The 139,342-nt window shown below is 60.4% G+C and overlaps 2 protein-coding genes across 2 annotated transcripts; both read right to left on the bottom strand.

Annotated features, from left to right (window-relative positions):
- Positions 1–9,703: 9,703 nt before the first annotated feature.
- Positions 9,704–48,689, bottom strand: SLC29A3 (solute carrier family 29 member 3). Its single transcript, XM_056113381.1, has 6 exons — positions 48,665–48,689; positions 43,773–44,071; positions 26,662–26,744; positions 19,659–19,885; positions 13,481–13,643; positions 9,704–10,360 (listed from the first exon to the last, which is right to left on the bottom strand). The coding sequence occupies exons 1-6, from the start codon at positions 48,687–48,689 to the stop codon at positions 9,706–9,708; spliced, it is 1,452 nt and encodes a 483-aa protein (XP_055969356.1). The 3' UTR covers positions 9,704–9,705.
- A 9,074-nt stretch (positions 48,690–57,763) lies between these two features.
- Positions 57,764–120,971, bottom strand: UNC5B (unc-5 netrin receptor B). Its single transcript, XM_056113414.1, has 17 exons — positions 120,813–120,971; positions 71,764–71,988; positions 69,150–69,293; positions 68,665–68,768; positions 67,598–67,778; positions 67,047–67,214; positions 66,064–66,228; positions 65,915–65,947; positions 64,317–64,511; positions 63,729–64,115; positions 62,964–63,051; positions 61,608–61,776; positions 61,292–61,525; positions 59,687–59,836; positions 59,326–59,490; positions 58,649–58,830; positions 57,764–57,985 (listed from the first exon to the last, which is right to left on the bottom strand). Exons 1-17 carry the CDS (start codon positions 120,889–120,891, stop codon positions 57,820–57,822), a joined length of 2,835 nt encoding a protein of 944 aa, XP_055969389.1. The 5' UTR covers positions 120,892–120,971; the 3' UTR covers positions 57,764–57,819.
- Positions 120,972–139,342: the final 18,371 nt, after the last annotated feature.

Raw genomic sequence — 139,342 nt, 5'->3', positions numbered from 1 at the left:
CGGGCCGACACCCTGCAAAGGGACAAGTTTGTATCCTGAGTTCAAAGGGGCCAACCGATAACTTCAGATGCTCTCGATTTTCACTGGCTAAAACATAATGACACCAGACATAGAGTTAGTAGGGGACTATAGCCTTGCTTGAGGCAGGACACTGCCTATGTCCACCAACGGGTGGACAGTCTCTTCTCCCACTTGAGAGTGGGAGGCTCCTGCTGGGGGGGCCTCAGTCTCCCTGCTTCTAAAATTATAAACTTGGGACTGAAGACACAGGAGTAAGGTGCTTGGCTTGCATGCAGCTGACCCTGGCACTGCATATGGACCCCCAAGCACCATCAGAGTGGTCCCTGCGCACAGAGTCAGAGGCCCTGAGCACTGTCAGGTGTGGCCTCAAAACCAAAAAGATAACTAAATTCTTGTTTGGGAGTCACACCAGTGGTGCTCAAGTCTTTCCTGGCTCTGTGCTCAGGGGACCATATGGGATGCTACGTCAGCATGTGCCCGGTCAGCCACATGCCAGGCAAGTACCCTACCTGCTGTACTATTGCTCTGGTCCCAGCTAAATACATTATCAATGTTAAGCTTGAATGATATTTACCAAATAGCACCTGGATGATTTTAATTATATATATGTATATGTATATGGAGGGGTCACACCTGGCGATGCACAGGGGTTACTCCTGGATCTGCACTCAGGAATTGCTCCTGGCAGTGCTCTGGGGACAATATGGCATGCTGGGAATCGAACCTGGGTCCAGTGTGTGCAAGGCAAATGCCCTACCTGCTGTACTATCACTCCAGCCCCAATTTAATATTCTTAACTCTTTTTTTAACTTTAAAAAGCAAAATGTATGTCGTTACTTTACTGGAAAACCAATAGAAGGTAAGAAATACAGGGCACAGGACTTACCCCCCCCTCGAGTGGCCCACTGCAAGCCTCCACCCCATGGTGCTCCTCCTCACACACCCTGTCGGGCCCAGGAGAGGCCAGAGCTCTTCCGGTCTTCCCTCCTGCGGCATCACAGTTTGCACCAACCAGCATCTGCAGAGGAGACGTTAGCTAAAACTGGGCATGGACTCATCTGTGGATAGTGGTACTGGCAACAGCAGAGCAGGAGAAACCAGTGGGGGGAGGGGTCCCTCAGGGTCAAACTGACAGCTGTCAACTGTCACCAACAGGCGCCTCCCTGGGCCAGTGGAGGACCAGGCTGACGACCTCTCCCTTTGTGTGTGCGAGACGTTGGAGCTCCTGGAACGCCCCTTCCCAGCAGGGTAGCTTGTTGCCCTTAGTCCTCCTGTCCAGTGATGTGGGAATCTTCTCTTACCCTGAAATGACGCCCCCCACCCATGGTCTGGATGCCGCTCAGGAGGCAAAAGGGGCCCGGCCCAGACTGGGGAGGACTCACTCTCTGTCCTGTTGGGACTTCAGGGGTGACATAACTTAAGGGAGAGAAGCAAGGGAGCCCCTCAGTCTCCATCAGTCCTGGCCAAATTTCTAAATAAGGCACAACTCTGAATCTCGAGGAAGACAGAGAAGGACATGGAATTCAAATTTCTGGTCATAAAAAGGCACACTTGCAGGCCCAGGGCAGGAGTCCAAGTGGAGGCCCAGATACCATGCGTCTCGATCTGTGAGCTATAAATCAGGTCACGAGTGAAATATATTCTTTCTTGTCCTCAGCATGGTGACCTTTATCCCCACCTGGAAGGTCGGGGTTGCATCTGGAATTCTCTGACTCCTCAGAGCTCATTTGTGGAAAGGATGACCCCGCTGAGAGGGATCTTCCGTGCACAAGTGTGGCTGCCCCCACCCACCATGTGTGCCAGCTCAGAGTGATTGTGCCTGGTACCCCTGGAATTAGCTGTGCCTAAAACAATGCTAAAAACTCAGTCCCCGAGGGGAGGAGCCGGCCCCGGCCCTGGTGCAAGTTGGAGACTTGTTTAAACGGGAATTAGAAATCCAGGTATCCAGCAACTGGTCTCGAGGGAGATGAATGACAACTCCAGGCAGATGTCTCCTTGGTCCTTCAGGGCACTGACCCCAAGGGAGAGGATGCAAACCGGAAGTTAATAACAAGAGCAGATGTCCTCACATTCCACAGTGTCTGCCATATGTTCAGAACTTCTAGGGATTCAAGAACCAAGACCTCATTTTTTTTTCTTTTTGGGTCACACCCGGCATTGCTCAGGGGTTACTCCTAGCTCTGCACTCAGGAATCACTCCTGGTGGTGCTCAGGGGACCATATGGGATGCTGGGCATCGAACCCGGGTCAGCCACGTGCAAGGCAAACACCCTGTCCACTGTTCTATCGCTCCAGCCCCCAACATCCCCATTTTTTCAGGTGAAGACACTGAAGCTCAGAGAGGCTTGCCAGCACCCCCAATGCTAAGTCCCGTGCCCCCCCTTCTCCCAATTCCTCCCTGTTTCAGGAATGAAGTGGCCTGTCCTTGATCCAGCGGGCAGGATCTCGGTCTGGCGCCACAACAGGCCAGAGAGGGGGAGTTCCTGACCCCCTGGAGGAGGCCCAGTGTCCTGGCGCCAACAGGCCTGGCCCAGGACCCTCGCGCTCGCTTGTCTCCTGAGCGGTGCGAGCAGGAAGCTGGGGGTCGGAGCCTGCTCCCGTCCTCCGGCCGAGCCCCTGATAAAGCATGGCCAGACTTCTGCATTCTTAGCTTACAAAATCATCCTGAGAAAATGCAGCCAACTCGCTTTCCGTTTCAAGGAGGGGCGTGCTGTCTGGAAACGGCTCATTTCCCTTTGGAGTCTCAGCAAAATGAAAAGCAGTTAACACCACCTCAGCAGCTAATGAGCGCCAGAGCACAGGTACGAGGTGTGACCCCGGCCCCGGCAGGAGGCCGTCCCGCACCCCCATCCTGCGGCTCCCCACCCCGGGGAATGCTGGGGAGCGAGCAGGCGTGGTGAGACCACAGCTCCTACCGACTTGTCAGCCCCCAGCTGTGGGCTGCAGCCCACTTGTCCCCCTCCCCCACCGGCTCCCTCACCTGCCCCCCCTGCCTTCCAGGCTCCTGTTCCTGAATATGTATGATGAGGGGGATGCGGGGATGTGGCTGAGGGCCCCAGCCACAGGGCACCACCTCGTAGAGAAGATGGACTTGGCACAGCACAGGCAAAAGCACTGCCCAGGTGGTGCGATCCTCTCTGAGCTACGTGAGCGCGTGTCCACCATGCATTAGCCGCTCTGGAGACTTCGCAGGGCTGAGCCCCGAGCTGGAACACGAGCAGAGGGAGGCCTGCTCTCGCTCAGGCCCGGCGGGGCAGCCCCCTCACCAGTCTCGGGGGCTGGGTGGGCCCAGCATGATGGTTCTCCAAGACCAGCCCCAGCGGAACCACCACCGGGGATTTGTTTCAAAATGCGAATTTTCGTGCCCCCCTCTGACTCCCGAGGATCAGAAACTCAGATCGGGGAGCAAGCAGACTGTGTCCTTGAGGGAGCTGGAGCCTGGAGCCGGCCTGGCTGTGCACACCAGCGCCGACGGGAAGGTGAAGGGTGGCACTCGCGCCTCTGACAGAGGATGCGAGTGGAGGCTCCAAGGTTGCCCTGTCACACGCCTTCACACGTGGCTGCTTCTGACTCGGGCCTCAAGGCCACGGCTGGCCTGCGGTGTCCCGTGACTGGCCCTCAGTCCCTGGCCAGCTCGGAAACTGCTGGGTCAGGCTCATCTCCAGCTTCCTGAAGGGGAGGACCAGCCCCGGGACTTCCTCTCTGCAGCCTCCCGCTGGGCAGCGACTCGGTTAGTGTCCAGTACTGGTGCCTGCCCTGCGCCCAGCAACGGGCAGGGGGCAGGGGGAGGCCTCAAAGGTCATGTGCCCTGTGGGGGAGCCCTGGGTTCATCCCCGGCACCTCTCGTGAGCCACCATGCACTGTGGATGTCTCCCCCCAATAAAAGAAGGGGGTGGTGGTTAATCCCCAAGACCACCCCTCACAGGGCCACAGAGAGAACAAATACTCATTAGCATGGAGGAAGACCTTTCCCTGGGTGAACAAACATTGCTGTTGTTGTTGTTTGGAAGTCATGCCTGGTGGTGCTCAGGGCTTACTTCTGGCTCTGTACACGGGGGTCACTCCTGGCGGGGCTTGGGGGACCAGATGTGTTGCCGGAGAGCAAACTGGGCTTGGCTGTGTGCAAAGCAAATGCCTTAACCTCTGGGCCATCTCTCTGGCCCTGAATTAACTCATTTGGTTTTGGTGGGGGTGGGGGTGGGGGGTCTGGGACCACACCGGGTTGTGCTCCGGGCTTACTCCAAGATCTGCACTCAGGGATCACTCTTTTTTTTTTTTTTTGGCTTTTTGGGTCACACCCGGCGATGCAGAGGGATTACTCCTGGCTCTGCACTCAGGAGTTACTCCTGGCGGTGCTCAGGGGACCATACGGGATGCTGGGAATCGAACCCTTGGTCAGCCGCGTGCAAGGCAAACGCCCTCCCCGCTGTGCTATTGCTCCAGCCCCCAGGGATCACTCTTGACTGTGCTAAGGAGAACATAAATATGGGGCCAGATTTCCAAGCAGGGTTGGTGGCATGCAAGGTGAGCACCTTAACCCCTGGACTCTCTCTCCAGCCCTGGGTGAACTGACTCAGCCCTCGCAAGAATGCTGTGCGGGCAGATACTTCAGCGACTCCTTTTACAGATGGGAAAACTGAGAGCAGCCAGGTCAGGTCACTAGAAAGAAAGGGCCAGCCTGGCCCTGCTCATCAGCACCAGGCTCTGTGCGAGAAGACACTGCAGAGGGGGCAGGCACCCAGGAGAGCTCCCGGGGAGCCCGCCAACCCCCCGGAAGCCTGGGTGCAGCACCCCTGCCCCAGGCCGAGGGAGCTTGGGGCCCACCGCCCAGGAGGAGGTGCTGGGCGGCGGAACGAGCTGGAGGGGTAGCCGGAGAAACCCTCTCTGTTCAACTCACCCAGCAGGCAGTGGGCTGGGAACAAGGGACGCTGTGAGGTGAGGGGCAGGATGGAGGGGCTCAGGCTCCTTCGTTCCTGGGCCTCGGTCAGGAAGTCAGCTGGGGACCCCGAGCAGGGGGCCAGCCAGGCCGGCCTTGGCACCTACCACCCTGTGCCAGGGGCTTTATGCCCCGTCTGCAGATAAACACAGAGACATTAAGGAGCTTGCCCGCGGTCACTCAGCTACTGGGAGGCCTCGGCAAGAATCAGACTCGGCCTTCAGGGATGCTGGGGTCCGGGCCTGGCGCCCCTTCTCCCTGACCCTGCACCTGCACGGCCTGGCTAGAGGGTTCCTCAGAGCAGATGGTGTGTGCAGACGGATGGGATGGGTGCAGGAGGGCACACCTGGGGGATCCCGGCCTTGGGTGCACTGTTAGCTGGTGGCCAGCGCACCCCAGATGGCTCTCGCCCCGCCCCAGGCCCCTGCCCTCGAGCCCCATGCCCCCTCCTCCCCAACAGCAGCTCCGGCCCTGACCTGGCAGCCGCCATCAGGGTGCGGCTAGCCCTACTGGGCTCAGCCCCACAGGTCCTGGCTCAGAGTCCTGTGGCCTTCCTGAGCTGGTCTTGAGGGAATGATGGGCCCAGGGTGTGTGGGGGGGCGGGGGACTGCGTGGGGGGCCTCTGGCATTGCAGGTCACTCAGGAGCAAGGGCACAGTGCACAACTCTGCCCCTCCATGTCCCTGCCGCCACCTGGTCCCAGAGGGGAGCTCAGCCTCAGGCAACGGTGGGCTCAAGCCCAAAGGAAGGGGTCAGCTGCCCAGCCAGACTCTGGTCAGTGGCCACATTACTCGCCCCGGCCCCCACTGCTGGCGACAGCTGGACCAGTGCTGGTCCCCAGGGAGATGACACCCCCCGTGTCATTCTCAGGCGTGGTTCCAAGGCACTGGCCTTCAGGGTGAGTGACCGTGGCTGCTGGCCGTCTGCCCCTGGTGCCATCTGGGTATCTCTCCAGGTGTCGACCCGCTGGCCTGCACCTCTGCCTGGGTCCCCCGCATGGCCAGGCTGGGCTGGGAATTGGGCTGACCCCAGCGTTGGTGGGTGAAGGGAGCTGCCCCTCAGTCCCGGGGCAAGCCTGGCTGACGCTACCAGCAGAGACGTTCTGATGGGCAAAGTCACCAGATGCCCCTTTCTGTCAGGCAGCCCGGCTGGGTGAGCTCCAGTCAGCGTTGGCCGGGCACTGGTTCTGGGTGGGGCTCTGCACATGGCCCCTCTCCCTTCCTCTGGGACCTCCCAGGAACACACCGCAGCATCTCAAAGCCGGGCCCACCGTCTCCCGCTCCCGCACCCATTGTTGCTCGGGAGGCCCTGAGCTTCTCCTGTGAGCACTGTGTAGGGAGCAGTACCAAGAGACTGGGCGAGAGGCTGCCCCGGCTGCTCCTGCAGGAACATATGTGCTGAACTGTCGTTTTTAGAGAGGAGTCGCCTCCCTCCCGCCGCAGAGGAAGCTGCTTCTGGCTTTTTGGCGACTATAGGGCAGGTGTCGGGGCTGGACACGCAGTACAGACACCACAGTCGCTCGAGGGCTGAATCCAGGAACTGCGAGACGAGGCAGCGTCTCACGGACAGCGAAACAAAACCTTTCTCCGTGCAGGCTCTGCCCCATGCAGATGGGCCAGGTCCACGAGCCCACGGTGGTGCCAGGACACACAACATCCAGAGCACTGGGCCCCAGGGTCTGCTGCTACAGGGTCGGGGTACCCCACCTGTACCAGGGTGTCCGGACCCCACCATCAGCCCCTTTTCTGAGATGGATTTCCTTTTCCTTTCCTTCTTCCTGGGGAGGAATCTCCTTTGTGGAATGACCCCTGGACAAAGCCCAGGTGAGTGTCCCCACCCAGGCCAGCAGCCGCCTCTCCCAAGGATGCTACCCCTCCTCCTCAGGGGGCAGCGGGTAGGGTGTTTGCCTTGCAAGCGGCCAACATGGCCAACCCGAGTTCGATTCCTCCGTTACTCTCAGAGAGCCTGGCAAGCTACTGAGAGTATCTCGCCCGCATGGCAAAGCCTGGCAAGCTACCCATGACGTATTCGATATGCCCAACACAATAAGTCTCACGATTGAGACATTACTGGTGCCTGCTTGAGCAAATCGATGAACAACGGGAGGACAGTGACAGTGCTTTTCGGGTCACACCCAGCTATGCACAGGGGTTCCTCCTGGCTCTGCACTCAGGAATTACCCCTGGCGGTGCTCAGGGGACCATATGGGATGCTGGGAATTGAACCCGGGTTGGCTGCATGCAAAGCAAACGCCCTCCCCGCTGTGCTATCGCTCCAGCCCCCAGAAGGGACTATTTTTAAGCTGAACTTCACTGTCCAGCTCGTGCGGCTTGGGGTGGTAGTGCTCAGGGGTCGTGCGGACCTGGGAGCTCACGCTTGGCACAATACACATGCACGACTCACTCCAGAAACGACTGAATTATCTGTCACAGTCACACTGTGGTGCTCAGGGGTCCCTCCTGATGGTGTTTAGGGAACCCTACGCAGGGTTGGGGATCATATTCATTTACTTCCCTTTGGGGGCTCCGCCAGGCAGTGCTCAGGGGCTACTCCTAGATCTGTGCTCAGGGTTCACTCCTGTACTGCCGAACCTACACCTCAGCCTGCTGAGCTGGGCCTCTGGCCCCAAGGCTGCAGTTTCAAGTGAAAGAGACAGGCTGTGGCCCTCTGGGAGTCACCTGAGGTGCTGCTGGAACAGCCAATGTCCCGAAGGATGAGAGACATGCAGGCTGCTGGGGGACTCCCAGGGGGCAAGCTCAGGCTCCGGCCAGGGGAAGGGGCACTGTAGCACTGTCCTCCCGTTGTTCATCGATTTGCTCGAGTGGGCACCAGCAACATCTCCATTGTGAGACTTGTTGTTACTGTGTTTGGCATATCGAATACGCCACGGGGATTTTGCCAGGCTCTGCCGTGCAGGCGGAATACTCTTGGTAGCTTGCCGGGCTCTCCCAGAGGGGCGGAGGAATCGAACCCAGGTCGGCCGCGTGCAAGGCAAACACCCTAGTACATTAAAAAAATAATAATAAAATACGGCTGGAGCAGCAATAGCACAGTGGGTAGGGCATTTGCCTTGCATGCAGTAGACCCGGTGGGCAATTCCTCTGCCCTTCTTGGAGAGCCCGGCTAGCTACCGAGAGTATCTCGGCCTGCAAGCGCCCCGTGACGTATTCGATATGCCAAACACAGTAACAAGTCTCACAATGGAGACATTACTGGTGCCCGCTCGAGCAAATCGATGAAGGACGGGAGGACAGTGCTACAGTGCTACCCCTCCCCGGTATTTTTTTTTTTTTTTGGTATCAGTAAACCAGTGTGGACAGGGTGCAGCTGCCCCCTCCATCGGGGGGGGGGGGGGGGGGCGTTGCTGATGGCTCCCGGTTGAATCGGCGTCTGCAGGGCACGGCCGCCAGCAGGCTTCAGAGAAGTGGTCGCTTGATTTACGGCTCTCAGGATTGCCACGTCTTGGGGCCGAGGTCCGTTCCTCCTGAGTGACTCCTGAGAAACAGCCGCTGCCTGTCCATCGAGTTCCCTCCACTCCGTTTCCGAGGTGGCCTGTCCCCCACAAGGCCCAGCCAGGGAGGCTGGCAAAACAGAACCCACTCTCGCTGTCTGGATATCCTGAGCCCCTGGGGCCCACAGACCTGGGAACACTCTGTGAAACCACAGCTTCAACGGACACAACGGCCGCAAACAGCCCAGGACGGAGCAGCAGCGAGTTCTCCCGAACACCATGGCTCCAGAGCGCCACTGGTGGTAAAACAATTGCCCAGGGGAGGGGCCAAGCGGGCACTTGGGTGTGCCTGACGCCAGTCCAATCCCGAGCACTGCTTAGGGTCCCACCAGGCGTGGCCTCAGAGCAGAGCCAGCTGTGGCCACAAACCCAAAATAACACTCAAGCCAATGGCAGGAACAATGATGAATTCCCAGGAAGGAAGGGCAGCCCCTGGGGCCCGTCCCTGGCTGCATGTGCGGGAGATGGGGACCCCCTTCCTGGGACCACAGTGGGCTGGCTGTGCCCCTCGCCCAAACAGGCCAGGGCTGGACAGGTGAGTCTGGGGAATGGCGTGTTCCATCCCCACCCTCAGGGCTGCCCCGTGTGAGCACCGGAAACGCCTGCACCCCAGACACCAGAGAGGGCTTCATGTTTATTACACCCCCGAAGCCCCGGCCTGCTGCAAACACAGACTGGACAGCGCCCTGCACTGACCACGGCAAGGGGCCCTCCTGGAAAGCCCGCCTGGCACGTGCTGGTGCCAGAAACAGGGAACAGGTCCAGGGAAGCAGTTCCGGGGAGGCCTGTCGTCCTGGGGTGCCCGTCTGCAGGGACTGCCCTTCCCCACGGGCTCTGCCTAGGTCTGGGGCACTGCAGGGGCCTCCCGGCCCCGGGGAGGCCTGACAGTGCTCATATCTGGCCGTCAGCCGGCAAGTGTGACGCTGGCTTGGGGCCTCAGCTCCGTGACAGACGACTCAGGATGCTCCAGGGTGCCGCTGGACTGATAAAAAGGTCCAGGCAAGACACCCTCAGCCTGGACGCCGTTGCCTGGCTTCGTGACCAAGTGCTCAAGCCAGGGTTCCAGGCTCGGGGTCGTCCAGAGTCTCCGGAGTGTTCTGCTCGGCTCCTGGAGGTCTCTGGGTCCCAGGCTCGGGGTCCTCCAGGCTCAGGAGTGTTCCGCTCGGCGTCTGGGTGTCTCTGCTGGCACAGGAGCAGGACGTGCCGCCTCCGCCCCTGGGCTCTCGCTCTCCCCACGCCTAGATCAGGTGCACCAGCAGCGCCGAGCAGCCGGAGCCCAGCGCCAGGCCCAGGCACAGGTAGAAGGACATCACCACGCCCGTGGCCTCGGCCAGCTCCCGGGGCACGATCTTGGGGCCGTAGACGAGGGCCAGGGTGCTGAGGTAGCCGTTGCTGAGCCCCAGCAACGAGGTGAAGACCACGGGGTAGACGTCAGAGCGGAAGAGCACGGTCTGCAGGTGGAGGCGGGGCTGGTAGTTGCAGAAGACCAGGAGGGGCACCAGGCCGGTGCGCAGCAGCACCAGGGCGGGCAGCAGCCGGCTCTTGGGCCCCGGCACCTGGATCCAGGCCGTGACCTGCCGGCCACACAGGTCGGCCACGTTGTACAGCAGGAAGGTGGTGAGCGGCACGAAGAACTTGGTGGCCCACGGGGAGCCCGAGTCCCGGTGGAGGGACTCGATGTTGGTGGAGAGGGCGGGGAAGACGAGGCTGGTGATGAAGAGGGTGTAGGTGACGCAGAAGCCCAGGCCGGCCGTCTTCTTCAGGATGGGGTGCAGAGGGGGGGTCGGGGGGTCGCTGGCCGCGGGGGCCAGCAAGGGGCTGCTGGGGGCGTCCCAGGGCGGCCGCTCTTCTGCAGGCAGTGCTCGGGCGGGCTTCAGGGGCCTCATGTAGTACCTTCAGGGCAGAGACGTATGGAGCAGGGTCAGAGGGGGCTTCTCAGGGTCACGGGGGGTGGGAGGGGGACCCTTGGCCCTGCAGGGAGGAACCAGGTACGGCCGGCCCAGGGTGCGGGGAGGCTGAGACGGCATGTGTGGCCACGTGACCGAGACAGAGGTCCTCCGTCTGCTGGCCCGCTAGCACAAACACCCGACTTCCCCCCACTGTGCGGGGGAAGATCAGCCCTGCTCACCCGAGCTGAACCCGGCCGGGCCTGCCTCCCTGGCTTTGGTTGTCTTTGGGGGGAACGGCGAAGAGATCAAATAGGCTTGGAACAAATGCCCCCTACTGTTGTTGCTGGGTTGGGGTCGTATCTGGTGGCACCAGGGGCTATCCCACTCTCCATGTGCAGGACGCCCAGGCCTCCTTCAGGCAGAGCTGTGCTCCAGCCCCTCGTGCCCAGAGACAGACAGCTTTAAAGTTATAAGGTTTTGTGACAGGGATTGGGGTTTGGGATGGAAGCATCCCGAATTTGGTGGAGGGACGGTGTAATGGTGGTGGGATTGGAGTTTGAATATTGAATGTAATCAAACATTGTGAACTAACTTATAAAATTTTAAAAAATTTAAAAAAAAGTAATGTGGAGTTCATGCCCAATTCAATCAGCTTAATCAATGGCCGAATCAATAGTAGCGCTCCTACATTATAAAAAATAATAAATAAAATTTTTTTTAAAAATGGGGCTGGAGCGATAGCACAGCGGTAGGGCGTTTGCCTTGCACGTGGCCAACACGGCCAACCCGAGCTCGATTCCTCCGCCCCTCTCGGAGAGCCGGGCAAGCTACCGAGAGTATCTCGCCCGCACAGTAAAGCCTGGCAAGCTCCCCGTGACGTACTCGATATGCCAAACACAGTAACAAGTCTCACGATGGAGACATTACTGGGCTTGCTCAAGCAACTCTATGAACAGTGGGAGAACAGTGCTACAGTGCTAAAAAAAAAATAATAAGGTTGGGGCCAGAGCGACAATACAGCAGGTAGGGCGCTTGCCTGGCACGCAGCCAGCCTGGGATCAGCCAGCACCCCGTAGGGTCACCCCAGCATTGCCAGGGGTGGTTCCTGGACACAGAGCCAGAAGTAACCCCTGAGCACTTCCAGGTGTGGTCCCCAAACCAACAATAATACTACTAATAAAACAGAAGTATGAGGGGCTGGAGCGATAGCACAGCGGGTAGGGCGTTTGCCTTGCACGAGGCTGTCCCAGGTTGGATTCCCAGCATCCTATATGGTCCCCTGAGCACCGCCAGGAGTAACTCCTGAGTGCAGAGCCAGGAGGAACCCCTGTGCATCGCCGGGTGTGACCCAAAAAGAAAAAAAAACAGAAGTATGAGCTCCACACTTGCTTGATGCCATGCATCCATAATATGATAATGATAATAATAATAATAACAATAGTAAAAATAGTATACACATATGGTCCTCAGAGCACAGAGCCAGGAGTAAGCCCTGAGAGTCAGCAAATACAGCCTCAACCCCCTTCTCCAAATGAATACATATTGAGGAAATTTTGAATTTCTGTAAAAATAAAAGTCTACTAATAAAAATTAGTAATAATAATAATATAGAAAATAATTGTTCTATGTTATTACTATAGGTTAATGATAAAGAACATAGAATAATGATCCATAATGATATAGAAGACCAATCTGAGTTGGGCAAGAACTCGGACCTCCTGAGGGTGCAGAGCGAGAGCTCGGGGCCACTGCGCAGTGACAGGCTCTGCCCCTGCCGGCCCAGACTCTGCTCAGCCTGGCGTGTGACGGGACACTGGGATGTTGGCTTCCGCCCTGCTTTGGGCCTCTCTGGCACAGGCACTCCCCTGACTCGGTCTCAGTCTCCCGCTTTAAACTGGAAGGGTTCTGGGCCAGGGCAAGAGTACAGTGGGGAGGGCACTTGCCTTGCAGGCAGCCGACCCGGGTTCAATCTCCGGCACCCCAGATGGTCCCCAAGCACCTCCAGGAGTGATTCCTGAGTGCAGAGCCAGGAGTAAGCCCTGTGCACTACGGGTATGGCCCCCAAACCAAGAATAATCAATCAATAAATTTCTAAAGTGGAAGGGTTCCGCTGCTGTGAGCTCTTGAGGGGCTGCCTGTACCCCCTCCGTCATTGTGAGCAGATCACAAGCAGGTCTGAGGCGGTGGGGGCGGGAAAGGGGGTTTCCTTGTGCCTCGTTCCCTGAGAGGCTGAGCGGATGCTCGAAGCCCCCCCGCCCCAGTCTCGTTTCACAATCCCGCCTGGGAGGGGAAGAAGACTTGGGCTTGCCCAGGTTCCTCATCGACTCCGTCCCCAACCCCGTCGGAGCTCACTGCCCACACGGTTCCTCTGCTCAGGCTGTTCCTCAAAAGCCCTTCCTCCCAGCCCCCCTGCACCCCGCCATGTCAGCACCCAGGCTATGAGAGTACGGAGGCTCAGTTCCTCCTGGCGCAGGGGTGCCCAGCACGGCCCTGTCCTCCTGGGAACAGCACTATGGGCGTCCCTTAAAATAAGATTCACTCTGAGAAATGCCAGAAGAAGAACTTTTCTCAAAGGCCTTTCTGTGACCCAGTCCTGACCGAGCTGGAAGTGGCAAAGGGGCAGGAGCGCCCACGCGAGGGCACAGCCCAGGGATGCCCTCTCTGAAGCGGCAAAGATTCTGGGCCTGCCCCGCTGAGGCTGGGAAGCCAGGGTCCCATTTTGCCTGGATGGGTCCTGGATTAAGTCCCGAGGGTCCGGCTTCTAGAAACCTGGGTGGTCCCGTCCCAGAGGGAAACCTGGCTTCCAGCTGGATGCAAGTTTGTGCACCAGGGGCGAGGGAGCAGACGTGGGGGAACGGGGCAGCGGGGGACGCCCCTGCCCTCTGTTCAACCAGTGTCTCAAAAACAACAGTGAACGGCTGGCGAGACAGTACAGCGGGTAGGGCACTTGCCTTGCACGCAGCCGACCCAGGTTGGCACCCCCTCTGGTCCCCAAACGCATCAGAAGTAACTCCTGAGTGCACAGGCAGGAGTAAGCCTGAGTACTGCCGGGCACAGGACAGAGGGAGGGCCGGGCCCTGGGGAGCCCACACAGGCAGGAAGAGCAGGGTGAGCCGGGCTTCACCTGGCATACTCCAGCCGGGGCAGCAGCAGGTAGAGCCCGATGCAGAGTCCCAGGAAGACGTCCGCAGTCAGGAAGAAGGCCAGAGCACTGTCCGTCACGTGGCTGGATGCCGCCAGGTCCACCAGCGCAGCCACAGCACTGATGGTGCCCCCCATGGCTCCCCCTGCAGAGCAGAGCAGAGGGTCAGAAGTCACACATCACCCGTATCCCCCCAGGCCTCAAAAATCTCCTGAGAAACATGCTTCCGTCCACATAGGAGCTGTGGGCACCGTCTGTGGGCTCTGTGTCTGCGGCTGTGTCCGTGGGCTCTGTGTCCATGTGTCCATGGCTGTGTCTGTGTCCGTGGCCCTGTCTGTGGTCCCAGCATCTATGAGCTCTGTGTCCGTGGGCCCTGTGGCAGGGCCCTGGATTGTGGGCTCTGGGTCTGTGTCCCCCCTGGGCTCTGCTGCCCTCGTGGGTTTTGCGGCCTTTGGAGGAAGTGGGTCCTGCGCGTCCCTCGCCCAGCTTCAGGCCTGTTCTCGCGTGGACCCGGAGGGGCTCTCCGAGGAGGCCTTGCTGCCTGGTTTCACCTCCACCCTTGACCCTCCAGCTCTGCCGCCCCTTGGGGGTGTCAGGCACGTGAGTGCGGCTGGAGAGACGCAACTCTGTGGGCTGAGCGCAGGCTTGGCACGTGGGAGGCCCAGATTCGGGTCCTGGCATCACGCGGTCCCCTTGGTGAGGAGAACAGAAGCGTGTTCTCCGAGGATGCGGGAACTAGCTCTACTGCCTGCCGCCACCAGAGCAGCTGAACAGCCTGAGGAACGAGAGGCTGCCAGACGAACCGCGCTGGGGTGTGTGAGAGAACCCTCCCTCGTGACCGAGAACGGGGTCAGAGTGTCCCTGACAGGGTGCTGACCCTGCTAAGCGAGCAACATGCTTAGGGGCTTCTGCTTCTGTCCTGCCCGCCTGCGGCCCGCAGATGCCGCGGTCCATAGCACATACGCGATGCGGCCGAGCTCGCCTTTGCTGGGCCCAAGCTGGAGAGAGCACGCCCCGTCTGGGCCCCGGTGGAACGAATCCTATTTTTAAGGCACTGTGAGGGAGCGTTTGGCTTTTCCCAGCCCAGGTGGGTCGAAATCTCTTAATATCCTGAGCACAGAGCTGGGATTAGCCCCCTCCCCCCGACACACACACACCGCCAGCTATGACTGCACACACACCCACACACCGCTAGGGAGGACCCACTTCCTCCATCTCCCCCACCCCACACACTGCCACGTATCACCCCCCCAAACACACACACCACTGCCATGCATGACCCAAACCTCCCCCCCACACACTACCAGGTCTGAATTTACACACACACACACACACACACACACACACACACTACCAGGTATAACTCAACACCCCCTCCCTCTCTGCATTGCCAGGTATGATCCAAATCCCTGACCCCCACTGCCAGGTATGACCCCACTCCATGCTCTGCCAGGTATGACCCCCACCACCCACACACACACTGCCTGGTATGGCCCACCCCTCCCCCACCCCCACTGCCTGGTATGCCCCACCACCCACCAAACACATTTACTCTTCATAGATAAGGCACTGCAGAGTCCCTTCCCCTGCCCTGTCCCTCAGACCCACCAGCTAAATTGAGGCAACCCCAGGAATGTTCTGGAATAGGGCACAGAGCTCCCGTGTCCTCCCCTCCACAGGCCACAGACCCCCCCCCATACCCCAGGAACAAGTGCACATATACTCTCTCAGTACCCCAGACCCCAAGACACACATACTCTCTCACAGTGCCCTCAGACACTCTCATGGATCAAACGTACACAGACACACACACTCTCTCTCTCTCTCTCTCTCTCTCTCTCTCTCTCTCTCTCTCATTGTCATGGTAACACACACACATTCTCCTCACGGTCCCCTAATGCACACAGCCTCTCACACGCCTCATCACATACACATACCTCATCCTGTCACACACACACACACACACACGCTCACTGCGCACCACGCGCACACAATCACACACCCTACCATGCACACACGCACTCACAGGCCCCCTCACGGGCTCTCATGGACACGTGCCACCTCAGACACATGCCCGCACTCCCTCACACGGTCGCGCGGGCTCTCGTGCACAGGCAGGCCTGGGGCGTGGAAAGCTGCCCCCCCCCCCACCCCTGCATCCCCGGAGGTGCCCGGCCGGTGGGCGCACAGGCCTGGAGCGAGCAGATGGCCGCGGCCCCTGGCTCTGCTCACTCTCGTGTGAGGGCTCATGTGACCTCGGGGTGCTGCAGCCGCTCAGCTGGCCAGATGTCAGGGCCCTGGCCAGTCGACCCCGGCACTCTGGAGTACGATCCCCAGGTCGCCGGACTGACTCCCTATAGGAGAGGGAGTGGGCAGGAGAGAAGCCGCTGCCCAGCCCTACATGCCCCATGGACTCCAGCCGCCGCCAAAAAAAGAACCACGTGGAGGGGCAAAGCTGGTGGTCGATACCTCCCGGGCCGGGAGGGCGGTGCAGGGCACGGAGGAACAGGGCCCAGCCACAGATGCCTTCAACACCCACAAGCCCCTTGGTTGCCAGGAGGGCAAGCATGGTCTCCGACGCAGTGCCATGCCCAGAGAGGCTGCTCCCGGGCCAGGCACTGCATGATCCAGCAGCCTCAAACAGAGCGAAGCCTGTCCTAGCCCCCGGGAGGGACGGCGGGGGAGAGGGTGGCACCAGGGATCAGCACCCACTGCCCAGCCGGACCCAGAGCACCCAGACACTGACACAGTCAGTGCTTGGCTGAGGAATGGACGGACGCATCTGCCGTCTCCGCGCTGCAGAGGGTTCCACGGCGGGTGCAAGTCGGGCAGGCGGGTACTACTGCTCTGTCCCGGGCAGGCAGCTCCGCCTTTATGCTGTCTGCTGTCAATGAATGAAAAAGGGAGAGGGACGTCCACTGCACTGCCCCAGTGGGGGAGGGACGTCCACTGCACTAGACTGCCCCGGTGGGGGAGGACCTGTCCATTGTATGCCCTAGCCGGGAAGGGTCTGTCCACTATATGCCCCAGTGGGGGAGGGTCTGTCCACTGTACTTCCTGCTCTGCTCGAGGTTGCTCTGGCTCTGAGGGGCCGGCCTGTGTCCTTCTCCAGCCTTCTCCACAGGAGCTCCCCCAGCCCTGGGCTTGGGGTGGGAGCAATAAGGGGTCCCAGAGTCACAGAGAGATTCAGGGCACAGACTCACAGGCGCAGAACGAAGGCCGCCCTAACTCCACACCCTCCGGCCGTGTGACCCTGGACCTGTCACCTGGCTTCTCCGGGCCTCAGCTCCCTCGCCTGTGAAATGGGGCCGTGGCAAAGGCCGCAGCCAGCAGGCAGGGCCAGAGAGGAGAGGACTGTGCCAGGAAAGCGCCCATGGATCCGGGTGGCTGTTCGGTCCCTTCGCACATCAAAGCAGCAGCAGCAGCAGCAGGACGCAGCCTGAGCCCGGGCTATAATCCCCGCCCGGCGTGGCCAGAGTTAGCGCAGGCTCCCGGCTGCCCCAGGACCATCTGAACGCGGGCGGGTACGGTCTGCCTGCTGATCCCTCCCCCTTCCCAGCATTATCTCCAGCACAAAGCTGGCCTCGGGGAGCCCATCCTTCAAGACTCCCGCCTTTATCTCATCAGTTATGGAAATACATGCAAATGAGGGGCTCGCCAAAAAACACCCACAAGAAACAGCGCAAAATAAATGACTCGTTCCCCAGACGCCACAGAATCCAGCGATGGGCCCCTTGGACCCAGAGCAGGGGACGGGGAGGGCATGGTGGGGGGAAACGGGGGGCTGCTGGGTGCCCGCTGGGAGCCACCCCTGGTGAGGATAAGCGCAAGAAGCCCAGGGTGACGGGCACTGCAGCAGGTTGCTGGGTCTCTTCACAACTGGACTTGGGAAAAAGTCACAGGGGTGTCCCCTTCTCCAGAAGGTTCCCCAGGACGGGCTGAGCCCGAGGGACACATACCAACAGGAGGGGTGTGACCACTGGCTCCCGCAGAGGCCACTGTCCAGGGAGGCACCTCTCCTCGCAGACTGGGGGTGGCTGCAGTGAAACCCATGTTTGGGGTTCCGGGGGAGTCCCAGAAACTTAGTCATGGGCCTGACTTTGTTTTACTTGGGGCTCCTGAGTACAGAGCAGAAAAGCTGTCTTGCTCCACAGATGGGGACAGCTGGACGCTCAGCCCTCTTCTGCATGCCCAGGCGGCGCTGAGAGGAACTCAGAGGGACAGGGGGACCGGGTAGTGGGGGAACACGTGCCCCCCACACCTGCTACCCGGCCTCCATCATGAGCGGGCACGCGGCTATTTCTCTGAGTGGACGTTGAGCTCTGGGTAAGACTGTCCTGCCTCTGGAATTTCTCACGAGAGGGCTGTGTGCGGGTGTGCGTGTGTGTGTATGTGTGTGCACGTGCGTGCATATGTGTGTGCGTGCATGCATGTGTGTGTGCGAGCGTGTGTGTGTGTGTGCATGTGTGTATGCACACACATTCGTGTGTGCGTGTGTGTGTGTGCGCGCATGTGTTCTTGCATGCGTGTGTGTGTGTGTGTGTGTGTGTGTGTTGGCACCCCAGAAAGGGCTCATCCCTGCCAGGGTGGGTGGTCTCCCAAGGAAGGGAGACTCCCACGAGCCTCCATCTCACCGCGGGTGGGAAAGGGAGGGCTGTGGCCTAGACGCCAGGCTGAGGGACAGCACCCAGCTTCACTCCTGGGTCACCTGCACAGGGAAGCACCCCCAGAAGACCCACGGCGGAGGGGACACCTGCCCTTTGCGAGGCTCTGGGCCCCCAGAGTCTGACTCTGCACTGACCCCCTGGCACACATGGCGGACCCCCAGGGCATGAGAGAGGAGGAAGAACAGGAGGAGGGAAGGAACAAGGGCGGCTGGTGGGCAGGAGGAGGCGTGTCGCTCAGGGGGCACTAGGTGGGGTGATGTTTTCTTGGGGGGCCAGGGCCTCAAACATCAAAACAAATGCTTTTTTCTTTTTCTTTTTTCTTTTTTGGCTTTTTGGGTCAAACCTGGCAATGCTTAGGGCTTACTCTGGCTCTGCACTCAGGAATCACTCCTGGCGGTGCTTGGGGGACCCGATGGATTGAACCCGGGTCGACCACATGCAAGGCAAATGCCCTACCTGCTGTGCTATCGCTCTGACCCCAAACAAGTGCTTTGTTGCTAAGTCACATCATGGTTGCGGGCGTGTGTGCAAACACACACACACACACACACGCACACACACACACAGCTGCTCAGGGCCAGTGTGTGAGCTTCAGCCCTTTGAGCCAACTCCCCAGGCCCCTAGAGTGTACTTTAATGGGGAATGGGGCCACGACCGGAGATGCTCAGGGGTCACTCCTGGCTCGGCACGCAGGAATTACTCCAAGTGGGCTTGGGGGACCATATGGGATGCTGGGACTAGAACTCGGGATGGTCGCGTGCAAGGCAAACGTCCTACCCACTGTGCTATGGCGCTAGCCCCTCAATGTAGTTTTAGAATGGACGAGGCAGGTGCCTCTGGCCCTGTTCTTATAAGATATTCACGCCTCCCACCGAGACTCAAGACTCGTGGGTGTGTTTAAGGTATGTTGCCCTCAAGGGCTCACAGAACTGAGTCACGGGGGGAAGTACAGGAGTCCAGGCCTGGCTTTTACAACCCAGACAGCTCACCCAGGAAGGCCCGGCCACCAGGGAGATGGCCAGGGCGAGGGTCCAGCGCCAGCCAACTCCCCAGACACAGGGCACCAGCTCCTGACCCGCTGCAGATCTCCGAGTCAGGGAAGTGACCGTTACTGTGTGAAGCCCCTAGGTTTTGGGGTGCCTGGGGCCGCGATTGTTGCAGAAGACGTTCATCTAACTGGTGATGATTTTTTTTTTTTTGCCACACCAGAAAGTGCTCAGGGGTTACTCCTGGCTCTGAACACAGGAATTATTCTCTGCAGGCTTGGGGAGATACCGGGGATCAAACCTGGGTCGGCCTCGTCTCTCAGGCGCTCTTCTGAGCTATACCCGGCGGTGAACGCGTAGACAGTGCTGGGGGCTGAGCCTGGTCAGCAGTGCCTCTCCTGGTGCACCATCTCCTCGCAGCTTTCTGGGAGAGCCACTGTCTGCTCCCCCGGGCTCCTTGGCACCCCCCACCCCTGCCCCCAGGCAGCCACCCAAAGCCCCGCTCGCCTGAAATCAGCGCCTGGGAGTCCCTCATGGGGAAGGAGGCGGACATGCCGAAGACGCTGCTGTTGAAGACGGTGGCAGAGCCGCTGACGACGGCCATGCAGACCATGGTGACCGCAAAGAAGCCTCGGGTCCAGGAGGAGGTGTCCACTTTCACCAGCACCGTCATCACCACGAAGATGGCCAGCATGATGGTCAGCGAGGTCAGCACCCGGGTGTGGACCGGAACCCTGAGGCAAAGAGACCAGAAGCAATGAGGCCCCCGGTGGCCTCCCTGGGGTGTCCTGGTGGCCGTTCTCAAAGGGAAGTGGCTATAACTGTCCACTCTGCAGTTGGAGGCCAGGGGCTGACCCTTGTCCTCCTGTCTGTGTGCCCTTGGGTAAGTGTCTCAGCCTCTCTGTTTTGGTGCTGCAGGAAGGAGAAAAGACAGACCCCAGGACGTGTGGGTGAGGGTCTCGGGGGGAACACGTAAAGCCGCCTTTCCCAAAGTGGGCAGTGCCACCCTGCAGAGGTCAGCCTCTGGGGCAGTAGTAGCCTCTGTACCTGTGGGAGGTGATTGCTTTATTTTTCAAATTGGGGAGGCAGAGAGCGCCACACCCAGCTGTGCTCAGGGCTTACTCCTGGCTCTGGGCTCAGGGGTCACTCCTGGGGGGTCTTGGGGGGGGGCCATACGCAGTGCCAGGAATCAAACCCGGGTTGGCTGCGTGCTGGGCCAGAACCCTCCGCAGAGTCCTGTCTCTCGGGTCCTGGGCGGGGGCCGGTGGGCACTTTCTTGCTTGTGCCCTTAAAAAGGCAGATTTCCCAGAGGGCACTGGGAAATTTTTTTTTCTGAAGAGGGGGTGACAGGCTGTTGGACTATATGCCCAGTGAACCCCAGCCTGGCAGTGGGAGGTGGGACCCCCATTCCCACCCCTCCTCAACACAGAACACGCTCAGAGTCCTGCATCTAGGCTCGGAGGGAGGGGGTCCTCCCCTTTGTTCTCACGGTTCCCCCTAACACAGGACACAGAGAGGGAAGCGGGCGAGGGGGGAGGCCAGCTGGGGGTCAGCGGTCAGTGATCCGGGAGGTCTGGCCGCCATTCGTCCTAGGTCCACGGCAGGGCGGATCCCAGAGCCCTGGCAGAGGCCGACCCTGGGGGTCTCGGAAGCTGGAGCCAGCTCCCGTGTGTGGCACAGAGCCAGCGCCCAGCCCACCCAGACACCGGCCCGCGGGCCTGGCAGGGAGGGAGGGTCTCAGAGAAGCGGCTTTCAGACGCCCCAGAGACAGCAAGCATCATCGAAAGGAGTCCCTTCAATCATCAGATTAGACTAAGCTTCAAAGGGGCTTGGGCTTCAGTTAATTCCCCTGCTGGCCAGTGGGAGGGGACAGGGGAGCCAGATTAATTACACACCGTTTGGGGGAGGAGGAATTTAAGAACAGAAAGGCGTGAAAGGGAGGAAAAGAAGCAGACATTCTCTCCGTCCGTGAGTGGGGGGTGGGGAGCCCAGCGAGATCCACCAGGGTCCAAGCGCTTTCGCAGCCCCGGGCAAGAGCAGGTGTGGCCAGAAGGAAGCTGGGTGCAGGGCGAGCACTGTGTGCAGAGCACTACATGGGTGGCCGGGACACTGGACAGTTGGGGCCATGCTGCCTTCAAGTGTGTGGTGTGCAGCGTGACAGGGCCGTGGGGGTCCTGGGTACCCTGAGGGCTGAGCTCGCCCTGGGGTCACACGGATCTCCGAGGGCACCGGGGGATGGCACAAGGTGCCCGTGTGGCTGTGGTGACGGCGCCAGCCTCGAGGGAGTCTGCTCTGCCCCCTAAGCCCCCACCCCGATCCTCAGGGTCACGGGGGTGTGTTTCTGCCAGCGTGCCTGTCCCCCTGCTGGGTGCGTCTCCTCCGTGGCCCGCTGTGAAGGGGGGGTGGCTGCTTGTCCCGTCCACACCCACACGTGATGGTGGGGAGCCGGGCTGGGATGACGAGTGTTGGGAGCCGGTGAACTTGGAGCTGGTGGCCAGGCCGGGCCGTGTGTCCTCCCTGGACTTGTCGGGACTATAGGTCATCCTTCATGCAGAGAAGCATGTGGTGATGGCCGGGGCACACACAGCACCCAGGGGACTCCAGGGCATCTTGACAGATTGTCCCCCACTGTTCTGTGTCCCGGGCCCCCCCATACAGTGTTCTGTCAGCCTCTGGATCAGCAACGCCCTGACTTTAAACTTCTTCTCGTGTGTGTGTGTGTGTGTGTGTGTGTTTGTGTGTGTGTGTGTGTGTATGAGAGAGACAGAGACAGAGACAGAGAGAGACAGAGAGACAGAGAGACAAAGAGACAGAGAGAGACAAGACAGAGAGAGAGACAGAGACCTGGCAGTGCTCAGGGCTTACTCCTGGCTCAGGGCTTACTCCTGGCTCTGTGCTCAGCGCTTACTCAGAGAGGACCATCTGAGTGTCAAGGATCAAACCCAGATCAGCCACATGCAAGCGTCTTCTTCACTGCTATGGCTCCAGCCCCTGACCTTAAATTCAAGGCACAGGTTGAGCAAAGCTTTTAGTGTCTCCAGCCTGTATTGCCATGCACACGAATAACCAGGACAGAGCAGAGGGTCCTAGGAAACAGGATGGGGTGGGGGGTGAGCTCCAGAGACCTCCCAAGACCAGCCTTGAGGAAGGGGGGAGGCGGGCGAGTGTCCCCCCTCTGAAGTCCAGCAGCCGAGCGCCATCAGTGGGAGGTGGGGTGGGCTGGCTGGGCGCCTGCTGGTGGCTGCCCCGCGCTCCTGTGGGGGGCTGGTTCCAGGATCTGTGCTGGAGGGGCCCCCGTGAAGGTTCGGTGGAGATGTGGGAATTGCCGAGATTCCAAGGGCCACAGGCAGGAGCTGGGGGCAGCGGGGCAGGGAGGGGGACAGGACCCTGGGGACACGGGCTCTGGAAGCCACTAGGTGCTGGGACGCTTAGCTCTGACACACGGGCGATTCTCCTGCCCAGTGTCCTCCCCACCCCCCAGAGGCTGGCACTCCCCTGAGTCCCCTCAAAACTGAGCATCCATCCGAGCCAGGAGCCGGTTGGGGCCACGGGCCCAGTCGCCGTGACCAGGCCAGCGCGAACCTCTCTGGGCCGGCTCCTGCCTCCCCAGAGGGAAGAGGAGGTGGACGTGACCCTGCTCACGTCCCTCCCACTCAGGAGGAGAGCTGGGCTGTGCCCACTAGTCCCCAAAGCTCCTCGGGCAGTGTGGGTGAGAGGGGGCGCCTCACACAGGCCAGCCTGATAAAGACGTGTGTGTGTGTGTGTGTGTGTGTGTGTGTGTGCGTGTGCGTGTGTGTGTGTCCGTGCGTCCAGGGGCCTGCCAGGAAGGGCCAGCTAGTGGGAACCAACTGTCCCAGGGGCTCTCTGTGTCCGCAGCATGGCAAGGAGACAGCCTGGCCTGGCCTGTGCCCCTCTGCTCGCCCCCCCCCCCCCCCCGATGAGGCTGCTGGGGCAGGAAGGTGACGGTGGAGAGAACTGGGTACCCTGTCTTCTTACTCAGGTGCCCTGGGACCATGGGCGATAAGGCAGCAAAGGCAAGGCTGCTGCCGCCTGCGAAACTCCTACCACCATGAGCTCCAGACCTTGGGGGGGTCTCTTGCCCGGGGGGGTTCTGAGTTCTGGAAAGCTCTGCGGAGCACCCCCCCAGCCCCAGCTGCAGCACAAAGGCCCAAATCACACTCACGTTCCCCTCCGCTTGTCACCCAGGGCGGGGAATGCAGAGCCGGGCGGGGATGCTGTTGGGATTGTTTTCTTTTTTTTGCTTTTTGGGGTCACACCCGGTGATGCACAGGGGTTACTCCTGGCTCTGCACTCAGGAATTACTCTGGGCGGTGCTCAGGGGACCCTATGGGATGCTGGGAATCGAACCTGGGTCGGCTGCGTGCAAGGCAAATGCCCTACCCGCTGTGCTATCGCTTCAGTCCCTGCTGTTGGGATTTTTAGGGAAAGTCCGGACAAGTGTGGCCTGGGTCAGTGGCTCCGGTCCAGGCCGGGGGCTGGGGCTGGGCACATGAGGTGAAACTCCTTAGAGTACCCAGCTATACCCAGGCCGCCAGCACCCCGGCCCAAAGCTCTTGCTGAGGAGGGCTCAGGACCTCAGGGAACGATTTCTCCTTAAATCTCCAAAATGTAAATCCTCCTCATAAGTATTTATGATGCTGCAGATTTAACATAATAAAACACTTGGAGATTATGGATGAGCCCGTTGGAGAAAGCTAAAGGTTCTCCAGGAGGGAAGAAAAGGAGACATTTCAATCTCACACATTAAAGACACACACACACACACACACACACACACACACACATACACACACACACACACACACACACACACACACACACACAGAGCTTAGCCTTAAACCATCTTCCCACCGTCTAGAAACAGATGGAGGCCTGCAAGCCTTTCCCCGGGTACCTGCCCCTCATGGCGCGACAGCCCCGGGCAGCCCCATCCTGGCTCTGAAGGGGAGGTGCTCTGTCACTCTGCCCTGTCACTTGGGCAGGGCCGGGAGCGTCTGCGTGCTCACACACCCACCCCGCTCTCTTGGAGATGGAGTTCAGAGCTGCGGGACTGCCTGGCCCCTGGAGCTGGGGACCCCCAGGGCCCCTCACAGTTCCCACAGACCCAGACCCTCTCCCCCGCCTCCTACCCCACAGCCTGAAACCAGGGCGATGGGATGGGCTCTGCCCACGAATCCTGCGGGCAGGTCCTGGGGATTCCGGGAGAAGATGTGGATGAGGCGGGGCTGGTGCCGGTTCTGCCAGGTTATGCTGCGGCTACACCAGGGCCCGCGTTCCCACCTGGGGCCCAGGGCTGGGCTGCTGCTCTTGCTCAGAGGAGCCCAGGAGGCCTCTCCAGGGCCCTACAGATCCCCTGTCCCCCACCGACCCGTCCCTCGAATGCCCTCCCCTCCTTGCCCTCTCCCTGACCTTCACCGACGGTCTCAGAAATCCTCTCCAGCCCACACCCTGGCCTCCGGAACCCCCATGCGATGCGCACAGAGAAGGCGGGCGGTGGGAGGTGGGGTGCTGTTGGGGTGACGGGTCTGTGGTCTGGACACATTCCCTGACCTCTGCCCTGGAAACGATCAGGGTCAGTCTCCTTCTGAGGTGGCTGTGCATCTCCGACGTAACCCAAAGAGGAGGTGCCAGGCATGACCCATTCTAGAAGGGGGACTGGAGGTCTCGTCCCAGCTAGACAAAGCCCCGCCCCAAGGGCCCGGCTGGGCCAGTGAGCGCAGGGCTGGAAAGGAAAGAGGGAGAAGAGGCGAGAGACACCCACCACAAGGCCCTGTCCGCTCTCTCCCTCCCCTGCCCGCCCGCCTCTTCCGAGTTCTCTCCCTTGCCCTCCTGCATGCCCCAGCCAGGGACCCAGTGCTGGCCCCCAGGGGCCCCTGGAGCTGAGGGGCTGCCCCTTCCTGCTCCCCGCTGCCTCCCGAGGGCCCCTCCCCCGCCCCGTGGTGAGTCTCTGCAGGCTGCAGGACGCTGACATGGACGCCAGTGCCAGCAGGGTCCAGGAGCTTACACGGGGCCCTCGGATGGAAAGAGAATCGCAGAGGCTCGGGCTCTCGGACCTTCACTCTCCTGCTCCTTCTGGGCTGACGCTGGGCTCAGGGTGTGCCCCCCGGGAGGTGAGTCTGTGACTCCTAGAAACCGGCTGGGAATTTTCTGATCACCTGGGTCCGTGGACTACCAGAGCCAAAACTTGGGTGTGACCTCAATTTAAAAAATCAAAAATTTTTGGTGCTCAAGGCTTACTCCTGGCACTGCACTCAAGAGTTATGTTACTCCTGGTTCTGCACTCAGGAGTCATTCCTGGCATGGCTCAGGGACAATGTGGGATGCAGGGGATTGAACCTGCGTCGGCCACATGCCAGGCAAGGGCTCTACCTGCTGTACTATCTCTCTGGCCCGTATCACGATGGCTTTAGGCCACCATACTTGAGTTCATACTTCATGCAAACACAACTCAGAAGTGATCTCACGGGGGGGGGGGGTATGTTAGGCAGAGAGGGTCTCTTTGGGCTCTGCCCACAGTCCTCCCCGAGGCTCTAGAACCTTCCTGAGAACCTGTGCTCTGCCTTAGAATGCAGGGGGTCAGGCGGCCACTGCCGCAGAACAGGCTGGGGAGAACAGCTCTGCCTGCCCTAATCCCAAACCTCACAGTGGGGACTGTCATCACCTCTGGGTGTCTGAGGGGAGACGCAGGCGAAGGAGTGTGCTCTGTTCTCGCCAGTGGGACCAGAGATGTCAGAGCAGGCCCTTCAGCCCCACACCAGGGAGATGCCGTCACAGTCACCGACATCCGACTGCTGATGTCTGAGTCACAGCAGACGGCAAAGCAAAGGCCGTCTCACTCTCCCCAAGACTGAGAACGTGTCTGCTGTCTACTCCACCACGACAGTTCAAAACGCACTGGGTCCAATTTTCCGTATGTCTTAAAATAAAAGTCTTGGTACAGAGCCGCAGTGCAGCGGGGAAAGTCCCTGCCTTGCACTTGACCGACCCTGGTTCAGTTCCACAAATCAATCATTCAATCCCCGAGCACCGCCAGCAGTGAGCCGGATTCCAGCTGGGTGCGCCAGCTCCCAAATTAAAATCAACTGATGAGGGTCTCTGGGAAGCCTCAGCTGGGGAGCCCGGCTCACTGGCCCGCTGTCCGGAAGCATCCGTCCTTCTGGAACACACGCAGATGAAGGCTCCGGCAACTCTAACACCTCTCCTAAATCGCTGTGAGTGTCAGGGGCTTGCGTGGGTGTGGCCAGCTGAGTGCATTAACCTCAGGAAAGCGAAGAGCCACGTCCACCAGCGCCCTAAGCCCCAACCCCCTGGCCATGTGGTGTCCCCCGATGGTAAGGCTAACGGCCCTGGCAGCAGTGGACAGACAGGCTTTCCATGTGCAGGCCCCAGCGCGGGGCTCCCACTGGCTGGGCTGCAGGTAACGGCACTCACTCTCCGTTGCGCTGAAGGGCCAGATGTGAAGGCTGGGGTTTGCGGGAAAGTGGCCCACCTGTTGACGAGCAGGAAGTTGGTCATCAGGCACAGCATGGAGGGCACAGTAGAGGCGATGGCCAGGTAGCTCTCGAAGTAGTTCTGCAAGCACAGAGGGAGGAGGTCACTCGGGACAGAAGGAGGTGGTCACCCGTGGGCAGAGACGAGGGCCTGCTGGGTGGGTCTCCCCCTCTGTCTCAGATACCCCCTGGGAGTAACGGGGGTCCTTGCTCAGACAGGCAGGTCCTGCGTCTCCTACCAAAGACCACCCACCCCTCACTCAGCAGTCACAGCTTGGGCCAAGACCAACCTCTGGGCCTCTCCTCGGACTGATGCGGCCGGAGCAAGGCACAGGGATGCTTCCTCAAAGGAAATCCCTCCTGCTCTGGCCTTTTTGCTCATCGCCAAGGACCAAGGCTAGCCTGGAGGGTTGTTAGGACACCGCTGGTTCTCACTTTTCGTTCCCTTTTGTTGGGGGAGGGGGTGGGAGTGGAGGGTAGGGGGTAGCACTACACCCAGCAGTGTTCAGGGCTAACTCTTGGGTCTGTGCTCAGGAATCACTCCTGGGGAACCAGGTGGGGATCAAACCCAGGCCAGCTGTGCAAGGCAAGCACCTATCCTGCTGTATGATCTTTCTGGTCCCTTGTTCTCGCTCTCTTACAAGGGGAATTTCAAAAAAACTGCTTCACCCCCCCCCCCACCCCAGCCTATCCCCCCTGCTCCCTGAAAATGTATTCTGTTTTTAATTTTTTTTTTTATAAAGGAGCTGGAGCGATAGCACAGCGGGAAGGGCGTTTGCCTTGCACGCAGCTGACCCGGGCTCGATTCCTCTGTCCCTCTTGAGAGCCCAGCAAGCTACCAAGAGTATCCCGCCCGTACGGCAGAGCCTGGCAAGCTCCCCATGGCATATTTGGTATGCCAAAAACAGTAACAACAAGTCCCACAATGGAGACGTGACTGTTGCCCGCTTGAGCAAAATGATGAACAATGAGAGGACAGTGCTACATACTACATTTTTATAAAGTTGTTCACAATATTTGATTACATTTTAATATTTGAACACCAATCCTACCACCATCACACCTTCCCACCACTGTATTTCGGAAACTTTATTCTGACTCGGGGCTGAGATCTCCAAGCCTACTCGGATCGGGGCCGAGCATCCTCCACCCAGATCCTCCAAATTCCAGTAGACGGGGGTCACACCCACCAACTGGCCCCCTGGCGCCGTGTAATCCCATCAACAGCCAAGACTCAGAGACTATAAAACCCAGCTCCTGGAAGCGTGCGGCCGCATTTGTGGCCATGTGACATCTTATTATCTCATTCCTACTTTGGACAAACTGGCAGGCTACCGAATGTAATCTGCCCACACAGCAGAGTCTGGCAAACTCCCCGTGGCGTACCCAATATGCCAAATACCAGTAACAATGATGGGTCTCATTCTCCTAAAGAGCCTTGAATATAGCACTTTCTTAAAAATCGTAGGGCTAGGATGAAGGAGACGTTACTCGGGGGCCTTCTCGAGGCAATCGACGAATAACAGGATGGTCGTGATTCGTGATTCTGGACTCTGAATTCGCTTCGTCAACGGCGCAGTTAGCCATGATCAAAGCCCCTGGTGGAAGCAGCCAAAGGGTATCACAAAGGACAAAGATGCCCACAAGCAAGAGGAAGGTTTCCTCCTGGGCCTTACAGCTCCAGAATCTGGTGGGGATGGTGTGATTCTGATCCGTTTACTAAAAAGGAAGAAGACGAACTAGAGCCGGCCGACATCCCTTGGCCGAGGTTATTTGTCAAGCCACGGGCACAGGCAGGTACCAATGCCGGCTTCTAAGTCACGATAACCGCGTCTTAAGCATTCCCTGTGCTGTGTCAAACGCATGGGCTGAAGGTGAGTTACACTGTTCACCCTAATTACACATAGGAAGAGTGTTCTACTCCAGAGAGCTCACGAAGTTAAACTTAACAGGAAACATTTTAAGTATGGATGAGCTGAATGCCAAGAACAATAGGTGCAAAAAAAGAAAAAAATTCCTGGAGCTAGAAACCCTGGGTGGTGGGACTCTGGGGCAGGAGCCAGGGGGGGATCGGGCGTACCACTGGGGGTGTGAGAGAGGGCGGAAAGGGTGTTTAGCGTCTCCCAACACCAGGAGGAGAGATGTCAGAGTCCTGCCTGGTTTCTGTTCACGCGTCCTGGCGGAGGCAGGGGTGGGGGGGAGGGCTGGAGGGGGAGCGGGCTCGGGCTGGGCGAAGGTTCTGGACCTTGAAACAGGAGGTCACGTCTCCTTTCTGGGAGCGTCTGAATGCAGTGTGCAGACTGAGAGTCATTCTAAAGGGTCGCTTCTCGTCCAGGGCACAGACCCTCCCGAGGCTCTTTGAAAGAAAGCCTGCCGAGTGCTTTGTGGGCCTTTGAAATCTAGACCCTGAATGTGGATGGTGGTTGCGGCCAGGCAATTAAAATGATAATCACAGCCAGTGAGGCCCATGAACCATGCGCCTCAGAAATAGCCTCTTCCTTTGAAGTGTCACCTCATTGTTCCCGCCCTGATGGGCTCAGCAGAGCCTGGACGGGTCCGAGGCACTCAGTCAATGATGGGTGGCTGGGCTGACGTGAGGCCACAGGCAAGGCCCTCGGAAGGAGGGACTGCAGAGGGCTGGGGGCTGTGCTAGGGGCAGGCCTTGCCCGGGGAGAATCTGGCATCTGGTTTTCGAGCAGGCACAGGTTACCCAAAAGGCGGGGGGCTTGCTGGTCCTTCCACAGAGCACGGCTCTTTCCGCACTGGGTGGATTTTTAAAACCAGTGGACGGGACACCGGCTCCCTTCTGGGACTGAGCCCATTTCTCTGCTTTACACAGAGGGTGCTGAGGGTACAATGAACCGGCTCTGGACATCTTCCTTCCTACCTGAAGGGATGAGCGCCCCCTTCCCACCACCCACAACGCCTCCCACTGGCTGTTGTGGTGACCGAGGTCACACAAATCTGGTTCTGGTGCTCACACACTTGGTGTGGTGTGTATGCGCGCGCGCGCGCACACACACACACACACACACACACACAGTGGGGAGCCTACTCCATTGCAATATAAATATGGTTTATTATGGGGGCTGGAACGATAGCACAGCGGTAGGGTGTCTGCCTTGCACGCAGCCAGCTTGGCCGACCCGAGTTCGATTCCTCTGGCCCTCTTGGACAGCCCGGCAAGCTACTGAGGGTATCTTGCCCTCACGGCAAAGCCTGGCAAGCCACCCGTGATGTATTCGATATCTCAAACACAGTAACAACAAGTCTCACAATGGAGACGTTACTGAGCCCGCTGGAGTAAACTGATGAACAATGGGAGGGACAGTGCTACAGTGCTTATTATGGGGGAACTCCCAAACAGTGCTCAGGAGTCTAGAGGGCCATGTCTGCGCACACTTGGCCACCCGGGCTGGACTGTCCAGTGCTCAAGAGAGAGGCCCTGCTTGGTCCGTGGTGCTGGGGACACTGGGTCTTCCCCGCTGGGGGCCATGCAGTGCCAAGAACTGAACCAGAGTCCCATACAGGCTGTGTGCCCCAAACTCTGTGCTCTCAGCTTGGCCCACAGCATAGTTCCACGGACTAATTTTTGCTGCTTTTGTCTGTGCAGACTCCTAGTGGAACGAGGCATGGCGGGGTGACATAAGCAGCCCTCTGTGATCCCAACCGCCTTTGTTCATGCCCTGTGCGGCCCCTCTGCTGAGTGTGTGTGGTGAGTTTGAGGCTACATGGTGGCAAAGTCTCGGGTACCCGTGGCACTGAGTTGGGGAGGCAGATGATCCAGGGTGGGTGGGCGGCACGGCTGTTCTCTTTAGCTGAGTACCAGGTCGCTGGCATCTCTGCCCCAGCAGGGGTAAGCACAGACCCCAGCCCATTGGCTCCTGCCCCAGCTGGTGGGAGGAGCTGAGAAGGTCTGGACCACACAGCAGGGAATCAAGGCTACAAGCTTCCCATTCAGGACACAAGTGTGGGTGAAGACTATGAGAAACATCTCGGGTTCATCACGTTTGATTTTAAAGTCAATTCACTGTCACTGTTGCACTGTCCTCCCATTGTTCATCAATTTGCTCGAGCGGGTCCAGAAACGTCTCCATTGTGAGACTTTGTTGTTACTGTGTTTGGCATATCGAATACGTCACGGGGAGCTTGCCAGGCTTTGCCGTGAGGGCGAGATACTCTCGGTAGCTTGCCGGGCTCTCCGAGAGGGGCGGAGGAATCGAACTCGGGTTGGCCATGTTGGCTGCGTGCAAGGCAAATGCCCTACCTGCTGTGCTATCACTCAAAAATAAAACCTGGCGGTGCTCAGGGGACCATACGGGATGCTGGGGACTGAACCAACCAGCAAAGCAAACACCTCTCCACTGTACCATGTCTCCTATCCTGGAGCGATAGCACAGCAGTAGGGCATTTGCCTTGCATGCAGCCAGCCCGGCTGAGCCGGGTTCGATTTCTCCGCCCCTCTCGGAGAGCCCGGCAAGCTACCGAGAGTATCTCGCCTGCACAGCAAAGCCTGGCAAGCTCCCCGTGACGTATTCGATATGCCAAACACAGTAACAACAAGTCTCAAAATGGAGACGTTACTGGCCTGCTCGAGCAAATCGATGAACAACAGGAGGACGGTGTTTTTTTGTTTGTACATTTAGGAATCTTTTACCGCTGCCAACATTTTCACATCCTCCTGGGCTGAACAAGAGAAGTGGCTATTCTGTCAGAAAAGATGAAGTCATGAAATTTACATACCAGTGGTACTACATGGAAAGTATCATGATAAGCGAAATGAGTCAGAAAGAGAGGGACAGACACAGAAAGACTGCATTCATCTGGGGAACATAAAGTAACAAAATAGGAGACTAACACCCAAGAATAGCCGAGATAAGTACCAGGAGGTTCATTCCATGGCTTGGAGGCAGCCACACATGCTAGGGGAAAAGGCAGCTTAGACAGAGAAGGGAGCACCAAATAAAGGGTGTTGGGAGGATCCTCCCAGGATGGGAGATGCATGCTGAAAGTAGACTATGGACTGAACATGATTGCCACTCAACGCCTCTTTTGCAAACCACAGCACCCAAAAGGAGAGAGAGAACAAAAGGGAATGCCCTGCCATAGAGGCAGGGTAGGATGGGGGGATGGGGGGTGGGAGGGGTACTGGGATCAGTGGTGGTGGGAAATGGGCACTGGTGGAGGGATGGGTACTTGATCATTGTATAACTGAAACCCAAGCACAAAAATCTGTAAGTCTACAACTGTATCTCATGGTGTTTCACTAACAAAAATTAAAAAAAAAAAAAGAGAGGTGGCTACTGCCTCACATACTGGAAGCCTGGCCCTACCTTGGGGCACCGTACCAGAACAGGAGCCCCATGGTGCCAGCCTGCAGGGGCCAGGGACCAGCTCTGGGTATCGAAGGCAACATCAGGGCGGGTCTGTCCTCCGCCTGGCTCTTTTTGCGCACGTGACTGCAAACTCACGTCTCGGTTAAATACTCCTTCTCCGAAACCCCCACACTCGCTGCTCTGGGCATCTCTACTGGCTTGGGCATCTGAGTAGCATTTGAAAAAATGAAAAACAGGGCTGGAGCGATAGCACAGCGGGTAGGGCGTTTGCCTTGCACGTGGCTGACCCAGGTTCAATTCCCAGCATCCCTGAGCACTGCCAGGAGTAGTAGTTCCTGAGTGCATGAGCCAGAAGTGACCCCTGTGCATCACCGGGAGTGACCCACCCAAAAAGAAGCGGAAAAAAAAACCCCCAAAAAAATTAAGAGGCTCAGACCCCGGACTGGGGCTGGTCCCTGTCTCAGGTCCCTTCTCAGGGAGGGTCACCCTGAGGCAGCTGGGCCTGGAGGAGCCTGCGTGGCAGGACTTGCATCGGCCCTGGAGACGAGGAAACTCATTTTCCCGACTCCGTCATCTGCGAGCACCAGGAGAGCCGGGGCTGATGTTCTTCCAACACGAATTTCGAGCCCTCCCGAGCCAGCCAGCCAGCCAGACGTGAGGCGACGGGCACATTTCTTGCTTGCGCCACGCAGAGGGGCTCTGTGCACAGCGTCTCTTCTGGAAGAATCTAATTCGGGGCTCAGAGTCCAGGTAAGCGGTTTCTACAGGCAGGGAGGCCCTGAAATGAGCCTGTTTATCTCCGCCGGGCCCCTGGTGAAGCTCCCTTTCCCCCACATGCCATTTGGACCCTCGGAAACGAGTGCAGCAAATTAGTCATGAGCTGTGCGCGGCAGGCTAACGGCCCAGCCGCCCGCGGCCCCCACGGCTGCTGTCCACGGCTCCGTGCCGCCCCCACCTCAAGACAGCCGGGCTCCTGCGGGGCGGGGGGGAAGCGATTCCAGTCTGGGGGAGGCAGCTCGAGGCAGCAAGGCGTTACCTGGATCACAGGGGCATGAAATTAGCAGCAGTGAGCCGGCTAGAGCCAAGAATAGTCTGCCCTGGCCGGCCAGCCTCCGTGGGGGAGCCGAGCCCGCCGCTTGGGGGTCAGGGCGGGCGCCTCTCCCCAGGCAGGGGGTCTTTCCTAGGAGGGGCAAGGAACAAACAGAAGGTGGGATTCCCCACAGGGGCTGCGGTGGGGATCTTCGTTTGTAAGCTCCCAGCCCCCCCCCGGTTTGGGACTCTGGCCCAGGAAAGATAAGGAGACATCACGGGTCAGAATCAGACAGAGGCTGGAGTGATGGATGGTACAGCAAGAAGGATGCCTGCCTTGTGCGTGGCTGACCCGGCCTCAAGCCTCGATGGCCCCCTGAGTACTGCCGGTAGTGATTACTGAGTGCAGAGCCAGGAGTCACTGCTGAATGTCACTAGGTGTGGCCCCCAGGCAGACAGAAAAATCAGAAAGATGCTGGCAGTTGGCCTCGCCATCCCAAGGACAGACCATCGGCACGTGCGGGACCCGGAGCCTGCCTCTGAGTGATGGCGTCGGCCCCCTCCCCGCCTTCCAGTTCCTCCTTCGGATTCCCTGCCTGACGATAAGTGAGCCCTGGAGGGTCCCTGGGTTTGCTTTTGTTTGGTGCTCAGTGGTGCGCAGGTCTTATTCCTGGCTCTGCACTCGTGACTGCTCCTGGTGGAGCTCAGGGCACCACGTGGGGTGCTGGGATCAAACCCAGGCTGGCCAAGTGCAAGGCAGGTGCTGTGCCGTGGCCCTGGGTGGATCTCTGGAGCCTCTGTGGCGTCTGCTGTCACCCCTCCCTGCCTCGGAGGCACCTTGTTTGTCCTCAGAAAGAAAGACGCGCAGTTCCTCCCCTACCGAGTCTCCTTCTCATTCCGGGTCACTGTGGGTCTTTCTTTCTCCAGCTACAAGACCCGCTCAGTGGGCAGGGGAGATGGTACAGTGGGTTGGCCCTGACCTTGTATGTGCCATCCTGGGTTCGATCCCAGGCCCTGAGTATGGCCCCCCAGTCTAGAAAGGGAAATGACCCCGAATTCGCCGCCTCCAGTCATCTCCTTGCTTCCAGCCCATCCTCCAAAGATGCAGTCAACACCTTCCCCTCCCCCCCAATGTCCGACCCCTTATGGGGCTGCTCTGGGGAAGCCGCTGTCCCAGGAGCTTGCAGTCACCACCCCTCCCCATACCCCAACTCAGTGTCTGGACCCTGTGGGGTGTTGGGAGAAGGGGTAGTCACAGAGATGGGGTGGGCAACAGAACCCCCTCACTTGCAGTCCCATGCCGGGAGGGGGGCCAGGCAGAGCAGCAGACCCGCCTGGCACTGCCATTCTCCATACCTGGCCAGCCCAAGACCGATGTGCAGCTCCACGCAGCCCTGTGTGTGTGTGGTCCTGGGAACAGGGGGCCGCGAGGTGGAAGTCGGGGCAACGGCCGTGGAGGGGTCTCTGGGGAAACACGATGTTTGCAAGGCACTGGCAGGATTTGCAGATGCAAGGAATCAAGTGTGGCAGGAAAATCAAGGGGAACCCTAAGTCGGGGGTGAACCGGCTCGGGGGTGGGTGTCAAGGGCAGAGGGTCCCAGCCAGGAGAGCCTGGAGCCGTGGACTGAGGCCTGAGGGTCTGCCTCCGGCACCCCTGCCCGCGTCCCTCCACGCCAGCCCGACACTGCTCCTCGCAGCCCTCCCAGACACTTCCGCATCCGTCCCCTGTGCGACATGCACATATTTTTGGAACCTGATAGATATTCTGGGCCCAGGGATTCAGTCCAAGTTCCCACTTCCACAGGACTGACGTCAAGGAGGCCGGCGGGCTAACACAGGAGCCATACAGGTAAAGCGAGTCGGGGCACGTGCTACCTCGGGAGCTTAATTCAGGAGGCACCTCCAGGACAAAGGTCGGGAAAGAGGAGGAAGAGCCAAGGCAGTGAGACAAGGACCGAGAGGGACCTCTAGTCCCAGAACTGGCAAAGGAGGCACTAACGGGTGGCCCGCCTCCACTCTGTGAGGCCCTTGGCAGAGAGCCCTGGGCCAGGCCTTTGCTCTATGGAATCCCGAGGCTGCAGCCGAGACCAGGGGGCCCCCAAATATGAACCATCAGGCCCTTCGCAGAGTTATCTCACCCCCACCTAGTTTCTCAAATAAGGAAGCAAAGCCCCCAGCGCCCCCCAAAATATGGATCAGTCAGACGGACCAGCTCTTCAGAACCCAGGTTTCCCTCCTACACAGGAGATGCAGGCAAGCTTTCAAGCAAGAAAACGCAAACGCTATTTGTTTCCCTTTTTTTTTTTTTTTTGCCTTTTTTGGAGGGGGCATGGGGGTGTCACACCCGGTATGCTCAGGGGCTACTCCTGGCTCTCGGGAATTACTCCTGGCGGTGCTTGAGGGACAATATGGGATGCTGGGAATTGAACCCGGGTCGCCCATGTCCAAGGCAAACACCCTACCCACTGTGCTATCTCTCAGGCCCCTCGTTTTCTTTTCCCAAAATGTCTTATTTCCTTTTTTGGTTTCTGGGTCATCCCTGACAGTGCTCAGGGCTGACCCCTGGTTCTGTGCTCCGGGGCCCAGAACATCACGCACAGATGACCCGAATGGGTGCATGCAAGGCAAGCTTCCTCCCTGCTGTTCTCTTTCTCTCTCTGGCCACGCGCATCACTTCTGCCGGCCCTTAATTCTGCTTCCCTGCCCAGCCTTGGCCGGGCTCCAGCCTTGGCCAGGCTCCCTCTCATTTCCTCTCTCCCCCATCCCGGGTCGGATACTGGCTGGAGAATGGATCGAGAGGAGGAAGGGCATGAGAAAGCGCTCAGAAGTCCACTCTCAAGTCACCAGCAGCACTGAGGGGCAGGGCCCGATTTGCGGACGGGCCCAGCTTGGTATAACCTCAGACCAGCCTATCGAGACAATCTTTCCAGCCCTGACCATGGTCCGGGGAAAGGAGGATGGGACCTTCCAAGAAAACTCCTACCTTCCCACACAGCCCTAGCCCAACAGGACAGCGACTGCTCCGGAGGGCCAAAACCCCAGATCTGAATCCTGGAGACAAGGCTCCGTGGCGGGCGGCTCCCGAGGAGACAGTCTGGAAGTGCTATGGAGGAAATCTAGGAGCTCCTCCAGGAGGAGGAGTTCCTGAGTGAAACCCAGTGGCACATCTCCACGCCTCTGGGGGCCCACATGGGAGACCCTGTGGGCACATACACTCCTACGCACACATAAAGAACAGACCCCAAAGGGCCCCGAGGCCCCAGCTGTCACCTCAGACCCCTCCCAATGACGATCCGTGGAAGGAAGGCACGGGGCCGGGTCTGCTCTCTGCGCACTCCCGACGATCAATCACTTTAAAGAGACGCTGGAGCACTTAAGGCCTACACTGTGTTCTAATTTGTGCAGGAAATCGCCCCTGGATTCTAAGGACGAGTGCGGGAGGAAATAAAATCGAAGGTGGAGGGGGCCCGATCGATAGTCCTGAGAACAGGAGTGCGGGGCGTGGGGGGGAGGAGGGGGCGGGAGCACGCCGGGAGAAAATAAAGCAAGCCGGAGAAGTGGGGGCCCCACCGGCGGGGCCCACCACTTGGCAGGACACAGCAAGAGCTAAAAACAGAAGGAAAAAGCCATCACAGCAATATTTATTGGGGACGGTATGCTGGCCGGGCCTGGCGTCGGAATCAGAGGGTAGACAAGGGAATAAAAAAAATAACCCATTTTGGCCCTAATATTTTTTAAAATGGTTGAGAACAGCCATAAACGCCGGCAGGCCCCAGCCATAGGAGAGGCTGGCTAGGAGGGGGTGGGGTGGGGGAGCCCAGCCCCGTCCCTGACACTCCCTCACTCCTGCACAGTGCCGGAAGCCTGGAGCCCCATTCCAGGGTGCCTGACTCCAGATGGTCCCACAGGCCTCTTCTGGGGCGGGGACGGGGGTCGGGCCAAATCCTGCCTCCTCCCACCTGTGCAGGGGTGGGGGGTGGGGGAGATATTTTACGCACTGGGTTCCCAGACTTTGCAACTCTGCATTTAAAAAGTGGACGGCTGGGGCTGGAGCGATAGCACAGCGGGTAGGGCGTTTGCCTTGCACGTGGCCGACCAGGGTTCGAATCCCAGCATCCCATATGGTCCCCTGAGCACCGCCAGGAGTAATTCCTGAGTGCAGAGCCAGGAGTAACCCCTGAGCATCGCCGGGTATGACCCCCCCCCCAAAAAAAAGTGGACGGCTGAGGCCGGAGTGGGTAGGGCCCTCGTTACCTACAGTTTGATCTCCGGCACCCTATATGGTCCCCTGAGCACCACCAGGAGTGATTCCTGCGAGCAGAGCCAGGAGTAAGCCCTGAGCATCACTGGGTGTGGGCCAAAAAAACCAAAAATCAATCCATTAATCAATCAAATAAAGTGCAGATGCTGCCCCCCAAAACTTTCGGTCCTGCTACAGACCTAGAGGTCCAGCTAGGTCTGAAAACATCTGGAACCCTGACAAGGAGCCGAGGGTTAAGAGCGTGCTGTCACTCGATCACTGACTGTCCTTGTGGCTGGGGAAAGATCACCTTTCTCATTTTTGGTCCACACCAGGTAGTGCTCAGGGGCCACACCAGGCATGCTGAGAACCACGAAGGTGCCAGGGTTCAAACCTGGGCCTCCCACAGGCAAACTATTCTTCGACTCTGGGCATCCTCCCCGTCCCCCACCCCCTACCCAACCTCCAAGCTCTGTGGTCTTGGCTTCCTCCCCCTGAAGTAGAATTACAGGACGCCTGTCCCACAGGGCTGGGGCAGAGACGAAAAGAGACAAGATAAAGCCCCTGAGGTTACTAAGGAATCCTGTGGCACCCACAAAGGGTAAGTCCAGCGGCACGAGCTGGGGAAGGACAGCGTCAGGGGTCCGCAGAGGGCTGGAGTGCGGCTGGTGGTACTGAGGAAGCTTCAGGATGTGCCCCCAGAACTGCGCAGACAGAGGTGGAGGCTGATCACGTCCTTTAAGTGCCAAATCTGGGCCCTTCCACTGCCCTCCTGGATCCCAGGAACAGACCCGGCTTTTTTTCAGGGAACAGAACATTCGTTTGCAGGTGGGAGCCCGGGCGTGGGGTTTGGGCCAGGAGGCCAAAGGCAGTGTCAGGAATGAGCAGGGTCTGCTGCACGCAGGGAAGTACCTGAATCCCTGGCCTCCCACTCTCTGGTTCTGGAAATGGCACCTTGGAAACCTTTTTAAGGCATTGTGATTGAAATAGCCTGGCAAGCTACCCTTCTAATACAAACAGACAAACACTGTCCTCCCGTTGTTCATCGATTTTGCTCAAGCGGGCGCAGTAACGTCTCCATTGTGAGACTTGCTGTTACTGTGTTTGGCATATCGAATACGTCACGGGGAGCTTGCCAGGCTTTGCCGTGCGGGCGAGATAATCTCCGTAGCTTGCCAGGCTCTCCGAGAGGGGTGGAGGAATCGAACCCGGCTCAGCCTGGCTGCGCTCAAGGCAAACGGCCTACCGCTGTGCTATCTCAATCAGTGTGATCAAGGTCCGTATGCAGGGGGGCACGGGATGTGAGTCCGTGCCTTCCACGCCTTGCACGCCTGAGGTTCAACCCCCAACACTGCCTCCTGGTTGCCAAGGCAACCCCCTCAGCAACCTGCAGCAACCTCCTTGAAAGTCAGAAACAGGAAGGAGGTGATGTCCCCGCCCAGATCCATGGAGAGAGTTGAGGAACGGAGGCTTGGTGACCTCCAGTGAGGTGCCCTCACCTCTGGCCCAGGACTTCATACCTCTTGCTTCTGGCGGGCTAGCGGGGAGCTGGCAAGTGGCACTGACACTATGGTCGCCAGCCACCAGCTCCCACAGTAGGGAGCATGTGTTGGGGGCATCCTGGCTGCGGTCACACCGAGAAGCACATCACACCCGGAGCATGCTGGGACACGGGTGCCTCCAGCCCCCCATGTTGCACTGCCACTGTCCAGATGGGAGAGGGCAGACCCAGACTCGCGCCTCCCTCCCTGGACAGGTGTCGGGGTCCCTCCTGGTCAGCGGAGGGATGGGATGGCAGCAGATGGCCAGGCCCGGTCCCACACCCTGGCATGCCCTACAATCTACTCAGAGAGGGGTCCTGGGGGCAGGACCGCTCAGCTGAGAGGGGGCGTGGCTTACAGAGTGGGCGTGGTTTGACCAAGGGGTGTGGCCTGCCGGTGCTGCCCAGGGACAGCCATAAATACCCGCCTCCAGGAAAGATGCTTGGAAGCCTGACCCAAACTCCGGCGGTCGACCTCAGGCCCCTGGACGTCCAGGGTTCAAGGGCACCGGCTGCCAAGTGGGCCCTGCATGGGCAGACAGAGGTTTCTGCTGGAGTCCATCACCCATCTCAGGCCAGAGTCCACCTCCAGGTGCCCACCCGCTTTACAATGGACTAGCACCCTGCATGAGATTCTTCCCAGCCCTGCTGAGCTGAGACGCGCACATGCTGCTGAATATTTTGGGCCCTCTGGCTTTTTCTGTGGGTGTTGTGGACCCAGGAGTGCCTGGTGGAACTCGGGCTTCCTGCCTTCAAAGAATTCGTACTCGTCTCTGAAGCTACCGTGGCCTCTTCTCTGGATTTTTGTCTGGAAACACCAGAAAGAGAGAGGAAGGAGGAGAGAGAGAGAGATGGGAGGGGGGGAGGGGAGAGAGAGGGAAAGAGAGAGAGAAAGAGAGAGAGAGAGAGATGATGTTAAATGCACAGCAGGCAAAGCGCCAGGCTCAGAACAGGGAACGGCCATGTCCCCTACACTGTCAATTCTCCCTCCTTCCTACTCTCATTTTGCCGGCTCTGAGCACGCAGGCCCTTGGCGAAGGCATTCGGGGCTCTTATTCCAGAGAACAGAGACCTGGGGGCCGGGGGTAGCAGGAGGCTTCCTATACTCCAGACGGGGCCCAGCCTGGGAGGTGGCCGTGACAGAGATGCCCCTAATGGGGGTGGGGACCAGGCAAACATCCCTACCAAGGCCCACGCCCCAGCCAACGTTTCCATCTCGGGAGATCTTAGCAGGAAACACAGAACAGGCGAACAGCCGGCCCACGGCTAATTGAGTTGCAGGTGGCAGCGGAGACAGCCCATCTGACTCTGCCCAAAGTGGCCGTCAGGTGAAGAGCCGACCAGCCGCCTCTCCCAGGGAAACCAGGAAGAGAGGTGGAAAGAGCCGGGGACGTGGATGGTAGGAATGAGGAATTAGGGGAAGAAAAATCGCCCACAAAATGCAGAAACACCCCAGCACGCTTGTTTTGCCGGCCCGGCCCATGAATCGAGGGGTGACAGATCTCTCATCTCTGCTGCCAGGAGCCAGGAGCTCCAGGCAGCCGCAGGTACTACATCTGCACCTGCCAGCACTTGCAAAGAGGCGATAAAGCATCGTCTCAGGGCCTGGAATGCTAAGTGCCTGCAGCTGGGAGGGGATCGCCTTGCAGCAAGAGCGGCTCGCTGCCAGTGTCCACTGGGCGGCGACTGTCCGTCCACGGGGCTGGGCGCGCTGCCTGAGAGCTGCAAACTCTTCCGCCTCCAGCCCCGCCCGAGCACAGGGACAGGGGCAGGACCATGAGCACCATCGGGGCCCCTATGGCCACCCCCAGGCGGGGGCCGCCTCACAGCCCTGCATCTCCTGGAACAAGTCCGAGCAGGCTGGGTGATTTACAGAAGCCGCAGAAAGCCGGGAAGACGCTTGAGTCACCGGTAAATGAAGGTGGATCAAAAGGCACCTGCTCAGCTGGACCTACCGGGGCCCACGAGACGTCTGAGAACAGGACGGGAGACGGTGTTCCCCCAGCACTGCGAGCAGGTGCTGCCTGCGGGGAACTTGGTCCTCAGACTGTCCTCTGCAGCCAGTGGCCGTCGGGAAACAGAGAGGGAGGACAGGGCAGCGGGCAGCCCTGGGAGACCAGTGGGCAGCAAGACTGCCTTCCGTGTGTGTGTGTGTGTGTGTGTGTGTGTGTGTGTGTGTGTGTCGCAAAGCCAGGCCCTGGCCGCTATAGCAAGGTGGCCTATGAGCAGCCCTGGTCAGCTGGCTGGCCAGCACCTTCCTATGTATCACTCCCCCTCCCAGGATGCAGCCTTCTGCCTCCCCGGCCCCCACCTCCCTTCCGCCTCATCAGCTGCTGGAGGATCTCTGAGCTCCCCCACCAGGTGAAAGGGCGCCCTACAGGGTGCCAGAATCAGGTGTGAAGTCTCAGAATATCTGCATCCACACCCCCAGCTCTGCACATTCCAACGTGTCCCTGGGGGGAAGGCCTAGGCCGGAAGTTTTTCCAAGGTGCCGGTGCCAGGGTGGCCTCAGAGGAATAGCACAGGGTTCAGAGCACTGGCACGGCGACAAGTTCCCAACCCCCGTGTCCCACATGAGCCCAGCCCTGATCTGGGATGCAGGGAAGGTGACTTCCAGCAGGCCCGCAGCCAGGCGGCTGTGAGCCCCCCACAATGGGATGTGACTGCCCCCACCCCATCAACACCTGGGACGGTGAAGGGAAGGGGGAGGGGAGGGGAGGAAGGGAGAGGGCATGAAGCTATGAAAGGGATGAAACGGATTAAAGGCAAAGGAGGAAGAAACACCCGCATGGGTAACAAACTGCATGAAAGGAAAAGCGAGTGGGCAAGGCGGACTCGTGTGTGTGTGTGTGTGTGTGTGTGTGTGTGTGTGTGTGTGTTTGTGTGTGTGAGCGCGTGCACTGCTGCAGTGTCAGCTTGTCCTGCAAAGCCAAGGATGGGATTCCAGACTGCCCACAGAAAAGGCACGCTCAATCCACTCCCTGGACCAGCAGAGGCACATTAGAGAGTGCGGGGGCCAGCCCTGGGGGAGAGAGGCAGCTGGCCACCCACAGCCCCATGGACAGGCTTCCAGAGACAAGCCATCTCCCTCTCCCTGAGCTCTCAAGTGCGGTGGGCACTGGCCAAGACTGGTGGAAACAGACCCAGCCCAGACTGGACAAGAATCAGGCTGGGGCAGATTAACAACACAGAGGTTCCCAAACTTAAAACAAAAATAAAAAGGTCACTCAGTGCAGATGGAAGGAAAGCGAGAACGGGGGTTACGGTACTTGCCTTGCATGCAGTCAATCTGGGTTTGATCCCCAGCACCCCATAGAGTCCACTGAGCACTGCCAGGAGTGAGCCCTGAGCACAGAGCCAGGAGTAAGGCCTGAATACTGCTGGGTGTGGCCCCCAAACAAACCATTCAACCACCTGGAAATCTACCTGCTTTAAATGACCGACCAGAAAGCTTCCCCGACTCCAATGACCCCTAGACCACGACCAGCGCCTGGACTGTTGCAGCCTTTCGGACGAATGCCCTTCCCCTTGGCTCTTCCTTCGGAAATCTTCCATCCAATGAGTAACTCCCTCCCCTGCCCACCTACCACCTCTTCCCTCGCAGTATTTGACCTGGAGCTCCGTCTCTCTCCTTCATTGCAAGAGTCCTGGTTAAAGTCTTCCTAGCCACTTTAGCACGCGGTAGAAAAGTTTTTTCCCTGAGTCCTCCCCCTCTGTCCCTGCCACCCCACCAAACAGATCACCCCACAGGGAGGAGCTGGCACTACTGCCACCAAACACGATTTAAAATTCTTCACATTCGTGGGCTGGAGCGATAGCACAGTGGGTAGGGCGTTTGCCTTGCACACAGCCAACATGGCCAACACAGGTTCGATTCCCAGCATCCCATATGGTCCCCCGAGCACCGCCAGGAGCAATTCCTGATTGCATGAGCCAGGAGTAACCCGTGAGCATCGCCGGGTGTGACCCAAAAAGCAATAAATAAATAAAATAAAATAAAATTCTTCACATTAGGGCTGAGCCATGACTCCCAGGCCTGATGCTGGGCTCAGCCTTCTATGTCCCAGCCTTGCACCCCACACCCGGCCAAACTAGAAGCTTCCCTATTCTCGAACCCCTCTGAGCGTGGCTTCCATCCTGCCTGTGCCCAGGTCTTTGTGTCTCTCATCTTCTCCCACTCTGCTCCAAGTGACAGCAATCTCTCTCTCAGGGCTGTGGCTACTTACTCCCAAGGATTCATTTCCCTGGGGTTCCCGTAACTACAGAACCCCCTGTTTCAGCTGGGATCTTGGGGACAAAGACGATACTGAAAGACTACGTTTCCCAGACTCCTTTGAGGCTGAAGAGGTCACATGCCCAAGTTCTGACCAATAAGAACTGAGTGCTCCCAGGTACCAGGAAGAAGTCGCTCCTCTACTGCTCTTTCCCTGATGGAGTGGATGGGGCCCCACTATCCATCTTGGGTGAGAGGTGCTGTTGAATGTGGAAGTGACACGAGGTGGCTGGACGGCACGAAGCATGACCCAGCCCTAGTCCTAGCCTCTCCAGACTTGACTGTGAGGGAAGAACGACCCTTCATCTTCCTTAAGCTAGTGCTCTTCTGGAATTTTCTGTAACTTGCAGATAACTTAATACTCTGAGTCCCCCTTTCAACCCTCTGGAGACAAGAGTCCTGGGCTCCCGGATTTGCCATAAGAAACTGCTTATCAGCATTCCTTGCATCTTCTTCCAAGTGAAACAGAAAGCAGTCTGGAGGCCGGGATTGGTCTTAGCCGTTTTCCTCTCGCCCTGCCAAGCAGGACGGCTCGAATACAAAGCACAGCTGACAACCGAGAGGCAGTCAGCTGGCCAGACTGCATGAGGTCCTCAGCGGGACCCGGGAGTGACACAGCCCAGATAGCTGCCCCGCACCCCGCACCCTCCAGGGCTGCTCACGCCCACCTGCCTCCCTGGAAACCGCCTTACCAAGATGTCAGAGCCCTCAGCATCCTTCCCTGGCGCGGGGCTGGAGCAGTTGCTGAATTTAAATATCCAGTACTCCTTGGCAGTGACAAAGAAGTTCCAGGGCAGCAGTCCACCAATGCCCAGGCTGAAGAAGATGAGGTAGGCGCCATTGAAGCGGTCTCCCGGCCTCTGCAAGACGGGAGGGGGGCTGTCCAGCAGTTTCTCCAGCAGCGCCTCCTGGTCGGCGAGGAGACTGCTGCCCGCGGGTCTGTAGGTGGAGTTTGTACTGTGATGAAAAGCGTCCTCTGGAACAACGGCCACTGAAGGAGCAGAAAGGAAGAGTTTGTTAGGTGATGCTTCACCCAACACACAGAGCAAGCTGGCTGAGCCCCCGCCCAAGGGCCTCTGGGCACCCTCTCCCCACCCCCAGAGGGTCTGGACAACTTCAGGTTTAAGAATCAGGGAGAAGGGGCTGGAGCGATAGCACAGCGGGTAGGGACATTTGCCTTGCACGCGGCCGACCCGGGTTCGATTCCCAGCATCCCACACGGTCCCCCAAGCACCACCAGGAGTAATTCCTGAGTGCAGAGCCAGGAGTAAACCCTGTGCATCACCGGGTGAGACCCAAAAAGTACACCTCCCTCCCCAAAAAAAAAGAATCAGGGAGAAAGATGGGTTTGCCCGGGCTCAGGGGGTCCCACACCTGCATGCACAGCCCAGGGATAAGCAAACACGAGGCATGCAAGGGAGTGTGTGCAGAGGGCACGGGAGCCAAGGTAGCTGTTCTCCAAAGGTCTGGCCACTGTCAAGGCGGCCAAATGCCCATGCAACCATCAAAACGGAAGTAGAACTCTGAGGGCCGAGGGCCCTCTACGCTCTTTCAATGTTAAGAGACCGGTAAGAAGCTGTGCGTGCGTGCGTGCGTGTGTGTGTGTGTGTGTGTGTGTGTGTGTGTGTGTGTGTCTGTGCGCGCGCGCATGCCTGCACTCCTGGGGATCAAACCCAGGGCCTCTGGCTAGCAAGGAAAGCGTGAGCGTTTGTATTTGTATATTTGGGTGAAGAGAGAAAGGGAAACAGTAGTCGCGCTGAGGCGGAAGGCATCTCGCCTTATTCTCCACCTGCCTTTACAGCTGTGTGAACGACGGGCGTTTCAGACCAGCCCCCACTTAAAAGTTGAGCCCAAAAATAAAGGCACATACATGGAATTGCGTGGATTAGGAGAAAAACCATAACGCATGGTAGCGAGAGCTGCTCCTGGTTGACATCACCCACCCACCCGCCCACCCCTCATTCCACGGGTGGTGGAGCACAGCTACAAGTTGGAAGAGCTGACGGCGGGCACGGGGAGACCCGGGTGTCCTCTTCCATCCCCGCATCTGTCCAGGGGCCAGCCAAGAGGCAGCGCCGCCTGCCACCTCCGACCAGCCCGACACACCAAGGACCCCGGGCAGGAGGAAGGCTGGCCTCCGCTCCTCGGCAGGCCCAGAGAAGCCTTTCCGGAGGATTCTGGAACTGGCCCCATTGGGCAAGGCCGCAGCTGTGGAGTGTCAGCGTTCCCGCCGCCCTGTCACCTGGCTGGCTGGCTGTGAGGGGGCGGCTCTTTTTCTGCTCTGTATAGCACTCAGGACGCGGCGGCGTGATAGATGGGAGAGATTTCCATGATGCTGAGGCTGGGACACGCTGGTGTCCCTTCAGCGGGAGCCTCCTGAGGAATCAGACAGGAACCGCATCTCCGCTCATGTGAGGGTCCGATGCTTTGGTGGGGCCACGTGGCGCCTCCCCGCCATGGAGGAACAGACCCGTCACACGCATTCAGGGTCTGGTTGCTACTTAATTCCCCCCAACCCCACCACTTATCTTTTTCTAGAGGCCACGCCAGGTGAGGCTTGGCTTGGTGCTGGGGGTCTGCGTGCCAGGGTCATAGCTGACCGCGCTGGGGGGGAGGAGGGGGGACCGGGAATAGAACTGAGGCCTCCACCTGCCAGGAAGATGCTGGACGGCTCGAGCCATCTCCCCCACACCTGCCTGGCTTCCACTTTCCGAGCCCCTCACAGCATTCGTTGGCATTGGCAGGGCAGGAATTCCTGCTTCCTCTTTTCAAAGGTCAAGGATGAGAGCTCAGGTCATGAAGATCGCTCAAAGGGCAGGAGCAGCACGCGGGAGGCCCCAGGACCATGCAGCCCCCTACGCACTGGCCTGAAGTAATCCCTGCCCCCTGGGTCTGCCCCCGAACTGAGCACCACCAAGCCACAAAAAGAGAACAAGGCCTTCGATTTGTCCCGTGGGGGCAGAGAGCACTGCCTGTCCACGCCTCTGGGTTCTCCCGAAACTAGATCAACATCAGGTAGATTAGCGGGAGAAAAGAACACATGTAATTACATGCGTGTGGAAATTTTACATGGATGTACATTCTGAAATAAATGGAGCAAAGCGAGGAGATTTATCCTGAGCTAAGGAATGGGCCAAGATTCAGAGACTATAAAATCCAGCTCCTGGACGAGAACAGTGCAGTCTCCTGCCCCCGCGCCTGGCTGTTCCTTGCCGGGGCCCCTTGGAGGGGAGCGGGTTGAGCTTTCCTCCCCGCCCCGACCAGGGCTCCGGCAGCCGAAGACCTCCAGGACCAGCCACCACCATGCTGAGACCACTCTCCGCACACAGGAAGGTACTGGCAGAGGGACAAAGCCACGCGGGTTCCGGGGCCGAGACCTCCAAGCCTACTCGAATTGGAGTCGAGCATCTTCCACCCAGATCCTCCAAATTCCAGTAGGCGGAGGTCACACCCACCACCTGGCCCCCTGGAGCCGTGTAATCCCATCAGAGACTCAGAGACTATAAAACCCAGCTCCCGAAAGGCGGCTGTGTGACATCTTATCATCTCATTCCTACTTTGGACAAACTTGCAGGCTATCGAATGTAGCCTGCCCACAGGGCAGAGTCTGGCAAACTCCCCGTGGCGTACCAAATATGCCAAATACCAGTAACAATGATGGGTCTCATTCTCCTAAAGAGCCTTGAATATAATCTCAGGGCTAGGATGAAGGAGACGTTACTGGGGCCTGCTCGAGGCAATCGACGGTTAACAGGATGATGAAATGAAAAAAAATGAAAAAGGAACGGGGTGGGGAGCCTGGGGTGGCGAGGAATGGGAGGGCACTCGCAGGGTGAGGGCTCCAATGACAAAGGCCAGACAGGCTGTAATGACATGTTGGTTCTTCCTATAGAGACATTTCCTCCACAAAAAGGTTGCATTTGTCTCGGTTCAAAACAGAAGCATGGGCTAGAGCGATAGCACGGCGGGTAGGGCGCTTGCCTTGCACGCAGCTGACCCGGGTTCGATCCTCGGCATCCCATATGGTCCCCCAAGCACCGCCAGGAGTAATTCCTGAGTGCAGAGCCAGGAGTAACCCCTGTGCATTGCCGGGTGTGCCCCCCACCCACCAGAAAAAAAGAAAAAAAATAGAAGCCTACTTCCGGGCAATGGCCCTGATTTTCATTCCTCCAGGAAGGGCAGCGGGAAGGCCAGGGGAACAGCTGGGCAGGCTAGCAAGCGAACTTTGTCCGCTGGAGTAGCGGACCTGATTCTGGGCACCACCTGGCACCCACAGACACTGTCAAGTGAGTTTCCCAGAGCACCACCGAGTATGATCACCCCCAGACCGGAACAGGCAGGACTATCGTCATCAGACTGGGGGGACCACACGGTGGGCAGAGCACGCTCTGTCACGCTGGAGCCCAGGCTAGACCCCCAACCCTGCACGGGCCCCCGAGCGACCCCCTCGCCCTGACTGGGAATAATCCTCCAGCTCCATTGTTGGCCCTTCCTCCTTGGCCCCCCAAAAAGAAGAGCTGAAAGTCTCTTTTGAGCCCGAAAGTGCTCCATGGGCCTCAGTTTCAGACACACCGCTGTTACAACAATGCATCCAGAGACCTGCTCTGAAAGGGAGCAAGCCCTCAGTCCCACACAACAAAGGTAAAGACTCCAGTCATTAAAATGAAACCCGGGCTAAGGTCTGCACAGATGAAGAGGCTGAGGCTCAGAGAGGGTGAGTGACTTGCCCCCGGTCACACAGTGAACAGACGGCAAGAGTGGGGTTACACAGCCAGGAGCACGTGAGCTCTCAGGGACAGGGCAAGTGTCCGCTCGCTCCAAGCACCGACCCCCTCCGGTCAGGCCTGGAAGCCAGGGGGCTGGAGCAGAGGGACAGTGCGCAGGGCCCTCTGGCCAATGAGGGGGTCCTGCGGCCAGGACACTGTCCCTCACTGGGGACAGACGCCCACGCTCGGAGCGACAATTCTTGGGAGAGGAGCCCAGCCCTAGTCTTTTCTTTTCTTTTTCCTTTTTAATTAAGGCACCGTGATTTACACAGTTACTCAGAGCTGAGTTTCAGCAACGTTCCAGCACCCAACCCACCCCCAGGGCCGGTTTCCCTCACCAGTTTCCCTCCCACCCCCCAGCTGACCCCCACATTTTCTTTCCCTTGTTTTTGCTTTGTTTTTGAACCGCACCTTGTGGTGCTCAGGGCTTACTCCTGGCTCTGTGCTAAGGGATCACTCTTGGCAGTGCTCGGGATCGAACCCGGGTCGGCCACGTGCAAGACAAGTGCCCTCCCCACTGTGCCGTCACTCTGGCCCCTCCAGACCTAGTCTTGATTCCCAGGGAATCAAGAACCAACAGACCAGACTTTGTGTGCAGACACTCTGACATATCCTCTGGCCACGTGTGCACATGACGCACACACGCACACACAGGCACACACTCACATTCATACACCTGTACACACATGCACGTACCCACGCGCCACACTCTCTCACACACACACTTGCTCTGTGTTTGGAAATGTAAGCCGGGCCTGAGAGATGCCCAGGGACCAGGTCTCCCAGGCAGGCTGCGACCTGAGCTCACCTGAGCTCACCTGAGCTCACTTCTCCGTCCTGCATAACCCCCCCCCCTCCCCAGCAACTGCTGAGCATCCCCACAGATGTAAATAAAAAAGCGAAAGGTGATGATGACCCACCACCAGACAGAGGGCACAGGGCATCCTCCCCGGGGTGGGTGCTGGCACGGTGGGTGCCTGGGACAGGGCTGGGGGGAAGAGCGTCACTGGGCACCCACACCAGGCAGGCCTGTTCTCAGCTTCGGGTTTTATTTGTCCCGGCTTGGTCAGCCTTGACGGAGCCGCTGGAGGCCAGGTGGCCGCCCCGGGCACTGGAGTGAGACTCCGGTTAGTCTGGAGGAAGGCTGGCGGCTGGCTGAGTGAAAAGAGAAAGAAAAAGAAAGGCCAGGAAGCCAGGAAGGGAGTGTCCCCTGTCCTGGGGCGGGGCTGGCCCAGGCCTGCCTTGGCCCACTTGTGTGCAGGCTGGTTGGGCCTTGCTCACTGTGTGTGTGTGTGTGTGTGTGTGTGTGTTTGTGTCTGTGTGTGGTGTGTGTATAGGGGGTTACTGTGTGTGGTGTGTGTGTGTGTGTGTGTGTGTGTCGGGGGTTACTGTGTATTTGTGGTGTGTGTGTGTCCGGGTGACTGTGTGTGTAGGTGTGTTTGTGTCTGTGGGGTGTGTGTGTGTGTGTGTGTGTGTGTGTGTAGGGGGTTACACTCTGCGTGTGTGTGTGTGCGCCGGCTGGAGGGGGCGCTGGGGCCCGGGCTCCGTCCCGGCAGGTGGGACCCTCTGAGCCGGCTCTCCCCGGGGTGCTCGGGGCGCCGTGGCCAGGACGAGCTCCGGCCCCGAGTCGCGGGCACGCGGCGGGTGGGCGCTGGCCTTGCACGTGGCCGGCCCGGGCTCCGTCCGCGACCCCCGCCGGGGTCCCCGGGCCCGCCAGGGGTGAGCCCCGAGCGCGGGGAGGGCATCGCGGGGGCGCCCCGGCCGGACACCCGGCGGGGCGCGGGGAAGGGGCCAGGGGGCGGGGGCAGCAGGGGCCCAGCGGGCGGGCAGGACCCGGGCCGGGGGTCCCGGCCGCACTTACTGTCGCGCCGCCGCCGCCGTCGCCGCCGCCTCCGGGCTCCGCGGGCCCCGCCGGACCCGCCCCGCGCCCCGCCCCGGCCCGGCGCCGCCCCCAGCCCGCCCCCCGCGCCCCCGCCCCGCCCCGGGCCCAGCTCGCGGGGGTCCCGGCCGGTCAGTGCGCCCCGCGCGCCCTCCCCGGCCCTGCCCGGAGCGGGTCTCGCGGAGGAGGGAGTGGGCGGGGGGCTGTCCACTGTCCCTCCTCCTCGGGGTCTTCTCGGGGGGACAGCCCGGAGGGAAGACCCAGGCCTTTCCCTCGTCCGTCTGTGTTGGGGGCCACACCCAGGCCCACGCCCCCGGGCAGGGCTCGGACCCCGGTCCGTGCCCGGAGGGCAGCGCTGGCCCCGGGCTGGGCCTCTGGCGGCTTCTGCCTGGGCCGACCACCGCGAAGCTCAGGGCGGGAGGTGACGCCCCCTCCCCAGGGCCTTGCGGGGCGGTGGGGGCTCGGTTAGGGGGCCAGGGCTGGACAGAAGCCCGCTGCTCGGTCCTCAGCTGCCCCAGCGTGCAGGCAGAGAGAGCAGCAAGTGGACAGCACTGCCCGGCCTTGCCCCTCTCTCCCCAGCCTGAAAGGGGTGCTCACACTGTGTGTTTGACGCTGAACCTGGGCCAGGTAGGGGTGGAGTGGGGGAGGGCTAGCCTTAGACCTTCTGGAACCAGATTCTCGAAGTTTACCGTGCAACCCCCAGAGATTATGTGAAAACACGTTGTTATCTCGAAGATAACAAGAAACAGACCCATCATCCCACGGGGGCCATGAACGACTGATGCCAGCCCAGACTGGCTCGAGGCAGGACCCCTGGCACCCCCTGCCCACCACCAAGTTCTTCTAACTGGCCCTTCCGGCCAGCCCTTCATAGCCCCCAAGCTTGCAGCTGAGGGCAGCCTGCCTCTCCTGGAACTTGAGCTCAGTTACACGCAGAAGCAGGGGGTTCCCTGAGCCCTGGGGTGGGAGGGCTGGAGGTCTCCTGTGTCCTGTCCTGAGACCTTGCAGATGGCACGTCCTGGAAATCACCACCCCCAGCGTCAGCCATGCCAGCGTGCCCCAGAGGCTGTCCCTGCATCGTACCCAGCTTTCAGGGCCACCCCTGCTGCCCAGGCCCTCACCCTACACTCCATCCACCCCCAGCAGGCTGGATCAGAAAAGTCTGGGTTTGCACCCTGACTCTGGCGTCCCTGTCCAGAAGGGGCTAGGAGAGGAGGGGCCTGAAGTCCCCACTGTCCGACTTGGCCTCGCCTTTGGGAGCTGAGGGGCAGCAGTCAAGGGAGGAAACTCAGAAAATGAGGCCACAGATACCAGGCTCAGCAATGTGGGAGGAAGAGAGCGGGGAGAGAGAGAGAGAAAGAGAGAGAGAGAGAGAGAGAGAGAAAGTGAAACTGTTTGGAGGCTTTGAAGTTGGATCTTGTTACGTTTATAGAATATAAAATAACCCCTTCTACTACCGGGCTGGAATGGGCATGCAGGATCCAGCCTCTCTGCAGGGCGAGGCACCTGCTGGACCCTCAGCCCCGCTGGGGTCACTCCTGCACAGCCTGGGATGGACATCACTGGGTAGGGCCCAAAGTGCCTGTCCCCCCACCCAAAGAGCCCCCAAGAACATCAGAATCTCAGTGCCAAGAGCCAAAGCAAGCGTCCCGCCTCCAGAACCCGCGCAGGACGTCCATCCTGGGGAGCGGCTGTCAGTGTGTGTGTGGACGTGGGCAGCCGGAAGCGCCTGGACCTGGGCCGGGGAGGAAGTCGAGACGCTGGAGGGCGGAGCTGCGGGCCTGCGTCCGTGGACACTTGCTGCCACCTGGTGCCACTGAGTGGCATTGCCGCTCGCGGCTGCTGGGCCTCCTGAGAGATCGGCCATCCTTCCAAGTCTGCCCCAGACCCCACCCAGCAGCCCACTAGCTGGACGCCCCTCCAGCACTCTGGGTGGCGTTCCTGTGCCCATGAGCTCATGGCACCCCCAGGCAAGTGGAGACGTCCGCCCCTGACCCTGTGGGTTCAGCTCTGCGTCCGGAACCCCCTTAGGCCCTGAAGCCCAGCCTTTCCAGCTCATCCTAGCTCGGGGTGGGGTGGGGGTGCTGGTGAACCCAGTCTGTTGTTCTCAACTTCTGTTTGGGGGAGGGCACCCCTGGTGGTGCGTCTCGTGTGGTTCCAGGGACCAGGATCGAACCCGAGTCAGCTGCGTGCGAGGCAAGCGCCTTACACGTTACACTATGTCTCTGATGTAAGTGTAGATTTCATGGCCACGAGAGCAAGGGGCTTCTCGGCAGAGTGGGGTCTGGGATCGGGAATGTTCCTCCTTGCAAGACCAGAGGGATGCTGGTCCCGCGTCTGCCAGCCCTTTGGCCTTGGAAGACAGCTTAGGGCTTGTATGTGTGGTCACTGGAGCGACAGCACAGCGGCAGGGCGTTTGCCTTGCATGCAGCCTTCCTGGCCGAGCCAAGTTCGATTCCTCCGCCCCTCTCGGAGAGCCCGGCAAGCTGCCGAGAGTATCTCGCCCGCACGGCAAAGCCTGGCAAGCTACCCGTGGTGTATTCGATATGCCAAACACAGTAACAAGTCTCAAAATGGAGACGTTACTGGGCTCGCTCGAGCAAACCGATGAACGGGAGGACAGTGCTACAGCACTAGAGTGGTCACTGCATCTTTCTTGCCCTGCTGCGGGATGTTGGTGAGCTGTGGTTGCCTCCTCCCCCCCCCCCCCACTGTCAGGGGAACCTTAAGAGAGAGTCCAACATGCCCCCCACCCCCCCGCAGAGAAAAGGCACTTTAACCCGCGATGGGCAGTTGTGTCAGGCCAAGGGCCTTCAGGGGCCCTGCTCTGGTGCAGCTTCCGGGTCCTGTGTTCCAACCTGATTTGCAGAGCCCCCCCAGGCCCCCTTTACCCCACTGCCCTTCCCAGCTGGGGGCTGCCTGCTGCCCTTTCAGGGGCTGCTCCTGGCTGTGAGCCTGCTTGGCTTGGGGGGAGCATTCTGCTCCTTGGCGGGAGCACTCTACTCCAGCTTCCCAGCTCCGGCACGTGACTCCTCCTGCCGCTGGGCCTGGAGCACTCTCCTTCCTGCAGGTTTGCGGGAGACCCTGGCACATGTCCCTGCTTTGTTCTGACGAGCATCTCCGTGCAGGTCGTGTGTCCACTGTTCCGTGTTCCTCTGCCTTCAGGAGAGCAGTGGGGCTGACCCCTGAGTCGTCTCCGGCCAGACCTAGAGAGCAGGGCCGGGGCAGCCTCACCGCGGTCTGCCGGCACGGACGTGCACGTGTGCAAGGACGCACCTCTGCACACACGCATGCCCACACCCCTGCACTTACACGGGCTGCTTCCTGCTTGCACACACACATGCAGGCGTGCCAGGGGGCCAGGGGGAGCTGGGCGACCACCAAAGGTAGGACCGACCCAGAGCTGATTGCCTTGGAGAGCCAGGGGGCTGGGTGGGATAGACGGGTGGTGGCACTGATGACCTGGACTTCTGCTCACCGGATGGACCATGGTGCCAAGGCCCACCTGGAGGTAGATGATGAGTTCTGATTGGGAATATTGAGTGAAGAGGCCTTCAAGGACCTGCAAGCCCAGGGGTATGGGGGTGCCGGGAGCCATCTGGGCTCATTTGAGGATGTGGGTGTGATGACCCAGGAGGGGAAGAAGGGGCGCTCCATGCACCCTTAGGACTCTGATATGTATGGTCACGATCACGATCACGATCACGATCACGATCACGATCACGATCACGACCATCCTGTTGTCCGTCGATTGCCTCGAGCAGGCACCAGTAACGTCTCCTTCATCCTAGCCCTGAGATTTTTAAAAAAGTGCCAAATTCAAGGCTCTTTCAGAGTTAGGAGAATGAGACCCTTCATTGTTACTGGTATTTGGCATATTGGGCACGCCACGGGGAGTTTGCCAGACTCTGCCATGTGGGCAGGCTACATTTGATAGCCTGCAAGATTGTCCAAAGTAGGAATGAGATAGTAAGATGTCGTGCTTCTGGGAGCTGGGTTTTATAGTCTCTGGGTCTTGGCCGTTGGTGGGATTACACGGCGCTGGGGGTCAGATGGTGGGTGTGACCCCTGCCTACTGGAAGGTGGAGGATCTGGGTGGAGGATGCTCAGCCCCGATCCAAGCAGGCTTGGAGATCTCAGCCCCAGGACCCGCATGCCTTCGTTCCTCTGCCGGTACCTTCATGCGTGTGGAGAGGGGTCTCAGCTGGTTCTGGAGGTCTTCGGCTGCCAGAGCTCTGGTCGGGGCGGGGAGGGAAACTCAACCTGCTCCCTCCAAGGGGCCCCGGCGAGGACAGCCGGGCGCGGGGGCAGGATACATATGGTACATATACTTGGTCTGGGAGCCACACCCGGCAGTACTCAGGAGTAACTCCTGGCTCTGCACGCAGAAGTTACTCCTGACAGTGCTGGGGGACCATATGGGGTGCCGGGGATGGAACCTAGCATGCAGGGAAGGCGTTCCGCCCGCTGTCCTTGGCTCTGCCCCCAGAACTCTAGGGTTTGGAGGAGAATGTGTCTTCCCGTGGTACCACTGGGCCTTTGTACGTGCTGGTGGGACAGGCAGGGCCCAGCTCAGGCCAACGCAGACTCTGCTGGTGGGGCAGGCAGTGGTGACCTGACCAGGGACAGCTGAGCGGGCCACTGTCCCAAGGCCCCTGTGCGCGAATGAGCAAAAACAACCCTCTAGACCAGTGGGAAAAGGACCCAGGCTTGGTTTGATCAGACGAGAGCCTCTACTGCCCCCTGCTGGAAGCTTCTCACGGTGCATACACCCTCCTCGTGTGCAGGACCTGGACCAGCTTCCCCTGTCTGAGGTTCTCGCCCAGTGTGTGGCCTGCCCGAAGGTGCATGACAGCCCCGGGTTCAAGGTCACACGACCCCAGACTTCCCTGTGCTCCCCTTTTCACCTGGTTGGCTGGGATAAACCCTCTGAACTTTTCAGGCATGCTGGGGACCTCGGGCAAGCGGAGTCCTCCCTTCTGTCCTCACCTGGAGCATGCAGGGTCAGAGGAGATACCCCCCCACCCCCCAGGAGCATGGCCTGCGGTGCAGGGATGCGGCAGGCCCAGAAAGGGCTCCGGCCCTGACCACACGGCTGTCCACCCCTCTCGGGACGATGCTCTCCCCTCTGCAGCGCGTTGGAACTTGATCATCCCCAGGAGTCCAGAGGCCAGGGACGCCTGACCCTGACCCACAGGTGCGCACAAAAGCAGGACGATCAGCCCAGTGGCTGACGGCACCAAGGGCCAGGGAGGTAGGGTGGGGTCAGGGTGCTTGCCTCACACACAGCTGACCGAGGTGTGATCCCTGGAACCACATATGGTTCCCTGAGTGATCTCTGAGCACTGTGGGGTGTGATTCCTCAGCAAAATAAAACAATAGACCACAGAGAAAACAGAATACAACCTGGACTTTTTTTATTAGACTAGGAAATATAATTTATTTCATAAAAATTAATTTTGTTACAATAAGAATGGTAAACGGTATGTACAGGTTGTCATTTACAGAATAAACAGAGGCAGGGGTGGGGCAGTCCCTGGACAGAGGGCCACGTCCATGACCTGGGCAGGGGGTCCAGCCCTTTGTCCCCAAGTCAGCTGCTCCATCACCGCCCCTCAGAGGGCTCAGCTGCCTGGCACCGGCAGGGCGGTCCCGTGGACAGGGAGGGGCCCCAAGCCCTCGGAGGCCGGCGGCTGGGAGAGCTGGGATGGGCACCCCAAGAGAAGGCAGAGGAGAGGCACGTGGAGGAGACACAACGGACCCTGTGACAGAGAGAGGGTGGGCGGCGGGCACCCGGGGGAGGGGCGCACACACACGGACACATCCACACGGACACACCACCCACTAACATGGCTCAGTCACATGGACACACACACGGAAACACACACACACACACACGCTCAGTCACATGGACATATGCACGCATGCACACGCTCTCACATAGTCACGTGCACAGACAGGCACACACACGCACACAGTCATATGCACCGACACACGCACACAGGCACGCACACACTCACATACACAGGCGGACATGTCGTCCCGGGTGGCACCTTCTGCCCGTGGGTGAATGCGTGTGTGTCGCACACGTTATCTGTGCACACAGCGCGGGAGGACTGCAATGCCAGGAGGGGGACCTGCCAGCCCGTGAGCTTCCGGGCCTGGGCAGCAGAAACGTCCTGCGCCCAGCAGATGGGTGGAACTGGCTGCCCTGTGTCCTCCTGGAGGCTCCGGCCCACTGGCCTGTGTCCCAGGGCCTGGCACGTGTTTCTGGAAATGAGATTCGAAGGGCACCGGCCTGGCCTCAGTCACGGCTCCCGCCCCAGGAGCTGAGCAGTGAGGGCGGCAGGGAGAGGAGGGCGCAGGGCCGAGCGGCTGGGACCCCCCGTGGCTGCCAGCACAGCCCCCCAGAACCCACAGGGTCTGTGCCAGCAGTGGAGGGCCCAGAGGAGGCAGCAGATGCCTGCGGTCACACAGCAGCTTCAGGGCAAAGACAGGGCCTGAGCACTGGGCGGGCAGTCCAGGCTGCCCATGCTTGGACGGGTTCCACACAGCTGCGGTTTGGGGTGACCGGGGCCCCACAGACGGACGCCTCTGGCCCAGGGTAGCATCCAGACAGGGCTTGGGGGTGTAAGGTCCTGGTGTCTGTTTCTGGGGTGGGTGCCAGGGAGTCCCTACCCCCGGCTCTCACCCCCATCAAAAAGGGACAGGCTGCGGGCTTGGTCCCTGTGTTCAGCGAATGCTTCCTCCTTGAGGGTCCCCGAGACTGCAGAGGGCAAAAGGGGGTGTCCTGGGGTCCAAGGCTGGGGCACGCCCTTTCCCCACCTGCTCCTTTATGAGGGAGAAGCTGCGGCCAAGGCAGGGGGGTCCTGAGCCACAGGCCGTGGGTGGGGAGGGGGCTGTCTGGCTACAGGTGAATAAATGGACGCCCACAGCCCCCTCTGACCTCCTAGCTTTTTCTTGGCTAAGACCCTACTTCCAGGCCACCCCCTAGCCCAGAGGCGCCAGCACATGACCCTGGAACCGTTCTCCGGGCTTGCAGCTGGCCTGGCCACCCCAGGCTGGTCACTCTGCGGCCTGAGATGGCTGCCTCTAGGGCACAGGACCCCCACCCCTCTGCTCCAGCCCTTGGGCGCCTGGGACCAGGGGACCCAGCACTGGCTCCCCGTGTTAGAGGGAGACTTGGAGGCAGAGTGGAAACCCCGGCTGACCCCACACTGGAGACGGCCAGGAGCAGAGGGCCTCACGGGCGAGCCCAGTGACCCCAGGCAGGCTCCTGCCCACCACACACACACACACACACACACACACACACACCCACACACGTACGCACACATGCAACAGACATGCGCACAGACTCACACAGGTGCACACACACTTGCTCCTGCGAGAGCCAAGAGCACATCCACACGCAACAAAAACATTATTTTTTGTGGTGTTATTTTTTTTTTCCATTTTCTTTCTTTTTTTTTCTTTTTTCTTAAAAAGGACTTATCCAGGTATCTGGATAATAAATCATTTGCGTTTCCTAAGAAACTGGGGGTTTTCTTTTCCCTGGTGGTTTTGGTGTTTTTCTTCCTTGAGCCTTGCTGGCCACCTGAAACTCGCTCCCTTCCTCCCTTCCCTCCTTCTTCCTTTTCCCTCTGGACGGGAGAAAGCCGCTGGTCGGAATTGTCCTTGACTCTTCCGAGAGGAAAACGGCCTTGGAAGGAGGCGGTGCCGCGGGATCAGAGACCCAGGAAGCAGACGAAGAAGGAAACGCAGCCCTGGCACGCGTGCGTGGGGCTGGGTGGGCGGGCGGGGGCCTCCCTGCTGGCTTTGCCCCCACCCCCCAGGTCCAGCTGCCGGGCCCTGAGGGAGAAGTCGGGGGGAGAGACGCAGGCTAGAAGGAGCAGTCCTCGCGAGAACAAAGCACGTGATTCCTAAGGCTGGTCGTGGTCTGGGGAGGAGGAGGAGGAGGAGGAGGAGGAGGAGGAGGAGGAGGAGGAGGAGAAGGGCCGGGCGGGAGAGGCGGCTCTGGCTGTGGCCGGGGGCAGCAGTGGCCCAGCGCAGCCCCCAGGAGGCTGCCCTGGCCCCGGGCCCGCCCCTGCGGCCTCAGCAGTCCCCGTCGGTGGTCATGGCCACCAGCATCTCACTCTTGCCCATCTCCTCCAAGGCACTGGCCAGGCTGTTGAGGTCCCCGTCGTCCTGCTGCTGGGCCTCCCACAGGTCCAGGATCACGCCCGTGGGGCTCGCTTTGGTGGCGAAGTAGTTCAGATACCTGGAGGGGGGGATGGGAAGGGTAAGGGGCTCCCCCGAGGCCCAGAACCTTTGGGGGAGACGGAGCAAGGTGGGTCAGAAGCCCGGGGGGCTGGCCCCTGGGGTCCCAGAATCTCTGCTCCTCTGCCTGCCCGGCTGTGTGGCTCTGAGCAAGTGACCACACCTCTCTGAGCCTCAGTCTCCTCCTCTCTAAAATGGGACCGGTCCTGCTCATCATCACGCACCGCTGTTGTTGTTTTGGGGCCCCACCCAGGAATACTCAGGGGTCACTCCTGGTCTTTGCACTCGGGAATTACTCCTGGCGGTGCTTGGGGGTGGGGATGCCAGGGATCGAACTGGGGTCGGCCGTACAAGGCAGTGGCTACGGCTCTGGCCCCTGACTGCGGTCATCTTTGACAGACGCGGGTCCCCAGGGACCAAGCTCGTCATTCCCTCCCCTTCCCCGGGTTTCTGCCGTCTGCTCCCGCCCTATGCACCTCCAGCCCCGCCCAGCTGCAGCCCCACTCAGTGCAGCCTCGAGGGTGGTGGATGCCACGGCCTCTGAGCTGAGGCAGACCCCTCCTCTCTCAGCCCCTGCGGGATCTCTGGGCCCGGGGCTGCTGGCTGGCTCCATCCGACCCCCAGGCCCGGACACGCTAGACGGGCAGCCGGAGTCGGCACTCACCGGTCCATGGAGAGCTTCTGCGCCAACAGCCGCCAGTCGTTGCCCCGCGCGTTGGGGGCGTCCAGGCTGTTGCAGATCTTCTGGCGGATGGACAGGGGGATCTTGAAGGCATACGGGCCCAGCTGCGTGGTGGTGGCGCCGCTGGGGGCGGAGCAGAGGGCGTCCAGGGAGCCGGCTGGTGTCTGGGGGAGCAAGGCCAGGCTGTGAGGGTGGGCGGCCTCCCCCGCATGGCCCCTCCGCATCCGGCCTCGGTTGCCTTCACGACCCTTCCTCCAGGCAGGCTCTGGGCCTCCTCCCTAGGGTCAGCTCCCAAGTGGACGGTCCTGGCTGATTAGGAAGAGGTGACCACTGCCTAGTGTGGACAAGACTTGCCGTGGTCACGCAGAGTCCCAAGGGGGCAGAGCTGGGTTCTGAGACCTGGACTGTGTGAACGTCCCCCTGTTGGGTAGTGGTGGACAGCTGGGCCACCTGGACCTGGCTTGGCCACGTGGCTCTGAAGGGGGCACAGAGTCAGGAGGTGTGGACGGGGGGCAGGGGACTGGCCCCGGGCGGCACAGTTTGGACCCCTCTGCCTGGTGTCACCTGGTCAGTGGCCAGCGCCTGCTGCGTCCAGGGCACTGAGTCAGGTGGGCTGCTTGTGGGACCCACCCCGGGAGCCACGCGGGTCCCCAGCTCACCCCGGCCAGCGTGGTGTGCAGCTGGAAGATCTGGCCCTCCCCTTCCACCTGCCGCACGCAGATCTTGCAGGAGAGCTCGGTGGAGGCCAGGCTGTGCCTCTCGAGCGTGAAGGTGCAGTGCAGGGCCTTCTGGCTGCCGTTCCACACGTGGCCGAAGGGGATCTCCTGCGGGGAAGTCGGGGGGGAGAGGGCGGAGTCAGCCCCACGCCCGCCATGCCCCCTCCTCCAGGCAGGCTCCAGGCCTACAGCCTGTACCCAGGCTTTCGGCGACACAGCTGCCGGCCCCAGAGAGCGTGGGGCGAGGCGTGGGGGCCAGACGGGCTCGGAGCGTGGGAGAGCGTGGGACGGCGCCACGGCTCACCTGGTACTTGGCCAGCAGCCTGCTCCTCCAGTGCGCGTGCGGGAGGTCGTGCAGCGAGAGGCGCAGGTTGTGGTAGGTGTCTTTGAACAGCAGCGGCTTGGGCTCCTCCACCAGGAAGCCGCCCAGGCTCCGCTCCAGCTCCAGCACCTCCTGCGGACGGGCCACGGGAGGACAGTCAACGGGGACCTGAGCCCTGGGGATGGACGCCAGCGGCCAGGGCCGCGGCGGGAGGCAGGAGGAGGGGCTGGCTGGGAAGGGGCCAGGGACACGCTCTGGCTCTCCCGGGGCCTCCAGGTTGAACGGGGGTCCTGGGGCTGCGGGTGCGGGCAGGACAGGAAGTGCTGCTCCTCGGGCGGACCCCACCCGGCCCTGTCATGGCCCCTGCCGGACCTCGGGCCACTCTGGGGCTCTGCACGCCCCAGCGCAGCCTCCAAGGCGGCTGGCCACGGAGCCCAGCCCCCTCTCCCTTCTCTGTCCGAAATCCTGGCCTGTCAGCTCGGAGCCCTGATGCCTTAAGAGATTCCCACGCCCACTGCTTCCCTCTTCCAGCAGTGCTCAGGGGTTACTCGTGACCCAGTGCTCAGGGATCACGCCTGGCAGGGTGTGGGGAAAATATACCATATTGGGGATAGAACCTGGGCTGTCCGGGTCAGGCCCTGTCCCATCTCTCTGGCCCTGGCTCAACTCCTTATTGCGAGGGTCTGACACAGATGCTTGAGGAATGGAGGGAGGAAGGGAGGGAAGGAGAGAGGGAGAGAGAGAGGGAGGAAGGAGGGGAGGAGGGTGATCAGGGTGGAGGGAGGATGAGGGAGGAGGGTGAGCGGGGAAGAAGGGAGGACGGAGAGAGGAGTGGAGGGAGGATGGGGGAGGAGGGTGAGCAGGGAAAAAGTGAGGACAGGGAGGAGGGCGAGCGGGAAGAAGGGAGGACGGAGAGGAGGGTGAGCGGGGTGGAGGGAGGATGGGGGAGAAGGGTGAGTGGGGTGGAGGGAAGACAGGGGAGGAGGGTGCCAGGGTGGAGGGAGGGCGGGGAGGAGGGTGAGCAAGGTGCAGGACGGGGAGGAAGGTGAGTGGGAAGAAGGGAGGATGAGGAGGAGGGGGAGTGGGGTGGAGGGAGGATGAGGAGGATGGGGAGGAGGGGGAGCGGGGTGGAGGGTGGACAGGAGGAGGGGGAGTGGGGTGAAGGGAGGATGGGGAGGAGGGCAAGTGGGAAGAAGGGAGGACAGGGAGGAGGGTGAGCGGGGTAGAGGGAGGACGGGGAGGAGGGTGAGTGGGAAGAAGGGAGGATGGGGAGGAGGGGGAGTGGGGTGGAGGGAGGATGAGGAGGATGGGGAGGAGGGGGAGCGGGGTGGAGGGTGGACAGGAGGAGGGGGAGTGGGGTGAAGGGAGGACGGGGAGGAGGGCAAGTGGGAAGAAGGGAGGATAGGGAGGAGGGTGAGCGGGGTAGAGGGAGGATGGGGAGGAGGGTGAGTGGGAAGAAGGGAGGATGGGGAGGAGGGGGAGTGGGGTGGAGGGAGGATGGGGAGGAGGGAGGACAGGGAGGAGGGAGGACGGAGGAGTGGGGTGCAGGGAGGGCGGCTGTGCTGGGGTGCGGCCGCCTCACGTCACCTTCAGGGCCACGGGCGTGTCCTCCAGGCAGTAGACCCTGAGGCTGTACTCCAGCGAGGTGCAGAGCGCAGGTGCGAAGACGGCCAGCTGCAGCCGCTTGACGGCCGAGCGCGAGTAGGACTCGCCGGTGAGCACGTAGGTGCCCAGCTGGTCCAGCAGGACGTGGCAGGCCCGCGCCTCCAGCTGGCAGTAGCAGGGCGTGCTCAGGGTCTCCTCATCCAGGGTCACCACCTCCTGCGGGGCGCAGGCAGGCGGCTCAGACCCGAGGGACCCCCGGGCCCCCGCCCCGGCCCCCGCCCCGGGCCCCCGCCCTCACCTCCCAGTGGCCCTGGTGGGCCTGAGTCTTGAGCTGGAAGATCCAGTCGCCGGTGCTGGCCTCGGCGCAGTGGGGCACGGTGAGGACGACGGGCCGGCACAGCAGGAGGCCCGTGGGCCCGCAGGTCACCGCCGGGCTCAATACTGTCTGCGTCCCCTCGGAAAGGGGGCTGGGGGCGGGGCAGGAGAGCTCAGCCCTCCGCGGGGCCCCGCTGCTCTCCCACCTCCGCCCCCCATACGCAGTGCTCCCCGGAGGGCCCCCGAGCCACGGCCCAGATGCCCGGAGACCCCACACTCTGGCACTGTTCCCGAGAGGCACTGCCCGAGTGCCCCCCAGGGCCTGTGCCAGCGCTGCCCAGGAGGCTGCAGACACCTGCACACCTGTCCCAGCGGTACGGGGCGCCCACCTGGGTTTCATCACTGACACCCCGCAGGGTCCTTGAGTCTGGCCAGGAGTGATCCCTGAGCAGTGCTGGGTGTGTTCCCCCAGGCTCCCCTCCACCAAAAAAAAAGTTTAAAAAAATTGGCACGTTTATGAAGCAAAATAAGACACAAAAAGATCAATAAAGAAACACCCCGAAACCCTCGCAATGTCTCATGGCTGTTCTGTGTTGCGGTTGCTGTTTTGGGGCCACACCTGTGGTGCTCAGGGATCATTCCTGGCTCTGCTCAGGGCTCCTGACAGTGCTCAGGGCTCCTGACAGTGCTCAGAGCTTTCCCCTGGGGGTGCTCAGGGATCACTCCTGGCTCTGCTCAGGGCTCCTGACAGTGCTCAGGGCTCCTGACAGTGCTCAGAGCTTTCTCCTGGGGGTGCTCAGGGATCACTCCTGGCTCTGCTCAGGGCTCCTGACAGTGCTCAGGGCTCCTGACAGTGCTCAGAGCTTTCTCCTGGGGGTGCTCAGGGATCACTCCTGGCTCTGCTCAGGGCTCTTGACAGTGCTCGGGACTCTCCTGGCGGTGCTCAGGGCATATGGGTCAGCTGTGTGCAAGGCGACTAAGGGCCTTCCCCGCCGTGCTCTCTCCGGCCCACCCCACCGTGCTCGTGTGAACGCCTGTTCTCTGGCTGCAGGTCAGACTGCATGCTCTCCCCTGGCCTGGGGCATTCTGGGTGACATGTGACGAGCGCACGCACCATGCGTTCCCTTCACATGGAGACACTCGGCCCTTCTCCGGGCTCTGAATCCCCCCGACAGCTGGGGTCCACTCTCAGTCTCGTCACCGGTCATGCTATTCTGCACCCTATGACTGTGGCCAGAATTAAGCTCCAGCAACATTTTCCTGGGAGGCGGGTGCCCTTAGGCCTTGGCGCCCTGCTCGGGAGGGGGGGATGGGCCCCGGGAGTGGGCCCGCTACTCACAGGGTGCTCTCTGCCTTGTTGATGATGAGGTACATCTCGTAGAACTTGCCCTGCGGGATGGCTCCATTGGGCACCAGCAGGCTGACCCCTGGGGGAGAGAGGCCATCAGCGACCAGCTGGAGGGAGCATGGGCGTTCAGGACAGGGCCGGCCCCAGCTCCGGGCAGGGGGAGAGGACACCTCCCGAGCTCAGGACATGGGGGTGCGGTGACTGGGACTGGGGGGAATGTACCGAGCAGAAGCAGGCCATGCCACGGCTGGTCTGCCTGGGCTCCCGGGGCCCCTGGCCATTCCACGGGAGGTGGAGACAGGCTCTGGGGCCTGCGGGTCCCACAGCAGCTCCGGCCCTGGCATGACAAACTGTCGACCACTGGCATGGTGCCCTGAGCCCAACCCTGCACTCTGTCTGTCACGAGACATTGGTCCTCTGCCTCGGGGACGTCACCCCAGCAGAGTGGGAAACTGAGGCCCCAATAGTCTCCGTTCTTTGTAGAACAGAGGCTTGGAGAGCAATTCTTTTGTTTTGGCTTTTTGGGTCACACCCGGTGAGACTCAGGGGTTCCTCGTGGCTCTGCACTTAGGAATGTGTTCAGGGGACTGCATGGGATGCTGGGAATCGAACCCGGGTTGGCCATCTGCAAGGACGGTGATCTCCCCGCTGTCCTATCACTCCGGCCCCTTGGAAAGCAACTTCTCTCTCCTGTGGGGCCCTCACTTTGCCCAGGTGTGACGAGCATGGGGGGGGGTGGCGAGGGGGGGTGCCCACCTGTCCCGGGGATGCTCAGCCTGCCGCCCAGGCAGCCGAAGGTGCCGCTGACGCTGGTCCCCGGCTCGCGGTGCAGCCCCGGGAGCTGCTGGGAGCTGAGGGTGGTGCCACCACGTAGGAAGTGGGGGTCCCGTGGGAAGTCCCCGGGGTAGGTGCCAGGTGGCAGCACCCCCAGCAGGTCGGCGCCATCAGGCAGGCTGGGCACTGAGCCTGTGGTGCCCGAGTTGTACACCTTGATCTTCAGGCTGGGCAGCGGGTCCAGCAGCGGCGAGTTGGTCATGGGGATCTTGTCGGCCGAGTCCTGCAGGGCGTACACGGGCCCGTGGTAGATGCCCGCGCCGACGGTGAGGTCCGGGGGCACGCTGGGGTGCAGGAGCTGCGGGTGGTCTGGGGGCGGGAGGGCACGGTCAGGCCCAGCCGGGCTCCCTGGCCCAGCGCCAGCCTCGGCCCTGCCGGCGGGACACCCCGGGACCCCGCGGCTGGCTTCCCCCTACCCCGCCTGAAGTCCCATCGCCCGCGCGGTGGCCTCTGGGGTAGAGCCAGCCGCAGGCTCCGCTCACCCACCCGCCGGGGCTCCCCCGTCCTTACTGGGCCGCGCAGTCTTGAAGTTGACCGGGTGGAAGCCCCCGGTGAGGGCGGCCGAGGAGTCGGTGATGTCCGAGTCGAAGTCGCGGCAGTTCCGGCGGTACAGCACCACGGCCACCACCACGAGCACGGCCACGGCCACCAGGACGGACACCACGAGGCCGGCGTACAGGGCCACGTCCCCCGAGGCCTCCAGGGCTGTGTGGGCAGGAGAGCAGGTGGGTGAGCCCGGGGACCCGGGGGCGGGCGGGGCGCTGGGTCTGGCCCTGGCCCCCCTCAGTGCCTGCCGGGGGAAACGGCCTCTGAGGACACTTCCCTCCCGGTGGGCAGCGGCGGGCAGAGGGGCCTGGGATGGCTCCCTCGGGGGAGTTCTTGGCTCAGCCTGTCCCCTGGGAAGCCCCAACAGCCCAAACATCCCGGGTTCCCCACCCCCTTGCAGGGAGCCATTCCTAGCCCCCGCCCTTCGCGCCCTGAGAGCAAACGGAGTGGAGAGGGGGGCGGGGGATGGGATGCAACGGGGAGGGGGTGCGCAGAGGGGTAGGAAGGGCGGGGGGTCCCAGGCCACGTCCCTGCACACAGCTGGGCTCTGAGCTGGCCCCTTCCATGCGCTATCCTGGGGGAGGGTCACCAGCTCCGCGTGGCTGCAGCCCACTGACACGGGCCTGGCCGATGCAAGTTCCCCTCCCCTCGAGGTGGGTGGGCACAGCACGGAAGGAACCCCACGCCCCCTCTCCATCCCCACGGCTCCCCGCTCTCTTGGTTCCTGGGCGCCCAGAGCTGGGCTGTGCCTCCTCACGGCCTGGCTGACCACTGGGGACACTCTCCTGGGGAGCTGCCATCTCCCCCCCGCCCCCCAGCCCTGCTGTGGTGACGCCCCCCCCACCCACCCCCGTGAAGAGGTATCGGCCGCTGACTGCAGAGTGACTTCAGTGTTCTGGGCTACCTGCAGCCCCCTAGGCTCACACCGGGCGGAACAGGCTGGGAGGCCCTGAGGTCCTTGGTTGGGCTGTGGGGTCCTGCCTGAGGGTCCTGCCCAACGGTGCTGACCAGGGGCTGGAGCGATAGCACAGCGGGTAAGGCGTTTGCCTTGCATGTGGCTGACTCGGGTTCGATTCCCAGCATCCCATGTGGTCCCCTGACTACCACCAGGAGTGATTCCTGAGTGCAGAGCCAGGAGGAACCCCTGTGCATCGCCAGGTGTGACACCCCACTCCCCCGAAAAAGAAAAACTAACAAAAAAACCACAACGGTCCCGACCAGGGAGGAGGTCAGGGGAGGGGCAAGAGGTCTTGCTTTGGCCAGAGAACTTCCTGGACACTCTGGGGTGCAGAGCCGGCAGGTGCATATGGCGGGGTCTGGGGTGGGGTCCCTCTCCCTCCCAAGACCGGGGTCTGGAGTGACCAGGGCTTTTCTGTCAGCCGAGGGTCCACGAGAGACTGTGGGGGCACATGACAGCTGCAGGGTCAGCCTTGGGGGTCCCCATAAGGGGGTCCTGCGACTTCAACTCTCCCTCCCACCCCCGCCCTGTACCCCACCCCGAGGAAGCCAGCTGTGGGGAGCAGGGGCCCAGGGAGAGAGGACGGTCACGAGAGGGGACTTACGGTGGTGTGGGGACTCATTTGGGCTTTTCTTATCTGTCAAGGGAAAGAAAGGGAGACAGTGACACAGATGCAGGGCGGGGGGCAGAGATGATCCGGTGGGTGCAGGGCTGGGCTGGGCGGGGTCCCCCCCCGCAAGTCCCCCCACTCACTGTGCGCGCACAGCCCGTCGGTGCAGTTCTTGGAGTCGAGCAGGGCCCCGATGCAGTCCCGGCCCCCGTTCTGGGGCGGCGGTGCCATGCACTCGCGGCTGCGCCAGTGGGCACACTCTGTGCTGCAGGCTGACCACTTGCTCCACTCCGTCCAGGCACCGTCCACTGCAGGGCACGGCACGGCTCGTGGGGCAAGTCCCTCCCCGGGGCATGCCCTTGCCACTCGCCCAGCGCACACACGCTCCAAGCAGCACGCATGCAGGGACGGACGTGTGCACGCGGCCGGCCGGCAGGGCTCACACAGGCACCCACCCACGCACAGAACACGCGTCCGTGTGTTTGCTCCTACTCACACACACCGACTCATGCACAGCACACGCATGCACATGGATGCACCCACTCACACGTACCCACTCGTGCACCACACGTGCACGCACCCACTCACACGCATACACCCACGCATCACACATGCACATGCCTACTCATACATGCACCCACATATGCACACACACACCCACGCACATGCACGCACACACACACTCATGGACACACACGCATGCACACACCCATCCATGCACTGCACGAATGCACATTCACACACTCATGCCCACGGGGGGGCAGGGAATGAGAGACCCCGGACCCCCCTATGCCCACCGGGGAATCCTGCCAAACCCACGCAGCCCCCCACAACACACAGTCGGTGTCTGTTTGCCAGCCGGACACCAGATCCCAACCTGATCCTGGCTCCTCCCCAGGCAGCACCCAGGGCCCAGCCGCGCAGACACAGGCCCCGGACCCCATGCCAGCCGCTGGCACAGTCAGGGCTGCACGGGGCGGGCGGGAGTTAGGTGAAGGCATGTGGGGAGAAGGTGGCGCTTGGGGGCCCAGGGGCCTGCCCAGGCATGACCGGCATGGCCAGCACCCCAGCCTGGGGCGACACGTGTGCAGAGCCCCATTCCGACACAGCCAGCAGCGGGCCTTACCCGGGCACACTGTGGTGCAGGCGGTCTTCTGGAAAGCCTGGCCCTCGCAGAAGGCCCCTCCATTGAGCGGTGCGGGGTTGGTGCAGGTGCGTGTGCGCTTCTGCCAGCCGCGGCCACAGCGGTTGGAGCAGGGTGACCACTCGGCCCAGCTGGACCAGCCTCCATTCACTGCGGGGGCAGGGGCACCAGGTTGGTGGCGCCCCCCCCCCCCCCCCACCGGGGCAGGTCTGGCCCCCGGTGTCTGGGCGGGACCTGGGCTGCACTATGGGACCCAGAAGGCTGTGGACAGGGCACTGTGCAGCCCCCGGTCAGCTGCGCCAGACAAGCCCGAGGCCAGAGCGAGCCGCCTTGGGCCACACGGAACCGGGCTTGGAGAACAGGCGACGCTCCAGACAGCCCCGCCCAGGACAGCCACCTCGAGGGGTGGACAGAGGGCCTGGCGTGGCCACTTGCTTTACTGTGTGACCTCCCTCTCCAGGCTCCTGCTGGCCGGGGGCTGTGCTGCCCCAGGGACCCCCCCACCCCAGGCCAGGCCCTCTCCGAGCACACACCGTAGACGACCACCGTGGCCGTGGTGCTGCGGCGCTTGGCCACGATGTTCTTGGCCACGCAGGTGTAGTTGGCCGTGTCCGAGAGGCGCGCCTGGCGGATGATGAGGTTGTGGTCGATGGTGAGGAGGAAGTTGGGGTCCAGGGTGGGGTCGATGACGTCCTCGTTCTTGAGCCATTCCACCTGTGGGGAGCGGGGAGTGGGTGTCGGGAGCCAGCCCTGTCTCCCAGGGGGCAGGTCTGTCTGGTGTTAGCTGGGGGTCCACGGGGGGAGGAAGGGCCCCCTGGATGCCGTGCAGAACACAGACACGGCCCACCTGGTGGAGACACCCAGCCCCTCACTAGGGGTCTTCATGGCCCCACTGATGGGAGGGTCTGGGTGGGGAGGCCGGGGGCAGCGTCTGGCTGCGCAGAGTCCCCGTTGTGACTGTGGACACATGCCCAGTGTCCACCCTAACCCCCTCAGCCAGGGGACGGCCAGGAACTCAGTCTCTGGGCTCAGACCCTGGACTGGCCACTCATTCGCCAGGCCCTCCTGAGTCAGGCTCTCCTACCCACGGGATGGGGTGACAGAACCGTGTGCTGGACGCCCAGAGCCTGGGGCGCCTGAGCTGGATGCACGGGCCGCGCCCCCCAATCTCACTCTGCAGGGCCCCCAACCCTGGCCAGAGCCAGGAGTAACACAGGTGGCACCTGGCATGCCAGCAGGGGCCGGAGGGGCCAGTGGGCACTGCCCAGAAACCCATGGCCATGAGGGCATGGTCGGGGGTCAGCTTACGGGCCGGGCAACACTCGGACACATGTGCTAGAGACCCCGGAGTGCCCAGGAAACGGGTGTTAGGTTGTGGCTGTCCAGGAAACCGGGGTGCTGGTGGTGGGGGGCGGGGGGGAAATGGTCCATGTAGTCTGGCCACTTCCTGAATTTGGGGCCTGTCCACGGAGTCCAGGGGCTCCTGGCCCTGTCCCTGGAGCTCTGCGGACCAGTCAGTGCCTTGCTGTCCCCCTGGGAGATGGGGGAGTCTGGGGCTGGGCCACAGAGACTTGGTGAGTCCACCCCTGCACGGCCTCACCTCGGCCACTGGCACCCCCTCCGGAGGGCGACACTGCAGCAGAACCTCGTGGTCCAGGGGCACTTCCTTGCCCAGAGGCTCCTGATCGAAGTTCTTGCGCAGGTCTGGGGAGGGGAGAGGGTCCGGGTCAGGCGTGGCTGGACAGGCCCGGCAGAGCAGCGGGTGTCTGAACTGCGGCATTCTGGCCACTAGATGGCAGTGCACACCAAGGGACCAGCAGTGGGGACCCCAGGCTTGGGGGGGGGGTGAGGGTGGGAAGCCGGGTCGCCAGCCCTGAGCCCCTCAGCGCCAGGGGGCCCACCGCCAGGGGAAAGGGGGCTCCGCTCCCTTGTGCATAAGCAGGGAAAGGGTCTCAGGAGGCCCAGGCCAGAGCTGGACGGTGCTCTCCTGAGTGGGCCCGTGAACCAGACGCCTCGGTGGCGGGTGGTTCCGGCCAGAGACGCGATTCGGGCTGGGGCGGGGGCGGGGAGGGGGGTCAGGCGTACATGCGATGCGGACGTAGGCCCTGCGACTCTTGGTGGTGCCCGCCGAGCTCCAGGCCACGCACTGGCACCAGTAATCCTCCAGTCCGAACAGCTCCTCCACCTGCTGCCGGGACACCTCGATCTGCACCTCTCGAACCCGCAGGCCTGGGGAGAGAATCGGGCGGGTCTGACCAGGCCGCACAGTGGGCTCTGTGCTTCTGCCTGGTCGACACCGTGAGGACACCTGGACACCCATCAGTCGGTGGGTGCCTTCTGAGTGTGCCAACGGGGTCAGAGAGAGCCCAGTGGTAAGGGCGCTCGCCTCACACGCGGCCAGCCTGGGTTCAAACCCCAGCACCCCATAGGGTCTCACGCACCCCCAGGAGTGACCCCTGAGCATTGGCTGGTGTGGCCCAAAGAAGCCCAAAACAAAGTCAAGTGCACAAAAGACCATCCCGTCTGAGGACTGGGCCAGCCACACGGCCCCAGTCCCTGCAGCCTCACTGGGGACTGCGCCCCGCCGCTGCCCACAGGCCCTTTGCACATCCACTTCCTGCTCATACTCTCCCTGGGCCCCTCTGTGTTCCAGTGAACTCCTGGTCACTGTCCACTCATTCCTGGAGGAAGCAGCCAGCCGTGTGAACGGGCCTTGGGTTAGTTCTCTGTGCCTGCATATCTGTTGGGCATTAGGGGCTTAACATCTGCCAACTGTGGGGGACGAGGCGGGCTCAGCCCTCTCGCCGCTGCTGGCCCAGGCCTGGACAGAAAAGGGCTCCCTGCCAGCCCTGGCCACAGCCCTGGCCGGCCAACTTTATCACCCCAAGGGGAGATCCTTCACTCTTCTGCCTGCCAGCCCTCGACAAGGGCCCCCAGGATCTGAGAGGGGAGAGGAGGGGTGGGGGGATGGGACAGGGGAGGGGAGGGGTGGGGGTGGGGAGAGGAGGGGGCACTCCACCTTCTACAGAAAGAGGTCAGGACCAAGGAAGCCAGAAAGGTTTCCCTGAGGCCCGCCCCGGCCCCTCACCTGGTCCCAGAACCTTCTATCAACATCCCAGACTTACAGAAAGAGGAACCGGGCTCAGAGAGGGTGGACGACTTCCCCAGGGTCACAAGGCCAGAGAGTGGGGGACTCTGTGGCACTAAGAGTGTTTTGTGTCCCTTCCCCAGAATCCCTTCAGGTGAAGGGGAAGAATGGGATTCTAAATTTGTCTCTCAAAATACTATTAATTTATTGGACTTTAGGGTCAGGCTTGGCTCTGTTCAGGGCTGACTCCTGGCTCTGTGCTCAGGACCACCCCCGCTGGTGCTTGGGATAGAACTGAGGTCTGCTGAGTCCCAAGCAGACATCTTAACCCTTGACTAGCCGATGCCTCAAAATTCCTTTTATTTATTTTTGGGTCCACAGCCTTCAGGGCTCAGAGCATCCCCCGGGCTCTGCTTGGGGATCACTCCAGACAGACTCGGGACCATACAGGAGGCCAGGGATCAAACCCTGGTCGGCTGTGTGCAAAGCAAGAGTCCTCCCCACTGTGCTATCTCTCTGGCCCCTCAAAATTCTTTATTTTTATTTATTTATTTGTGTTTTGCTTTTTTGGTCACACCCGGCAATGCACAGGGGTTACTCCTGGCTCTGCACTCAGAAATTACTCCTGGCGGTGCTCGGGGGACCCTACGGGATGCTGGGGATTGAATGTGGGTTGGCCACGTGCAAGGCAAACGCCCTACCCGCTGTGCTATCGCTCCAGTCCTTTTTTGTATATTTTTTTGCTTTTTGGGTCACACCCGATAATGCTCAGGGGGTCCTCTTGGCTCTGCACTCAGAAATTACTCCCGGCAGTGCTCAGGGGACCATATGGGTTGCTGGGATTTGAACCCGGGTCGGCCGCGTGCAAGGCAAACGCCCTACCTGCTGTGCTATCACTCGAGCCCTCAAAATTCTTTTGAAATGTTGGCAAAATACCCCTAACACCACACTTACCGATATCTAACTACAGAGTTCAGTGGCATTAGAAGATGGGGGTGGAGGTGCTGGATCTGGTTCTGAGAAGTGTGAGCTTTCCACAGGAGGCAGGAGGCAGGAGGGAGGAGGAGGAGGAGGAGGAGGAGGAGGAGGAGGAAGAGGAGGAGGAGGAGGTTGGGGAGAGGAGCAATGGGGGTGGGGTGGGTGGGAGTGAAAAGGAAGAAGCAGGCGCGGGGAGGGCGCAGGGTCTGGGGAAGGGGCTGGGGGCCGCGGCGGGCAGGGCCAGGCAAGGCTGTGGGCCGTGGGCTGGACACCAGGGCCTGGGTGGCCTCAGGGCCAGGAGAGGGTGGCCCTACGGCACCAGGTCAGTTCCAGAACAGTCCCGCCTCCTCCACCTGCCCTCCCGGCCTGCTTCCTTCCCGTGGCCCCTCTCCCACAGCCCGGACCCCGAGTCTCATGCCGCGGCCCCCAGTCATCTGCACCAAGGCCCCTTGGGAATAGCCCCCCCTGGCGAAAGGCAGCTCCAGCGCCCGGGGGACGAGACGGGGGTCCCCGCCCAGAGAGGACACGGTGGGAGCAGGTGCAGGGGGTGAGAGACCCCCTCAGCCCACTGACCGCCCACGTGCTGATCTACAGGGTGGGGAGCCGCCGGGCTGGGGCGGGACGGGCGCTCACCGGTGGCCTCGTCCAGGCCCTCCTGCGTGACGTGGTCATTCTGGCTGACCCACTCTCCGTTGCACTTGAAGTAGATCTGGGTGGCAGGGAAGGCACGGCACAGCAGCTCCACGGGCTTGTTCTTCACGATGTAGGCGTCCTGCGGCTCCAGCAGGAAGTGAGGCAGCGGCTCCGCGGGCGCCGACGGGAAGGAGTCGGGGAGCGCCACGCTGCCCGCGTCAGGGCCTGCAGAGGAGGCGAGTGGCGTGAGGGCCGGACCCTGCCTCCAGCACCGTGCCCGGAGGGGCGGCTGCGTCCCCCCCCCCCCCCCGTGCCCACACTGGCTTTGCTGCCCCCTGCTTCCCAGAGGGGCGCCGCAGGACGGGGCGGACAGGGCTGAGGCTGGCACGCAAACCAGGCCAGCTCTGCCCCGAGGCCACAGCTGCCCTTTGCAGCGCGGCCAGCCCGGCTGACGGCAGCGGGGAGCTGGGCCAGGGATGCTGGGCAGGCTGCGGCCAGCACCCGCTGGGCCTCTCCCCTCCCTGGGGCAGGCCGCCTCCTCCTGGAAGCCTGGGGCGGGCGGGGGAGGCAGACCCCTTCCCCCGGCCTCCCCCAGGTGAGGAAACTTCAGGGGCTGGGGGCCAAGTAGGCCCCTCTCTCCCCCCAGGGCCAGGGGAAAGGCTGGCCGGGGCTCTCTGGAAAGAACAGCCCCTCGGAGGTGAGACAAACAGGAAGGGCGGGTGGGCGCCCACGGGCTCTGTGCTTAGGAAAATGGACTTTCCAGTGCCGGGTGCCAGCTCGGGACGGGGGGCACCAGGGGCTCATCCTCCCTGCCAACGGCTCCCAGGGGACAGAGACTCAGCTGCCACGGGTCACGTGCCAGCCCCCCCCCCCCCCCCCGCCACTGTCCCAGCACCCAGGGGCCCGAGTGGCTGGGGTCCCTAAGGGGTCCCGAGCCCAAGGCCGAGGGGCTGAGGGACCGGGCCTGAGCTGGTCCACTTCGCGGGCCGGGAAAGCAGCTTTTCCGGGCAGCGCGCAAGTGTGTCTTTGTGGGCACACATCCGTGTCCACACGTCAGTGCCTGTGCACATGTGCCGGTGTGTGTGTGTGTGTGCACCTGTGTCCGTGCCTGTGTCGGTGCACATGTGTATGGTCTGTGCACGTGTGTTTGCACTCATGTGCTCATGCGGCCTGGGGAAGGGAAGGGGATAATCACGAGGTGCAGGGTGGCCCCCCCAACCCAGGGTGACCCCGGACCTCCAACCTCCTTCCTGCCCTTGAAGGGGGTCGGGCGGGCGCCGGGGCTGCCCTGAGGACCACGAGATGCAAACAGGCGCCCTGGAAGGCCCAAGCCCTGTGGGGCTGCCGTGGGCCCTGGGGAAAAAAGACAGGCTGTGGGGTCAAAGGGCCCCCGGGGAGCGCGGGCAGACCTGGCCCTGGGCCCACACGACCACTCGCGGCCTCCCGAGGCACCTATGCCCACCGCACCTTGGACAGCCCAGAACAAAGTTTCCCGAAACTGGGGGTCTTGGCGTTTGATGTCCCGTTAGTTTCTCTGGAAACCCCAAAGGCAAAATTATTCCTGGGAGCTCCGTCGACACGGAAGTGGACGCAGCGGCTGCAGCATCAGTGTGTGTGTGTGTGTGTGTGTGACTGTATGTGTGAACGTGCCTGAATGTGTGTGTGATTGTGTCTGTGTCTGAGTATGTGTCTACATGTGGTTGTCAGTAGCTGTGTGTTTGTGAGTGTATGTATATTTGTGTGTGTCTGTGTCCATACACATGACTGTGTGCTTGTGATTGTGTTTGAGTGTGTCCATACACGCATCTGATTGTGTGTTTGTGTGACTGAGTGCATGTGTGGGATTATGATTTGTGAGTGTGTGTTAGAGTGTGTGTCCATACACGTGTGTGTGTGTCCCTTCGCGCCTTCCTGGACACCCCGAACACAGTGTCCGAGTGAAGGCACCTCCGAAAGTGCCCTCTGAAAGCGCCAGTGCCCGCTTCCTCTCGGGACGGCTCCACCTCTCGCACTGGACGTGGAGAGGACCGGCCACCCCTTGTTTGTCCCGGGGCAGTCCCAGAGGCCAGAACTGCAGCTCTGCAAAGACATGATGCCATCGGCAGGAAAGAATGTGATGTAATGTGGAACCGAGAGCTATTTAGAGCGAGCAGCGTGCGAGCCCGTTGTGGCTCCTGGCAGCTGCCCAGCACCGATAGTGACTGACGTTGCCTCAAAAATGAGGGATCTCACGCTCCCCTGAGAATGCGCTGCTGCACCCCAGGGTGCCTTGTACAGTGTGGGAACCAGAGTCCTGTGCCTTCTGGATTGTTCTCATGGGGCGGGGGGGGGGGGGGGGGGGACCAGGCAGTCCTCAGTGGCCATCCCAGGCTCAGCTCAAACGGACCATGAGTGTCTCAGGTGGGATTCAAACCCTTGCATCCAACTGCCCTTCCCAGCCTGGAGGATGTGTCCTGTCTGAGCTAGCAGAGGACAGCCTGGAGGAGGTGTCCTGTCTGCGCTGGCAGGGGACAGCCTGGAGGAGGTGATCCCCATACTGGCAGATGCCCCACCTGCCCGGAACCCTGCATTCTGCCAGCCCAGAGCAGGGAAGCAACGAACCCCACATCGCACAGCCGAGGCGGGGAGACCGGGCAGGTGGTGGGCAGTCTCTGGCTGTTGTCCCCTCTAGGGCTGGTGGCAGCGAGGGCTGCCCCGAAGGAGACACGGGCTGGAGGCTGCCATGGGCCGAGGGGGCCTGCAGCCCACCCCCCACACTGGCCTTTGTCTCCGGGTCCGAGCCGGCTGTGGGGAGGGCGGGCTTCTGGGCTGAGTCGGGCGGGCCGTGCCATGGCTCCAGGGCGGGTCCACCCCTGGCAGCCTAGGCGGGGAGGGGGGGACGCCCTGCACCGGGCACATTTGTCATGGGCAATCACCGGCTTTTGCCAGCCCTGGACACGGGCTAATTCTCACCAGCCTCGACCTCCCACTGCACGGAAAATCTCCGCCATTCACCGCGAGGCCGACGCGCCCGGTGGGGAGTGGGGCGGAGAGGAGCCCCCTTATTATGATGTCTGGAAAACACAGAGCCCCACGCGGAGGGCCCCGCCTGACACAAAGCCCCTCTTCCATCTGGCCCTGGCTCCCGGCGGCTGTGGGGTGCGGGCTGAGGGCCCCCCTCAGAGGCACTGACAATGGCTGTTCCTCGTGACAAATGGGGCTGGGGGGACGCCGAGCTACCCCTCACAAAGGAGGCCCCTCGCCCAGCCCTTTCCCAGACCCTCTGCAGACCCACCCGGGGCCTGACGTCACTTCCGGGGCAGCCCCAGGAAGTGGCCTGGCCGAGGTGGCCGGCTGGGGGTGGACGGGCCGCACGGGGAGCACCGTGTCGGTCGGTCCAGGACAGGGACGGAGCGGATGGGAGGAGGGACACACAGGCACGTCAGAACCTGGGACGGGCCCCTGGCCCCATTGCTCAGAAATCCACACTCCCTGTGGGGTCAGGGCCCGGGGCCTCTGTCCTCCCCTCCCGGCATCTAGGCCCCTGGGGGGTGGAGTCTGGGTTCTTCTCCCGAACCCCCAGGTCTGGAAGTGCTTCTGGGCCAAAGCCGGGGCCGAGGACAAGCGTCCCCTTCCCCAGGGTGCTCCCGAACAGGCCCGACCCGTCCCTGCCACAGACACCAACGCAACCCCACTGCAGACGACGCTCAAGGGAGGGGAAAGACTCGGCCTCACCACCCCTGGCTCTGTCTCACCCAGCCACGGACAGCCAGGCGGTGCTCCCGGGTCCCCGGCAGTGCTCCTACGTTCCCGTCTGGAGATAAGGCAGGGACTAACTCCGCTCTGCCTTCCAGATCGGGGGTGGACGGGGAGTGAGGGCGCGGTTTCAGACTCCCAACTCAGCTGCGACCTGCAGAGACCCCCTCGCCTCCTTTTCTGTCCCCAACCCCTGTTCTTTCTCCCCAGCCAAGACCCACCATCCGGACCTGCCTCCCCAGCGGTCCCTCCCTCCTGCCCCTGCCCCAGCACAGCAGCCACGGAGCCCCGAGGGCAGACACAGCTGCCCCTACCCCCACCCTGCAACCCCCTGGGACAGCCTCTGACCCCAGTCATGGACACTCGCATTGTCCCTGTGCTCCAGGCCACGTAGGGCGTCCCTGCACCCTCCCCCCCCCACAAATGCACATGTGCGCACACGCACGCATACACACACACACACACACACACACACAAACACACACACGCCTGGGCTCCTCCTGAAGGTGAGCCCAAGCCCCAAGTCTCTCTGAGCGCCCTCGCTGCAGTGCCACCTGCTGGCCACACCTAGGAAGAGCCGCCTGCAGGGTGGGCCTGTGGGTGTGGAGACGGAGCGCACCCCTCCAGAGTGACCCTTGGGGACACTGACCGGGTGCTGTGTCTCCGGCCGGGCCGTGGGGGCCCAGGGACTGTTTGCCTGCTGAGCTGGGCCTTGGGGCACGCAGGGCTTTCTCCCGCCCTATAGCCCGACCCCTCCAGGCCAGGGCGTGGGCATAAGAGGGGGTGGCTGCAGGCTGGGCTGACCTTCCTTCGGCTGACCCCGGGCCTGGGAGCAAGTTCCTTTGGAAGCCTCTCCTGTGAGATAACACTGATGAAACCTCGGAGACGGTTTAATCACCATCTGTTAGGATGGGACCAGAGAGGGTGTGGACTGACCTCACGTCACACAGAAGCTGTCAGAGAAACTGACAGGCAGGAGAAGGCGGAGGCGTCAGTTCACTTCGTTCTGTTACACCCCACCCCATTTTCTGGCGCTGGAGCCATCTGTGGCCGGCCCAGGTTCGATCCCTGGCACCCATGTGGTCCCCCGAGCATCCCCAGGAGTGATTCCTGAGTGCAGAGTCGGGAGTAAGTGCTGGGCATCGCTGGGTGTGACCCCCAGACCAAGCAGAACAAAAATCCCCCTTTCCTTCAAAGTCACTGTCACACTGTCCTCCCGTTGTTCATCGATTTGCTCGAGCGGGCCCAGTAACGTCTCCATTGGAGACTTTGTTGTTACTGTGTTTGGCATATCGAATACATCACGGGGAGCTTGCCAGGCTCTGCCATGCGGGCGAGACACTCTCGGTAGCTTGCCGGGCTCTCTGAGAGGGGCGGAGGAATCGAACCCGGGTCAGCCTTGTGCAAGGCAAACGCCCTACCCGCTGTGCTATTGCTCCAGCCCACCTTCAAAGTAAGACATGCTTTGTTTTGCTGCTGGTTCTTGGGCCTGCCCTGCGGTGCTTACAGGTCCCTGTGGGGTGCTGGGATGGACCTGGCCAGCTGTGCCAGGGAAGTGCCTCCCGGCTCTACTATCTCCAGCCTCGGAAGCCGTTTCCTGCCAGTCTTTTCTGATGACGACTTGAGAACAAATCAGGATGAAGGTAAAACGCACCCATCCTGCACCACCAGCTGGCTGGAATCAGGGCGGCCCTGGGCGGGCTTCTGGGCTCCTTCCTAGTCTCCGTGGGCTTGCGGGGTGTCAGCAGACACAGCTGCCCAGCCCAACTGTCCTTCCAGGGAGCTGACAGAGTGTCTCGTGCATGAGCAGGACATTCGGCCCCCCTCCCGGCGCGGTCACCCATCGGGCCAGTGGCCAGTCTGCCTGGGCCAACTTTGCACATCTGGGCGAGCGCTGGCAGGAAGACACCGAGGGCTTTGCCGCTGTGTCCTGAGACATCAGAACAGCCCAGCGGGGGGTCTGCAGCCCCCTCCGTCCCCGCTGCCTTCCCAGGAGGGCGAGGTGTCCTTACGCAGCCTGGACACTCCAGGGCTGGCCTGCCGGGGAGGCACCAGCTCTTCGGCCGTCCTCAGAGTCACCTCTCAGCCAGCACCGGCTGCCAAACACGCGGGAAGTGGAAAGATCACGGGAAGCCTGCCCGCTGCCGTCAGCCGCTGACCGCACGGGGCCAGCCCTGCCCTGTGCTGGCCAGGTTGCCTGGCAGGCTCAGTGGCAGCTGGGCACAGGGCTCCGGGGGACCCTGGGGCCAGGAAGATCAAAGGCCCCTGTGAGCGTAGGGTTGAGCCAGATGCCGGGTCCGGGGTCTGGGCCTCGCTCTGGCATGAGAGAGAGTGACCGTGAGGAGGTGAAGGTGGTAGGACTCTGGGCTTTGCTGACCCGGGAGGGGGACATAGGGGTGGGTGGAGGGTGTGCGGCCAGCCCCACGGGGGTCTCTCCACCTGGAGTCTACTTGGGCCCCCTGGCCCCGCACCGTCTCTGCCTCCAAGACCGGGCTGTGCCAGGCTCCCATCCCGACTGAGACCCGTGGCTCCCGGGACGCACCCCGGACCAGCCGTGAGTCTCGGAGCACACGGCAGGGGTAAACGAGGGCCAGAATGTGGGCCCCCTGGCAATCGGCCCGGCGCTCCAGCCCTGGCCTCTGCCTGCCGCAGGAGGGCAGTGAGTCCCTGTGGTGGGACGCCCCCGCCCCAACCTTTCACTGAGCACGCCTGGACGGCGCCCAGTGTCCGGGCTCCTGAGGGGCTGCAGAGAAGCCACCAAACTTCAGGTCCACCAAGGTAGGGCACCAGGCCAAGCTTCAAGGCCGGGACCCGGACTCACGCTCGGACTCGGCCCTGGGGCCAGGGAATGTGACGGGGCCTCTGCCACCGGCCCGTCAGTGCAGACACAGCCCACAGCTCAGGTGGCCGCTCCCTCCCTTCCCCAGGGGAAGACCGTGGCCACGTCCACCAACCACATCCACCAGCCATGTCCAATGGCCACGCCCACTGGCCATATCCACCAACCATGCTCACCGGCCACGTCCACTGGGGGTCTGCCTTCTCCAGGCTTGGCTAACTGTACTCATGTCCTGGGCCGAGCCACACGGGCGCTGGCACTGACCTGTGCCCCCCTCCTCTCCTGAGGAGGGCACCCCCACTCCAGCTTCCGCTGGGCTCAGGTCAAGAGCCTGAGACCGTCATGCGCTTGGTGTCTTTGATCACAGCCGTCCACAGTAAGGGGGCTGGGTGGCCTTCGCTTTGACTTTCTGGGGGGGGCACACTGAGCAGTGCTCGGGGTGACTCCCAGCTCCGTGCTCTCAGGGGCTGCTCCCGGCAGTGCTCGGGGAAGCCTGCAGTGCTGAGGGTCAGACCCAGACCTCAGAGCGTGGGGCCCAGGTGGGCCGCGAGGATTAAGCTCGGGCAGGCGGGCAGTTTGGCGTTGAAGTCGGGCACGGCCCGGAACTCACCAGGCTGCAAGCCACCGCACCCCGGGGCCCTGCCACCTGACCACTCGGGGTGTTCCCCAGGGCCCGGTCCCCCCCGGGCCTGCCCCGTCCACACCCCCAGTGATGACAGGAGCTGCAAAAGGCTGATGCAAGCGGGCGGGAGGGGATGAAAGACGCGCGTGGGGCGGATGGCGCGCGCCCGCCCCCCGGGACCCGCCGGCTGCGGCCTGCTTGTTTGCACCTGCTGATGTAACCGCGGGGCCTCCGGGGCTCGGCGCAGCCCGAGGAAGCGGGCGCGGGCAGGAGAGCGGGCAGCGCCCGGGGAGGAGGGCGCAGGCAGGGCTGACTCGGGGCTCGGCCCCGTCCGGGCCCGGCTCTTGCTCCTGGGTCACCTCGTCTCCGCACCTGCCTCCACACACAGCGGCGGGGCCCCCCGAAACCCGCTCGGCACAGAGCAGGCTCCGGGGCCCAGGATGGAGTTTGGCGGGGGCAGCTCTGCGTGAAGTTCCACCCCCGGCTCCCCCCAGACAAGGATGTCCTGAAAAAGATGTTTTTTTTAAAAAAAAAAATATCAAGCAGAACAGCCGCAACTTGCGAGTTCTTTTCCTTGCATCTCTCCGCGGGGGAAAAGGCTGCAAACGGGGAGGAAATAGCACGACAGCCCTGGACCCGGCAGCCTGTCCCCGGGGGCCCGTCCTCGGTCTGCTTAGCTGTGAAATGGGCACCTGACAGTCGTGCTTCCTTGCAGACACAGGCGGGGCTGAGTGGACGTCTGACTTGCCCCCGGAGCGTGTGGGCACTTTGGAGACTGGGGGGTGGGGTGGGCAGTGAGGCTGAGCTCCCTGCAGGCCTGGCCCCAAGAGCTTCCCCTCGGGGGAGGAGGAGGCTTGCACGGGGCCCCAGAGGCCTCCGAGGCCAAAACACGCAGACGGGAAGGGAGCAAGGAGAGCCCAGGAAACCGCGAGGCCCGAGCTGGGCGCCGCTCACTGCCCAGGCCGGGGCTCGCTGGGAGGGCCCCCTGAAGACCCTCTGCTCTGCCCTGAGGAAGGGGAGGGGAGCAGCCCCGTGAACCCGCCGATCTCCCCGCCAGCCCGGAGGCTCCGGGACGCCAGGCCCTGGGTGGAGTGGGGGAGGGGGTCACCTTCCTCCTGCACCCTCAGTTCTGTCGGGGGGTGGGGGGCTGCCGTCCAGCCTGGATTTAGGGGCTTCCCTGGCCGTGTCAAGTCCCCTCCTGGGCCTTAAGGCCCTGTACTGGGCACCCACTGGTCACCTAACCAAGCCCCCCAGCTGGCTCTGAGGAGTAGAGGCCGCGGAGGTAGAGGGAGGCGCCCGGCCTGGGTCACGGTGTGGAGTGGGCAGCGCCTGAGTCCGGGTCTCCTGCCACACGCCAGCCAGGAGCCCGACTCTGAGGACAGCAGGTGCCAGCCTCAGCGGGGAGGGGCGGGGTCGGACTCCAATGCTGGGATTCGCGCCTCTGTCCAGGAGCAGCTCAGGGCTGGAGCGAGGAATGTGCATTCCAACCAGCTCCTGGGGAGCCGCTACCCTCTGCTTCCCGAACACGTCCACTGTTCCCCCTTCCCTGCCCAGTGCTCCCAGAGTGCTCCCTGCCCAGTGCTCCCAGAGTGCTCCCTGCCCAGTGCTCTCAGAGTGCTCCCTGCCCAGTGCTCCCAGGGCGCGCCCTGTCCAGTGTCCCCTCTCACTGCTCTTCAGTCCCTGCTCCCGCCCACTGCTTCCCAGCTACTGGCCCCTGAGCCATGATTCCCCAGCCACTGCCCCCGGCCAAGTCTCCTGTCATTGGTCTCCTACCCACAGCTCTCGACCCCCCACTCCCAGAGTCCCTGCCTCCCAGCAGGGCTGTAAGCACGTGGCCACCCGGCACCCCAGACGCACCCGCTCCCTTCCCCAGGCTGAGTCAGCCGAGCCCGCTCAGAGGTGCTGCAGGGATTCCTCAGCCGGCGGGCGGGAGGGCGGGCGGTAATAACCGTAATGACAGCTTCCACCTGAGGTCTTGCGACACCACTCTGCCTCTCTGGGCCTCAGTTTCCTAATCTGCAAAATGGGGGCAGAGGATTTCGAGGAAGGATTAAACCCCTGAGACACACAAATTGCCTCATGCCACGGGGCGCTTCCATCAGGAGGACGCCTGAGCACAAACGCTGGCCCACTCCCTGAGTGCTCCACCGGGCCAGAGTGCCCCCACCTCCAGGGCCCACCCAAGGGTGGGAGGGGGCCACAGGCGCTGTGAGGCAGAGGGGGCCCGGGGGCTGCTCTGGCAGCGTCTCCCTTCCTGTTTCCTCCTGGACCCTCTGAGTGCAGGTCTCAGCCGCCCACACAGGCTCCTCCCGGGGGGACCCTCGAGGCCCCGAGGGCTGGTCTGGCTCCTCCACGGGGCCCCTGTGTGAAGCAAGAGTGGCCGCGGGCCCTTGATGCAAAGGTTCAGCCGAGGCTAATTTTAGCTGTTCCCAGTTCCCAGGCTCGTCACTGCCGCCCGTGCGGGACCAGCGCCTGGTTTTCCTTCCCATTGTTCCCAGCCGGGGGCTCCGACAATTCCCTTTGTGTCTGCTTCCGTGACTCTGTCTCCCGAGGACAAGCAGACAGCCGGGGCTGCGACAGGACCCTGCTCCTCACAGGGGCTGTGCCCCCAGGTGACACTTCAACAGGACTCGCTGGACCCAGCGGTCTCAGCCCCCCGGGTGGGCAGAGCGGGCGGCTGTGTGGCCTGGTGGCACCTTCGGGAAGAGAGATGGGGAAGCCAAGGCCCAGAGAGGGTGAGACCCGCCTGAGGCCACAGAGCACGGCGGGCAGGGCAGGGCAAGGCAGGGCAGGGCAGAGCAGCCAGGCTCTCTGGGCCCAGAGACTCTTGGGACGCTGCCCTGTGGTGCCCTTACCCCCGTCCATCTCAGGAGGGCATGGGGCAGTCCTGGGCTGTATTTCCTGGTTGGATGCCGGGGTCCCCACCAGTCCCTGGGCCCTTGGGGCAAAATCCTGGACTGACGGGGCGGGGGCGGGGTGGCTGTTCTTGGGGCTCCTAATATGGGGGGGAGAAGCTGGGGCTGAAGGTGAGACCGGGACCTCTGGGGGTGCCCTCAGCTCTCTGCAAGCAGGGAGGTCTCACTGGTGCTCTCTGACCAACGCCACTGCCGCCGGGGGGTGGCGGGGGGCTGACTGCTATGCCCGGTGCCAGCCTGGCAAGTAGTAGCTGGTTCATAGACGCTTCCTGCGGGAGTGGCCGAGCTCGGGGCCCCTGCGACGGGCCCCGTGCCCGGGTCCCACCTCCACCCCACCTTTCCCGTGGAAGGGAGGGGAGCATTGTGAGGACGGAGGCCCTGGCCCCGCGGCCCCCTCTCTGCCCGGCCCCCCACCACTCCAGCCGGACCCGGCACGCTATAATTAGAGTCCTTCCAGGCTCCTGTAATGAGGGGGTGCCCGGTGCCAGGCGTAATTACAGCCTGGTTAAAACGCCCGGGAGCCGCCTCCCAGCCAAATCACAGTCTGCAGCCCGTGTCCCTGGGCCCCACTCCCTTTTTATGGGGCCGGCTAGAGGGCGGGACGGAGGAGTTTATGGAGAAGCCAGCCCGGGCCGGGCGCGGGTCTCAGAGCCCACGGCGGGGCCTGCCCGGCTTTGAAGCCCTGCCTGGCCCAGCCGCATCAAATGCCCAGGAGTGGGCAGGGCAGGCCGGCCTGCGCTTCCCAGCCTTCTCTCACGCCGGGGGCCCGGGTACCGGCCCCCCCCTCCCCCCTTTGATTCACCTCAGTGCTCTTGGCCCAAAATGCACCGCCAGGGAGAGAGTGTGGGGTCCCACAATCGTGACCCTTCCCTCCCGGACACGGCAGGGGCCCGGAGACGACCACGGAGGCAGGGAGGGAGCTGTTTGGGCATTGGGGCCCTTGAGAAGCCCAGCAGGGCCCCCCACTCCCCCCCCTCGCATCTCGGATCCAGGACTTGAGGCTGTTCACAGCTGGAGAGAAGATCTAGTCGGGGCCGGGCACACACGCGGGTCCATCCACACTCCGGCCTGCCCTGGTCCAGCCACGAGGGCCCTGGGGAGCCTGCACAGGGGGGACACGGGCCCAGCACGCTCTCCCTCCCCAGTGACCAGCCCCTCAGCCCAGCCCTGCCGCCTCCGGGCTTCCTGCGTGGGAGGGACGGGCACCCCCACTGCCCTGACCAGAGGCGGCCTTCGTGCTTGGGTGTCCGGGCAGCTCCCTGCACCCCTGCCCGGGCCTCTTGGCGAGGCTGCTCCCAGCCTGCCCTGCGGTGAGTCAGGCTCGTCACCCCCTCTTCCCGGCCCCCCTGGCCCCGTCCTCGCTCCCACACGCCTCTTCAATGGTGCCTTTGATCCGGCCTCGCAGCGGGCCGCCTGCAGCAGAGGGTGTGAGTGGGCGGGTCTGGGGGGGACATAGACGGAGCCGAGGCCACGGGTAACCCCGCGCCCTCCCCCCCAGCACCACGCTGCCCCAAGACCCCTGCTCCACCTGGACAACTCAAGGTCCTGCACTTGGCAGCTCACGGGCAGATGGGGGAGCCGGCGGAGGTTTCTGGAAGTTCCTGCTTCCCCTGCCCTGGAGGGCATTTCCAAAAGGACACTTTAATTAGGGAGCAGGGCAGCCAGCCAGGGGACCTGCCCACACCCAGAGCCACAGAGGCCTGGGGAGCTAGGCGCCAGCCCAGCCCAGCCCGCCCGGCTGGCCGCCGCCCACTGCCGCCTTCTCCAGGGGTCGCGGGGCTGGGGACAGGGGGGCCCAGACCACCCTCTCCTGCCCCCGCCCACCCGCGGGAGTCTGGGATCTGGGGCTGGGGGACAGCCAGGAGGCCTCGGGCAGGGCCAGGGGCAGCACCCAGGGCCCGCCTCCAGCAGACGGCCAGGGAGCAAGGGTCTGTCTGTGTCCTTGAGGACGATGCTTGCAACAGAGACTCTATGGCTGGTCCCCCTGGGACGGTGTCACCTTACTGCTCTGTAAAGGGGCACACATGCACAACCTCCCCGACGAACCAAGTAACGGGGTGGGGGTGCCGGCATGTGTCGGGGGAACACGCAGAATTCAGACAGAGCCAGGCTGAGGGTGACCCTGGGCCTTGCACCTTTGGGTGCGGAAGCGGTACACTCCCTACAGATGTGAATGTGACCCTGAAGCCCACCCCAGCCCAAGACTAGTGGCCCTTCCCGCTCTGCTCCCGTTCACCGTGTGGCTCTGGGGGCTTCTACCCGCCGGCCCCCCAGAGCTGCCGCCCCGAGGAGGCTCAGAGCGCCGTTTCCAGTCAGGTGCCCTGGCCAGGGAGGTGTGGGGAGGGGAACTTAGTTCTCTGGGGCAGGCGTCTCTCTACACGCCCCAAAGCTGGGCAACAAGGTGGAGAGGAAAGACAACATCAGGGTGTGCTGGACGGCGGTGGTACCCAGGGTGACCCCCGGGCAGGTGGTCGTGTGTGGGAGTCGCTGGACGAAGTCCACCCTGACTTTCTCCATCCCCTGCCCCGAGCGAGTGTCCTAGAAAGGCCTCCCGCTGGGCGATTTTGGGTAAAGGCCTCCTGTCCTCTCTCCACCCGCTTCTTCCTCCAAGCACTGGGGGTCCTGGGAGGGGCATGAGGAAGCCCCTGTCTCCCCCGACCCCCAGGCAGGGCCAGGCCAGCTGTGGCTAGGCCCAGGTCTTGCTAGGGCCATGGGCAGAGTTGGCCCAGAGCTCAGTGGCCACACCGGGACTTCAGGCCGTGCGCGGTCACTCTGGGTGCTGCTTCCTCCCTGGGGCCTGGGGCAGGGCTGTGGCCAGGTGGGCCAGCTCGAGTGACCGCTTGGCAGCAGTTCCCAGTGCTGGGCCCTGGGCACACTGCCTCCAGTTTCGGGGCCTCTGTTTTCCCGTCGGGGAAGTGGGCATTGGGGCAGCATGGGAGGCCCATGCTCTTTCGGTGCCCCCCCCCCCCCCCCCACACACACACACTCACACACACACAGAGCCTGCTCCAGTTACGGGGAGGGCCTGTACCAGGCCCGGCTGTCTCCTGGCTCCTTGTGGCTGTCAGTTCCCAGATGGCTGCTGGGCCTCAGCCAGGAACAGCACCTTCCACCCACACGCACCTCCGGGCAGCACCTGGCATGAGGGGGCGGGGGCACCGCCCTGCGGGGGGACACAGGGGAGCTGGGAGGTGACCGTGTTTCCACCCACTACTGGTGGACACCGACGTCCCAGCCCAAGGTGCACGCCACCTCTGTGACTGGTCTGGGTGTGCCTGGTGGCGGGCGGGGGTCTGGAGTGACCCGGTCCCTCAGGGGGGCGGGCAGATGGGCGCCTCTGAACAGGAGAGGAGGGCGGGGCCCGGTGCAGGCCCCGCTGAAGAGAGCGACGGAGCCAGTTATGGGAAGCTACTAACTCCCCCCACCCCCGCCTCTGTCCCCAGTGCACGGCCAAGGGTTCGGGAACTGCTGGTCAGCAGTGGAAGCCAAGGGAGGGCCTTCAGCTGCCCCTGACATGTGGGTCACCGCTGCTGGATCCCATCTGCTCTAGCTCCTGGGAGCCGTTCCAATTCCCCTCCTAGTGGGGGCCGGAGCGATAGAGAGGACAGCGGGGAGGGCATCTGCCTTGCACGCAGCCAGCCCGGGTTCAAAGCCCAGGATCCCCCAAGCAACAGCAGGAGTGATTCCTGAGTGCAGGACCAGGAGGAACCCTTGAGCATCGCGGGTGTGGTCCCCAAAACAAACAAACAAATCCAATTCTCCTAGTCAACTTACCTCCCCAGGGCCCTTCTCTGCCTCCCTGTCACTACCCCGCTGGCTCTGCGGTGCTCTCTCTCGTGGCCAACCTCATCCTGGGGGGACTGGATGCTGTCCCTGCTCTGTCCCTGCTGTGCGACCCTGGACAAGCCCCCGGCCTTCTTGGGCTCCTGAGATACTGGGTGAGAAGTTCCATCTTAGAGAACAGGGCGGCCGCGAACATCAATAAAAGCCCAGCCAAGGGGCAGGGCCGTGCAGCTGGGCCGCTGGATGGCTCCTTTCTGCACTGGGGAGAGGCTGACGCAGGGACGGGGTGCCTGCACCCCAAGGCCCGGCCTGGGCGCCACGGTCTGCTCAGAGGCCTCAGGATGCCCAGACCCCGGGCCTCTGCCCGCACCCCATTCCAGCCGGGCCCGCCCTGAGGGGATGTGGTCGCCCTGGGCCCGCAGCCCATCCTGGCAGAATCATTTCCCCCGTGCCCGGCTTCCATTAGGCAGTAAGCACAGCAGGCCCGGGCGGGCGCTGGGGGCCCAGGCGGTCATAAATCTCCGCGGCCGTGTCTCCAGGCCCGCCTGCCGACAGCATGGAGGTTCTGCTGGCTCAGCCGCTTCTCCCTTCCTGGGGGGGGCCGGGCCCGCGCCAGAGGGGCTGCGTGAGCCGTGCTGTCACCCCCGGGGGATGGGGTCCACCCATGCCCGCTTGAGAGCGGTTCAGTGGGGAGCCCGGCAGCTATCTGAGACACCAAGCTCCGTTCCGGGGGGTGTGGCCATGGAGCACTGGCCCCCAACATGACAGCACCACTGGCCACCCCCCTGGGGTCCTGCCCGCCTGAGGGCCCAGCACTGCTCTCCCCATTAGCTGGACATGCACAGCTCAGAGCTCGGGGTCCAAAGTGCCCGGGGCAAGACCCCCCAGTGGCACTTCGGGAGCTGGACCCGCTGTTTGGCGACGGGTGAGGAGGGCTCGCTCGGCCGCGGAGCGCGGGAGCCCTTGGCTGTGAATAAAGTTTGGTGGAGAAAATTAAGTGAGATCACAGGGGTGATATTAACGGAGCAAATTGCTTTAAAGGGCTTCCGCCGGAGCAGAGCGCTGTGCAGATGGATGGGCTAATTAGCCGCCAGGAGTGGCCCCCCACTCTGAGACCGTCCCCGAGGGCCCCGCTTTGACTCGGGGACTCTGGAGGCGAGAACCCCGAACTCGCATTCCCTGCCCTTCCCGGGCGGGAGCGTCACGGGCAGCGCAGGGCAGCCGCATGGGCCCCTGGGAAACTCTCTCCACGGCTCTGGGCCTGCAGCTGCCGGGGACTCTGGGTCCAAATCACAAAGCAAAACCCGCCCACGGGGGGGCACAGTCGCTCCCCCAGGACTGTACTTGGGGCCAGTTCAGGGGCCTGGCTGTGCTGCGGCGTTCACTGCCGCCCTCGTGCCCCAGAGAGAAGCAGCCGTGGAAATCCAAGGATCTGCCCAGTGTGGACACTCCTCGGGCATCAGGCATGGCCCACGAGGACGTCCATGGGACCACAGTCAGAGCACAGCAGAGGCCCTGATGGTGCCACCCACAGCCCGGGCCGGACTCCTGGGGAGGTGCCTCCCGACCTGGACCATCTTTTCTGGGACTTGGGCCTGGGCGGGGGCCTGACGGGCACGTCCCAGTGTTCCCACGAGTTCAGGCCACGTTCTGATGAATGTGGTCATCGTCGTGTCCCCACATGACAGACATGATCTGGTCGTGTCGAGGACTGAAGACCGTGTCTGGGTCGGACTCAGAGGTATGGGCAAGCGCCCAGGGCTCTCCCAAGGAGGCCAGCAACTGACCAGGCATCTCTCCTCGCTCACCGAGTGCGCAGCCGCCCCTGGGGGCTGGGTGGCTCTGCCCCCCTGGCTCGGGCACCTGTAGCCACAGGAAGGCGTCTCTGGGGGTCCCCATTGTTCTCCGGCCAGGAGGAAGGTGGGGGGGGGGGGCTGGGAGAATAGCCAGTCCCAGAGCCAGGAAATCCATCTCCCCCACGACCCGGCCTCTCCATTCAGGCCGGTTTATTGATGGGGGCCCAGGGGGCCTGGCGGGGGCCGGGAGGCAGCCGCCTTCCCAGGGCTCGTGAGAAAACGTCCCTGATGCGGGCCCACGCCGTTTCGGGGACTCTGGGGACCCATCCTGGAGGCTTCCGCTGTCTGTTTCCTGGTGTTGTCAGCACCCCCCACCCCCAGCCCTGCTGCAGGACACCAGGCGCCGGCAGGCCCAGGGCCAGGCCGTCCACGTCACCCAGCCGCCTGGGACATCACGGAGGGGCCTGGCAGTCTGTGAGGTAAGAACCCCCATCAGCTCTCGAGGATATACGAGTCCCCTGCCCCCGGGCAGGTGGAGGGCTGGGGCTCTCTGCATCTCATCTGCACTTATCTGCGTGACCACCTGCCTCCCAGGAAAGAGCACTGGGACCCGAGTCCGTGTCACTGTGGGCACCACCTCCCCAGCTCCTGACACGGGGCAGGACGCGGACAGGTGCAGCAGACGGGGCCCTGGGACCCTCCCTGGACAGCTGGTGTGGCCTGCCTGAACTCCGGCACCAGCGGGGACTCCCCCCAGGCCAGGGACTCCCCCCAGGTCGCAGCAGAGGAACCTGCCTCTCCCCCATGCCCGCCACGCCCCCCACAGCCGCAGGGAAGCTGGCAGCTTCTCACACCCCGGGAGGGCTTTGAAGCAGGTGCCAGGGAGCTTGGCAGGGCCCCAAGGAGAGGGAGGCGGCACCCCCGCTGCCCAGGGACTCACGGGGACACTCAAGGCAGGAGAAGTGCCGGACTCTGACAAGCCTCCCTTTCCTGGCCTGTAAAATGGGGCCATCAAACCGCAACCTCGCCTGTCCCTGTCTGGGTCCCGCCCCTGGCACCTGGCACCTGGCACCTCTGGGGAAGAAGGGCCTCACTCGGCCCTCGGGCGGCCCCCGGTTCCGTCTGTATGTGGCGGGCGGGGGAGGGGGTGTCTCTGGGGCACGGAGCTGGGGGGAGGGCAGCCCGGCAGAATCAGCCAACGGGCTGCCCCTTGTTCGGGTCTTGTGGGGTGGAGGTGGGGACGGTGCCCACCGGGGACCACAGTGACGAGTGTGGGCGAGAGGACACAGGCCCACAGGATGACAAGGGCCGAGGTGCCGGGGGGAGTGTGAGCAACAGAGACCCCCCGAGCTGAGAGGGACGGGGTGGAAATGCCCCGCCCCAGGGACCCCCAGCTCTCTCCAACCCTCACTGATGGCCTCTGCCCCCCAGGGGAGAACAGACTCCCAGGGCGGTCTCTGCCACCCCCACCCCGTCTCTGGCATGTTCCCTCCTTTCTGCCCCAGCTCCGTGGCTGCAGCCACGGCGAGCACGTCCCCGAGGAGTGGCACCCCCATGTCTCGCCGCGTTCTGACGTAGGGGCACCCGCACAGTGCACGGCCAGACCCGGCGGAGGCTGTCGGAGGCTCTCACCCGGGCACCAGAGTGACGGGATTCGAGTGCAGCTGAGCGGCCGTGGGCGGGGCGCGGGTGTGAGGCCAGGGCATCTGCACCCTGTGGGACTGAATGACGTGGCCCCTCTGGAGGCAGCAGGTCAAGCCGCGCCCAGCCCTGGGGCAGAGCCACCAAGGAAACCTCCTGCCCAGCTGCTCTACTGGCTGTTCCGCAACCCCAGGCCCAGAGTCTCCCCATTAGGCAGATGGAAAAACAGAGCCCCAGAGAGGGCCACAGACCAGCCCTCTGGTCACACAGCACATCCAGGGACCAGGAGAGAAAACCCAAGACGTGGACAGAGCTGAGCGTGGCCTAGGTGGTCTCCACGCCCTGCCCGCCTCTCACGCAGGCACCTACATTGTGGGACGGCGATACCTACCATTCGTTACACTCTTAAGGGGTCAGGCACCAGGGCCACTGCCGGTAAACTTGGACTAGAGGCCTGAAGGTTCTGTGTTTGGCTGGAGGGGACGCACAACCCTGGGCATGCGTGCTGGGTCTGGCTCCAGCCCTCTGAGCTATCCCCCGACGATATCTACTATTGAGGGAAGGGGGATGGGGCCACACCTGGTGGTGCTCAGAACTCCTCCCGCCTCTCCTCAGGGGTCACTCCTGGTGGGGCCCAGGCCAAACCAGGGCCTGCCATGTGCTGAGCAAGCACCTCCACCCACTGCACTATCTCTTGGCCCCGCGATGCTAATTTTACCCCAGGTCTGGTCCCGTGCTGGGCCCGAGTCTCATTCACTGCACTGACTTAGGACACCAGCTCAGCCCGCAAAGACACAGAGTCTTGGGAGAGGAAGGTTCCCCGGCAGACGGCCAAGCGAATGGCCTGACAGCTCGGGCTGCAGCCCGCCGAAACTTTTTCAAAATGAAAAAGAATGTGAAGGATGCAGTTCCCCTGTGTCCTCCTTCCTTGCCTGGCGGCAGAGCCCGCGGAGGCCTGCTCGGGGCGGGGTTCTGACCAGGCCCTTTACCAGCTGGGTTCACTGTGTGCGTCCCCCGAGTATAGCTCGGGGCCACTCCTGAGCACGGCCCGAGGAGCAGCAGGTGTGCTTGCAGCCCTGCACCCCCCAAAAGATGGTGTTTCCAGCACACAGACCACTGCAGGCAGTAGAGGGGGGGGAGGGGAAATGTACACACGGCAGCCAGAGGTCGCAGGCACTGTACGGGAGGGGAGGCACACGCCCTGCTTGTGACAGCGGTGGCTGCAAGCCTGGTTTGAGTCCCCGGCCCCACTATGGTCCCCTGGGGACCACCGGGAGTCACTCCTGAGCACAGAGCTGGGGACAGTCCCTGAGCACTGATGGGACAGTGGCCTCCAAATGTCCCCAAATAATAATTAAAAAAAAAGATTAAAAATGTCAGCAAACCAGCTGCAAACAGCATGTCTGCCCAGGCTTCCTGACCCGGCCCTGCCTGCACACAAACTCTGTCACTGTCACTGTCTTCCCGATGTTCATCGATTTGCTTGAGCGGGCCCAGTAACGTCTCCATTGGAGACTTTGTTGTTACTGTGTCTGGCATGTCGAATACGTCACGGGGGGCTTGCCAGGCTCTGCCCTGAGGGCGAGATACCCTCGGTAGCTTGCCAGGCTCTCCGAGAGGGGCGGAGGACTCGAACTCGGGTTGGCCATGTTGGCTGCGTGCAAGGCAAACGCCCTACCGCTGTGCTATCACTCCAGCCCCCACACAAACCCTAACAGCTGAAACGGGATGAGGGTTGCCAAAGCCTTGAGAAGACTGTGTGTGTGTGTGTGTGTGTGTGTGTGTGCATGCGAGTATGCATATGTGAGTGTGTGAACACAAGTCTGGCGCACGTGCATATATGCATAGGTGTGCATGTGTGTGTATCTATGAACGGGCATGGGTATGTGTCTGCGTGTAGGCATGAGTGCAGATGCATGAGTGTGTGCAGGTGTGAGGGTGTGCATGTGTGTATGTGTGTGTGTGTGTGTGTGTGCTGTGGGGTGTGGGATGCGTGTGTTTGGAGGCAGGTCTGTGTTCCAGGGTGAGTGCTCGGTCCAGGCAGGCAGGAGTGAACATTCTTGAGCCTAGGCGGACACGGATTCCTTCCCGTGACTCCCGTGCTCTCAGCCAACGGCGGGGTCCCTGCGGGCTCCCCTCACCACCCCCCGCCGTTCTCCCTCCTGTCTCGGCATACTCGACGGTGGTGAGGTGTCTCATCGAGGGCAGCGCCTCTCCCCACCCTCTCTGCCCGCCCCCAGTCAGCCTGCGTGCGTGGGAAGGCGCCAGCCGCCCAAGCCCACGCTGCCTGGAGTGGCTTCCGCACACCTCGTGTGTTTCGACATCTGTGTCAGGATCTGGGGGGGGCAGAGTGCTCCGTCCCGCCAGGAAAGCTGGAACCCATCCTGGGGCGCAGGAGTCAGGAGGGTACTGAGCCTTTGCGAAACCTCCGGAGAACAATGAGACTCTGTGGGTCCGTCCTGGACCGGGGAGGTGCCATACCCAGCAGCCGCGTCACACGCCAGATGCCACTAATTAGTCACCGCAAGCTGACGTTGACCTTTACAAAGGAGTCCAGAGGTGGCCTTAGAACTCTTCGCAATGTGGTACCATGGACCGCTACCCTTGAGCGTTCTGGTCTGGCCAGTGTTGCCCTAGATTCAAGGGGACGGGCCGTTCAGGTTATCAGGGAAGACTTCCTGGGAGAGGCAGGAATGAGCCTAGGGCTTGAGGAGGCATCTCATACCAGGTCAGACAAATTGAAGAAGAGGGAGAGGCCCAGGCCAGGGAATCCTGTTTGGACTCGGAATAGCTGGAGGGCCAGGCCATCCCTAGGGTTCCGCTCCCCTGGCATGTGATGTCCCCCCGAGAGGCATTCTGGGGAGCTGGACCCCCATCATGAGGGCAGCAAGGGCAGGGCGAGCTTCCCCGTGGGAAGACGGGGACAGGAGTGGGCGGGCAGCTGAGCGGGCGGGCCCCTGGGCACCTGTGGCCATGCCTTTCACCTGCTTGCTGCAGGCCTGAGCCTGGACGTGTGCTGGGGACAGGGTCAGGGTCCGAGTGTGTGCGTCTGGGCTCCCAGAGGTGCCTGGGCACCGAATTGGGGCCATCGACAATAAACCTTTCTGGAATATTCTCTGAGTCTCCTGTAGTCTGGCTGGGGACCTCTGCAGCGTGATCCCCCCACCAAGAGGGGGGCTGGCGACCTGCCTCACCACCTCCTTGAGCCTCAGGGGCCGGGAGAGCCAGGAGGGGTGATGGGTGGGTGGGAGAGCGCACTCTGGGGTCAAGGTGACAGCTGGCCAACCTTCCCTCAAGGTGGCCCTGGGTCAGGTCAGCGGCTGCCAGGCCGGGAGACACACACACAGGCGCAGGCCCGCTGCTGCCACCCTCTCTTCTGCCCCCTGCAAGCTGGCGCCGGGCCTCCGGGCCAGGACTTGAGGGGCAGCTGGGAGCTGGCATTGCCCAGGGAGTGTCCCTGGCAGCTGGGCTCGGTGGGGACCAGCACACAGGCTGCTGAGCGCTGGTGCCAAGGCCACGGGCAGCAGGCCGGGGGCAGGCAGGAGTGGGGAGCCCCAGCCCAATCATCTTCCAAGTGTGCCCGAGGGTCAGGCGGGCACCATCGGGGGGGTGGAGGGGCGACGCGGGCCGGCAGGGCGGGGAGGGTCCCATGTGGCTGCCTGGATGCCATCTGGGGCCCCTCTCTCTGCTGGGGTCAGCACGGCGTGTGTGGCACGGGACGGAGGGGCTCGGCGGGGGTGGGGGGGAGGCGCGGGCAGTCCGAGAGCCCTTGGCGAACAAAGCCCCCCGGGGCGCCGGGGAAGAAGCAGGGGTTCTACAGAGCCCTGAGCACAGCAGAGAAGGCCGGTCCGCCGGGGGCTGTTACACCAACCGCGTGTCCATTCTGCCTAATACATAAATTACTAATGTAAATTAAAGGATAATTGAAGCCCTTTAGGCCCAGATATTTAAATTATTTAACAGGCAGACAGGAATGGGAGAAAAGGGGAGGAAGAGCCGAGTTTAACACCCAGAGGAGAAAGCGCCAGTTCGGGGGAGAGACGGGGCGGGCGGAGCTCCCGGCAGGCTGGTCCTTCCGGGGTGGGGTGAGGACACCCAGGCAGGAGGAACCCCCAGACTCCTGTCTCTGGGCCCTGTCTGCTCAGCCTCCCGCCCCTCGGACTCCGCTGAGGCCCGAGGCTCCAAGGAAAAGCCCACGGCTGCTGACAAAGCGGCCCCTCCCTCCTGGGCTGGGGCCAGAGGGCCCTGGGAGCCGGGACTGGGGTGCTGCGAAGGCCACCCCTCAATGCACAGGGGTGAGGGCCCCTGCAGCTCCCCAGAGGCAGGGGTGAGGTTCTGGCCCCCTCCCAGACAGACACCAGGGACCGTCCCACCCTAGGGACAGTCAGGGCCCCTCATACTGGAGCCCGAGGTCACGCAGGGGAGGAAGTGGGTCCCTCCCCCTCCCGAAGCTCCCTGCAGGTCGCGCCTGCAGCCTCCATGCGCCTGCAGCCTCCGCGCTGGCTTCCCTGCTTGGATACCCCCAGGACCCAGGCTGGGAGATCCCCAGGTCTTTCCTCTGCCCCGGGGCCTCTCTGCTGGGGGCTCCCCTGCAGCGCCTCCCCTCTGCCTCCCTATCTTGCTCAGGACCCCTGCACGCTCTCTCTCGCCTTGCTGTGGGGAAGGGGGTAATGTCACTGCTGGAATCTCAGGCAGTGGGAAGGGGCCTCCTGCGGCAAAGCTCTCGGGACCCCAGAGGTGGTCCTGGGAGCTCCTGTCCACCCAGCGAGCCACCACTGCCCAGGGTCAAGCCCGAGCCTTGGGTCTCCCCTTCTGGGCTGTGGAGGGCTGAAAGCTCACGGAACCTCACTCCCCGCCAGGCGTGTTAGGGCCCGCCAGTTCAGGCTCAGTTGTTAACGGAGGCAGGAGCCCGGCGGGGCCCTCTGGTGACAGATCACAAGCTTGGGGGCACCCTCGGAGGAGGAGGGGGCCAGACCCCTCTCCAGAGACAGGCCGCGGCAGGGCAGGGAGCAGATGGCAGCGCTGGCCCAACCCTGCACCATGCTGCGTGGCCAGGCGGTGCCACGCCTCTCCTGCCGCCTCGCCGCCTGCCAGGGGACGATGACACGGTCTTGGGATGGGGCCACCTGCCCACATGGACGAGCAGGGCCGCCCCTGCCCGGCCCCTGGCTGAGGGAACCCGCCCGCCACCTCACGGGCGCGCATCCCCGGGGGTCTCTGGGCACCCGGGCGGGGAGAGAGGCCTCCCCGGCCCCGCACGCTCCCCGAGATGCCCACGCTTGGGGGCGCCCGGCTCTGTGCCTCGAGCTGCGGCCTCCCCCCGGCCCCTGCTCATCCCCGAGAATGCAAAGAACTCTTTCCCAAAGTGGTCGCCGAGGGTGGGGAGCTGGCGGCCAGGGACAATAGTGAATAGCGCCGGGATTATTTCCTGAACTCTGACTCCCCGTGGGAACGGGGTTACAAAAAGCTTTTCTGAAAATGGCCATTATCGAGTGGGCTGTCCAAAATAAACACACACACGCACTGCGCGGAGCCAGGCAGGAAGCGAGAAACATCTGGGAGACATCTGGCTGCGGAGAAGGGGAAGCGGGCTGGGGGACCAGAGAGCAGGAGACGGGCCAGCCCCGCCCGCAGAGGCCGGCCCCGGCCCGCCCGCCCGCCAGCCCGGGACTCGCTCACAGCCGCCAGCGAAGCTCTGGGCTCTCGTCTGTTCTCGGAAGCGGACATCCTCGCTCTGCATCCGTCTCCCCTCCTCCTGCTCCTCCTCCTGGATGCTGTGATATTTATGACTTGCCTCCCTGAGAACGCAAGCGTTTTTCCGTCCACCTGCTCTCTGGTTATCCTATACAAGCAGCCCTGGAGGTGGAGAACCACTCTCCGCCCTGCCCCCAGCCCCCAGGAGACAGCATCAGGAGAACTGGATGCCCCGTGCAAGTGTGTGTGTGTGATGGGGGAGACAGGACCCGGGCGGGGCTGGGGGGACCCTACTGTGGCAGAGAGAGGACTCGAGAGAATGTCCATCCCACTGACCATGACACGGCAGCAGTGGAAGACAGTGATTCGGCGCCCAGTTTTAGAATAGTCTGACTGCTTGGGGGCGAGGGGGTCCCAGGGCAGCGCTGTCCCGCCCAGGCACTGGCCTGGCCACAGGGGCTACCGACAGGTACAGGTTCTGACTTCCCAGGGCTGGCCTCTGCGGGAGGATGGCGTGGGGTGGTGGGGTGTGGCTCGTGCAAGGTTTGGAGGACGAGGTGGGGTGGGGGTGGCTTGCTCTAGAAAATACTGTGATCCCTAAGGTGCCTGGTAGGTGGCCCACACGGGACACGGGGGTGCAGACCTTGGTGCTACGTGACCTGGGCCAGGGGCTTCCCTCTGGATGCTTGGGGCATCCCGAGCTTCAATTTCCACCTCTGGGCAAGAGGGACTGTCTGCCTAGAGCAGGGCCAGGTGCACTTCCGTGGGCAAACCGGGTACATGCCTGGCACACATCAGGAAGAGCCAGGGGAGCACTGACTGACGCCCAATGCCCTTCCCTGCCCCCATGCCACGACCGGCCATCAGGAGCCCAGGAAGAGGGTGTCTGCTGGGTCTCTCTGCTCTGAGGTGAGCAGGAGGCCACTAAGCGCCCAGAGGCCACTGCAGACCAGACACTGACCCCTGGAGCCAGGACGGGGCCAGCTCCATACCCGAGGGGGCGTGGCAACGGGCTGCCCCTGAAGGCTGACCTGGCCCTACCCTCTTCTCCGGGTCATGGGCACCGTCAGGCTCTCCCTGTCCTTGGGTGGCACTCAGGCTCCAGGCCTCCATCTGGGCAGTGATAACAGGGGCCCCTCCCAGTTGTGACAGTCTGTGATTTCAAGACAGACATCTCCCAGGAGGTGCCAGGCCGTTGCTGGGGGTGCCACTGCAGCCCAGGCTCCCGGGGACACTGTCAGACACGCCTGGCAAGGTCATTTCCCGGGGCAGCCCCTGGCCCCAGGGGTCACCTGCCCATGCCAGCCCATGCCTCACTCCAGGGCCACTGAAGCCACAAGTGGAGGATAGAAGGGGCACAGGCCTGAAGGGGTTCGCGCAGTGCCTGGCTGCTCTGGGCCATGGCGGTGACCGGGGTGGGGGGCGCAAGGGAGCTTCAGGGTCAGGGGGTGTAGACATGCCAACTGCACATGAAAGCTCCCGGAGTCGGCTGTGCCCGGGACCTCTTAGAAATGTCACGTCTCTGGCTGGAGAGAGAGCACCGCGGGCAGGGTGTTTGCCTTGCATGTGACCGACCCAGGTTCGATTCCCAGCATCCCATATGGTCCTCTGAGCACCACCAGGAGGAATTCCTGAGTGCAGACCCCTGTGCGTCGCCGGGTGTGACCCCCCCAAAAAAAAGAAATGTCGCGTCTAAAAGGTCTGGGTGCAGGCTGTGTTGCCGAGGTCCGTGCAGACCAGGCTGCGCCCCCGGCCAGCACCTTCCTCGGGGCCCTGGGGACGGGTTCCAAGGTCTGCGCGGCTCATTTCTGAAGGGCATCAAAGGAACCTTCTGGTTTCTCAGCCACAGGATGGCCACAATATCAGATTCCCTTCTGCTCCCCCTCCCCCACGGTCTCTGAGAGACAAAACCAAGAGACGGCAGGCGCGGGGGAGGCAGGCGTGGGGGACTTCTGCCACGGCTGCTGGCCTCTGCAAAGCCCTGACCCTTACAGGAAGTGATTGTTGGCCTCTGGGGCGCGGGGGGGGGGGGGGGGCGAGGAGCCTGGGGCAGCCCCATGCATCTACCCCCAGGAGGCACTGCTGGGTCTGGGGGTGCTGCCCATCAGCCTTCTGGGGGGCCACAGGGTGGACACTGGGCTAAGGATGTGGTGGTACCAGCACTGGTGGTGGTATGGGGTGACACAGGACCGGTGGGTTGGAAGCCGAAGGGACAGACAGGTTGGGATTTGGTGCCTGGTGCCCACAGGAGTGACAGAACTGGATGGTCACAGGGTGCGGTGGGGGTTGGGAGGCAAAGGCTGAGCGAGACGGTGAGGACACTAGTCTTAGAGCCGGTGTGTGTGTGTGTGGGGGGGGGGGGTCGGGGCAATGTCTAAGACGCCCCCCCCCGGTGGCACCTGTCCGCAGCCCCGAGCCCTGGCTTTCCCGGTCCTTGCATCTCTTGAGGGCAGTTTTTCCCAAGAGTCAGGATGGTTGCCCCCAAGTGGGAAGCGCCCCAAGAACAGACTGGCAGGATGTGTTGGGGGGCCCTGGAGGAACCAGCAGCTCCATGAGGCGGGCCTGAGGGTGGGCGTCCAGCTCACCTGAACCCTCCGACATGGGCTCACCGCCCAGGAGCCATCAAATGCCTCAGAATCAACGACTGGGGTGCAGGACCTGCCTGGCAGATGCGCCATTCGGATGCCTGCAGTCGGCATGGGGTGCCTTCAGAGTCAGGGGGGCAGCTGATGAGCTGGAGTGAGCCCCCCGGGAGGGTGGAGTGCCTGTCCTGCCCCTCGTGACCCTGTAGCCCTTTCTTTCTCGGTGTCCAGGAAGCAGCTCACCCGGGGGAGGGGAAGGGGGCGCAGGAACCCCGGAACCTTCCCTTCTAGAAGACAGGCGCCCTTTTCCATGCCGCAGCTGAGACCTCACCCCGCTGCCCCCCAAGTGTCTGCTTCCCGGGAAACCTAGTCAGCGAGGGGCCGTCAGGGGGTCAGTGGGCCTCTCTGGGTCACAAGCCCACAGGACAGAGGCTGGTGGCTGGAGGCAGGCCACTGGGAGATCAGCCTGCCATCCGTCGGGGCCGGCCAAGGGCAGAGAACGGGATGGGGGTCACGGGGCCATAATCTAGTCCCTGGGTGGGAGCCTGAGCAGGAGACAACAGGGAGACCCCCAAATGGGCACTGGAGACAAGGGCCACCCAGGGGAACGACCCAGGGCACTTGTGCCCCGAGGGCAGTAGTTGGACCAAGCCGGGCACTCACTCCAGCTGGCCAGGTGCCGCCAGGACCCCCAGAGCAGGCCCCGAAGGCAGGGGTCCCCAACAGGCAGCGGACATCCCCTCCGGTGGGAGGGTGTTGGGGAACGAACCCGGGGCCTCGCACATGGAGGGCGAGGCTTGTCCGAGGAGAACCCCCCCCTCCCACCGGCCTGTGGGTGAGTCACTGAGGCGAGACTGCCTTCCTCCCTCCCCTGTGGGAAGACGGAGGGGCCCCTAGGCCCTAATTATCTGCCCCACAGGGCCATTCCCACCCACCTCCCCTCCCACACACCCAGGCCAACCCAGGGAAAACGGCAGGACCGGCATCTTCTAGCGCCTGTTAGCCTGCAGTTAAGATTCCCCCCACAGAAAAGAGGACTTAGAAACCCTGGTAAGGCTCGTCTGTGCCCCAATGAAGCCCCTTCCACGCCCTCCAACCCCCAGCTGGATGTCCTTGTACCCTCTGGACCGAAGGGGAGGAGACTTCTCGGCACGGGGCATCGGAGAAACCAAGGCACTGGGGCAGGGGCCAGCAGGCAGGGCAGACCTGGAGCTGCAAAGGCTACGGAGAGGAGTCCCTGCTCGGGCCAGGAGAGTGGGGGGCTGGCCCGGGAGCCCAGGAATGCTTTATGGCCGCTAAGTGGGCTCCCTGCTGACAGCCTGGCGGCTCCTCCTGCCCAGTGTATATTTACGAGCTGAGTTTGAGAGGAAGCGCAGGGTCCCAGCCCGGCCCGGCCCTCTGGCTCCTGAGCCAGGAAGCCATAAAAACTGATCCTGCACACGGCCCTCCCCCCAAGTGGTTCCAGGAGTGGGGGAGGGCGGCAGGGAGAGGCTGGGGCTGAGTCCTGGCTCCTGATATGCCATCATTGGGGGGGGAGGGGTCACACACTCTGCCTCCAGTATCTAACCGATTTGCACAACAAGCCTGGAAAGTTTGGGATGGTGCTCAGAGAGGGAAAGGGACTTGCCCCAGGTCACACAGCAGGGCTCCCCACCCCCCACTTCACAGACATGCCAAGGGAGGAGCCTGCTGGTTCCTGGCTGGACACAGCCCTCGCAGGAGCCCAGGCGCTTGCTGGGAGGCCCTGAGCGCCCGCTGTGAGCGCAGGGCCCCACGGAAGCACGTCCCCACCCAAATCCTCCCGAAACATCACTAAGAGTCCTCAGGCCTGTCTCACACAGGATGTGGCCATCTGGCTGGCTGCAGCCGCCAGCAGCCCCCCACCCCCAGGGTGACCCTGCCACTGTCCCCAGGCCCTGGGCCCCTTCTGGCCACTGAAGAGGCTCAGTGCCACCCAGGGGCCACCAAGGCCATCAAAACTGCAGGGACTGGAGCCAGGGCCCGTGGGTGGCTGTGGCCTCCCCCCTTTCCCTGTGGTCTGGGTGCCCCTCCCGGGAGGCCCCCCAGCGAGGGGCTGTCTGCAGATAATCAGGGAACAGATTCGGAACGAAGGAGGAAAAAAGGCACTCCGGCGCCAGACAGGATCCTTATCTCGGGAGGAATGTCAGCGGCAGGGCCAGAGGCAGGAGGCCTGGACACTGGGGGGCCGGGAGAGGGGGCAGGAGGGGGCGGGGGTCTGGAGCTCACGGCTCTCTGGGAGCAGCCTGGGGAGAGTCCCCACATTCCCAGCAAGGGGGTGGAGCCCCCAGACCCAACAGCCCAGAATTGGCCAGCCCTCCTGTCCTCGGGTCCCCCCCACCCGCCCACCTGCTCCCGCCACTGAGGAACAGGGACTGGTTGTCCTGCCTCCAGACGGCCCATGTGGAGAGAGCAGGGAAAACTAGAAAGGGGGTACAGAGGGGTTGTGGGGTGCTCTGCCCAGTGCTCTGAATGCCACCCTGGAAGTCTCTCTCTAGTCGTCAGACAGCCAGTCCCCAAGGGACACCCTGGGGGATGCCCTGAGCACTTCCAATACGACGGGCAATTCCCAGAGCAAAGCACCACCTCCCGGGGGTCCCTGTCAACTCAGATGGGCCCCCGACTTCTCCCTGGGAGCCAGGCTTGCGCATAAGGACCTGGGGTCACCTCCGAGGGGATCCCCAGCACAAAACCCTGGGGAGGGCCCCATCCACGGGCGCCATCCACAAGGAGGGCACTGGCCAGAGAGGGGAATTCAAACCCAGACTCTGCCCCTGGCTGAGTGGCCCCGCCCCTCCACCGGTCCCTCGGCGGCAGCTGGGGCTCCCCGAGACTGTCCAGGAATGGAGGTGTCTACTCAGCTCCACGCTTGACCCGACAGCTGGGTCTCTGCCTGAAGTGCAGCAAGAAGAGACACTAAGAGACACACACACAAAACCTGCCTCTCACACACATACGCTCTTTCTGTCACACATACACATTCATGCATGAAGACTCTTACATGCGTACATTCTCCTTCTCCCACGTACCGACATATACTGGTTCTCACACTGTTCCTATCTCTCTCACACACACACACACACACACACTCACACACACAGATAATCTCTCACACAGATTCTCCCTCGCTCTCTCAGACGCACACAGAGACTCTCCCTCACACGCTCTCACACACAGACACTCTTTCGCGCACACATACTCACACAGACACACAGACACTCTCACACGGCTCCTCGCTCTGCCTCTGCCTCCCCGTTTCCGCCTCTGTCTGCCCCTCTCTCACACACACAGACCCACACCCACACCCCAAAGCACCGTGACCTGTGTGTGCAGAGCCACTGCCCAGGTGAACCCTCGTCCTCCTTTCCCAGGGCCCTGAGCCAGGACCGGCCAGGCTGGACGGGCTCCGTGGGGGCGGGGCGAGCTCCCCTGCCAGGGCGGAGGAGGGGATGCCCACCGCGAAGGGGGCGTCAGGGTTGGCACTGGGGGGCAAAGGAAGGCACATGCCCGGCCGGCAGCCCCCCAGCTGCCCTCTTCATTACGGCTGGGACAGCTGGGGGCAGGGGGGCCGCAGGGCCGGGCTGGGGTGGGGCCCACGGAAAGGGGGGGCTGTGAGCAAGAGGGAGAACGGGGGTCTGAGGAGGAGGGGGCCGTGACCGAGGGTTGCGGGGGACACACAGGCCTGGCTGGACTGAGGGAGGGGCCGAGGTGAGAGTTGGCTGGAGCTTCCAGCCTTTCCGGGCTGTTATTCTGGGCAACTTTTTATTTATTCAGAGGCTGGGATGCGGCTTAGCATCTGTCGGCTCAATATTTATGACAAGCGCAAGGCCCTTCCTTGCACTGCAGACCCCGTGGCGGCCGCCGCAGGACCCTCCCCCCACCCCGTGCCCCGTCCCGGCCAGGACTCACTGTCCCCATGTCTGTCCTCGGAGAGATGGGGCTGGCCGACAGCCTGGTGCTAACAAGTCCCGCACACACTGGAGCTTGCCTGTAAGGGAAACTGAGGCTCCGAGGGGCAGTAACAGCAGCCCCACTCAAGGTCACGAGGTACACCACTCACTCGTGGATTCCCTCTCTCTCGGTCCCCGGGTCACCAGCCACCGGAGGGAGCAGACGGAACCGCAGGGCACGGGGCAGGGGAGGGGGCTCCCCGCCGTGCAGGCTGACACTGGCACAGAACTCTCCACCTGGCCGCAGAAACCCTTCATCGGCCGCCACCCCTGCCTCGGTTTCTCCCCCTGCCCACACCAGGCGGGCCACAGGACGCTTCCTGGAAGCCGAGGCCGGTGCCTCTGGAATGTGCATATTGATCCCGGGGCTGCAGAGCCAGGCGGGAAGAGACTCCCGGAGGCTGGGGGGAGGCGCCGCCCGGCACCAGGGCCAGGCAGGCGGGCGGCGACAGATGAAGAGCAAGCGTGCCGCCGGGGGCCGCTGAAACCCTGTCAGGGACCGACGGGGCAGGGCTGGAGGTGCCAGTTGGCAGCTCTGGGGCTGATGTCACGCTCCACCCAGCCCCCGGCCTCCGAGCCGCCCGCCGTGAGGTCAGCCTGCAGAGCGGCCGTGCACTGAGCCAAGAGGAGCCTGGCACTGCCAGGGCCGGGGCGGGACGCCAGCTCGGGGCCCCCGCTCCTCCCTCCTGCCGCACCCCCTCTGCCAGCAAGGGCATCTCCGTCAGCCCCTTGGCCGAGGCGTCCCGGCCCGGCCCCCCGGAGCAGGACTGCTGCGTCCCCCCCAACCCGGAGTGTGGTGTGCGCTCCGGGTACAGAGCGTGTTGGGAGCTGCCGCCTCCAGGTGAGGAGACGGTTCCGACACAGCTCGGTGCCAGGGCTGCTCTCTGGGTCCTGCAGGGGGACTGCCAGCAGGCCACGAAGAAGGGTCAAAGGGGCTCTGGGCGCCTGATGTGTCGGGAGGGAGGGCCCAGGGGCAGGGCACGGAGGCTGCCTCCAGGTGGAGGTTCACCTTGAGGAACCAGGGCTGAACTCCACAAGAGTTTCCAAGCAGGGACCGGAGCGACAGGACAGCGGGGAGGGCATTTGCCTGGCACATGGGCCACCCGGGTTCCATCCCCGGCATCCCACTGGGCCCCCCAGCCTGCCAGGAGTAAGATCCCTGAGCACAGAGTCAGGAGTAGCCCTGAGCACCGCTGGGTGCACCCCCCCCCCCAAAACGAACCAGAACAGAAAGAATTTTGAAGCAGGGCAGAACTTAGGACAGGATCATCTGGAGACCACCCGGGCGTGGGACCGTCTGCAGAGACACCCGGGCGGCTTGCTCAGGCCAGCCCTGTGCCAACTGGTCAGGCTCCCGCGTGGGGCCTAGGCGGAGAGTCAGCCACACAGGCAGCTTCACTCACGCACTGTGTCATCATCCCCCTTCCCTTTCCACTTGCTGCGGCACCTGCGATGACGAGGGTGTACACCTCCGGTCACAGTGCTCACACACAGTGCTCACGCACGGCCGTGTGCTGCATGTTACGGCGCATGTGGGAGGCAGCGGGGATCAAACTTCAGGGCCTCGCTCCGAAGAGCCAGGGATGCAGGTGGGGCGTTTGCCTTGGCCGGGTCCACTCTGGATGGACCCCCCAGCATCACAGAGGACCTCCAGTCCCTCCAGAAGGGATCCCTAAAGCACAGAGCCAGGAGTGAGCTGAGCACCACCAGATGTGTCCCCCTTCGAAAACAGAAAAGCAAACTCCCAGCCTCGTGCTCACAAAGCTCAAGGCGCACTGAGTCACGGAGCCATCATCGCTCAGCCCCCACCCCCACCCCCACCCCGCCTCGGGGCATTCTCAAATAAGAGCCGCACCTCGGAATCGTCTGGGGTGCCTTATCCAAACGCAGGGCCCCCACGCTGCCCAAACCCGGGATCTCCAGGGCTGGTGGCAGGACATGGGTGCTTCAGGGGAAAACGTGGGAGGCTCGAACACAGGGCCCCAAAGACACATCCTGGGTGCACCTGCTCCCGAGGGCCACTCTGCACCCAGCACTGTCCTGGGCCTTGGGGATATGGTGGCCCTGCCCCCCTGAGCTGACGTGCCCAGTGGCTCAGTAAGAAGAGGGAAAGGAGCCAGACCCAGTTCAGGGGAGACTCAGGTTCACAGCAGTGGCCCAACCCGCAGGAGCAGAACCCCACTCTGCTGAACGTCCATTTCCTGGCCCGATGAGACAGAGACGGCTGCAAGAGGCCCGCGCTGCCCCACCCCCCCCCCCCGGCCGCTCCCTCTGGTGATCTTTTCGGCTGCTGGGACGCACAGCTGAAAGCTGTCTGGATGGGCCTCAGAAGGTTCTGCACGGGGCCAAAGAGAAAGACCAGCGGGGAGGTGCTTGTCTCGCACACGGCTGACCAGGTTCTATTCCCGCATCCCAATCGGTCCCCTGAGCACCACCGCCTGAGAGCAGAGCCAGGAGGAACCCCTAGCAATACTGGGTGTGACCCAAAACCCCAAAATCAAAATATAAAAAGGAAAGAATGAAAGAGAAACAAAGAAAAGAAAAGAAGGGAGAGAGGGAGGGAGGAAGGAAGGATGGATGGATCTGGCCCGGGCCATCACTGAATAGGTGGGGAAACTGAGGCTAAGGGCGGGCCTGCTTTGGCAGAGCCTCCTGCTCTGGAAGGGTTAAGTGGGGCTGCAGCCGCCCCTGGGAGTCTGCCTGACCACAGGCCCATGTCCACCCTGCCCCCTCTCCTGCCCCCAGCTGCCTGCGGCTCTCTCTGTAAACAACCTGTGTGTCCCAGCTCTGGACACTCCCTGGGAGCTTGGGGGGGGGGGGGTCCCTGTAATCTCTCCCAGGGTGCTGGGGCTCTTCCTCCCACACCCACAAACGCATCACAAGCCAGACAGAATGGTGCCAGATAAGGCCATGGAATTCAGAATTTAGTGGGATTTGGAATTTTCCTTATGGGAGGCTGCTCCCAGCTGTCCACGCAGGGAGAGCGTCCAAAAAGCACCCGGGTCAGAGGCCCAAGTTGGTGGGGGGCAGAGAGACGGTGGGGAGGGGTGGTCTCCGGACGTCCCTGTGCTGGAGAGGGGATCTGGGGCCCTGGCTTCTCTGCGCACCCACTAATGTGGCACCGGGCCCACGGGCTCAGCCTGACCCCCGCCACGTAGGAGGGCAAGGCGTTGGGACCACCCGCAGGGCCAGGAGCGCATGAGCCGCGTGATGTGCCCTGGCGCTAACGTGTCGGAGAACACCTAGAATCGTCTAGGATGCTCCCGGTTCTGAGACTTTCTCGGCCACAGCGGTGGGCGCTGGGTCACAGGGAAACTTCCGGATACAGGGAAACCAGGCACAACAAACAAAAGCCTGTCTGGAGACGCGGGAGCCCTTCTGGGCGGTGGAGGCCCCCGGGGTGGGGTGCTGGGAGCTGAGATCCACAGGGGAAGATGCTTTTGCAGGAACAGCTCCCAGCTGTGAGCAATGGTGCAGCTCCTGGATGTGGGGGCGGGGAGGGGGGAGGCGTTCTCATGCAACAGAAGGATGGGACACGGGGTCCCCACGGCCCCTTTATTTATCTACCATTGATTTATTTTGGTTTCGGGGCCAGATCCGGTGGTGCGCGAGGGTTACTCCTAGCTCTGTGCTGGGTCACTCCCTACGGTGCTTGGCAGGGTGAAGCCAGGCGCTTCTCGGGATCGATCTCAGGCCTCCCGCACGCGGAGCGCATGTTCGACCCATTGAGCCAAATCTCCAGCACCCCTGGTGCCCCCTTAAAGGGTGTGCCAGGAAGATGTGTTTCCTAAGAAGTTCAGAGGCCTCACCGGACTCCCCTAAAGCACCAACATCCTGGAAGATGTCCCGGAGAGGAAGAGCAGGCCAGAGAGATGGAGCTTCCCCAGACGCCTGGGATTTCTATTCAGCTGGCTCCTGGGGCAGTGATCAGGGTCCTGGGCTTGAGCAAATGCTCGGATCCAGCAGGCTGTGTCCAGGGGGCTGGAAGGCGGGGGTGGGGGAGGAGGGCAGGGTGGACTCAGGCTTCCAGCGCCTCCCTCCCCCGGGAGGCCAGACCCTCTGCTGGTCCTGCATTCCCCAACCCTGCAGCACAGGAGCCAGAGTGGGGAGGAGGATGCTGTCAGGAGGGAAATAAACGACTTATTGACTGCGAAGCAGAGTTCTCAGGGCTCAAATGGAGCATGACCTTCCGGCAATTATGCCCTCTGCAAGGACCAGCCAGGCCCCTCCCGCCCGGAGGTGGACGTCTGGCCCGCCCCTTCCCTTCAGGCCACGCCCCCGTCTGGGCCCTGGGAGGAAGGGCCAGCCTGGCAGGGCTCTGAGGGGCCCCTGGGGGACACAACCAGAGGCCCCAAACTTCTCTGGCTGGCCACGTCCTTACCGGACACACACAAAGTTCAGTCAGGACCCCCTGAAAACGTCTCCTTAAGTGGACAGACAGAGCACGGCGGGGGGTAGTGGTGCCCAGTGTGGAATCCCTGCACACAGCCCTCTCCTGAAACATCCTGGAAGGGAGGCCTGCTGCCCATCACGGAGGGCCTGCGGAGGAACACCCAGTGCCCCTTTGTCGAAACCCGAATCGCAAGGTGGTGGGGGGCTCCCGGTGCTGTGCGCTCATCACCAGCTCCTGGGAGACCGCAGGGCGGAGCTGATCCTGGGAGGAGCACTGAATCAGGAGTCTGAAGCTAGAATGAGGTCTGCCTAGGCTCGGATCTGTGGGTGACAGGTTGGGCGGGGGCTGCTTTGCTTCCCAGAACCCTGCTTCGCTCCTCAGCTAAGAGCTTTGGCCCGTCTCACAAGGACTCACAGTGCATGCAAACTGCCCCCCCTCCCCCCGCACTGCCCGCCCCAAGCCCAGAGCAGGTGCAGGCGCTCAGGGCCCATAACACAGCTGGGACGCGAGTGGGGTCGAGGTGGAGGGGACCTTCAAGGGGTCAAGAGGACAGGAGATAAAGCAAGCTAGACCAGAATCCTCTACAGCAATACAGGCTGCATGGGGTGGAGCTGGACGCGTGTATGAGATTGGCTGGATGTGTGTGGGGGATGGAGCTGTGTGTCTGTGTGTGTGTGTTGTGTGTGTGAGTGTATATAGGATGGAGCTGGATGTGTGTGGGGGATGGAGCTGTGTGTGTGTGTGTTGTGTGTGAGTGTATATAGGATGGAGCTGGATGTGTGTGTGGGATGGAGCTGTGTGTCTGTGTGTGTGTGTGTTGTGTGTGTGAGTGTATATAGGATGGAGCTGGATGTGTGTGGGGGATGGAGCTGTGTGTCTGTGTGTGTGTGTGTTGTGTGTGTGAGTGTATATAGGATGGAGCTGGATGTGTGTGGGGGATGGAGCTGTGTGTCTGTGTTGTGTGTGTGAGTGTATATAGGATGGAGCTGGATGTGTGTGTGGGATGGAGCTGTGTGTCTGTGTGTGTGTGTTGTGTGTGAGTGTATATAGGATGGAGCTGGATGTGTGTGGGGGATGGAGCTGTGTGTCTGTGTGTGTGTGTGTTGTGTGTGTGAGTGTATATAGGATGGAGCTGGATGTGTGTGTGGGATGGAGCTGTGTGTCTGTGTGTGTGTGTTGTGTGTGAGTGTATATAGGATGGAGCAGGATGTGTGTGGGGGATGGAGCTGTGTGTCTGTGTGTGTGTGTGTTGTGTGTGTGAGTGTATATAGGATGGAGCTGGATGTGTGTGGGGGATGGAGCTGTGTGTCTGTGTGTGTGTGTGTTGTGTGTGTGAGTGTATATAGGATGGAGCTGGATGTGTGTGTGGGATGGAGCTGTGTGTCTGTGTGTGTGTGTGGGGTGTGGCTGGATATGAGTACGGGATGGAGCTGGGTGTGTGTGTGTGTGTGTGTGTGTGTGTGTGTGTGTGTGTGTGAGACGGAGCTAGACGTGCACATTCACAGGATCTGGAGCCAAGGTTTCCCCGAGGACCCAGAGTAACATGAGACGTAGGTAAGGAACAAGGAACACCACCTCTCACTGCACAAGCCACACAGGGACCCACACACACATATGCACACATACAGATATGCACAGGTGCGCACCTGAACACAGGAACCAGCCGGGACGCTGGTCCCACCTCCTCTCCCAGGCCGACCCAGGAGAGGAAAGCTTGTTGCAGACAGCTGCGTGGAACCCAGCATCCGTGAAGCCAGCACCCGGAGAGCCGCCCTCTTCCTCGTCCCTGGAGGCGGCACAGGGAGGCGCCCCACCCCCCCACCCCACCCCACACTCCGGAAGGGTTCAGCCTTGTCTCCACGCAGAGTTCGGAGGAAGCCAGAGATACCGTCTCAGTCTCCAAACTTCCTGGGAAAATCCTGGTTAGGTGATTTCCCAGTGTGCAGGGGCAAACCAAGCCGGCAGGGCCCCTGGGACACACGGCTGGATGCAGATGAAGGAGGGCTCCCGGCCTGGCCGGCCCGTCTCGCACCCAGCCTCACAGGAAAGTCAGCTCTTCGCACATGCCGCTCGGTACTCCGCCCCTTCTCCTTGCCGTTACATCTGGGGCTCTGCCAGAACACCTCTTGGACACAACCACCTTTGTTTTTCGTTTTTGGGCCAACGGTGCTCAGGCTTACTCCCGGTGGGGCTCGGGGGACCAGATGTGGCGCCAGGAGACGTGTGCAAGTCCCTTAACCCTTCTCACTATTTAACACTCTCTCTCTCTGTCCCCACCTTCCAGTCAGTTTCACAGGGACCACCCTCCGCAGAACTCGGGGAGCCCGGCCCAGGGCTGCAGGGCCCAGAGGTGCCCAGGACCACCAGCATGGCACAGAGGAGGACTGTGTGTGTGCTGGGGAGCGATCCCTGGCACCTGCCAGCCCTGGGCTCTGCCACGGAATCATCTCCCTGACCCAGAAAGATGCATCTAGGGAAGAGCAACAGAAGTGGGTCTGTTGGGACCAAGGGATGCAAAGGTACTTTTGTTAAGTATTGTCAAAATTTCTGTCCCAAGGGTTTTTTCTACTTCCCTCTGCTCCATCTGAAAGTGCCCTGCACCCCCCACCCCCACCCCAGAGCAGTACCTGCAGGACTAATTACTCAGTCTTACCAAAGAAAGTGGTACCTCTGAGTTGTTTGGGTTTCACTGTTCTGTTCCTGAGTGAGTTTTAACATTATTGGGGGGGGGGGGGGGGTGTTGAGGATGCAGCCCAAAATACCTGGGGCCACACCTGGCAGTGAGTGCTCAGGGATCACTCCTGGCAGTGGTCAGAAAACCACAGGGGTCGCCGGGGATTGAACCCAGGTCAGCTGCGTGCAAAGCCAATGACCTAACTGCTGGACTATTGCTCTGGCCCTGAAATTTCAACATTGCTGTAGGTTTGAGGGTCACTGCTATGTCATTTTGTAAATTGGCTCTTCATATTGTTTATTTACTTCCAATTTTTATTTAATTTTTTTTTATTTGGGGCCACAATGGGCTGTACTCAGGGCTTATTCAAGGCTCTGTGCTCAGAGGTCACTCCTGGCAGATTTCAGGGGGCCATGTCCAGTGCTAGGGTGGGTCACATGCAAGGCAAGTGCCTTGGGTCTCCCATTTGTGTTTTTCCACTCAGTTTTGGACACAGTCTTATTGAAGTGCTATTGTTTTACGGTACTATATAATTTCAGGGCTGGAGCGATAGCACAGCGGGTAGGGCGTTCGCCTTACAAGCGGCCAACATGGCCAACCCGAGTTCGATTCCTCCGCCCCTCTCGGAGAGCCCGGCAAGCTACCGAGAGTATTTGATATGCCAGACACAGTAACAACAAAGTCTCCAATGGAGACGTTACTGGGCCCGCTCGAGCAAATCGACGATCAACGGGAGGGCCTTTACCTTTACCTTTTTATAATTTCAGAAGTCCAGTTTCACATGTCCACATCTGTGAAGACTGTTCATATCTTTCTCCCACTTTTAAAAAATTAGGGGGTTTTAGTTCTTGGGTCCTTCAATATTTTAAGACGCTTCGTGTGTATTTGGGACATTAGTTCTTGTCGTTGATTAACACTTTCTCCCAGCTGGCCAAATCATTTGTCTTTTGACTTGCAGTAGAGTGCCTTAAATCTGTCTATGAAAAATTTTAAAAGAACATCAATTCGGGGGGCAGTCTGAGAGTAAAGCGGGGGACAGGAGCTTGTATTGCAAGCGAGATTTTTGGTTCAAGTCCCGCCGCCACATATCGTCCCCTGAGCACTGCCAAGGTCACTCCTGAGCACAGAGTTCGTATCAGTCCAGGAGCAACAACAGTTACGTCACCCCCACACCCCCAAAACGGCGAACTGAAAAATGTTTACGGCCTCTGTATTCTGAGCAGCCTTGCCCTGCCCCAATGTTAAAGAAGCATCTATTTATTTTTCATCTAGTGCTCAAGTCCTACGGCTGTTTACCTTTAGATTCCTAATTCGTTTCGTAGTTTTGGGTATGGTGTGAAATATGAACCGCATTTTGTCTTTTTCCAAAGACCTGGCCACTTATGGAAAAAGTCTGTCCTCATAAGCAGCCCTGAGTTCAACCCCTGGCACCACCAAGATGAAACTGTATCTACCCACCGATTCAAGACAACCCCTTTGTCACACACACACACACACACACACACACACACACACACACACACACACACACACACACCCCTATTCTCGGCTGCCCTGGGGCTGAATTCTGGACTTGACTTCTATCTAACCGGTCTCTTGACTGGCTCGTGGATGCTGTTTCAGTTACGGAGGCAGGAGAGAGTGTTTTGTAACTGGTCGGGATGGGATCACTTTACTTCTTTATTCACTCTCTGAGTTCTCCTGTTTAATCACATTGGCGAGCACTTCAGCCAAGTGTTGGAAAGGGAAGGGGAAACTCCATGCTCTAGTCCTGCCCTTCATGGAAATCTCATTAGGAGCTCCCCTCAGATAAGATAATGGCTTTAGGACAAGGATACAGATTATGCTTGAAAAAAAAAATTGATTTATCATTGGTCTACAGCACTCCAGGAGTTCACTCGGGGTTCAGTTCAGCACTTTTTAAGGACACAGGATTCACCCTGGGTAATGCCAACGTTCCAGATCCCTCCCAGCACCCCAAAAGGCCTTCACACACTGCCCCCCATCCCGCCGGAAAGTCTGGAAGGCAGTTACGCTGCTTTAGGGCCAGTTCATTTGCTTCGCCTCTTTTTCTATTTCTCCTAAGAGTGGGCTCTCAGGTCTTTCTTTTTTATTTCCCTCGGCACAATCGCCTCCGGTCCCATCCATTCCACCCCCCCCAGGCACGGTTTCATCTTCTTTAATGGCAGAGCGGAAGGTCATTGAGACCTTCGCCACGGCTGCTCCCGTTGTGGACTTGGGGGGTGAGCTCACATTTTGGCTACTGTGAGGGACGCTAGTATGAACACGGAGGTGGGCACGCCTCTTCAAATCAGTATGTTCCATCTCTTCTGGAGCGAACAGCCTAGGAGGGGGACCACGGGGCCGAATGGCTTTTCCATTTTTATCTCTTTTTTTCCATTTTTATCTTTTTTAAAGGGATCTTCAGAGCATTTTCCAACAAGGCTGTAGGAACTTATAGTCTTACCAATCATGTACAGGGTACAGCTTTTTTAATCATCCTATAAAGCATCCCTTTATTCCTTGAGAGTTTAAACCACGAAGAGGCAGTGAATTTCAGTTTTCAGCACACAGAGGAAAATCTCATGATTTGGTTTCCTCAGAGTCATTCATACGGTGAAAGATGATAATCTGGTTATCCATTATTAAATTCTGTTAAAGACCTTAAAAATTTAAAATGCCGTCAGCTGACGATAAATCAATCAATTATGGAAATAAAATGCATTACAATTAGTTAAAGCATCATTATCTATTAATTTCTTAGTACGAATGGATCCGTTTTGAACCAACCTTGCATTCCTAGAATAAACCCGATTTGGTCTTTATATTACTGTTTTGTTTGAAACGAGGTTGGGTGTGGACGGTGACAACTACCATTTCTTAAATGCCTCCTCTGCCTTCCGCACACATCATTCCCGGGCTCAGTCCCCGGGAGCGCTGTTTGAAGCGGCCGGGAGTACCCCCATGGCTCGGAGGAGAAAATCAAGCCTGGGATGAAGGAGCCAGGCCAGCAGCACATGCTAGCTTGGAATTTGGCACCGGGCGAATGCAAAGGCCTCAGCTGACGTGGGCAGTATCATTTGGCTGCTACCTAGTTATTAAAAACGTTTCCTATGATAAGATGTTGGAAAGGGGATGTCTCCAGTTCCTGGGGGAGGCTTGGGAGGGGGGCACTGTTGGCTTCTCCTTCCAGATTTAGAGCTGAGCCTCCCGCTGGAGCAGGGATGGAGAGGGAGGGTCCCTATCCTCAGGCAACGTGTGTGCCCCAGGAGACAAACACCCTAGAGTCTGGGGGGGGGGGGGGGTCTCCAGCTTCCGCCAGCTGTCTTGGCATTTGCATCTCAGGACCGAAGTCTGGTCCAGGATGCAGGGAGCGAAGCTCAGAGGAGAAAGGCAAAAACGCTGCCTCCGTCCACTCCCTGCTGGTCCTGCCTGCCCTGGGCTCAGAACAGCCGCCGGCCACGGGATTATGTAACTTCTGGCGGGCGCGGCAGATGGTGTGCCAGCTTGCACGCGTCAACCGGGCACCGACACTAACCCTCCCTGACGTGGCACCCTGGCCACTTCGGCTCTGGGCTGGGGAGCGGGGAGCGGGAGAGGAAATGACCCAAACCCTGGTCATGCCAGTCCCGGAGGTCAGCAGTCATGGCCAGCGGGGCCCTGCCCAGTGGAGGCCCCTTGGAGAAACAGGACCATAGACGTATGCCCTGGGCCACACCGTTCCTGGGGCAACAGACCCCTCTCCGAACACAGGTGCCCCTGGGGATTGGAGACAGTTTCTAAGGCACCTCTCTGGGTGTTTCCTTCCGGAGGCTTCCATCCCCTCGGGGCCTACCTGGCACCTGGCCTCAGAGCTGAAGCTTCTAGACTCCCAGTCCAGTGCTCTCTCCAAATGTGTACAGAACTGGGGCCCCTCAGGTGGGTCACTGAGTCACTATCCTGGCCATCAGGAGGGCCAAGACAGAGCACGAGAAGGAAGGAAAGAAGGAGCAGGGGGTTTCCCGCCAGTTTCTCTCAGCAGAAAGAGGGCCTGCCCTGCACTGCCCTGCCCTGCCCCTGTGACTGCCCGCCGAGACCCGTTTTGCACGGAGGGGGATGTAGGCTCAGGGAATCACCATGAGTGACAGAGGCGGGACCTGGGCCCAGTTTTCCCAAATCCAGAGTGGACCCACGGCATTTGCAGAGGAGGGTTCTGAGGGCGGAGACGGAAGGAGACGGGCCTCGGTGAGCTGCGGGGCGGCGATTACACGCACAGCTTAGCACGCCCAGCTGGGCTCTTTCCTCTGCTGCTGCTGGTGTTGTTGTTGTTGTTTGTGGTGGTGGTGGTGTTGATGGTGGTGTATGTATATATGTGTGTCTGTGTGCATCTGTGTGTTTGTGTATGTGTCTGTGTGTGTCTGTGTGCATCTGTGTGCATCTGTGTGCCTGTGTGCGTCTGTGTGCCTGTGTATCTGTTGTGCGTCTGTATGTGTATCTGCGTTTGTGGTCCGTGTATGTGTCTGTGTCTATGTCTGTGCGTTTCTGTGTGTGTGTGTCTGTGTATCTGTGTTTGTGGTCCGTGTATGTGTCTGTGTGTCTCTATGTGTGTGTCTGTGTGTCTCTCTGTGTGTCTGTGTGTCTCTCTGTGTGTCTGTGTATCTGTGTTTGTGGTCCGTGTATGTGTGTGTCTGTGTGACTCTATGTGTGTGTCTGTGTGTGTGCCTCTGTGTATCTGTGTTTGTGTGTGCATACGCGCACACACAGCAGAATGAGCCAGCAGGCAAACTCGGGTCCCATCAAATTTGCGGCAGTGGTTCACTGACCCGCAGCCCTGAGCTCCAGGAATAACTTCCAGGCCAGCAGGTGCCCAGCTGTGAGTGCGTAGCTACGCCAGGTCTCCTGCTGCCTCAGCCAAGGGCCTGGGGGGGCGGGATCTCCCAGGGGTGCTCCCTGAATACTAGCACTGGACCTGGCTCTAGGGAGAGCCTGGCAGTAGCAACGGCTCCCCGCACCCGGCACAGCGCCTGCCAAGAAGCGGTGGTGGCTGCAGAGGCGTCCCGAGTCAGCCATGCTTCCCGGGGGCAATGGGGACTTGGTGAGCCAGCAAGGTGGCCGGGCACCATCAACGGGCCTGGACCTCCGAGGAGGAGACGCCTTCTGGAAGGGCAGAGAAGCGCCCAGTTTTCCAGCTCGGGGGACGGACCCATGGCAAGGCGAGAACGCTCCACTGCAGCCCTGGCACCTGGTTCTTCCTGGCAGCCCTGGACCGTGTGAATGTGCCCTGTCCTGTCCAGGGGGGGCAGGAAGGACAGACTCCCTAGCAGACTCAGCCCTGGCGCTGACCCAGCAGGCCGGACAGTGAGCAAAGGCAGCGACCAGGAGCCTGGAGGCAGAGGCTCTCCTCGTCCTCTGCTGTCTCCCCCTCCAGCAAATGCAAAACTACTGCGGGAAGAACCACAGCCTTGACCCGGGTGCGGAGGGAGGCCTGGCTGGTCACTCGGCCCACGTGCTCAGGGGGCACCGCTCTGGGCCAGGCACTGTCACATGCACCCGGGACCAAGTCGGCCCCATCAGCGCCCCCCGCCCCCACCAGCGGCATCCCCTCACCTACTGCCCCACCCCGCCCTGCCCAGCCCCTGGGCCTCTTACTGTCCGGTTGTGTCACAGAAGGGGCCCAAGATGCGGTGGGGGAGGAGCTGGACAAACTTTCCTGGAATCCTGACTCCACTCCCCCGAAGTCTGCCTGCGGGAGGTGCTCGCGGCGCCTCTGATCGCATTACAGGCTGCTCTGCTCCGGCTGTCTCCTGCCCCGTGATGCCTCAGACGCCCCTGGGGGCCAGGCAGGCTCCGGGGTGATCTCGGCAGAGGATGTTCCCTCTGGATCAGGGGGCCATCAACAGACAGGACAGCAGGGCGGGCAGCCCCCCCCCCCCCTTGTCCGCGATTCACCAGGAAGCCAGAACTGGAGAGACAAGAGGCAGTGCGCGAAGGGAAACTGAGGCAGTATCTGCCCTGCCCAAGTCCTCACTCTCACAGAGGAAGCAAACGCCCCGCCCCCCACCCAGGTCCAGGGAGGAGGGGGTCCCTGGCCACACATGCACGTGTCACTTCCAACTCCTTTTCATTCCAGTCTCTGCTCTGCCCCACCCCCCCCCCCCCCCCACCGGCCCCAGAAATCTGACTTTGCCAGCTAATCAGCTACCAATCGGGCTGAATTCAGAATTTAGTTTCAGGGCGGACGTGCCGACCACTGACACAACACTCCCCTCTGGACTGCCTTCTCCGCCTACCCCAAGTGCTCTTTCTTCAAAAGGCCAGTCAAGTACCACCCTCCCTCCTCCAGGAAGCCTTCCCTGACCAGCCGCACAGACTCATAGGTACCTTCTCTCGATGGCTGCAGCAATATGGGGCAGCACTGCCCTGTACCAACGACAAAAACGGTTCCTCGAGGAACCGGAGGACACACAAGGCAGAAAAGGGCCACAGAAAGAAGGAACGAGGACGAACGACGCTCAGACAAGGCAGGCCACTTGTTCTAGGGCGCTCAGCACTACCGGAGCGTGGAGACAAGCAGAGCTATGGCGTGACCTGCCCGCCGAGGAAAACATCCCACGGCGTGGCTCCCCCACGGATGGGGGTCTCCTCACACCCAGCTGCCCCAGCACCACGCACCCGACCCCCAGCACAGGGCCTGCCACACGCAGGAGGAACAACAAGTGTGCGTGCACCCCCGGGCTGGGCACGCACCCCCTCCGCCCTGGGAGGGGACCAGCTTCCTGGGCACCCAAGACCAGCCATCCTGGGCCCTGGGGGGCAGAGAGACACCTGCATGCCCGGGTCTGGGCTCCCTGGTCGGGTGGCAGGGTGGAGAGCGCAGGTGCCCCCTCCACCTCGTGGGGTCTCTCTCTCTCTCTCTCTCCCTCTCCCCCCAACCCTGGACTCTCCAGCGGGGTCCTTCTCCTCCTCCAAGGCCCTCCCTGGGGTCCGAGCTCTGGGGTCTGAGATGGGGCAGGCTCTGGAGCAGGTGGCCCGAGGTCTCGAGAGTGACTGACGCCTCCAGAGGCCCGGGGCCGTGCGCGACTCACAAGGGCGGCGGGTCATGTGTCGACTTTCCGGGGGGCCCCTGGGAGAGCGCACAGCTCCTGCCCCAGCTGCTGGGGCCTCTTCAGAATCACCCACTCCTCAGACGCCCACCCTTCCCCACCCCAATGTGACCGATCCTCGGGGAAAAGCCACAAGGCCAAAGGGCGGACGGCAAGAACTGTCCCAGCTCCCGGGGCCTGGTAGCCGGTTCTCCTGCCCTGAGCGGTCCACAGTGCTCCCTGCTCGCTTCCCGAGTGAGTGCCCCACCCCCCAGAAGTGCCGTCTGCCACTGTCAGGGCGAGGTTCTCTCCCCACTCTACAGATGAGGAGACTGAGGCACAGTGAGAGCAGCCGTGGGAGGCCCCCGGGGACTGTACCTGCAGCCTCCATGCCACCGAGGAGCTCTGGGACCAGCTTTGGTGAGGAGAGCAAGCAGAGGGCAAAGGCGCGTCCCTGGGGATGGTGGGGGGAGGGGGAGGGAGTGTGGCTACCTGTGTCCCACCCTCAGAGCCCCCCACCCTTCAGAACCCCCAGGTCCCACTCATGGGAGCTGCAGAGGCCCAGAGAAAGACACGGTCGACAGTGGGGGGGGGGCACCACCCACTCCAGTCCCTCCTGCTCCCCGCTAGCTAGCTCCAGGGGTCCCCTGGGCCTGGGAGGCAGGAGCAGAAGTGGGTCCCGCATCAAGCCCACCCACTGGAGCCCAGAGATATTCAGCTCTGGGACTGGACCCGGACAAGCACCAGGCCGCCTCCTCCTGGCAGCCCCCGACAACAGCCCTCTGCACCCCTCCGATCAATCCCCACGGCCCCACCTGGGTCAAAGGGAAGTTCCCTTCAGGAAGGGGCCCAGCAGGGCCTGGGGCCACAGCAGAATACACCAGCTGGAGCCTCAGTCTCCCCACCTGCATCCAACACCACAGCCACTACACCCATGGACCCCACGTGCACCCAAACGCACCCCGGCCATCTGCCTCCTGCAGTTCCCACGACTAAACCTCCCGCCCCCCTTCATCCCCTTCTCTGCAGAGAACCTGCACCCCCCCCCACTCATGCAGCACCCCACCTCCCACTGCAGTCACCTCCACCCACCTCCTTCCCCGCCCCTCCCCCCCACTCACACCCACAGCCTCGCCTTCCTCGGAGAGAAGCGGGGAAGTTGCGAGGTGCCGAGGGACCTCCCGTGCTGGAGGTGAGAAGAGGGAGGCGGGGCCGCTCCCACACGCTCACCGAGCTCTGCAGGGGAGGGGCGTGGCGGGGGAGGGGGGCAGGCAGAGGCCAGAGCGGCCCCAGGTAAGCCGCATCTGCCCAGCGCCCAGTTAGATGCTAATCAGGCCGCTTTGTCCGCGGGGGAACAAAGGGAGGGCCGGGCAGCTCTCTCTGAGCCCGCGAGTGCTTCCAAGGCTTTCGGGGTGCCCCCACCCCCAGCCTCGCCTCGGTGCGCCAGGACCTGTGGCTTGGCCTCCTTGGGCGGGCAGGGAGCGCCCACAGTTCCAAGGCAGCTGGCCGGCCTGCCCAACTCGGATCGGGAGCAGAGGCCACTCCTGGGGGCCAGGGCATCCCCCCAAAACGTGGAGGAAGGGCTCACCCAGAACGAGCAGGGTGGGGTGAACCGCCCCTGGCTTTGCCCCAGGCCCCCCAGCTGCGGTGCCAGGAGGAGTTTCGAGGGGCCATGAGCAGAAGCCCCAGACCAACTTAATACCCAACAATTTAAAAGGGGGAGCAGAGCGCTGGAAGCCTTAAACCCCCCAGACACTGTCCTTCCTTGGATTATTCTGATTGCTGGATACAGATTTTTTTTTTGAGAGAGGAGAGAGAGAGAGAGACAGAGAGAGAGAGAGAGAGAAAGAGGGAGAGTGGGAGAGAGAGACAGAGACAGAGACAGGGAGAGAGGGAGGGAGGAGGAGAGGGAGGGAGACAGAGACAGAGAGAGGAAGAGAGAGAGGGAGGGAGAAAGAGAGAGAGAGAGGGAGGGAGAGGGAGGGAGGAAGAGAAGGAGGGAGACAGAGACAGAGAGAGGGAGAGAGAGGCAGGGAACGCGCGCGGATTCCTGACTCCATCCCTGGAAACTGGAGGCCAGGACGGCAGCAGCCCCAGCCGTCTGGGCTCGCCCGCGCCCGTGTCTCTCTTCCCAGCCCCAGCCCCAGCCCCGCAGGCCACCCTTTCCTACGGGGGCTGGTGGGTCCGGGCTCTCCCTCCCACCCTGCCCTCAGCTGTGAGGGGCTCACTTCAGCCACAGGCCCCAGGGAGGCCACTCTGGCTTTGTTTCGGGGCCACACCCAGCCTCAAGGGTTCCTCCTGCTCTGCACTCAGGAATTACTTCTGCCGGCTCAGGGGACCACCTGGGAGTGCAAGGATTGACCTGGGTGTGCCGCGCAGCGCAAGGCCAGTCTCTGTCCACTGTCAGCCTCTCCCTCACAGTGCTCCTCCTCTTCCACCTGCAGGGCCCTGGGTGTGAGGCAGGAACAGGTCACGTACCCCGAGTTCAGGAGGAACTCAACAGGTGAGTGGGCAGGAGCCGGGCTCCCATACTTCAAAATTAAACATAAAAGTCAATCCCCCCACCCCAGCCCCAACTATGCAAATGGGCGCAGGGCTGTGAGCTCCATGGGAGCAGGGAAGTCTCTGGGCTGAGCCCACGAGGGGGCACAGCCGGTCCCCGGGACACAGCCCTGGTCTCTGGCCCTGCCCTGCGCCACTCACCCCACTTCCCCCCGAGACTGGGACAAGTCCCAGCTCCGTCTGGAGGCCAAACCAAGCTCATGTCCAGCTGCCGGCCGGTGCCCTGGCCTGCCGTCCCAGGCCCGGCTGGTCCGCTTCTAGCCCGGAGGGAGGGAAGGGCCGGACTGCGGTCTGCAGGCCTGAGTTCAAACCCTGGTTCTGTCCCCCAGTCCCAGAAGAACCTCTTCCGGCAAGCCAGGGCCTGTCCCAAAGCATCGGCAGTTCAATAAGTGGGTTGGGAAAGTGGGGAATTGTTTTGTCCTCCAGAATTCCCAGTGTGGAGAGGCGGGAGGGGAGAGATTCCAGAAGAAATTCCTGCCCTGCAGTGGTACTTGTACTTTAATGAGAAAGTCCATTAAGACACTCTTGATTTTTCCATTTGTTTAAGTGAGATAGGCGTTCGCTACAGTACAGAGGGAGAGAAGCACGGACCCTTTCCACACACACACACACACACACACACACACACACACACACTCCAGAGACAGAGGAAAAAAACACCATCTTAATTGTGCCTTGAAAAGATCTGTCATCAGGACCCCTTGGTTCCCTCTCCAGTGTCCCACCCAGCGGCCAGGGCAAAGCTCGTTAAAAACTCCAGGAAGAACCCCCGGCTTTGCAAAGTGGCCTCTTGGGGTCAGGCGCCCGCGGACAGCTTTCCCAAAGGACCTGAGCAGCTCTGCCTCTGATTCCTCTACCCTCAAACTTCAGGGCCCCCCAAAGAGAAATCGAGGTGCTGTAACAGAGTGCATCCCTATGTTCACTGGCGATGGGAGTTGGGGAGAGAGGACAGAGGGGGGAGGGACAGGAGAGCTAGGACGCCCCCACCCCCAAAGGCCCCTCTCTGTGAAGAGAACAGGGTTCGGTTTTCTTGCCAAGCCTTGGCTCATGTTGGGGGCGGAGGCGGGGAGGGACACAGGGACAGGAGGAGGCCCAGGAGGCGTCTGGCCTGGCCCAAATCGATCTGCCCCCCACAACCTGAGGTTGGGCGGCAAGTGACCGCTCCGGCCTCACTTTTCCCCATCAGAGAAACGGTCTCAGGAAGGGCTCCGGGGAAAGACCCGAAGAGCGAGGTTCTGGAAGGTGCTCTGCCAGCGCCGCCCGCCCGGCAGCAAAAGGGCTGTGTGGGAGGCTGGGCCGAGGCCTCCCTCCCTCCAGAAGGCTGGTTTCCAGGGCCGCACATCCTGCGCAGAGGGACGGCTGCCTGCCGGCGGACCCCACCTTGGCCCCTCTCCAGGCTGGTGGGCTGGCTGCCCCTGCAGCGCTAAGTAATGAGAACAATTCCAACACGGGCTCTGCTCGCTGGTGAGAAATCAAAGCCGGGTATTAGAGGACATTTCTGGCTGGGCACCATTCGGGCCCAAATCCATCAAAACCCTGGGCCCGAGGAGGCCTTTTTCCTGGGGAAGGTGGGGGCTGGCGGCTTTGTTAGAGCAGCAGGGCAGGCCACCCCCAGAACTGCCTCGCAAGCTCCAGGGAAGGACGGAGGCCAGGCCGGCTGTCTGGTCTTTCTCCTGCCTGGGGGAGTGGGGGGCTTCCTCCTGGGGGGGTGGGGGTGGGCTTCCACCCCAAGTTTCAGCCTTGCCCCTCCATAAACGGCTTCTCAAGCCCCACCGCTGCCCAAGGGCCATTTATAGAGATTTCACCCTACCCTTCAATCACCCCCCCCCAAAGAAAACACCCTCAAAGCAGAAACCAGCACCCCAGCCGGCACCTCCCACGTCCAGCAGCCAGTAAAACAAGGCTGGCCATTCAGCAGCGGCCCCTCTCCCATCATTACCGTCCAACTTCAAAACACCGCTTTAAATACCAGAGTCTGCCCAAATCATAATTAACCTGGATCAAATGATTGAGTGTCGTAACTTTACAACACTGGGCTGGAGGGGGAGGAAAAAAAAAGTGGGGGCTGCGCTTGACTCGGTGGAGGTGGGGGGGGGGGCGTGGGAATCATCCTTTCCAGGAGGCGATCTGGGGTGGGGACGGGGGCGAACTGTCAGGTGTGCGGCGGAAAGCGGGTGGGGAGGGCTGCGTCATTGCCCCCAGCCCCCAATTTTCCCCGCCAGTCTCCCCGGTGCCCCGGGCCCCGGCGGAGATGCCCCAGCCCGGCCCGGCCGAGCCCCGCGGTCCGCGGCGCCGCGCGCGGGTGGGCGCACGGGCTCGCGGGGACCGGCCGGGCGCGCCGGGGACCCCTGCACGGGGCGCGGGGAGCCGGGGAGCCGGGGAGCCGCGGCCGGGCGGGCGCCCCCCGGCAGCGCCCTGACCCATTGAGAAAGAAAACTCTGGGACCCGGCGCGGGACCCACCCGCGCGCGCACCGCGCTCGGCCCCGCCACGCGCGCGGGGGACACCCGCGGCCCCTCCGTCCCCCCGCCAGACCCGCGACGGGCCCGGAGGCCGGAGCCGGCGACGGGCCCCCGGCGCCCGCCCGCGCCCCGGCCCGCCCCGGAGCCCCCGTGGGCGCGGGCGCGCGGCGCCGGGAAGTTGCGCGCGGGGCGCGGGGCGCGGGGCGCGGGGCGCGGGGCGCGGGGCGCGGGGCGCGGGGCGCGGGGCCGGGTCCGCGCGCGGGTGCGTGTGCGTGTCCGGAACGGGCTCCCCGCGCCCCTGCCGCCGCCGCCGCGGCTCCTACCTGCGCGGCTCGGCGTCGCGTCCCAGCACAGCAGCATCGCCAGCAGCAGCGCGCGCGGCGCTCCGCCCGGGGCCCGCATGCTCCCGCCGCCCGGCTCGGGCGCGCCTCCCCCGGGGCTCGGCGCCTGGCCCCAGCCCCGCCGCCGCCGCCGCCGCCTGCGCCGCCGCCGCCTCGCCGTCCTCCCGGGCGCCCGGCCGCGCCGGCCCTCGCCCTCGCCGAGTCGCGGCGGCCGCAGCCGGCTGCGCTCGGCGCCCGCCGTCCGAGCCCGCGCGCCCGCTGCGCCCCGGCGCCCGCTCCGCGCCGAGCCGCGCCGCCAGCCACAATGCCCAGCGCCGCAGCCGCGCGCCCGCCCGAGCCGGCCGGGGCCGGGGGGCGGGGCCGCGGGGCCGGGGCGGGGCCGGGGCGGGGCCTCGGGCCGGCCGGGGCGGGGCAGGGCCGGGGCGGGGGCGGGGCCTGCAGAGCGGGGCGGGGCCGGGGCGGGGCGACGGCCCACGGGGCGGGGCCTCGCGGGAGGGGGCGGGGCCGCACGGGGCACCGCTCCGGCCGTAGGCGGGGGGATCGGACATCCCGACTTTGGGACCCTCGGGGTGGGGCGGGGCGCGGGTGCCCCTCCAGACGTCCAACCTGGCACGTTGGAAAACCTGGCTGCTGAGTGTCAGCTGCACGCGGAACCTGCTCCGTTTGCGTGTGCGTGTGTCCGAAACGCGAGGAAGTTGACCTTGGCTCTCTGCTTTGGTCCTGTCTGCGTGCCCCTTTGGATGCCCTTTGGCTCCCTGGCCCCAGACAGGTCCCTCTGCCTCCTTCCTGCACGTGGGAAGCCGTTCTCGAAAGTCTGCCCCAGTGAAAACAAAAAATTCTCAAGGGCTCAAGAGTTTGGGTTAAACGGGGCTTAGAGCACAGAATGGGGTCACTCGCCTGGCCCTTCCTGGCACAGAATGTTGACTCCTCTCCAGCTCTCCCAGCCACAGGTCCGAAGGTGTTAAAAACCAGACCCCCAGGAGTGGCCTTGGCAGAGAAGGGGATGGACATGGACGGCCATTTATGGCTCCACCCTCACCTGCTGTGTGGCCGGGAGGCTGCCTGACCTTTCTGATGCCATTTTCATCATCGTCTGCTGATGACTGTATTCCACGGGGGACTAGATCCAAGGGCGAAATGTGTGGGACCTGCAGCTCGGATGTCAGTCATGTCTCCAAGACTTCGGCTCCTGTCCGCCTGATTCCTGGGGAAGATTGAATCCCCCAAGGACGACGCAAGAAGCATGAGGCACCAAGGTGGGGTTGTGGGAGAGGGGTGTCTTGACATCAAAACCCGGAGTGAACAGATGGAAGGGATTCCCTTTGTGCCGGTACGGTTTAGGAATTGTCAAGGCTTCACCTCAATGATTCCTCCAACAATGCAGAGAGAAGAATCATTTGTATCTCAAAGTATAGGTGAAGGTACAGAGGTGGCTGAGATGGGGAAGATGACACATCTCTGAGTGGACGTGTCAAGGGGCAGGGGAATGGGTGTGAAAGAGGTGGAGACGCTGCACCCCACACACCACCTGGGACCTGATTAGGCCGGGAGAGGGGGCTGGCAGGAATGCCCTGCCCACCCAGCATACCTGACAGCCAGGTGTGGGCTTACAACTTTCCAGCCTGGCTCTGGCTCCCGCCCCTCACCCAGTTCTCTAGCTGGGGTGGCCCCAGAGCTGGAGTCTAGAATCACTCTCCAGACGCAGGTGCAGGCGTTGCTTCAGGAAGGCCCGAAGGAAGAAGTGAGTGGGCCGGGAAGGGGCCAAGTATGGGGCGATGGGTGGGGGTGGGGGGGAGGTTCAGGTGGGCTGAAACCACAGCAGGGGACCACACCCGCGGGCTGGCAGGGGACCTGGTGAGGGCAGAGAAATAGCAAGGAGAGGTGCCCTTCCCCAGCTTCTGCCTCAGAGGAGAGGTAAAGACCGGGAGAGCCAGGCCACTCCCACAGCCCCCCCTCACAGACTTCTGCAGAAGGAGCTACATAGCCGGTCCCTCCCCGGGATGACTCCAGGATCGATCGGGTGAGACAGGCCTGACTGGGGGATCCTGGGAAGAACTTGGGCCAATGGACACAAGCCTCTGTGGACACAGGAGGGGCCTGTTTCCAGTCGGGGGCCAGGGCGCTGACCAGGCGTGTCAGCAGCCGGCCACAGGGAGTCAGCTTTACTCACCCGCGGCCACACACTCTCATCACCCCGATACCTGCCTCCTGGCTCAGCCTCCCTGGGAGGGCAGGAGCCCACACACGCACCTGGCTGCCCTGCCGGCACACAACGTGGAACACAAACACACTCTGTAGGCAGGTGACAGAAAACACAAGCAGAGGCGTGGCTGGGTAGGGCCCAGTACCGGGGCTCCCACCCGGCTTCCTCTTGCGCTCCCCTTTTGGGACCAAGGGACGCTGGGGTTCTGCACCCCCTGCAGTTCGGCCCCACAGGCAGCTCTCTGAGGGCCAGGTCTCAGGAGTGCTGGGCAAAGGTAGGGGCTTTGGGGGGAGAATGACCTTTCCTTGCCCTCCTGCCAGGCCCTCCCTTGTTCCTCCCCAGTCTAACAAGCCCTGTTTCCTCTGGAGGGGGCCTGTGAGCCCTGGGATCTGCCTTCCCTTGGGGACTCCAGGGTGCAGTGGAAACCTCCCACCCAGGGGCCCCTCCCACAGTGCCTCCTCCCAGGGTCCCCCCATTTCCAGCCCCTCATAGACAGGCCTCCCTCTGCACCCTCCAGGGCCGAGCCCCGCCCCGCCCCAAGCCCCGGGCCCAGGATAGGGCTTCTGGGGGCTTGACGCCCCTGGACCCACCCCTTTCCTCGGGGTAGGGGTAGACGGGCCAGGCCAGCCGCGGGAGGGCACATCTGGGTGAAAGGAACAGGCACCAAAGCGAAGTCCAGGGCTGCTGCATTCAGAACAAAAGAGCCACACAGCTAGTCCAGAAAGAGATGGAGGAGTGGTCCTCTGGGAAAGCTGCCCCTTCCTGCTGGCCACCTTATACCTCAGCCTGCGACACGGGGTGGGGAGACACTAGGACTGGAGTGGGCACCTCAGGGGGGCTGGGGAAGGAGGGACTGCAGTGCAGGAGCCTATAGCCCTGCCAAGTGGCCCCTAGTAGGAGGGTCCGAGGCTGCAGTCTGGACACTTGGCAGGGGCTGCATGGGAACCTGGATACTTACTTCTCCCAAACCAGAAGAGTGTTTCTGAGGCTGGAATCTGGCTTTTGATTTTGGTTACTCTTTTTTTTTTTTCTTTTTGTGGGAAGTGCTCCAAGCAGTGCTTGGGGGCCAGTGCCAATGACTGTTGGTCAAGAGAACCGGGATTTACTGTGAAATGCAGGGCTGCCTGGGGCACTTGGTGGTTCTGGGGTGGGCGTGAAGGCGTCAGGGCTGCACCTGGAGGTGTTCTAGGTGTGGTACACCGCGCCAGGCGTGCGCCTCTGCTTCCTCTCCGGCCTGCTGGAATCTGAGTTTGGAGCTGGCGTGCTGTGCCGACTTCAAAAGCATCCGTTCCCGAGGTTGCAAAATGGGGACAGGAATACCCTGTAGGGCTAAAAAGGATGCACATATCCCCCGGCGGGGCTGAATGCAAGCTACCTGCGTTAGCCGGATGCTGACTTAACGCTGCCGCCCGCCTGGGCTCCTTGCAGGACCGGCGGGCGGCTTCCGGCCCGGCAGGTGGCTCTGCGGCCCGCACCTGACTGCTCGCAGCTGCCACTAGGTGGCATGCTGCAACCAACGCCTCGGCTGCAGCTGCAGACCCATTCAGGTTTGCAGGTAGAAGAGTGTGTGTGTGTGTGTGTGTGTGTGTGTGTGTGTGTGTGTGTGTGTGTGATTCTTTCTTGGGGGGGGTGCTCCCAAGCAGTGCTCAGAGGCAAGTAGATCACTTAGTTTGCAGGAACGGACTTCAAACACGGGACACTGGGGAGGGAGCTGCCTAAAATTTTTTTTTTTTTTTGCTTTTTGGGTCACACCTGGCGATGCACATGGGTTACTCCTGGCGGTGCCCGGGAGACCCTATGGGATGCTGGGAATCGAACCCGGGTTGGCCGCATGCAAGGCAAACACCCTACCCGCTGTGCTATCTCTTCAGCCCCAAGCTGCCTGAAATTTAAGTCCTTCAAACTTGACCATCTCTTTGAAGTGACAGTACTGTCGCGAATGCTGAGTGAAGGCGAGGTTCTGTCCCGGCTCTTCATACGCTCCCTGCAGCCTCAGGAAGTAGATCCTGCTTTCAGATGTAGGGACAGAGGCACAGGGAGGGCACTTACCCGCGGCAGCCGAGATTCAAGTGCAGGCAGAATGAGCCTCTCCGTTCCTCTCGCCAAATACGTGGCTGGGGCAATAGTATGGCAAGGAGGGCGCTTGCCTTGGGCACAGCAGGCCTGGGTTCAGCCCCCAGCATCCCACCTGCTGCCTGAGATCCGCCAGCATGATCCCATGTGCTGGGGCGGGGGGGCTGGAGAGTCAGGGCAGGGCTGCATGTGCAGCCTGGCATATTCCCAGCCCTGGCTAGGCCCAGTGCCCTGCACGCGCCCCTGAATCCCTCTGGCTGTGGCCCTAGAGGCCCTGCGCGTGGCTGGGCCCTCGGCAGACAGGGCCCAGGAGTACCATGTCCTTGGACCCTGGCGCTGAATCACAAGCTGGTAGGCCGAAAACTGCTGAGTGGCTCCCAGGCCCCTGAGCACCGCTTGGGAAGCCCTAGATCATTAAACAAGACCCACCAGAAGGTACCACTGAAACGTGTACAGTTTCAGGGCCGGTGGACAGGACCCAGAGACTGGATCATGTGCTCTGCCTGCCGGAGTCCTGGGTTTGGTTTCTGGTACCCTGTAGCCTCTCGAGCACTGCTGGGAATAATGTGGAATTTTTTTTTTTAAGTACAATGATGTGTTTTTGGTGCATTCACAGTGCTGTGCACCCATCACCATGATCTAATTAATCTTTTTTTTTCTTTATTTAGCTTCCTTCCTTCCTTCCTTCCTTCCTTCCTTCCTTCCTTCCTCCTTCCCTCACTCCCTTGCTCCTTCCCTCCCTCCCTCCGTCCTTCCTTCTTTCCTTCCTTCCTTCCTTTTTTCCTTCCTTCCTTCCTTCCTTGCTCCTTCCCTCCCTCCCTTGCTCCTTCCCTCCCTCCCTCCCTTCTTTCCTTCCTTCCTTCTTTCCTTCCTTCCTTGCTCCTTCCCTCCCTCCCTTGCTCCTTCCCTCCCTCCCTCCTTCCCTTCCTTTTATCCTTCCTTCCTTTTTCCCTTCTTTCTTTCCTTCCTCCCTTCCTCCTTCTCTTCCTTTCTCCTCTTTTCCTTCCCAAGGAGCAGTGCTCAGCCGCTCCTCTGAGCCCTGTTCTTGGAGTTTACTCTCGATGAGGCTGGGGACTGTAGCCTGCAAAGGCCTCCTGCATTCAGCGTGTACGCTCCGGCCCTCTGAACTACCTCCCTGGCTCTATATGTCTATTAGTTTGGGGGTGTCGGGCCACTCCTGGTTGTGCTCAAGGCTTACTCCTGACTTTATGCTCAGGGATCACTCCTGGCTGGCTCTGAGGACCATGTGAAGTACCAAGGATTGAGCGCAGGTCTGTTTCATGCTAACCAAGCACCTTACCCACTGGACTATTGCTCTGGCCCCAAACGTTACTTTGTGTATGTGTGTGTGTGTGGGGAGGGGGGGGAATGGAGAGGAGGTGGCCACACCTGATGGTGCTCAGAGGTCCTGGTTCTGTGCCAAGGATCATTCCTGGTGGGGCCTGGGGACAATATGAGGTTCTGGGAATCAAACCACACTGTCTACAAGGCAAGCACCCTACCCATCATCCTCCCATATATATGTATATTTATGCATAGATGTATTATTGGCTACACCCTGCTGCGCTCAGGGCTTATTCCTGTTTCTGTACTCAGGGTTCACTCCTGGCTGCTTGGGGGGCCATATGCAGTGCTAGAGATTAGCCACATACCAGGCAAGTGTCCTGCCTCCTGTTCTCTCTCTCTCTGACCCCTGCCCGCTAGTTTTAAAGCCCCCTCTCCATCAGGACCAGCTCAGCACGGGTGCAGCAGGGGAGAACACTCTGGGCCTCACCCCTGCCCTGGGGGCTTTCTCTGCCACAGATGCCCTCCAGGCCTTTCCTCACCTAGGGGCGTGGGGATCCCTGGCAGCACAGAGCTCAGGCACTTCAGCGCTTGCTGGTGGCATGTGGGGAGGCGGGGGTTGAGCTCAAAGCTGTGCGTTTGCCCAGCAAGTGTTTTAAGTCATTGTTCCATCCTCCGTGCACCCCAGTCACAGTTCTGTTGCCCTGGAAAGGAACTTCTTAGCATTAAGAAGTCACTCCTGAGGCTAGAGCGATAGCACAGCGGGTAGGGCGTTTGCCTTGCACGCAGCCGACCCGGGTTCGATTCCCAGCATCCCATATGGTCCCCCGAGCACCGCCAGGAGTGATTCCTGAGTGCAGAGCCAGGAGTAACCTCTGTGCATCGCTGGGTGTGACCCAAAAAGAAAAAAAAGTCACTCCCTATTCTGCTCTCCCTCAAATCCTAGCAACCTTGATGCCACTTTGTGTCTCTACGGATTTGCCTACCCTGGGAGTTTCATATAAATGGAATCATGCACTGTGTGGCCAGGGTTGTCAAGCTCCAGCTTTTAGCCTCTGCTAAATACTGTGACAACCGTCCTCCGCCTGCCCCGGGAGCCCTCTCCCGGCGCTCAGTCACCGGCTGTGGAAGGCAAGAAGGGTTCTGCCGGTTCCGTCTCGAACAACTCACTTGTCTCTGCTGTTGCCTTACCAAGATTCTCTCTTTCCTTCCTCCTTCCCTCCTGCCCTTCCATCTTTCCATCTTTCCTTCCTTCCTTTCACCTTCCTTCCCTCCCGCCCTTCCTCCTTCCCTTCCTTCCATCCTTCCTTCCTTCTATCCACTTTGGACCACAGCCAGTGGTACTCAGAGTCTGCTCCCAGCTCTTCTACAGGGAACAGTCCTGGCAGTGCTCACAAGAGCATGTGGTATCAGGGACAGAACCAGAATCGGCTGTGTGCAAGGCAAGCTCCCTAATCCCTGTACAATCTGGCCCTCAAAATTTGTCCTTACTGTTACTATTTTAAGTATAGTAGCACTGTCCTCCCACTGTTCATCGATTTTCCTTGAGCGGGCACCAGTAATGTCTTCATCGTGAGACTTGTTGTTACTGTGTTTGGCATATTGAATATGTCACGGGTAGCTTGCCAGGCTTGGCCGTGTGGGCGGAATACTTTTGGTAGCTTGCCGGGCTCTCCAAGAGGGGCGGAGGAATTGAACCTGGGTCGGCCGCGTGGAAGGCAAATGCCCTACCTGCTATGCTATTGCCCTGGCCCTTAAGTATAGTAATTATTTAAAATCTCTACTTACTATTTTAAGCAGAGATTACTTGGCAATACTCAGGGGTTACTCCTGGCTCTGCACCCAGGAATTACCCCTCCTTTCTTCCTTCCTTCCTTCCTTCCTTCCTTCCTTCCTTCCTTCCTTCCTTCCTCCCTCTACACTCAGGAGTTACTCCTGGAAGTACTCAGGGGACCATATGGGATGCTGGGGATCAAATCTGGGTCGGCCACATGCAAGGCAAACTCCCTTCCTACCTTTCCTCCTGTCCCTCGCTCCAGCCCCTTAAGTAGAAACTTTGACTCTTGACACAACCTTGAAAATACATCCAGTCGAGAAAGTTCTCAGTGTACTTTCCCAGCTGGGACATCTGCTCCACTTGAGCCAACACTGGTCTCTTATTCTGAACCGAAGATCCTTCTCCTTAACCAGTATCTGCCACACCCTGCTTCCAAGATCCCCGATTAGCATCCACCATACTGTACACGTTAGAGCTCTGACGGTCTCCCCAACTCTTTCTGGCAGTTTTCACTTGACTTAAGCCTCAGTTGTCCTTACTTCCCAACACCCCCAAAAAGGGGGTCCTGGCAAGGGACTTGGATAGACCCAGGGTAAGCAGTAAAATATTGAGAAGGGGCAGGCTAAGTGCCTTAAGAAGTATAATAAGTGAAGAGCACAGTCACGGAACAAACTCTGTCATGACCCAAAAAGAAGTAACTGCATAAGGACCCTGCTGGGGTTAGGAAAGACTAGCCTGGCCTGAGGACTGTGGTCTGGAATAGATAGCAAGAAGTTCCCAGGAAGAGCCAACCTGTAAGCTTAATGTATCTCTTACTGTGTTCATGCAGAATGACAAGAACTATTAGTAAGAGGTAAATTTAATATGATTGCTTAAATGGATTCCTAGCTAAGGTTAGGAGAAAGCAGTACACCCCAGAGAAAGCAATACACCCCAGATGGAATCGTGCCCTTGAGTGGATCTTCTAATAACGTAGAGTGCTGAACACTTAGATGAGATTTGTCCTTAAATTAATCCCCTGGAAGAACTTCCCCCGAAGGAAGGGTTTTACATCTGCTTGTTGTTATGATAATGTCCTACCGCACCTATGTGTAATTGCTACCCCCAACCCTTCATGATTTCTATGTAACTAATGCTGTGAGACTTGAATCAACAGTCACTGGTTACCAACCAGACTGTGACCTGTTCCTTTGTTCGTCTGTCACTGTTGGCTCACCGGGGAACGGTTCTCGGTCACTGAACGCACCCACACCTGAACTCTCATCCTCCTTTCCTATTTCACATTCTCCTTTCCTACTCTTCCTTTCTTTCCTACTCTTCCTTTCTTTCTCTCTCTCCTATCCTTCCTTCCTTCCTTCCTTCCTTCCTTCCTTCCTTCCTTCCTTCCTTCCTTCCTTCCTTCCTTCTTTCCTTCCTTTTCTCTCTCCTATCCTTCCTTCCTTCCTTGCTTCCTTCTTTCTTTCTCTCTCTCTTATCCTTCCTTCCTTCCTTCTTTCCTTCCTTCTTTTTCTCTCTCCTATCCTTCATTCCTTCCTTGCTTCCTTCCTTCTTTCTCTCTCTCCTATCCTTCCTTCCTTCCTTCCTTCCTTCTTTCCTTCCTTCTTTTTCTCTCTCCTATCCTTCCTTCCTTCCTTGCTTCCTTCTTTCTTTCTCTCTCTTTTCCTTCCTTCCTTCCTTCCTTCCTTCCTTCCTTCCTTCCTTCCTTCTTTCCTTCTTTTTCTCTCTCCTATCCTTCCTTCCTTCCTTGCTTCCTTCTTTCTTTCTCTCTCTCTTATCCTTCCTTCCTTCCTTGCTTCCTTCTTTCCTTCTTTTTCTCTCTCCTATCCTTCCTTCCTTGCTTCCTTCTTTCTTTCTCTCTCTCTTATCCTTCCTTCCTTCCTTCCTTCCTTCCTTCCTTCCTCATTTTGGGACCACATCCACTGGCGCTCAGGAGCTACTCCTGACTTTATATAGGGGGTGGGTCACTCCCAGTGGTACTCGGGCCACCATGTGTTGCCAGGATGGGGCCTGGTCACCCCTACGCAAAGCACATGCTCTAGTCCTTTAAGTCATCTCCCCAGACTCTTATTTTTGAACAAAGGTCTCTGTTCCAGATGGTTGTGTACTGAATCCCACAAAGGATGCAGAAGGCCCCACGCATGGGACAGAGCCCAGGCAGCGATCCCAGGCTTGGACTTGCCTGGTCTGTGGCCAGAAGCCTTGGTGGTATCCCTGGGGCCATCAGTGCTCCATAGAGGGTGAGCTGGGAACTAGACTGGGGCTGAGGGAAGGCCATCTGTGGGGAGTGGAGGGTGTGTGGGTCCCCATTGGATGCCAGGTGAGGAGGGCAGGGTCGAATGCAGACGCTGTGGTCAGGGGGAGCTGGGCCCTGGCTGACAACTCACACAGCTCGGTCACCAGGGTCCCAAATGCCAGAAGCAGGCAAGGACCTGTGCCAGCCTGGCAGGGCTGCCACAGCAGAGGTGGGTCTGGGGGACCTGAAGAGAGAGGTCTCAGGGAAACTGAGTTCAGAAGGCTGTGGAGTCTCCAAGACTGAGGAGATGCCAGCAAGGGGAGTCTGGCTCAGGGTGCAGGGGCAGAGCCTGGGGGTCCTGAGAGGGAGAAGGCAATGACCAGACTTGCTGCCTCCTGGGGGAGGGCGTTGGGGGGCCGGGGAGAAAGGGTCCATGGAGTCTGGCAGGGGAAGAGGGACTCAGTAATGGGGTGAGAGAGAGGTGGACTGGGCCGGGGAGGTAGCGGGGAATCTGGGTTTGGGATGGGGCTTTGGAGGTGCTGAGTGAAGTGCTCAGAGTGCACGGGGAGAAGGCAGGAGGGCCAGGGCTGGCGTCAGTAGCACCGTCTTTAACATCCCTAGGCCGGAAGCATATTCGGAGCCATTGCAGTTTGCCTGGGCCGGCAAAGAGTGATCCACGAATTGGCCTCTTCACCCAGGACAGTTTGGGCGTGGGGTACTGCCATCTCCCGATTCTTCTGGCTTGGACGCCACACCTGGTGATGTTTAGGGCTCCTTCCTGGCTTTGTGCTCAGGGATCACTCCTGGTGGGGCTCAGATGACCCTACCTGGAGGTGGGCACCAAACCTGGTCAGCCATGTGCAATATAAGATCTTGAACTCCTGTGCTCTCTTCTCGGCCTCATCTCCTCATTTTTGTTTTATGTATTTATTTATTTTGGGGTTTGGGGACACACCCGGCAGTGCTCAGGGCTGACTCCTAGCTCTGTGCTCAGAGAGCACTCCTGGTGGGCTCAGAAGACCACATGGGGTGCCAGGAATTGAACTTAGGTGTGTGCAAGGTAAATACCCTCCCCTCTATGCTCTGGCTCTGGCTCCCCATATGCCATTCTGAACAGATGCCCTTATGACTCACGTGACCCTGCCTAGCCAGCACCAGACCCAGGCAGCCTGGCTTCATAGCCTCTGTGTGTGAGACAACTAACACCAAACTGGTCTGAGAGATCGTACAGGGCTAAGGTGCTTGCCCCGTTAGATCCCTCCATTGAGCATGGTCCCTTGAGCATTACCTGGAATGATCCCTGAGCCCAGAGCCAGTAGTGAACACTAAGCACAGCCTGGTATGGGCCCCCAAACGAACACCCTCCCCTGCAACACAAAGTCCCAAATGCCTGGAGCTGCCCCAATAAGTCCCTGCCTGTCACTCCATTCTTTTATCTCAGCCTGATCCCACTGCTCAGCTCAGCTGGTCTTGGAGGAAGGTGATGGTCATAGAGCTGTTCAAATAGAAAGTTCTGGAAAGGAAGACAGTTCACAAGACCTAGGTTTCCCGCTAGCCTTTTCCTGACCCTTCCACACCCACCGGTCCCTTCCAGGACCGCCCACCTGGGTTCATCCTGGGTGAGTTATTCGGTGAAGGAAGAAGATGAGAAGGAACAGGAGCATTCTAACAGGGAGTCGATGAAAACAGCAAGAAGGACCTTTTCATCATCAAATTTATTGTTTTGAACATTCCTTTTTAATGGCTTTCAGGTAAACATCAAATTACTTTCTCTAATAAAAACATCAGGCGCTTCACATTTGTCTTAAACTCCAATAATATAGCTGTGGGCATAATGAAATGCCTCTTGCCATTTCAAACATGTCCGGCTTCGGAGATGGCATGTGATGACTGCGGAATGTTCCTGTAATAATGAACTGTTAATCAAATTAAACACAATATTTATACTATCCGGAGAGCACAAGATAATGTAAATACTTCACTCACCGAGATTAATATTTAAATCAACTTTATTTATAAAACACTGTCTCGATAATTACAATTCTGGAAAGCTCTCATTCGACCCAAAATATAATCACTTCAGTTATGACAGCTCCTTAAAGTCAAGTGAGAGCTGATTCTGAATTCACTGGGAAGAGAAACGAGAAGTCCGTTTCTTTTTTTTTTTTTTTTTGTATTTTTTTTTCCCTTTATTTTATTTTATTTTTTTTAAAGTTGTAGATTTACAATTTTTTGTGCTTTGGTTTCAATTATACAATGATCAGATACCCATCCCTCCACCAGTGCCCATTTTCCACCACCATGGATAATATCCCTCCCACCCCCATCCCCCCATCCCCCCGTCTCTGTGGCAGGGCAATCCCCTGTGTTCTCTCTCTCCTTTTGGGTGTTGTGGTCTGCAAAAGAGGCATTGAGTGGCAAACATGTTCAGTCCACAGTCTACTTTCGACATGCATCTCCCCTCCTGGGAGGATCCTCCAAACATCCTTTATTTGGTGCTCCCTTCTCTATCTGAATAGCCCTTTCCTCTAGGATACCCGGCTGGCCTCTAAGTTATGGAGTAATCCTCCTGGTGCTGATCTCAGCTATTCTTGGGTATTAATCTCATACTTTGTTACTTTATATCCCCCAGATGAATGCAATCTTTCTATGTCTATCCCTCTCTTTCTGACTCATTTCGCTTAGCATGATACTTTCCATATTGTACCACTTGTATGTAAATTTCATGACTTCATCTTTTCTAAGAGCTACATAGTACTCCATTGTGTAGATGTACCACAGTTTCTTTAACCAGTCATCTGTTCTTGGGCATTCAGGTTTCTTCCAGTTTCTGGCTATTGTAAAGAGCGCTGCAGTGAACAAACAAGTGCAGATGTCAGAGAAGTCCGTTTCTAGCTGTGGTTCTAGGTTTTCAGCGGCAGGGGCCTGATGGACAACGTTTATTTTAGGGCAAACACCAAAATCAGTCTTCAGCAGAAACTATTCTGGTGGGGGCTCAGCCTGCTCTGAGCAAGAGCTGGGGGCGAAGAGGCTTACACAACCCTGTCCCTGGAGGCTTGAGCAGTGGGGGGCAGAGGGGAGAAGGAGGGATAGAGACCCCCTTCCCTTCTCCTTCGCCGTAATCAGCCCTGGTGTGGGGGAGCTGTGTGGGGAACACTGGCTCTGCTCTCTCTTTCCTGTCACACCAGCAACCAACTCATCTGGTTCTGCCTATTTTCAAGTTCTCTTCATTCTGTTCTTTTGCAGTAAATCAATTTCACCCTCAACGGGGAAGATTTGACTCTTCCTTGATACGGGGAAGATTTGACTCTTCCTTGATACGGGGAAGATTTGACTCTTCCTTGATACGGGGAAGATTTGACTCTTCCTTGATACGGGGAAGATTTGACTCTTCCTTGATGCGGGGAAGATTTGACTCTTCCTTGATAGGGGAAGATTTGACTCTTCCTTGATAGGGGAAGATTTGACTCTTCCTTGATAGGGGAAGATTTGACTCTTCCTTGATACGGGGAAGATTTGACTCTTCCTTGATAGTAAAGGTAAAGGCAAAATGATACGGGGAAGATTTGACTCTTCCTTGATACGGGGAAGATTTGACTCTTCCTTGATACGGGGAAGATTTGACTCTTCCTTGATACGGGGAAGATTTGACTCTTCCTTGATGCGGGGAAGATTTGACTCTTCCTTGATAGGGGAAGATTTGACTCTTCCTTGATAGGGGAAGATTTGACTCTTCCTTGATAGGGGAAGATTTGACTCTTCCTTGATACGGGGAAGATTTGACTCTTCCTTGATACGGGGAAGATTTGACTCTTCCTTGATACGGGGAAGATTTGACTCTTCCTTGATACGGGGAAGATTTGACTCTTCCTTGAAACGGGGAAGATTTGACTCTTCCTTGATACGGGGAAGATTTGACTCTTCCTTGATACGGGGAAGATTTGACTCTTCCTTGATTTCCTTCAGATCTGCGGTTTCTGGGATGGGATAGTGAGCTCAGCTGGCTGATGCTTTGCGTGTGGGAGACCCGGGTTCAGTTCCTGAGCTCTGCTGGGAGCAATCCCAGAGCACAGGGCTGGAATTGACAACAAGCAAGGGCCAGGGGTAGCCCGTACCTCTCCCCATTTTAGATCCGTTACTGCTGAGAACTCTTTGTCATGGATGTCATCTTAAGGACAGAGACACCTGCCTTTTCTTGGCATGCTTCAGCACTTCAGCTTTTCTTGACAATAGTTTGGTAAATTGTATGCAGAGGGGTTTTATTTATTTTATGTTTTTTTCAAAAGTTTTTCAAGATTTTTTTTTTTATGAAATCACTGTGAGATAGACCTTTACAAGCTGTTTATGATCAGGTGTCAGTCATACAGTGTTGCAACACCCATCCTTCCACCAGTGTACATGTTCTAGCACCAGTGTCCCCAGGTTCCCTCCCCTAACCCCCCACCCCACCCCCAGTCTGCCTCGATGGCACGCGCTTTTCTTTCTCTCTGGTGAGATTTTTAAACAAGAGGACACATCTCAAATGTACAAAAACTGCTTTTTACAAAGTTCAGTGAAGGGACTGGAGCAGGGAAGGCGCTTGTCTTATATGTGGCTAACCCAAGTTTGATCCCTCGCGCCCTATATGGTCTCCTGAGCCCACCAGGAGTAAGAGCCAGAAGTAAGCCCTGATCATTACTGGATGTGGCCCCCAAGTGAAAACAAACAGACCATCCAAAAAGCCAGTGAGGGGCGAGGGAGATGGTTCAAAAGCCTGAAGTGTGTGTTTTCCATGGAGGGGTCCTGGGTTTGATCCCCAGCATCACATGGACCCCCAGCATGGCCAGAAATCACCAGGAGTGACCCCATCCACCATGGTGGAGTGAATCCAAACCAGGGTGTAATGATTATGGGTCAGAACATCACTGCCCTGGGCCACGCGTTGGGACTGGGAAGGGAGAGGAGACAAGTCCAGATGGAGGATGAGAAGGCGTCAGAATGAGGGTACCAGGATGTAAGGAGCTTCTGGGTGTGGTGTCTGCCACCCCACTGATGGTTGACCGGCTGGTGTGGCTGGCTTCGTGGCAGGCCCCTTCCTCTCTCGCCACGTGCCCCCCCCCGGGGGGGGCTACATCAGAGGAGCACCTCCCCCAGAAACTGAGGGTATAGGAGGGTGCTGCGCTCCCTTGCTAGAACTCCCAGGCCCGCTTTCAGAAACTGAGGCACCCATGTTCCTGTCAGTGATCAGTCTTCTCTCTCCCTTCAAAAATCAAAAATCCTACTGAAGTGTGACTTCTTCTTCTTTTTTTTTTTTTGCCTTTTGGGTCACACCCGGCGATGCTCAGGGGTTAATCCTGGCTCTGCACTCAGGAGTTACTCCTGGCAGTGCTCAGGGGACCATATGGGATGCTGGGAGTCGAACCCGTGTCGGCCGCGTACAAGGCCCTACCCGCTGTGCTATCTCTCCGGCTCCCTGAAGTGTGACTTCTATGCAGTGAAATGCACAGGTCTTAGCAACCCAGTAACCACCATCCCATTCACGCTTCGAACATTTCCATCAGCTCACAACCTTCCCCCGCGCTGGTGGGCGGTCAGGCCTCATCCCGTAGAGACAGCCGGCCTGGTTTCTAACCCCAGAGATTCCTTTCTCTCATCCCTCAGTGCTGCGTGCCAGGGCACACGTGTCTTCTGTCCTGGCTTCTCTCGCTCATCTTGGTGACAGAGACTCATCTAGGTTGCTGAGCTATGTAACCGAAGCTCATTCCTTGCTAGCACTAACTAGCATTAATTATTCGAAAACACCATGATTTGTTGGTTCGTTCTATTGTAATGGACCTCTGGATTGCTGCCAGCTTTAATCGAGCAGGAATAAAGCTGTGATGAATAATCCTGAATGAATGTTTTGCGGTCATGTGTTTGCATTTCCTTGTAATAAATATCTAAAGGTGAAGCTGCTGGGTCATCAGAAAGTACACGCTTATAGAGTTTTTTTTTTCTTTTTGGGTCACGCCCGGTGATGCCCAGGGGTTACTCCTGGCTCATACACTCAGTAATTAGAGCTGGCGGTGCTTGGAGAACCATATGGGATGCTGGGAGTCGAACCCGGGTCAGCCGCATGCAAGACAAACCCACTGTGCTATCGCTCCAGCCCCACTTATAGACTTTTTGACTTAATTTTAGTCTTCAGCTTTTGGGGTCACACCTGGTGGTGCTCAGGGGCTACTCCTGGCTCGGTGCTTGAGGGTCATTTCCGGTGGTGCTCAGGTGATCATTCAGTTCCAGGGATCAACATTCATTCCAGCCCTTTGAGCTACACATATCTCAGAAGAGAATATTTTTCTTTTTACTGCATAGAACGAGAGAGAGCTTGGGGTCCGTGACCCCCTGCCCTATATGATTGGCCAGTTGTTCCAGCTACATGCTTTGAAGTATTTTTCTCATTGAATTTCTTTGCCCCCAATCCCCTAACATGGTCAATGGACAATATAAGTGTGTTACAAAGCTTGTACTCTTTCTTCCTCTATTTCTTCTCATGAATTTGTCTACCTTTACCAAATGTCACCCATCATCGTTATTAGTGTAGGTTTATAGTTAATCTTGAAGACTTTTAATCCTTTTATATTTGTTTTTCTTTGGGGGCCATACCTAGCAGTGCTCAGAGTTGACTCTGTGCTCAGGGGTAATTCCTGGTGGGGCTCAGGTACCATATGTGGGGTCAGGGATCTAACCTAGCTCAGATAGGCAAGCACCCTGCCCGCTGTACTACCGCTCCAGCACGCCCTTTTTCATTTTTAAAATATGATCTTGGCTCTTCAGGCTCATTAGTATTTGCTGTTCCTTCAGAGTCACCTTGTTAACTAACACACAGGCATGCACACTCACACACAACACACTTAACATTTTGATGAAATGGTTTATATTAAACATATAGATCAATGTGAGGAGAATTTAAATCTCAGTGTTAAAATTTTCAATCTATAAACGACTTATTTCCTGAGTTTCTCCCATTTCCTTAGTTTCTCTCAGCATCAACATCATTTTGTAGTTTTCAGTGTAGGGGCTTTATAATTTTGATTAAATATAAGTTTTGATTAAATATAACTTTGATTAAATGTAGGTTTTAATTAAAACCTATAAAGTAGGTTTTCAAAAATTCTATTAAAATGTCTTGTGTTATTTTTCTACTTGTTCACATAAAAATACAATTTTTTTATGCAATGGCTTTGCATCTGGTGACTTACTAAATTCATATCATAGTACTACTTTATTCTCAGTTTTCCTGAGTTCTCCTGGGTTCTGGACGTACACAAACACCATCTGTGAATAACAACACCAACACTTACCCATTCCATTCCAATCCCTATGCATTGTATTTATTTCTCTTGTCCTATTCTGCTGGCTCAAGCCTCTAGTGCAATATTGAAGAAAAAGGTGAGAGTGAACATTCCTCACCTGTTCCGGATCTCAGGGGCATTCGTGTTTCTCTGTGAAGTTGGATGCTCATCGCCAGGTTTACTGGCCATCTGTTACATTGAGGAAACTGCCTTTTATTCTGTTCCCATTTTGCTGAGGATTTTTCCTTAAATATCATGGATGCGTGTTGGATTTTATCAACTGCTTTTTCTACATCTATATAGGGTCCTATTTTTTTTTCCCTTTTTTATCCTGCTAATGTGGCGAACGGTGCAAATTTATTTTCAGGTGTGAAACTAGTCTTTTATTCCTATGCTGAGCGATAGTTGTGATGTATTAATCTTTTCCCATATTTTTGAATTCAGTTTGCTACCATTTCATTACATATGCTTCCACTGATGCTCATGAGGGCTGCTTAAAAGCTTTGTAATTTTAGTTTTTGTAAGATCTTTCTGCAGTGTTGCTGGGGGTCCATGATTCTGCCATAAAACTAAGGGAAACTGGTCACCCTTTTCTTGTTTTGAAAAGAGTTTGTATGAGATCACTTTAAATTCTTCCCAAAATATTGGATAGAATTTCCCACTGAAGCCTGCTGGGATTGATGTTTCTTTAAAAGTTTTAATTATTAGTTTCAATTCCATAACTGATTTAGATCTAGGAATATTGTTCATTTCTTCTTGGGATATTTTTGGTAAGTTGTGCTTTGATGGAATCTTTCTGTACCATTTATGTTGTCATATTTGTAGCATTGTATACATAAATAAATTTATGTATTGAATGTTTTTGATGTGTGGAGAACTGATAATAATATTTTCTCTTTTGCTAACAATAATTTGAGTTTCTCTTGTTCCGTCTCTCTCTCTTTTTTTCTTTTTTCAATCTAGGTAAAGGGACATCAATTTTGTAAGTCCTAAAAACAACCTTTAAAGTTCTCATGTGAAATTCCCAAACACAGGGCAACAATTGGGCAAAAACAAATGAGAAAGAATTGGGAAAACAAAGAAACTATGCTTGGACCACATGAAAGCTAACAGGTAATCAATTGCAGGAAAAGAACAGGAACATCTCCCAGTACTTGGCCATTAAATAATTAAAGATGCATAGGTCAATCAGAAAGTCTCAAAAGAAACTTAACAAGTACTTAGACTTGAATGGCAAAGAAAACAAAACAAATAAAAATGGTAAGATGCAGGCAAAGACATGCAGAAAGAGAAACCGCAGCACACTGATTTGTTTAATTTTATTAAATTAAACTATTAAATTGTATTAAATTTTATGGCTAGACAGATAGTACAGTGGGTAAGCTCTTGCACATCGCTGACCCAACTTCCACACCACCAGGAGTGATTCCTGAGCACAACCAGGTATGGCCCCAAAATGGAAAAAAAAATACATTTATGTTAATTATGTTAATACACGGGCTGAAGCCATAGCACAGCGGGTAGGACGTTTGCCTTGCATGCCGCCGACCCGGGTTCGATTCCTCCGCCCCTCTTGGAGGGCCCGGCAAGCTGCCGAGAGTATCTCGCCTGCACAGCAAGGCCTGGCAA

This window comes from Sorex fumeus, unplaced genomic scaffold (assembly GCF_029834395.1).
Source record: "Sorex fumeus unplaced genomic scaffold, SorFum_2.1 ptg000020l, whole genome shotgun sequence".
In the NCBI taxonomy this organism is placed as follows: domain Eukaryota; kingdom Metazoa; phylum Chordata; class Mammalia; order Eulipotyphla; family Soricidae; genus Sorex; species Sorex fumeus.
This window is presented reverse-complemented; position numbering and strand designations above follow the sequence as displayed.

Bases quoted from the DNA above. Each gene is read 5' to 3' on its own strand.
- UNC5B (XM_056113414.1), bottom strand. From the start codon at position 120,891: ATGCGGGCCCCGGGCGGAGCGCCGCGCGCGCTGCTGCTGGCGATGCTG. The intron at 67,215-67,597 runs GTGTGTGCTCGG...CTGCCCCCGCAG, and splicing joins GGCCACGGTGGTCGTCTACG to TGAATGGAGGCTGGTCCAGC. The intron at 59,837-61,291 runs GTGACGTGAGGC...GCCCGTCCGCAG, and splicing joins ACACGCCCGTGGCCCTGAAG to GAGGTGCTGGAGCTGGAGCG.
- SLC29A3 (XM_056113381.1), bottom strand. From the start codon at position 48,689: ATGCAGGACGGAGAAGTGAGCTCAG. The intron at 26,745-43,772 runs GTAAGGCGGTTT...CTGTGCTTGCAG, and splicing joins CTGAGGGCTCTGACATCTTG to AACTACTTCGAGAGCTACCT. The intron at 19,886-26,661 runs GTGGGCCACTTT...TCTTTGCCTCAG, and splicing joins AACTTCCTGCTCGTCAACAG to GGTTCCGGTCCACACCCGGG.